General features: G+C 40.6%; 11 protein-coding genes across 22 annotated transcripts in view; 2 read left to right on the top strand and 9 right to left on the bottom strand.

The window, feature by feature from the left end:
- The window catches only part of LOC146660563 (uncharacterized), a 15,406-nt gene extending 1,982 nt beyond the window's left edge, over window positions 1-13,424 (bottom strand). The window contains exons 1-25 of one of the 2 annotated variants that reach the window (XM_085420493.1): window positions 13,254-13,424; window positions 12,332-12,411; window positions 11,685-11,759; window positions 8,714-8,784; window positions 7,581-8,626; window positions 6,072-6,111; window positions 5,952-5,989; window positions 5,741-5,871; window positions 5,576-5,654; window positions 5,382-5,440; window positions 4,690-4,740; window positions 4,516-4,583; window positions 4,354-4,397; window positions 4,213-4,252; window positions 3,693-3,727; window positions 3,444-3,571; window positions 3,203-3,317; window positions 2,672-3,093; window positions 2,380-2,584; window positions 1,920-2,076; window positions 1,070-1,234; window positions 805-927; window positions 440-485; window positions 250-353; window positions 28-152 (exon numbers count right to left, since the gene is read on the bottom strand). In XM_085420493.1, coding sequence (XP_085276619.1) covers window positions 28-152; window positions 250-353; window positions 440-485; window positions 805-927; window positions 1,070-1,234; window positions 1,920-2,076; window positions 2,380-2,584; window positions 2,672-3,093; window positions 3,203-3,317; window positions 3,444-3,571; window positions 3,693-3,727; window positions 4,213-4,252; window positions 4,354-4,397; window positions 4,516-4,583; window positions 4,690-4,740; window positions 5,382-5,440; window positions 5,576-5,654; window positions 5,741-5,871; window positions 5,952-5,989; window positions 6,072-6,111; window positions 7,581-8,626; window positions 8,714-8,784; window positions 11,685-11,759; window positions 12,332-12,411; window positions 13,254-13,345 — 3,539 coding nt within the window. In that variant the 5' untranslated portion in view covers window positions 13,346-13,424. The remainder of the gene's footprint in view (window positions 1-27; window positions 153-249; window positions 354-439; window positions 486-804; window positions 928-1,069; window positions 1,235-1,919; window positions 2,077-2,379; window positions 2,585-2,671; window positions 3,094-3,202; window positions 3,318-3,443; window positions 3,572-3,692; window positions 3,728-4,212; window positions 4,253-4,353; window positions 4,398-4,515; window positions 4,584-4,689; window positions 4,741-5,381; window positions 5,441-5,575; window positions 5,655-5,740; window positions 5,872-5,951; window positions 5,990-6,071; window positions 6,112-7,580; window positions 8,627-8,713; window positions 8,785-11,684; window positions 11,760-12,331; window positions 12,412-13,253) is intronic. The other variant, XM_085420494.1, reaches the window with a different exon arrangement.
- A 4,784-nt stretch (window positions 13,425-18,208) lies between these two features.
- Window positions 18,209-31,118, bottom strand: gabrr3a (gamma-aminobutyric acid type A receptor subunit rho3a). The gene is made up of 9 exons (XM_085419591.1): window positions 30,976-31,118; window positions 30,288-30,400; window positions 23,682-23,749; window positions 23,361-23,584; window positions 22,059-22,141; window positions 21,281-21,418; window positions 20,330-20,482; window positions 18,964-19,157; window positions 18,209-18,852 (listed from the first exon to the last, which is right to left on the bottom strand). The coding sequence occupies exons 1-9, from the start codon at window positions 31,116-31,118 to the stop codon at window positions 18,556-18,558; spliced, it is 1,413 nt and encodes a 470-aa protein (XP_085275717.1). The 3' UTR covers window positions 18,209-18,555.
- Window positions 31,119-44,862: 13,744 nt separating this feature from the next.
- On the top strand, window positions 44,863-60,652 carry phldb2a (pleckstrin homology-like domain, family B, member 2a). 2 transcript variants are annotated; one of them, XM_085420491.1, is made up of 17 exons: window positions 44,863-45,000; window positions 47,468-47,542; window positions 48,386-49,335; window positions 49,469-49,801; window positions 53,446-53,580; window positions 54,206-54,343; window positions 54,565-54,711; window positions 55,498-55,608; window positions 55,688-55,777; window positions 55,867-56,004; window positions 56,690-56,789; window positions 57,727-57,925; window positions 58,028-58,118; window positions 58,205-58,351; window positions 58,472-58,691; window positions 58,830-58,915; window positions 59,077-60,652. In XM_085420491.1, exons 2-17 carry the CDS (start codon window positions 47,488-47,490, stop codon window positions 59,215-59,217), a joined length of 3,081 nt encoding a protein of 1,026 aa, XP_085276617.1. In that variant the 5' UTR covers window positions 44,863-45,000; window positions 47,468-47,487; the 3' UTR covers window positions 59,218-60,652. The 2 variants fall into 2 exon arrangements, with proteins under 2 accessions (XP_085276617.1, XP_085276618.1); XM_085420492.1 differs by having other exon boundaries at window positions 57,730-57,925; window positions 59,077-60,650.
- A 1,893-nt stretch (window positions 60,653-62,545) lies between these two features.
- On the bottom strand, window positions 62,546-67,273 carry LOC146660560 (uncharacterized). 2 transcript variants are annotated; one of them, XM_085420490.1, is made up of 2 exons: window positions 63,598-67,273; window positions 62,546-63,319 (listed from the first exon to the last, which is right to left on the bottom strand). In XM_085420490.1, exons 1-2 carry the CDS (start codon window positions 66,692-66,694, stop codon window positions 63,264-63,266), a joined length of 3,153 nt encoding a protein of 1,050 aa, XP_085276616.1. In that variant the 5' UTR covers window positions 66,695-67,273; the 3' UTR covers window positions 62,546-63,263. The 2 variants fall into 2 exon arrangements, with proteins under 2 accessions (XP_085276616.1, XP_085276615.1); XM_085420489.1 differs by having other exon boundaries at window positions 62,546-67,273.
- Window positions 67,274-68,248: 975 nt separating this feature from the next.
- LOC146660559 (organic solute transporter subunit alpha-like) lies at window positions 68,249-72,965 on the bottom strand. Its single transcript, XM_085419590.1, has 8 exons — window positions 72,785-72,965; window positions 72,535-72,686; window positions 72,273-72,346; window positions 70,850-71,008; window positions 70,585-70,696; window positions 70,323-70,469; window positions 69,191-69,296; window positions 68,249-69,080 (listed from the first exon to the last, which is right to left on the bottom strand). Exons 1-8 carry the CDS (start codon window positions 72,855-72,857, stop codon window positions 68,926-68,928), a joined length of 978 nt encoding a protein of 325 aa, XP_085275716.1. The 5' UTR covers window positions 72,858-72,965; the 3' UTR covers window positions 68,249-68,925.
- Window positions 72,966-79,248: 6,283 nt separating this feature from the next.
- Window positions 79,249-86,556, bottom strand: LOC146660558 (palmitoyltransferase ZDHHC20-B-like). Its single transcript, XM_085420479.1, has 12 exons — window positions 86,364-86,556; window positions 85,270-85,296; window positions 85,049-85,143; window positions 84,843-84,963; window positions 84,370-84,439; window positions 84,049-84,081; window positions 82,271-82,391; window positions 81,843-81,975; window positions 81,608-81,734; window positions 81,191-81,277; window positions 81,023-81,102; window positions 79,249-80,906 (listed from the first exon to the last, which is right to left on the bottom strand). Exons 1-12 carry the CDS (start codon window positions 86,554-86,556, stop codon window positions 80,863-80,865), a joined length of 1,131 nt encoding a protein of 376 aa, XP_085276605.1. The 3' UTR covers window positions 79,249-80,862.
- A 1,341-nt stretch (window positions 86,557-87,897) lies between these two features.
- LOC146660557 (choline-phosphate cytidylyltransferase B-like) lies at window positions 87,898-93,797 on the bottom strand. Its single transcript, XM_085420480.1, has 8 exons — window positions 93,665-93,797; window positions 92,487-92,586; window positions 92,020-92,136; window positions 89,041-89,192; window positions 88,856-88,934; window positions 88,621-88,763; window positions 88,341-88,529; window positions 87,898-88,134 (listed from the first exon to the last, which is right to left on the bottom strand). The coding sequence occupies exons 1-8, from the start codon at window positions 93,749-93,751 to the stop codon at window positions 87,898-87,900; spliced, it is 1,104 nt and encodes a 367-aa protein (XP_085276606.1). The 5' UTR covers window positions 93,752-93,797.
- Window positions 93,798-95,730: 1,933 nt separating this feature from the next.
- Window positions 95,731-102,144, top strand: lipia (lipase, member Ia). 2 transcript variants are annotated; one of them, XM_085420477.1, is made up of 11 exons: window positions 95,731-95,857; window positions 96,163-96,241; window positions 97,396-97,766; window positions 97,840-97,948; window positions 98,667-98,768; window positions 98,873-98,962; window positions 99,044-99,208; window positions 99,362-99,451; window positions 100,580-100,688; window positions 100,779-100,964; window positions 101,084-102,144. In XM_085420477.1, the coding sequence occupies exons 2-11, from the start codon at window positions 96,184-96,186 to the stop codon at window positions 101,166-101,168; spliced, it is 1,365 nt and encodes a 454-aa protein (XP_085276603.1). In that variant the 5' UTR covers window positions 95,731-95,857; window positions 96,163-96,183; the 3' UTR covers window positions 101,169-102,144. The 2 variants fall into 2 exon arrangements, with proteins under 2 accessions (XP_085276603.1, XP_085276604.1); XM_085420478.1 differs by lacking the exon at window positions 96,163-96,241 and having other exon boundaries at window positions 95,765-95,857.
- A 226-nt stretch (window positions 102,145-102,370) lies between these two features.
- Window positions 102,371-107,314, bottom strand: LOC146660555 (uncharacterized). Of its 7 annotated transcripts, XM_085420488.1 has the most exons (7): window positions 105,745-105,874; window positions 105,317-105,407; window positions 105,023-105,122; window positions 104,543-104,648; window positions 103,139-103,347; window positions 102,891-102,954; window positions 102,371-102,769 (listed from the first exon to the last, which is right to left on the bottom strand). In XM_085420488.1, exons 2-7 carry the CDS (start codon window positions 105,345-105,347, stop codon window positions 102,731-102,733), a joined length of 549 nt encoding a protein of 182 aa, XP_085276614.1. In that variant the 5' UTR covers window positions 105,348-105,407; window positions 105,745-105,874; the 3' UTR covers window positions 102,371-102,730. The 7 variants fall into 7 exon arrangements, with proteins under 7 accessions (XP_085276614.1, XP_085276608.1, XP_085276607.1 ...); XM_085420482.1 differs by lacking the exon at window positions 105,317-105,407 and having other exon boundaries at window positions 103,139-103,293; window positions 105,745-107,314; XM_085420481.1 differs by lacking the exon at window positions 105,317-105,407 and having other exon boundaries at window positions 105,745-107,283.
- Window positions 107,315-107,873: 559 nt separating this feature from the next.
- Window positions 107,874-116,485, bottom strand: LOC146660554 (uncharacterized). 2 transcript variants are annotated; one of them, XM_085420475.1, is made up of 10 exons: window positions 116,388-116,485; window positions 115,105-115,166; window positions 114,224-114,940; window positions 113,295-113,933; window positions 110,141-110,253; window positions 109,907-110,018; window positions 109,645-109,720; window positions 108,691-108,762; window positions 108,450-108,599; window positions 107,874-108,349 (listed from the first exon to the last, which is right to left on the bottom strand). In XM_085420475.1, exons 2-9 carry the CDS (start codon window positions 115,143-115,145, stop codon window positions 108,459-108,461), a joined length of 1,911 nt encoding a protein of 636 aa, XP_085276601.1. In that variant the 5' UTR covers window positions 115,146-115,166; window positions 116,388-116,485; the 3' UTR covers window positions 107,874-108,349; window positions 108,450-108,458. The 2 variants fall into 2 exon arrangements, with proteins under 2 accessions (XP_085276601.1, XP_085276602.1); XM_085420476.1 differs by having other exon boundaries at window positions 114,254-114,940.
- A 359-nt stretch (window positions 116,486-116,844) lies between these two features.
- Window positions 116,845-129,264, bottom strand: map7d2a (MAP7 domain containing 2a). The gene is made up of 17 exons (XM_085420474.1): window positions 128,866-129,264; window positions 126,545-126,637; window positions 126,015-126,110; window positions 125,851-125,928; window positions 125,264-125,427; window positions 125,076-125,172; window positions 124,013-124,102; window positions 122,458-122,564; window positions 122,257-122,375; window positions 121,779-122,140; window positions 121,544-121,688; window positions 121,284-121,455; window positions 121,030-121,134; window positions 120,861-120,911; window positions 120,610-120,649; window positions 118,877-119,531; window positions 116,845-118,762 (listed from the first exon to the last, which is right to left on the bottom strand). The coding sequence occupies exons 1-17, from the start codon at window positions 128,900-128,902 to the stop codon at window positions 118,504-118,506; spliced, it is 2,670 nt and encodes an 889-aa protein (XP_085276600.1). The 5' UTR covers window positions 128,903-129,264; the 3' UTR covers window positions 116,845-118,503.
- Window positions 129,265-132,500: the final 3,236 nt, after the last annotated feature.

Below are 132,500 nucleotides of genomic sequence, written 5' to 3'. Positions count from 1 at the left end.
ATCTATTTTCTGGATTTCTATACGTACCCAAAGGCCAAGTAGGTGAGGATGGTGACAGCCAGGAAGATAGCAGAGATTCCACAGCCAATGTATGTGATAAAGGTAAGGATGGTGCTCTGGACACGACTGGTTATAGGCTGCCTGGAGAGGTCCTTTATGAAGGAGATGCCCCCCAAAAGTGTTATTATTCTAATGAATAATAACCAAACATGACAACATACATGACAAAATGTATTTTGGTGATCTTACCAGCAGGATGGCAAAACTGGTTAAATGGTTGCAGCCACAAATTGTCTCACTGTCCGTGCTATTTTGGACAGAACAGCCATTTGAGCTCCAGCCACCCGATCCATCTGTGGGCAGAAAACAAACATGACTCGTGTTTTTACACGTCTGTTTGTGTTCACTGAAGCTCTTAACTCATGGCTGGACAACTTACCATTTAATGCAAAGTCCCAGAAAACACACGTTGCCACAAAATTTGCCTGTAATTTGAGAAAAAGAGTTTATCATCTTTAATTGCACATGATAGTTTTCTCTCTATCTCCCTCTCTCTGTTAAGGATGTGTTGCTTTTACAGCATGTTTGTGGCCTATTGCTGCTACATTTAACCACACACACATGTGTAGCTCGGTCGTATAGCTCCGGCATGTGTGCACTGCTACAAACTGGCTTGGTTTGTCTGGTTATACCTGTAGCCGAAGCCCTTAGGCAATGCTTCCTCCAGAAGTAAATTTCTCTATGAGGACACAACCATTTCCTTTTAATTTGCCTTTAAATGACAGTTGGTGAAACCAGGCTTACCGGAATAGGCTCTTGGTTTTTTAGGGTGATTATAACATTGTCTCGGAGTCCTGTGATTGACAGGTTGGCGACACTTGCTCCTAGGATCCCGCTGTTAAGCCTGCGTACTCCCAGGGATTTGTCCTGTGTAGCCATTTAGAGACAACAAAACAAGTTTGTAAAGAGTGTGTAAGTATCAGATTTAAAACACTACATTAAAAATAATGTAAGTTGGCGTTTTTGTTAGTGGTGAATAAGAAGGGGACTGCTGGTTGAACTGTCAGACCTGGAATACGGTGCTCTTCTGGTAGAAATTGAACTGAACTCTGGAGACCTGCTGCTGTTCCTGAGATGTGAGATTCTGAGTGAGAGAGGCAGGCAGCGTGACGGAGCCCTGAGGGATCGAGGAGTTTGTTGTCACGCTCCTTCTCAGTCTGGGATTCCCACGGACCTGTAACACATATGGGCCTCAAGCTTAACAGACTCGATCATCCGAGAGTTGTTTTTTTTTGTTTGTTTGTTTTTTTTTTACCCTGTTTTCTATTTGGGGCAACTGGCGTCTCTCTACTAGAGATCACTATTTGGAGGAGCAGCTTTGTTCTTCCAAATAGTGGCAAAATGGCTGCTTATTCGTCAAAACATTTAGTATTACACCCACATTCACAAGTGTAATCCAGGGATTTACTGACAAATCATGTCATGTCATTGTGAGGAAAAGAAACCGTCAGAATTTCTGACCTAGATCACCTGGTTGTGTTTTTAAAAGCAAAAACAAGTCACACGATTAAACCAATTTGTTGTATTTTATGAATTGATCCTGTTTTTGACTGAACCACTTTACTCTGAAAAGCTGAAATAAATAAATGTAGTTTTAAATTTAGTTTAATCTGAACTACACATGCAAATACACAAAATACACAAAATCTGAGTTAGTATATTCTTCTTCTTCTTTTAAATATGCCAATTACAACCTAAAACAATTACTCCAACCTCCCTGTTAAAATAATCATAAAAAATTAAATCGACAGTAAAAAGGCACTAAATATCTTCTACAGGCTTCTCTAGACAAAGCTGGAAATGCTGTGTTATATGAGACACAAAGCACTTGTACAAAAGTGAAAGTTATTCTTCCCTACCTCCACATTGGTGGGGCTTGAGATGGAAAAAGTTGTTTTCTGAAAGTTGGCGCCATCTGCTGGTTTCACTGACAGAGCAACAGCCGGGGACAAAATGGTCTGAGCCGTCCCTCCAACAACCAGCTTGAGCCCCACTGTATCAACGATCCCTATTATCCTGGTGAGAATAAATGAATAAATAATAGTACGTGTCATTTCTTTAATTACAACAAGAAGCAATATTACTGGTTAAAAAAAGATGAAAATAAGAGTTGGAATTGAGGTGTTTTGTCCTCCTATGGATGGAAGAGGAAAACTGGGGTTTTGTTGGTGTTCTTTAGAGCCCATATCTGGTTATTGTTGTGAGTAAAATAAAAATAAAAACAGTATGGGTCAAATGCATTGTCCACCCCATGAAATATTAATGTAAAAAGACCACAATAAATAAATAAATAAATAAATAAATAAATAAATCTGTAACCTGTTGGAGGACTGTGACAGCACAGATGGAGAAGCACCCAGGAGATTGCTGACAATGTTGACTGATGTGTTCCCCAGCCCTATGCTGACATTTGGGCCTGATAACAGAGCCTCCAGCTTAGACACCAGCTGATTCACCTGGCTGGAGTTCAGTTTGGACACGTCTTTCGTCTCGTCAAGCAGTGCGTTGGCTTGGGCCTCAGCTGCTGTCAACACAATTTGACGAGACAGTGACGCTATGATAAGGAAAGCATTGCCACAGAGTTGTGCACGCAACTGAAGTGATCACAAACCTGACGAATTTGTTGTTGTACTTCCAGTTGTCGTCACAGAAGTGTTCGGATTTGTGGTGGCTGTAGTAACGGTGAGTGTAGGAGACTTGGTTGTAGTTGTGTTACCCGTACTTGAGTTATTAGCGGTAGTGATAGCTGTAGTTGTAGTAGTGTTGACTGTTGCTGGCACTGAGACATTAGCAGCACTGGTGGTGGTGGTTAGATTCACTCCTTGTGTTGTATTCAGCGGCATTGAAGTTGCATTTACAGCAATTGTAGTGCTATTAGCAGAGCTGGTGGTAGTGGCAGTGCTGTTGTTGGTGGTGCTGGTGGCAGTGCTGTTTGGTTGCACGGTTGTCACATTTGGGCTGGTTGTGGTGGTAGACACGTTTTGAAGATCACAACTGTCCTGCAGCTGCATAACCACATTGTTTTGTTTTTGACTATTAAAAAGAAATAAAGAAGTAACATTTTACTTTGGATCCTTTTGATCTGTTGCAGCACATTTTGTATAAATGTGGTTAGTGTGCAGGATATTAAGGTCATACAAACCAAGTGAGGCTGCTAGACTTTGCTGCAGCACAGAAATCTGCAGGCTTTATGTCCGTGCTGACCCATGTGAACTCAGACTGCAGGCTGACATTGGCTTGTAAATTTCCACAAATTGCTGTGGAAACACAAAAGCACCAATGAGAAGCTTTGCACAAGCTTTGCACAAGTCGTCACTTATTTTTTGACTGCTTGAGCTGATATTTCAGTCCTCATCTTGTTTTATTTTGGTTAGTATACACACCCGCTCGGATCACATGCCCGCTGAAACTGATTTGTTCCTTAGACTGAAGCAGATACACCACAGCATTTGCTACATCACAGACGGGGACCTCACGGGCAAAGGCCAGAATCACGCTACAGCTTTGAAGGCTATAACGGAAAAAACAAAAAGACAACAACAACAATTTTAGCCTAGTGTTCAAATGCAACAGATGCAGCAGTGAGATTTAATGTGAGTTTTAGACAAATGTTCTAACATAGCTGGACTCACTTTGTTGACGTGCTTGCACATGCCACGTTTGCGTCCTGTGTAGAAATGTCAGTTTTAGAAAAATAACTTTAAATGAACGTAATAAAGGAAACTACTAAAACATTTTTAACGTGTTAATATAATAATAACACATGAAATGCAAATTCCTTTGGACATAAACTATATTTTTCCTGTGAGATTCCATTACATGGTGAGTTTCTTGTCATGTGAAACTGGAGTATTTTTGGGGTAAAAGTCAGTAATGTTCAAAAAGACATTACTGACAAAATGACATCTCTACAGCTGATATCTTCAAAAATGAACAACTCAAAAGATGTTAATCTAGATGAATAGATTGAATCTCCTTTAAGTCAAATAAAGAAATTAAATTCAGTTTAATTGATTTTTTTAAGGTTATCTTTTTCCCTAATGCAACCTAAATGCCTTACTTACATTTTGAAAACTTGCTTTGGCCCTAAATCATCATAACAGAGATAGAAAAACATGAAGGCAATAATATCATAATTTGGTGGTTGAATACCTTGTACTCAGATGCATTAATGGACACTGGACATAGACCTCTGCAAGGGAATATTACAAGATTGTTATTATTTTTTGTATTTTACATGTGATAAAAAGGTATTTATTTATTTAAAAACTGGTGACAAAAAACAAAACTTACTCTACACTTGGAGAGCAAGGTGGAAGCTGTCGCAGCTGAGAAATCTGTTACAGTTGAAGATATTAATGATTCATTGATGCTCCAAGAATTTATTCATATGATTTTTACATTAATGATTTGTTTATTTATATGTATTTGTGTTCTGTGTGAATGGAAGATTACCAGGTTGGTGACATTTAAATAGTTTATATTGGGATCTTGTATGGAAATATTAAAAGTGTAGTATGCATCTAAAAAACAAAGAAACAAAAAAAAAGGAAAGATAATCAAGTCACCAAGCTTTCAGACTGTGTGATTTACATCATAATGCAAATGGTTTTGATAGGTGACACTAACCTGATCCACTGCAGTAGTCAGAGCAGTTGCAGTTGCTTGTGGTGATGTTGCCTGAAACAAAGTCAAAGCATGATGGTTTACAGTGTGGATCGAATCAAGGCACCTTCAAGACTCTACTTTTACACTTTAAGGGAAAAATACATTTAGCAAAAATATTTAGAAGAATCTTGTGCATTTTGCTTTTTTACAATCTTATTTGTTCAGTTTTTAATTGTCTGTGTTGCAAGTATGAAGCAACCCCGAGCTGCTGGCTAACCTGGCATGCAATCAAAAGCTTAATGAGTTTCCTTATGTTTCCAGTTATTATGATAAGCTAAATTAACCAGATGCTTTGTACAGAACAGGGTTTTTAACCATTTTCTATTTTTAGGCATCTGCTAAAACACTCACAGAACAATTAATCCTATATAATCCGCAAATGCTCTGTAGCGTGTCCACACGATTTGGTATCCAGGTATAATGTTAACTGTAACTGAGACTTAATTAATATTATTCTTTTGAAATGTGTGTTTCCTGACATGCCCTGAAGTACTTCCTGGTGTCTTTTAACACAAGTGTGTTGCTTCATCAGGTTTCAGTAGCAGTAACAGTCTAATTCATGTATTGATGCAATGATGTTGTTTGTTTGTTTTCATGGTTGGTCCATTTAAACTGAGCTTAACTATGCTTACATTGAATAGTTTGGAGCTCACCTGCACTGCAGTTAGTTGAATTACTTGGTGGAACCACATATGCAGCTGCAGACTCATTACTGTAAAAAACAAACAAACAAACATGGAATTTCACAAAACTAAAGTATGAATTTAAAAAGTATAATTTATCTTTGATTAATCAGTTAACATTTAGCACTTGGGAAAGCACAGACTGCCCGTACTGAGGATCTTACCATGCTGCGTTGTCTTGACCAGTGTAAATGCAGCTGTTTTCTACTGTGCTGCTGTTATTGCACACATTTTGAAGCTGACCTGTTAAGCGACACAGAGGATTTATTACATTGTTACTTTTATAACATCCTGCAAACGTATCAGGTAGGTAACTATGCATCACTCACCCACTCTATCTGCCTTTTTCCCCAGCACGTAAAAATCAGATGAAGTGTTAGTGGCTGCGCAGAGAGTGCGGAGGATACAACATGAAGACACCGCCTGACTCAGCTTCAGCGTCACAGAGCACGTGGTGTTTCTGCAGCATAAGATCAGTGTTAATGTAGGGATCATGAGATAAGCTTATTTCAATGACTTGAATGTCTTTACTTCACTTACCTTATTTCAGTTTTTGTCACGCATGACACTTCCATTCCCTGGTAAAACACAAATCAGGCTAAATTCAAGTGATCTTTTTCATTTACAGAAACCTACAGACACAATTATGTGCTCACTCACTTGAAATAGGCCCGTTGTATTTATGACATTAGTGTTCGAACTGAAAAGTAAATGGAGATAAGGTTAATGGGTGTCAGGACTAACTGATATGATTCGTCATCTCAGTGGAATTAGGACTGATTGTGCAACTGCTCATATGATCTCCAGCTTTATGAAAAAGTCAAACAAGCGTTGCTTATTTTGCTTAATGCTTATTCAAGGGGATACAAGAGGGGGGAAATATTGGAAATTCAGTGTGCAGGCATCTCATTAGCTGCAACTTTTGGCTGCTGTCAGCAAAGGAAATAATCAAAGTTAAAACTAAACTAAAACTAAAGTAAAAGCAGATGTGAAAAAAAACTTTTTGTTAACAATAATAAACTATAACATGACTAGAATAAAAGTAAAAATGTGAAAAAATGAAAAACTAGCTGAAAAGATTTTGTTAACTTGGAAATCGAACTAAAATTAAAAAAAATTCTTAGTTTGAGCTTTTTTTTAGTTTGGTAAAAATGTTAAACTAAGAATGAAATCAATAAAAACTAAACTAAAACAAAATATTTTTACAAAAACTAAACTGAAATGAAAAAACAAAGAAACTAAGTGAAACTAAACTGATTTAAAACAAAAAGTCGAAAATGAAATAACAAAAAAACCACATTTTAAAAATACAAAACTACAATAACTCTGAATGTGTCACGGCTGCACGGCAGTCGTGTGGTGAATTGAGTAAAGGATCCAAGATGCAGGCACTGACTGGGGTGCGAGTGAATATTTATTTGCAGAGGTGATAAGGGGACAAAAACAGGAGGAGCAGAGCGGGGAGTAAACCAACCTAAACTGGGGAAAACTAAAGAACTCAACTTAAACCAAACACGCACAGGGGGAGGAACAAAATACACAATGAAAGATGGCGGAGAGACGCAGACTAAACACCAGGTTACACAGAATGATGCAGACGGACACGGCGTTAAACAGACGACGCGACAGAGAGCACAGGAAAACACAGGGCTTAAATACACGGGGAGTAATCAGGGAATGGGCCACAGGAGGGAGACACAGCTGGGAGCAATAAGGCTAACGAGACAGGGGAGAGGTAAAACTGAACACACTGACATGAGACATGAACTTTCAGAATAAAACAGGAAACTAACAGACACAGAGAATCAGACAGGACACTGAACATGACAGGCAGACTCATGAGCAGACACAATAACACCATGGACAGACAGAGGGAACACAGAGAAGTGGGAGCAGGCAGGCAAAGAACACAAACCTAACAAATGGCAAAATCACAACAGAATACACACTCGGAATGAACAAAAGCATAAGGAAACACAAAACACTGAGTCCTCAGACTCAGGACCATGACAGAATGTAATCTCACCTTAAATGATAAACGTAACAAATCTTCACAGTGTGGGTTCGACAACACAGTTGCCACAATATATTACAGAAAGTGCTCCATGAAAATTCATAATCTCATTTTCCATCTGTTCATTTATTTGATAGAAATAGTTGCACTCATACCTGCTTTGTGTCCCATTGCCACTAATGTCCCGAGCTACACGTATCAAGCTTCTTTTCCGTTTTCTTTTTCTTGTTAATGGTGTTGTAGTGGTTGTGAAGTTGCCTCCTGTTGGTGTTGCTGCTGTAGTTGTCCCGTTGCCTTGTAATGTTGTTGCAGTGGTTGTGAAGTTGCCTCCTGTTGGTGTTGCTGTTGTAGTTGTCCCGTTGCCTTGTAATGTTGTTGCAGTGGTTGTGAAGTTGCCTCCTGTTGGTGTTGCTGTTGTAGTTGTCCCGTTGCCTTGTAATGTTGTTGCAGTGGTTGTGAAGTTGCCTCCTGTTGGTGTTGCTGTTGTAGTTGTCCCGTTGCCTTGTAATGTTGTTGCAGTGGTTGTGAAGTTGCCTCCTGTTGGTGTTGCTGTTGTAGTTGTCCCGTTGCCTTGTAATGTTGTTGCAGTGGTTGTGAAGTTGCCTCCTGTTGGTGTTGCTGTTGTAGTTGTCCCGTTGCCTTGTAATGTTGTTGCAGTGGTTGTGAAGTTGCCTCCTGTTGGTGTTGCTGTTGTAGTTGTCCCGTTGCCTTGTAATGTTGTTGCAGTGGTTGTGAAGTTGCCTCCTGTTGGTATTGCTGTTGTAGTTGTCCCGTTGCCTTGTAATGTTGTTGCAGTGGTTGTGAAGTTGCCTCCTGTTGGTGTTGCTGTTGTAGTTGTCCCGTTGCCTTGTAATGTTGTTGCAGTGGTTGTGAAGTTGCCTCCTGTTGGTGTTGCTGTCGTAGTCGTCCCGTTGCCTTGTAATGTTGTTGCAGTGGTTGTGAAGTTGTTGCCTCCCGTGGGTGTTGCTGCTGTAGTGCTGTTGCCTTCTAAGGCCGTGGATGTTGCACCTGTACTATTGCTCTGTAATGTGGTTACTGCAGTTGTTGTGCTGTTGTAAGTGTTCAGTGTTGATGAGGCCACTTGTGTTGTCTTACTGACAGTACTTGCAGGTGTAGTTTGTGGGGAGGTCGGTGTGGCAGTAGTTTCTGGAGGGTTTGGAGGCACGCAGTTCTCCAGCTTGGTGCTGAAAACCTGCTTGAGCTGAGGAAAAGAGCATATGGTTTGCTGACAGGATTTAAGCATTACATCTGGTGTTTTAATAAGCCTGCTGTCGTACATGTTACATACCCAGGCAATGATTTCAGATTCGTTCTTGATCTGTCCAGTGACATCCACCGTAATGTCAACAAAGTAGTATACTGCATTACAAAGCAAAGAGAATCATTGGCAAAAGTTGCTAAACTCTATAACGGAGGACAACATACCAGCTGCTTGTAACAAAGAGGCAATCTAAGGGCTGAGAAAGGGAGCCAAAAATAGAAATAGCAAAAATGAAGTGATTCACAGTCACCTGATGTGTTGCAACTGAAGCTGGCTGCTCATTTTAAATGTCAAACTATATTTAATTTCCATGGCAAATATTGTGCTCTGTGGTAATTTTAACAGGGGTGGAGTTTTAGATAGTTAGCTTGTTTGTGTTGTTCTTGCCATTTGGAGCACTTTTGTTCTGTTACATTCCAAATTATATGGCTTTCATGGTGGTTAATGTTAACAGGCCATTCAAAAATGTGCCCCAGTTTTGAGAATTTTTTGTATTTTTATTTAGCCTAATTTACTTAAATACTATTACCTGTACAAGTCAACTACAGTGGGGGAAATAATTATTTGATCCCCTGCTGGAAGTGGAAGTGCTCACTTGCAAAAAAATGAACAGCCTCTAATTTTCAAATAAATAAATACATTTAAAAATAACATAAAAGTTATGAATTCATTTGTATGTCATTTAGAGAAATAAACATTATTTCTACCCAACCAGAAATCCGGCTCCTGCAGACTGACTGCGTTCCCATGTGACACACAGATTTCAATACATCGATCAATCAAGAGCAGATTCACCTGCTCTCAATTCATTATGTGTATAAAGCACACAGAATCAGTTTCTTTCATTTAAACCTCTCCGCCATCATGAGCACAACCAAAGAACGGTCAAAGGATGTCAGGGACAAGATTGTAGACCTACATGATCATCCTGGGGGAGGAGAAGCCTTGGGAGAAAGTGCTGTGGTCAGATGACGCCAAAAGGGAAGAGAAATGCTGAGTATGACCCAAAGAAAATCTCCCCACAGTCAAGCACGGAGGTGGAAACATCATGCTTTGGGCTAGGTACAGGGGACTTCGCTGCATTGAGCGGCTATTGACAGGGTCATGTACCATAAAACCTAGGATGAGAACTGAAGGAAATTGCCGTCCCGGGTTTCCTCCGTGGCGTGAGCGATAAGCAGAGTTCTGTCCTTTCCTTCTAAGATTCCTAATTATTTAAAGTAACACTCAGGTATGCCATTCAGCGTGTTAGTACGAGCTCGGGAGCAGCTTGGGAGAACAAGAAAACAGAGACTGCTTTAGGTTGCCTTCCCAATCGACTCAAAGGTTTATTTGATACACAGCAGTTTATATAGATGAAAAAAGGTTCGTGTGTCAGCTTTCCCAGTTCAAACCGGTACAGACCAAATAAGGAAACGTCTTCCTGCCTTGTGAGCAAAGAAGTATCCTGTGTGTAGTTTATCAGCTCAGCTACAATTTATGATCATCCCAGCAAAATACACAGAATACAGAGTTCTTTCATTAGTGAATTCTGAAACAAACCACCTGGCCTTTAACGAGCCTTTTTCTAAGAGATAAGGAAGGGAGGATGGGAGTAAGGAAGTGGTCTCGTCTCTGTGGTGTTTTCGACCTTGGGGTACCAGCCTGTGAGTCTTACACCTTAATTCTTGGGTCAGAGAGAAAGAGAAAAACAACTAGTAGATGGACCTTATTGAGTAACAGTTTTCCTGTATAAAACAATCTTCTGTAAATGCTAACCGTGGTATCAAAATATCATAACAAGAACCTTCTTCCCTGAGCCAGAATACTGAAGACGGGTCATGGATGGAACTTCCAACATGACAGTGGCTTAAAATATGCTGCAGAGGAACAAAGGTGTGGCTAAAGAAGCATATTAAGGTCATGGAGTGGCATAGATGGGCTCCACACCCTCGGACTGCGCCATCTCCTACACACCTGCATCCCATTCGAGACAATCGCCGGGGGACTACTTCACCCGGCGCAGATGGCTGCTCCTCGCCAGTCCGTTAGTCACCCCTCGGTGGTAACTAGGCTCTTCGTAAGTTCTGTATTTACTGGAGAACTTCGGAATTCATCTTCATCTTGTGTCTATGTACTTAGGGAACGACGTTCGGTGCTGGAATCCTGCCACCTGCCTGTCCCCATGCCTGTTCACCTCCCATCCTCGTTCCTGCCTCCTCAGACTCCCTCCATGGACTCTTCCCCCTCTGAGTTTCATGGTCCGGCTCTAATCATAAGCCCTGACGTTTAACTTTTTCTGGCTGTTACGTGCCATTCCTCAGTACTCTAGTAATTGTGTTTCTCCTCTCTGTTGCAGTTTTCCCTCAGTCCAGATTACGGGCGCTCCAGGGTTTTCTGTTCCCAGTTTTTCCCTGGCTTGAGTTTGTAGTTTTGGTTCCCTTGTTTTCATCAAGTTGCTTTGTTTATTAATAAACCTGTACATAGTTCTGAGTGGCTGCACATTAATCTGCTTCCAGGGTCCTTATCGTAAGTGTACACTGAGGTTCTTGACAGTGTGAGTTTTCCCCTGACCTTTGTCGTCGCGTCTGCTTTACCCCCGTGGCTCTTCTGTGTTCTGTTTCCCCAGTTCAGGCATACCTCTGTTTAGTTGCTTTCCCCCCGTTTGGTGTATCTGCCTTAATAAATGGCACACTTTTAGTTAATTCCCATTTTCGTCTCACTGTGGTCTGCATATGGGTCCTCACATAAAAGAATCCACCCAATCTGCCTCCGCATATCGTGCGGAGTCGCCCCAAATCCTTCCTGAGGTGTGTGCAAACCTTGTGACCAGCTATCAGTAAACTTGTTATCTCTGTGCTTGTTTCTCAACCAAATACTAAGTCAACCAAGTATTAAAGTTTTGCTTGAAGATCAAACACTTATATCACTGAGTGACATACAAATCAGTAACACAGATTAAACAAACGTTTTTCCTACAAAGCCAAGGGGTGAGCAGATTTTATCAGGGTTCATTTACCTGATATTTGTGGAGCTGTAGTAGAAACAGTAAAAGGGGAAGGAGTTGTAGTGGTCTGGTTGCAGGAGGCTTGCCCTGATTGGAAAAGAAAAAAGTTCTCAGTTACCACTGTTGGCAACTTCATGGAGAGTTTTGGGACCAAAAGCCAATCGTGTGTATTGAACACTAGACACCACGTTGATGGACATTAACATGATCCAGTTTCAGTGTACAAAGTTCCTAATGTGGTTTTTAAATCCTACACGCTGGAAAATGGGAATTCTGAATTTTTTCAGCACATAAACTCTGTTTTTAAAAAAACAGAACACTTTAAAAATTAATGCACTTTGTGGTAGTTGCACAAAGTCATTGAAATGCATTTCCATTCCCTCACTTCCTGTTCTCTGTGTGGTCTTTTTTAGTCTTCTCCATTTGTGCCTTTCTCAGAATAGCAGTACGACTAATAAACAAAACTAGACTAACTGGTTACAGTATATTATGAAAGAGTTCAAGGTATTTGTGTGCGTACTGTATGTGTGTGCGTGTGCATGCCATGCATTGCAGGTTATAATTAAAGGTTCAAAGCTGTTGGTCCACTAAACAGCCGCCTCCGCTCAATTGTCTTCGTGTTTTTTCATCTCTTTTGTGTCACAGCTGATGTCAGATACCTGCTAAGAGGACAACGATGACCACCAGGTGTGTCTGCAGCAAGTGGAAACATCTGATAAGCGAGCCTGGCTTCTTCACCCTGTTAAGTTGAAGAAGTTTAAGTTTAGTAAATAAACACAGGGGGCTAAAGCTTTATTATATTTATTCTGACATATGACAGAAGAAAGAGTCAGACTGAGTCATACTAATCTAGAAAAGCCCTACCATCACACCCATGCTAACAAATGCTGAAAGGCTGTAATTAAAATGTGTCTTAAAGGTTTTATCTCCAGTTCTGGTTGTTAACAGATGAGTAATGCCAAATGAAACACTTGAACGATTTCAGGATAGTGAGCGCGGTCTAATAGAACAAATTCATTACCTTCAAAGTGCACATGATGTATGGAGTACATACACCATGAATCAATAGTTATTTTTTCATGTTCATTTGAATCTCTTATTATTAGGCAGCAAATAATTTGCATGTACAATTCTCCAAACTTTGCCTCCTATTTTTTTAAATAACAAGCAGAATAACAGTGAGTAAGTGGACTGACTGTATAACTAAATGTCTTCTTTCACATCCATGGAAAGCGTCATTGTTATTGGCACATAGGGTGCATCCTCTCCTATATTCTTATATAACCAGTAACATCAGTCCTTAAAAAATGCGTGACTACTTTGCAAATACAAAATAACAACAAATAAAAAATGTAAATAATTCGATTCTGTGACTTAAAAAATGACTTTAATGTTATTTGATGCCGCATAAGGAAGTGATTTATAGATATGAGCGCATCTGTATGAACCATCTGGATTAATAATCCTGACTGAAAACCGATCCAGCTGCTGTTTCTGAGTTAAGATGTGTTTCCCTCCACATTAAGGAAAAGGAGAGACACTGCCACCAACACCACCTCCACCGCCACCATCTCGCTTTACCTGACTAAAGGAGCAGATATTTGCTGGCAAGGAAGTCTGCCTGAAGAAATCCTTGGATCCTTCATGACTCTGTCTTCATTTTTGTGGAACATAGCTTCCGATGGGCGAAGTAAAACGTTCAACAACAAACATTAACAGTCATAAATCTAGCCAGTGCTCTCGGCTGTGTGCTTTGTCAATTCTCCACCACTTTCTCATGCACAATCAATAGCTGACACATGTGGCACGCCCATGAGACGTCAAGGTGAGCGGGTGGACGTCACATACATTCTCTTCAGCTCTGGCACCTTTGGTTTAACATTTCAACACCACCCAAAGAGGAAGCTGTCTGATTGTAAAACTAGACCCAAAAATAATAACACAGTCCGATCGTCTGCCTTTAAAGTTCCCTGTAGGTTTTTGGAAGGAAGAGATTTTCTTTTTCTTTTTTGTTTGTCAGTACAGGTGTGCCTCAGGGTGTGTCATAAACCTGTGTTTTCAGTAATAGACACAACTGAAAGTGTTTCCAGGACAACACTGCAGGGCTCTAACATTGTGGCCCGACTGCTACGAAAAAAAAAAGAAGTCACGCACCATTACTCTGTAAGTGCCTGTTTTTCAGGACTGTGAGCAGTCTGTCAGAGTCTGTCTGTCACACACCACCACATGAGCACGCTCTCTTATTTCCTTCTCTGTTCTGCCTCTTATGCTTGTGTTTACAGTTTTTCTCAGTCCCTTTGGTGCTTTTCTCAGATCAGAATAATAATTCTCAAAACCATTAGTGCAACCTCCATAACATTTAGTCATTTCTGCACATTATGGTACCAATTTCTCCTTCCCCTGAACAAATTGCAAATGCTCTTGGACATGTATCAGTTGCTTTCATACAATTCTCTGCGGTCGACAACATTATCATTTTCTTATGTCATGTCAGTCAAAATGAACTATACCTTTGGATGCTGAAAGACTATTAGTTCCCAATAAAACTAATAGTCTTCATTTCATTGCTTGAGTCATTACATACAAAATTGGTGAAATGCTGTCAAGCAAATTTTATACCTTTTTTAAATGATTTTTTCCTGGAAATGTCCCCGAAATTGAACAATTTCTCTCAGGTGAACTTCAGCTTTCACTGATGAGGAGGTGTGTGAAGTATTAGTTGTAACCACTGACAAGCCTCTTGTTCACAGTCACTCATGGATCAATCCCATGAACCCTCAATTGGCAAGCAAATATGAACCGAGCAGGACATAGTTTGTACCATCCATTCACGTCCGCTTATCCTTTTCAGGGTCGCGGGGGGCGCTGGAGCCTATCCCAGCTGTCATGGGGCGAGAGGCGGGGTACACCCTGGACAGGTCGCCCGTCTGTCGCAAGGCCAACACACAGGGACAGACAACCATTTGCACTCACATTCGCTCGCACATTCACACCTATGGGAAATTTGGATTAACCAATTAACCTATCCCCACTAAGTGCATGTCTTTGGACGGTGGGAGGAAGCCGGACTACCCGGAGAGAACCCACGCAAACACGGGGAGAACATGCAAACTCCGTTTGTACCATTTTTTACAATTCTGTGACACAGAAATGGGAGGTCAGCATGGTGGAAGAGGGGTAAGGATGTGTGTGTGTGTGTGGGGGGGGGGGGGGGGGGGGGGGGGGGGGGGGGTTGTCAATCACAGTCTCACAATGGATGAGGGCGGTCGGAAGATGCAACCAAATGTTGGAAGAACCACTGTGAACAACCTCGCAGAGGTGGAAGAAGGCCTGTTTTTACCCAGCAGCAAGAGGAAGCCATTTGTGCAAGGGTGATTGCATACAATGCAATAAAGTTGAAAGAATTCAAAGTGCTGTCATAGAGGATAACGGTGTATTTGGCCACATTGGATCTGTGTCTGACACATGATAGAATGCTGGTTGAATATCTCCCTCCCTACTCCCCATTCCTTAATCCGATAGAGGAGTTTTTCTCTGTCTGGAGGTGGAAGGTTTTTGACCGGCATTCACATGCGCAAATGGCACTGCTAGCAGCCGTGGATGCAGCATGTGACGACATCACAGCAGAGTCATGCAGAGGGTGGATTCGTCACTCCAGGAGATACTTTCCTCATTGCATTGCAAGGGATGATATCCGTTGTGATGTAGATGAGAATATGTGGTCAGACAGACAGGAACGTCTGGATGTGCCAGCAGGATTTACGTATGTTCAGTTACAATATGTACCGTTATATTGTTCACATTTGTGCACAGCTCTACCAAAAGGGTGTTTCTTATGTTTATTCTAAATAGGTGACTGTAGAGTATTTTTCTTTTGCACAGTGTTGTAGAATTACAAACAGCCCACACAGTAAAAATGTGAAACATACATATTCAGTGTCTTGTACTCACTTACTTCCCTAACTACAGGAATGTCTAACTTTTCTGTAGATTTTCCTGTAAATGGCTGTACAAAAAGTGTATAGTGCTGTCTTGAGCATTTTTAGGTAGCGTCACCGAGTTCTGACCTTTTTTGGATTGGAAAACACTGAGAGAATACTGTGAACTGTCATAATGAAAACATGACAAAGCCATTTGACTATCTTGTTCATAAAGATGGTGTCAAGACTTCTCACTTTGATGACACCGGCAGTTTCATTGACATGAATACTTGCTTTTGAGGAATGGATTATCGATTTTGAGCAAGTGACCTGCTTTTGCAGGTTATCCACTAGGTTTTGCAGTTTGCACCAAATGTTTTGAGAAATACACTAACTGCTGTGCAAATGTTAATAGTGATTTGAGAAAAGCACCAAAGCGACTGAGAAAAACTGTAATTAAGGAAATGCACCGCAAAATACAGTTACAACCTCAAAATGTGGGTGAAAGCACTGCACAATATTCATGGTATAGCTTTAAAATGCTGACATTGTCAGAGCTTCTGTTTCTGATCTGAATAACATAAGACATCAAGCAAGAGGGATGAAAAGCTGAGTGATTTTGATATTCATGGAGCTCAGGTGTAGTGTGTTTCAGTAGGTTGTGAGGACTGTAGATAGATAGATAGATAGATAGATAGATAGATAGATAGATAGATAGATAGATAGATAGATAGATAGATAGATAGATAGATAGATAGATAGATAGATAGATAGATAGATGTAAAACTATTGCGGTAAAACTTTGATCAGGAAAGAATTAACTGAGAATGCAACAATGTGTGTATTATTTATTAAAGTAGATGCCCAGTGATAATAGTTGGATAACCTTGTAAGAGAGTAGCTATATGATTAGAGATGTTGCTAGCCCGATTTTTTTGTATCCTTTAGCTACTTCCCCTGTTTTTAATGGCTTTGCTTAGCTAGGTAATCATTTCCTAGCTGCGGTATCGTGCTAAAGATATAGAAATGAGCAGTATCTATGTTGCTCCTCACCAAAAGAGGAAATTAGTGCATATTTCTCAAGATGTTTAACTGTAAAAAAACAAAGGGCTTTTTTTTTTTGTAAAGCTTTAATATCTAATGGTCACATTTAGACCTAATTTGAATTAAGATGCCTCCCGCTGAGCTCTTCCATTGCAGGTATTATCAGTCTGGTGTCCTGCTGGCTTTCTGTTCCACAGCACACTGTTATGCAACTGAGTGAACCTTTTCCATTTCCCCCTCACATTCTACATCCACTAATAAATTTAACATATTTCCATGCGATTGCCTTGGAGGCTCAAAGCCCTTTGGGGTTACATCAGGTAGTCAGGTAAAATGCACCAAAATAAACATGCGGCATGGCTTGCTGTTGTGACCCCTTGTGAATAAGGGAGTGGCTGAAAATGTCTTTCTTTTATTTCCATGCAGTTATTGTGCACCGGATATTACCCAAGATATTTCATTTCGTATAGAAAAACCTGTGTTGCTTTCAGGACTGTGTGCAGCCTGCAACTTAGTCCTTATTTGGATGTAAGGTCAGATGTGTCTATTTTATAATTTGTGTCAACCTGTGAAGAACATTAAGTTTCCCATTGTGGTCATGAGAAGGTGTAGGTATGATTGCATGATTTTAATACCGAGTCACTAACACAGGGCACACATTTGACACCTGAAGAGCCAGGAGTTCTGAGGAAAAACAAAAGCTGTGTTCTCCTGAACATGCTTAGTGTTTTTGGTTTGATCTGCAGAGAGTGTTCAAGATATTCACAGAGGTCAGTAAAAGAACACACTACTGTCAAATAGATATGGATCTATAGCAGGATGTCAAATTTATACAGCCCAGTTTGATAAGTGGGGCAGATTGGAAAAACCCAGGTTGGGGTTTAACAACATATTTAATTCTTCAGATATCTTAATATAACAAAAAGAATGCTGCTGTAGTAAATGAAAGAAACCTGTCAGCATGAGTCTTTGGGCTTAAATTTTAGGACGTAATTGTGTAAAATTAAAGAAAACGTTTTTTTAACTCATTGCTAAGACTGTAATTATACAACAGTTAATTCACAGAAAATATCCCTTTTTCCCACTGTGAGTCCACAGAAAAAACAAAGTTCTACAGTAGATACTGCAAAAGGGGAAATTTTCTTTCATTGTACTGTTTATCTATTACTTCATTTCTTTGGTGTGGTATGAATGGCCCTGGGGGAAATGCAATTACAAGTCCAAAATTTATGCCCTTTTTCACATTTTCCCATTGGGTTAGATTGGGGTGTTAGCCAGGCTGATGAAGGCCCCCGAGTCTTATCTTTGAAACCATTTAAATGAAATGTTTTTGAAATTCAACACATTCAGCAAATTTTTTAAGTTTTTGCAAATTTTACACACAATTTTCTGTCTGGTGAGGATGATATTAAACATGAACTTGTTTATAAGTGCTCCACTGGGCCCCTTCAGTTGAAAGTGTGATGCACTAAATATCAATAAAGTTCAAGGCAAAGAGAATGTGAAGCCCGAGTCAGACATTTAAGAGCATACACATATTTATTTTCTATATGTACTGTATTTAATGTACGTATGGATGTATCTGATCCAGCAATAAAACAAAATCCTACAAATGTTTATGCATTTTGGATAAAAACTCTTTCTGTTATAAAATCAAGCATGCCAGAAACACACGTAAACATTCATTAAACTATCAGCCGTTCACTTCCACGGCCGCTCTCAGGTTTTCTTCAAGTTACAGCCGAACACTTTTTCATTAGACATCAAGAAGGACATCTATACTCAGCAGACTTGAATTCATGTCATCAATTAATTATTATTATTATTATCATCCGTCTGTTTTTGTTCATTTGTGCAGTTGTGACAAGAGTCAAAAAAGGAACAGTTCTTTTGTTTTTTTCAGCTGCTTACTCAATGTGCTATGCATACATGCTCCAGTAAATGATGTTGAAGAGCAGGTAAGCCAGCGGGAATAATACCCTGGAGTATGAGTCGATCATGTAGCTGTTGCTCATGATGAAGCTGAGGTTTCGTTTTAAAGGGTGCTTGCGATGTAGCCTGGTGCCTTCTGTGGGTGCGGAGACAGTCGAGTTTCGAGACTGGATGTTCCTCTCTGTATTTGGGGTGCTGGCAGGGAGGGAGGCCAGGTCAATTTCATTGTCGTGGAAACACCCATCAAAGGCCATAGCCTCAGCAGCATTGTAAGAGGTGGGCATCTGCAGAGAGAGGAGAGCAGATCACTGTTAGTTTCTGGAGATTGCCTTATGGCTGCATACCGTAGCCTAAATAGGACAGGAGATTTGAGAAGATTTTAGAAAGAACTTGACCTTTGCTCTCTTCAGCTTCTTCATCTCCTCCACTGTGGTGAAATAGTTGACCGCAGCGTACTCGATGACTGACAGAAAGACAAACAGGAAGCTCGCCCATAGATAGATGTCTACAGCTTTTACGTAAGACACCTGTGGCATAGAGGCCGACACACCGGTGATGATGGTGGACATTGTCAGTACTGTGGTGATGCCTGAATACAGAAAAACCAGTTGTGACTGTTGCTGCAGAAACATTGCAGAGAATAATGTTATTGTAGCTACAAACAAGTAATAACAAGAAATTATCCTTTGAAGACCTTTTATGTACCAATGTGAATTCAGTGTATGAACAATTGTGCCATAAAAATCACAGCAAATGTGATAATGTAATCGAAATACTTTAGTCGTGGTAAAGGGCAGTGGGCTTGAAAGGGCATATCCTTTATCATCATCCTCAGGGTTTTGACAAGCATATAACCATGCAAGTGTATTTATGTTCATTAATTACAGAAGGCAAAGTCATTATTACATCATTGCTGGATGCAAACTAGCTTAACTCTGATTTAGTGCTCTTTTGCTCGTAAAGCTTTTAGAATTGGAATTTGGAGTCTGTCTGATTCCAAAAATAGCCCAGCCTTAATGATGGCATCTCCTTGCGTAAGCTAACTGTGTAGGAGGGGGAAAACATATATGGTGAACCAGCAGACACCGTTGGATATGCTTATTTGCTTTCTTGCTGAGCGGCAGATTAGAACAGTGACACTCATCTCTCCTGTCCATAAGCCAGGAAATATCTACTGTTTGGCTGCTGGGAACTTCACTATCATTGTCATTGTAGGTCATTGCACCTAAGTGAGAACCTATTGTAAAACAATGATGTGAGTTAGTGAGTTTCACTAACTTATAACATAAGAATCTTGTGAACAGGATATTTTAATCCAAACCCCACTACTTTCCTGAACTTTAACCAAATAGCAGTTGGAAAGAGAAAGAAAATAACAAGTGAAATCATAACAAAATGCGCAAAGCACGAAGCTATCAAAATACCAAGCAAACTGGGGTCTCCTGGTTGACAAACTTCCTCCACTCCTTCCTCCTTATGGGGAATTTCTCACAGTTTAAATACGGGCAATTAGATCTCAAAAACAAGGTGTAATTATTTGATGAGACGATGTGCTTCCTGACTGATTTACGCCTAATCTCTCCAGTATTTGGCAAACAAGGGAGTGAAATCAATCTTACGATTTCACTCTCAAAAAGTTAATCAATGGAAAGATGAATTTAAAGTAAAAACTAGGCATGGTGATATTTTTTTATCGGTCCAGATGAAAATACAATTTCGGTAATTATTTATGTTGGTCGTATTGGCTCAACGGCTTAGTACCCAGGGAGACACGGGCAGGTACGGCTCTCCTGTCTATCCAGAAAGACACCCAGGACAGCATCACCATCAGCATGGTGGGAAAGTACGTCTGAAGCATGAAGAAGAAGATATGCCGCCTTAGAATGAAGTTTATGTAGAGCCGATTGTACCAACCTGAAACAGATAAATGGACACAGTGGAGTGCAGGCAGGTGCAAAGCAGGGTGATATCAGTAACTGACAGGAGAAAATAAAGTTGTCCTTATTAAAAATAAAAGTCTAACATGAACCTACGGGGAGAACCTAGAACTCAAATGAGAGAGCAAATCTCTTTAATGCCGGAGTTACATAACATCTTCGTAGATTGGATACTGTAGGTTCCCTCACAAAAAATTTTAAAACTGAGATGAAAATCTCTCTTTCTCCAATTCTAGTGTTTCTTTCTACACAGACAACAATAAAAGGAAACTGGGTTTGAAAAAGTAGACCATACAACTCTAAAACACCTTGCATAATCAATACCTTTCTGCTTTGCAGAGAGGGATTGATTCCCATGTCATCATTTTGGAAAATGTGGTTATTTTCTTTCTCACAGAGAACCTAAACAATCAATAGCACTCAGTCATGTCTGTGTACATATAAAAGCTTTCGCCCATACACAGTTACTGTAGCAAAGCATTATGACTGGAAATGGGAATAATGTGTTCATTGGTAAACTGTACAGATGCTGGTTATTGGATTTTGTAGCCTTTGCCGGTTAAGCTGTTTTCACAAGCTTGGACAAGTTAATCAACTGCTGGCTGCATCTCCATAGAAAACGATTGTAAGAGTGGTGTCAAATCTTTTTATGTAATGCGTATTTTCCAAAATGTTAAACTGTTCCTATTTAGAAAAACTGTAGGGGTCTGGAGCACTCTGGCTGTTTTCAAAATGAATACATCTCAGAGTGTCCCCAGACTCCTGCCGGACATACCAGTGCTGCTGTAGAAGGCTAGCCCAAAGGAAGGCTGGAAGTCTTCAATAAAAAACTGAGAGAGCACAATCTCGTCAGTCCTTAATGAATCGTTCCCGTTCTTCCAGTAGAGCATTAGGTCGTTCTCATTGTAAGCATCTTCAAGAGAGGAGAGAAAGAGGGTGGGCGTTTGGGGTTGGACACCTTCGCGTATTGCCTCTCTTAGAAGTTTCATGGATGTTTCTCTCAGAGGAGAGGAGAGAGCTGCCAAAAATGGGACTACCAACTCTCCCCTGAGATCAGGATCCATGATTGAGACACACAGAGTGAGAGAGAGCGGTAAAGACCAAAGAATTCACAAACATTGCAGTAAATCCTGCATCATGAGGATAGACAAGCATAATGCACAGAGGCTGACTTGAATGACCCGAGGATTATAAATAATTTGTGCAAAAGGGGGATGGTGATGCTTACTACTGTGAGTATGAAGTAAGGTAATGCACTCTGAGCTGTCTCTGTCCCAACTGTATAACATTCAAGCATATCCAATTGCGTTTTTGTGCAGAAAATAGATAGTGTTTGAAAATTTAACAAGCTCAAAGCTTTCTCTAGCCCAAATTTTTTAAATTACATAATAGTGCATCAAATGTTGTGTAACATGTTTACCAGCAAAACATGTCAGCACAAGAACAAGTACATTTAATGTAGGAATTAACATTATTACTCTGCAAACAACACTGGATATCCTATTAGGTATTTGCAAGCAACCACGATGTCCCGACTGCAGCTTAATACTCACAGCTCTCCAGCTCCAGAGAGCAGTTCTGTGTGTCCAGAGGGAAACTGCTGAAGTCCATTGAGCAAAGAGCCGTCACAGTGATCCTGAAACACAGCTTTCAGTTAAATAAATACCTACATAAATATTGCAGTAATCTCAGTGAAACAGTGTAAAATAAAACTACTGGACTGAATTGATTCATTCAGTAACAGCATCTGTGCCTGACACAGTTTGTGGCTGCTGTTGGCCATTTGGGAATTTGTGCCATATTGTCATCGTCTGTGACTGAAATGGATATGTTGAATGCCGTCTGGGAGCTTACGTTCCACCTTCTCATATTCACTTCATACCCTGCCCACTAAACTGGGCTGTGGTGATGTTCATGCTCATCAAACAGTCTTAGTAAAATTTAAGCCATAACTCATTGTATCAGGACATGTAAGCTTAAAATTTGATGGTTTAACAACCCTTGCTAATTTGTATATACTGTACAAGGGGTTTTGGTGCAAATGCCTTCATTGGTCTGATTTTTGGCAAACCGCACCTCAGGGCTGAAAACTGAAACCAGCTGGAGCAAACACCAATACAGTTTCTCTAATGGCCATTTGAGCCTGGCCCCGAAAGTAAATCGATAACACAGGCTGTGCGTAAAACACAGATGTAGCCACTGTGACGTCACCGATTGGTGGTCTCATTTTGAAACTGTGTTTGTGTCGTGTTTTGAAGCCTGATGCTTCAGTTTGACAGAGAAATCAATACACTGTGCTCACAAGGTAACAATATGCCAATCACAACCCCACCCTAAAACATAAGTTCATCCTCCTTTTTGACTTCAGACCATAATTCACAAAGGCAATATTTAGAGGAAGCAGTAGGCTCCTTTTCCTATAGACTTCACACGAATTCATTAAAGAGTTGCCCCCTGCTGGCCACTAGTAAGAAAGCTGAATTAATGCATGTCTGCATTATCTATATTGGCTCATCTTCATGTGCAGGTAATTGTCCTAACACTTATCCAAAAAAGAATGAAATCCTTTAAAAATGAATGTTAATGTTAATCAGTGTTAATGTTAACATTTTTTATTTTAATGTTGACACTATTTATCAGAGCCTGGAGTCTGTAGATCCACCTTACCAGATAGTGTTAGCTAATACTTTAGCATCCCAATCAATTTCATCAAATTTAGGCCCTTCTAATTTCAAAAAGACAAGATAATGACAGCCAGTATTAGCCATTATTTTGGCTACTGGTTAATGACAGAAAATGCAATTATAGTGATCTCTCTATGAATACAATGAGACATATATCATTATTTTTTTTACCTAACACTGTAGAGAATATTTCCATCAGGATAAACCCTCAGCATGATGTTCTCCATGGTTGTATCATGGATAAAAGAACGCTTAGAGTGGACAAAAAACACATCTGGAACCCAGATTTTCTTCACCAGACGTGCATCGAAGGTCCGACTCTTGTTGCTGCTGGAGGGGAAGGCCAGGCGATCATCTTGCCAGTAATGCCGCAGGTAGAGAGTCATGGTGAAGTCCTACAAAAAAAAACAAAAAAAACCAGTCATTTTCAACAGAGAAAGCAAGTCAGTTTCTTTTGATTAGATTAACTACTGAAATCTAAAAGGTGCGTACCATGTTTACTTCAGAAATGCTGTCAATGCTCTCCACCTGGACATCGATACCAACAGGCAGGGCTGAACCTGGACAGATGTTGCAATGGATCAGTTGGATAACATCTGCTTGCACATCTGTCAGAGATTACCAATGTGTAAATCCCACTTCTGAGCTATATGCAGAGACAACCCTAGTTTATACAGTCATGATACACAGTACAGTATAAACATCTGTGACTGAAGCAAAAAATCTTATGTTCACATTCTACATTTTTGAATGTCAAAGGAACCATTACCTTACACTGGAAATCTTTGTAAATGCACAACCTCACCTTTTATTTATTTATTTTTTTGGTTCACAGTAAAAATCAACTCCTCAAAATGTCGCTTTACTTGAAATGCATGTTTCAGTGACCTTTCTTTACAGTATTTGATTTAGACAAATGAACGCTGCTGCTCAGTTAAGAAGATAAATGTAAAAAAAAATTGTTTAATTATTTATATATCTTCACTACTTTCTTGGTTAAGCTGTTAATACTGTAACAGAAATATGTAATACTTAGCTCTCTACTGATTCTGAGAAATTACATCAACTACATCAACTCGTGTGACCTCATACGTTACATTTAGTACTGGGAAAATAAGCGAATCCTTTCTAATCTAATCTGGCCTATGGGAGAGGTAGCTCACTACCTACATGCCTATAAATTTCCCTGAGGTTACACAGTCAACATGCATGTGTGGACATTCAACAACACTCACTAATTCATTATGTTATCTTAAAGGATCCATTAATTGAAAATCTGCCACATTGTATTATTACATAAATATCCAGGGTAGTGTATAGTAAGAAGAATGGTTCTTGTCATTATCCAGCGGCACAATACGGTTAATGTTTGATTTGAACTGTAAACACCGACTGATGTTGTTGGAGTTTTTTTCTGTGCCATTGTTTAATGAAGGTAAGCACTCAAAAGCATGTGTTTGCAATCACAATGGAGTAATGAAGGTGGAGGGATTTTACTGGGATGCTGACATCCTGGAATAGGGTCAAACAGAGTTAGCTCACTTAAACTCGTTAATGAGCTTCAAAACTCTCTATTACCAACAAAAAAAAAATAAGGAAAGGAGGAAAAAAATGAAGAAAAAATCTTCGCGGGCCACAGGACACCACACATAGCAGACAAATGTAACAATCCAGCAAATGTGTTTGGAGCTAACAGAGTTAACTCACACTATCAGCTCAGTGATAATGTCAAGTTTAGGAAGAAAAGGTTTGAAGTAAATAAGAAACAAAAAAAATGGGTCTCGAACTCAACTCTATTTTAAATAAATATGTTTTATTAGTATCATAGTCACAAAGTGAATTAACGAAACAGAACAAAGAAACAGAAAACAGAAAGATAAAGTGTTTTCCAATTCGTAACCACCACCGATTTGCTTGACCCAGTAGCTGAATAACAATGATTTAATGACAATGTTCCAGTCGTGCAAACTGATCAAGTGACGGGTAATCTTACTTTTAATACTAATTTGTTACATAACAAGATTCTTGCTATTAAAAAAATAACCTGTCACACTACCCAGGGAGAAAAGTAACTCATCAGACAACCAAAATCCCCTCTGCAGTTAGCTTTGTGGTTATACATTCAGAAATTCTACATCCTAATATGTTTACTATAGTCAGTTGATTTTACCTCAGCAGGTTAGCACTGGCAGAATACCCTCAACCATCTCACCAGCAATCGGCTTGTTAGTTTCCTACAGAGTGGCAGCTTTAGTTGTGGCAGACATTCATTATCACCTGACAACAAATGATACAACTACTTAATGCCCTCTTTGCCTGAATGCTTTATGACCTGACTGACTTGGATACAGTCTTTGAAAATATTTTTTATTGAAAAAAAGAACAGTACTTGCAGTTACCAAAATACAATCAACCTTTCTTCATTTTCCTAAGTAAATAAACACACATATATATGAAAAAAAAAAACACAACGCCCCCCCCCCCCCCCTCCCCCCAGTCCCACACAGATCAACACAACCATCAAACATATTAGAGGAATATAACAGTAACAAAAGTAGATTTAAACAGGCAATACCTCTAGACTAGCAAAATAAGAGATAAAGGGTTGCCACTTGTGAAAAAATTTGGCTGTGCAACCTCTCAACGTATATTTAATTTTTTCAAGTTTTAAAAAAAACATGACATCTTTAAGCCACCGGGAAATAGTAGGACACCTAACAGACTTCCAATGCAACAATATTAGACGTCTCGCTAGTAGGGATGTGAAGGCTATAATGTCCTTTTGTGTGGAATCAAGTGTAAGTGAGCGAACAGGAATCCCAAATACAGCAATCAGAGGACAAGGATGAAGAGTTACCCCAAGAACAGTTGACATAATAGCAAAATACCCTGTCCAGAAACCTTGTAGCTCAGGACACAGAAAAAACATGTGGCCGAGGTGACAAGGAGAACCGTGGCATTTATCACATTTATTTTCCACTTCTGGATACAATTCAGAAAGTCTAGATTTAGAAAAATGCACCCTGTGTATGACCTTAAATTGAATAAGTCCAAGACGAGCACAGGAGGTGGAAGATCGTACTCTCGCTATAGCCTGTTCCCAAGACTCCTCATGTATTCGAATTCCCAATTCTTCTTCCCATGTACACTTAAGCTTAACATTAGAGTGGTTACTAAAAGACAGAATAGCATCATAGAGTTTCGAAATGGTTCCTCTGTGATGAGGAATAAATGATAACGTAGTTTCCCACTGCTGTTCTGGAGGTAAAGAGGGGAAATTTGGGAAACACTTGGCAACAAAATTTCGAATTTGAAAATAGCGAAACAAATGGGTAATAGGGAGATTATAACGAGAAGACAAGTTGGGAAAACTATCGAAAACACCATCCACATATAAATGTTTGAACTGTTTTATACCCTTGTCACACCACACTGAAAATGTCGAGTCCAAAAGTGAAGGGGGAAACAAATGGTTGTCGCTTAGAGGACCCGAGGAAGACGGCATTACAAAATTAAAGTGACGTCTAAACTGAAACCAGATTTTGAGTGTGTTAAGAACCACCTGATTATCAGTGTACAGAGAGGGTCTCACAGGTAAAGAGGAATAGAGCAAAGCCGGTAAAGAAGAGCCCTTACATGATGATAGCTCCAATTTACACCACGAAGAACCAGAAGATTTTAGCCAGTAGCAAAGTTTATGGATGTGAGCGGCCCAGTAGTAGACTAAAAAATTAGGTAATGCAAGTCCTCCACTAAATCTGCATCGCTGCAGCAAAGTTTTAGAGACCCTAGGTGGCTTCCCTCCCCAAATGAAAGAACCAATAATCTTGTCCAGTGAAACAAAAAAGTGTTTCGGCAAAAATAAGGGAATTGACTGAAATAAAAATAAAAGTTTTGGTAAGATGTTCATTTTAACAACATTAATCTTACCGATTAAAGAAAGGGGGAGATTACCCCATCTTTGAATATCAGATGTGATCCTTGATATAAGAGGAGACAAATTTGCTGATTTAAGGCCAGCTAAAGAGCGAGTCACGTTAATCCCTAAGTACTTAAACCCAGATGGACTGAGACGAAAGGGCAGATCAGACTGTTGAAGTTGACGTGCTGCCGTATTAACAGGAAAACACTCACTTTTCCCCAAATTTAATTTATAACCTGAAAACGAACTGAAGTTCTCCAGAATACTTAAAACAGCAGGGATGGAGCATGCCGGGTCAGTCATATATAATAACAAGTCATCCGCATACAATGATACTTTATGTGTAATTCCATTATGGAGGATTCCCCTGAATACAGAAGAAGATCTCAATGTAATAGACAGAGGCTCGATGGCAATGGCAAAGAGTAAGGGAAACAAAGGGCAACCTTGACGACAACCACCACCCAGCGCAAAATAATCAGAGTAAACATCATTAGTATGAACACTGGCTTTAGGGGACGAATAAAGAAGCCGAATCCAGGAAATAAATTTATAGCCAAAACCAAATTTCTCTAAAACAGCAAACAAGTACTCCCACTCCACCCTATCGAAAGCCTTTTCAGCATCTAAAGAGATCACAAGTTCAGGAAGTTCAGATAGACGCTTTGAGTAAATAACATTGAAGAGTGTACGGGTATTAAAAAACAATTGCCGTCCCTTTATAAAGCCATTCTGCTCTTCAGATATAATTCGAGGAAGCACATCCTCAAGGCGACTTGGATACAGTCTTGAAATATGCAGCTGATTTCCTGTCAGAGGAACATCAGTAGTGATCTAATCACTCTGACACTCAACAAACCCATGGTGCATGCCTGCAGATGCCTTAGGGAATGGCATTGCTGTTCAGAGGCTCTCTATCACCAGATAAACTCTTCCAAGAACTCTTATTAGGCCGACGTAAACATCTGTGTAATCATCCACTGAAAAGACTGAGACAGACACTAAGCAACTTGTTTTGCCTTCTGACTGGAAAGAAAATGAATTCAGACATTACAAAAGAGGATGACCACTGTGAACATGCAGTAGAGAAAGTGATTACTGTGCAGGGTTTCTTTAAGGTAATGACAAAAAAGATGCAAAAGATAAAAAAATCCAGACCTGTGATTGGAAGCGCACACACACACACACACACACACACACACACACACACACACACACACACACACACACACACACACACACACACACACACACACACAGGGAGAATTAGGAACACAGTTCAGATTATTTTATCCGTGCTACCGCAGTCATTGTCTCTCAAAGCAGACAATCTAGGTCACAAAGGGCTTTTTGGGCAGCATAATACCAAAAACAGCACAGTAACCTAAATCAACCTGCTGTGTTACCATTAAAGCACACTTAAAAAAATACTAGGAAAAATATTTGGAGTGAGAAAAAGTTAAAATAAATGTATAATAAATACAAATTTATTAACCTTTATTTAACCAGGAAGATCCCATTGAGATTAAAAACCTCTTTTTCAAGGGAGACTTGGCCAAGATAGGCAGCAGCAGATGTCTCACAGTTACAGAAATTACTCAAACACAGGCAGCAACAACCCACATGCAACAATAAGTGAAAGAATACAAATAAAATAAAAAATAAAATTCAATAAAATTCAAATAAAATAAAAAAGTCAGTTAAAATGATAATCAATCTAATTGAAACAGTTGCATGTTATGGACTTGACCTCAAGGATTCGTAGTTTAGATTTAAAATCACTTAATGAAATGAATTCAGTCATTTTCCATTCCTTCTGCAGTTTGTTCCAGGCCAAGGGTGCTAAATGGACAAAAGCTCTTTTACCAAGTTCAGTTCGGGCAAATGGAACAGAAAGCAACAAGTAACCATGCGGACGAAGAGAATACCGACCAGCATGTTTCATTACAAGCAGGGAACATATATAAGAAGGGAGCAACCCAAGTATCGCCTTATATATAAAACTGTATAAATGACAGTTCCTCCGACTTACCAAAGCAGGCCATCCTACCTGAGAGTATAACTCACAGTGGTGAGTCTGAAATTTACAGTTAGTGATGAACCTCAGAGAAGCATGATACACAGAATCAACCATTCGAAGACATTGAGCAGAAGCATTCATGTATAGAATATCACCATAATCCAGCACAGGCAAGAATGTTGCAGCAACAAGCCGCTTCTTTGTATTAAAAGAGAAACACAACTTATTTTGAAAATAAAATCTCAGTTTTAACTTCAGGTTTTTCACAAGATTCTCTACATGTGGTTTGAAGGTAAGCGAGTCATCAATTAAGATTCCCAGATATTTATAGGTGTGAACCAACTCTATTTTATGACCTTCAAGAGTGGTTACTGATGGGATTGTTTGGGCTCGTCTCCTTGATTTAGAAAACAACATGAGCTTTGTTTTGTCTGCGCTGAGAACAAGTTTAAGCTGATGAAATGAGTGCTGGACAGCAGAAAAGGCTTTCTGCAAGGAGTCGATGGCTTGGACAAGAGTTGAACCACAGCTGTAAATAACTGTATCATCAGCATAGAAGTGCAAGTTTGAATCTGGCACATGTAGACTAAGATTGTTTACGTAAATGATAAATAGAAGGGGACCTAATACAGAACCCTGTGGCACTCCGCTGTGCACTGTAACAAAGTCAGAACATAGACCGTCAGATTTAATGCACTGAGTCCTGTTACTGAGGTAGTTTGAGAACCATGCCACTGCTCTCTCAGAGAGTCCTGACTGGAAGAGTCTAAGTTTTAAAATACAATGATCAACAGTGTCAAATGCTTTTGACAAATCAATAAAAAGGGATGCACAGTGTTGTTTTTTATCAAGTGCAATAGTAATATCATTTACCACTCTAATTGCAGCTGTGATAGTACTGTGATTCTTCCTAAAGCCTGATTGATATTCAGATAAAATGGCATTGGTGTGCAAAAACTCCTTTAACTGCTCACACACAAGAGCTTCAAGAACTTTGGCCAGCACAGATAGATTAGATATTGGTCTGTAATTAGTTAACACTGCTGGGTCGCCCCCTTTTAATAGAGGAACAACAAAAGCTGATTTCCATACTGAGGAAATAAATAAATCCATAATAAATACAATGACCAAGTGTGTGCGTGTGTGTGTGTGTTACCTCCAAAGCCAGGGCGCATTGCAAAGTCATGGTCTTCAATCCGAAGCAGCTGCTCAGACTTAATTAGCAGAGACTTGGTGCTGTCCAACTTCTTCATCTTAAGATCCACCCGTCTGGAACGCAAAGAGAAGACATAACAGCTTAAGTAAAATCGTTCTCTCTGTCTAGATTTCTTTCTAACAAACACTTAAAACAGCACTGACAGATGGTGTTAGTGATGGCTAAATGGACTCTAGCACTCTGATTAAAAGCAAAGGCCGTAGCCAAAGGGAGATGAGTACTTTTGCTTTCCACTGCATTCTAGCACATGTGTAACTCAGCTTGATATTGTGGAGCCTCTTTTATTTATATCTGACTCCTGAATGACTTTAGTCACTGAGAGGATGTCATAGTTATCCTAAAACCAAACCAAAGTTCACATCGTTTTATGTTTTAGATTCAGCAACAATCAACACTAATTTTCTGAGCAATGCACATAATCTATGACCTTTCTCTGACACTGATCTACCATCAGTGGACGTAAACGCAAAAAGATGTAGTTATTCATATTTACATGTGAAAGCTCTACAAAGTAGGACATGGAAATGATGTCCATAAAATCACCCATGAAGGTTAGTTTCCACATAAGAAGAAGCTCTACAATTATAGTAAATCAAAGATTCATCTAAGAAACGCCACTTTTGCTCACCCTCCGTGCTTTTGTCTAGCGTTCTCTCCGACGTACAGCTCCTTGTTTCTTCTCTTGTTCGGGAAGTGGCTGCTGTTGAGCTGAGTGACAGGCCACAACCAGGCCAAGCACATCAGTCTTAAGGCCAGGAAGGCCACTCTCATGGTTAAGCAGGGGCTTCAAAGACAAGAGGAACCCAGATGTCCCTCCCACTTCGTCAGGGTCTCTCCCAGTCAATGTCACAGTTGTCCCCGTCCTCTACTGACGCCGTCCATGTCCCAGCAGCTCTCATTCTGTCCCGTCACGCGTGCGCCCGGCTGCTTCTGCGTTATCCCGCTCTCTCATCTCCTGTAACATGGTGAACATCAGTTGAGATATCCAGCAGACTGGCATCCCCCTGGCTCTGAGTTTGTTTGTCACTGTGCCATCCCTCTGCTTACGTCTCCTGACACATCATGTTGCTCCAACTCCAGACTGTCCCCACCCCCGTCAAATATCAATTTGTTCCTATAATGACAAAGGAATACCATTAATTCCTCTCTAATCTTCTTTTCTGTGGTTGGTGAAATCTTTCAGTAACCTACAAACTGGAGGAAGCAGAGGGCGGGGATGGGGGGATAATACCAACAACAGTTTCATCATCATTTCTGACCAGATAAAAATAAAAAGGCTGCAGCCTACTTTTATACATTGTAGGATTCTCCTCCTCCCCCCCCCCCCACACACACACACACACAATTCTCAACCCAGTAGCACTCCTGGGTGGTGGGAGGACGCAAGTGAGCCCATCAAGAGCAGACAGATTCAAACATATGTCAGGAGTGACGTCTGCAAACATGACGTGTGTTACTTATGGCTTCTGAGTGTGTCGCATTCAAGGCACATGATGACTCCTTTAATCCTCTCAAATACTTAATAAATTGAGTACAGTTAATACTACTACTGACATTAGACATTTCAGACAAAGGCTTCTGGCAAAAGCAGAACCCTCCCTGCCAGCAAACATACCTTTGGAATCCAATGCAAGTGAAAAAACATGACAATGCACTAAAAAGGAAAAAAATATAGAGCAAGAATAAAATTAATTGCAGCTTTCAATTTCTTAAACATGACATCTAAACAAAGACAGTGTAGACCAGCACAGTGCTGTGGATGCATTTTTGAACAGGACATGTCCTTTAACATGCACATTAAACAAATATGGAAGATAAAATGACAAAAATCCGTGTCTCAGAGGGATGCTGAAAAACTAGTTCATGCATTGATTATTTCTAGGTTGGATTGTTGTAATTCATTATTATTAGTCTGTGGTAAAAGTTCCCCCCGAAAAGCCCTGATTTAATCCAGAATGCTGCAGCAAGAGTACAAAAGCGACTAAAAAAACAAGAGATTATATTTCACCCATGTTAGCTTCTCTTCTTTTTCTCCCTGTTAAATCTAGAATTTAAAATAGTTCTTATCACATAGAAGGTCTTGAATATTTATCATATCTTAAAGACGTCAGCACTGTTATTACTGGCGCAGCTGGCAGCCAAAGACAACATACCTGCAATGACTCACTCTTCAGTATAAGACCGACCTTTGACCAAAGCCTGCAGTAGTCTTGTAACAATAAGATCACTACAGACTTCAGTCAAAGGCCTTAAATTAATCACACATCAGTTATAAAGGTTAAGGCCTAATAATGCACATTTAACCCTACTGTATGGTGCCCAAGCATGTAAATCTAATTACCTAATTCTTGTAGTCCAAATGAGATATAGCTTGATGTTGTCATCTCGCTTGCTGTCAAGCATTTGAGCTTCTCAGTTGTTTATTGTGACTATGTGCTTATGTTTCATCTTTCTGATGTATTATTAATTCTCTTCTGCAAATGTATTTTCATGTCTTGCTGTGGCCTACTGAAAAAGCCTGGCGAGCACACTGTGGTCAGAGATGTGGCTCACCCTGAGCAACAATCACTACCGAGTGCTTAATTAAATGGAAGCGTCATTACAATGTGAAAAAAATCATTTATATTTAGTCATTTTTATACAGTATTTGTACTTTCACATGCAAGTCACCTATGATCCACCAGGAGGTGCTGTAGCACTCAAATCAACCCAACCCGTGCCTATTTATTCCAGGAAGACCGAAAGGTGTATCATAGTTCAAGTAAGCATGACACACCCTTTTGTGTAAACTATGTCCCAAACTGAGAAATACATTATACTCCCTGAAGTCACCTGAGAGTAGTGATTACGGACATGGAAGTGGTCCAAGTTTCACTGTAGAAGCCCCAGATTTATCATCTTAATGAGCCACAGGTCAACGTTGATTCTCAAAAGAGGGTTAGTATTAGCAATATCTCAATCACAAAAGTCAGCCAGTCCATGAATATAGTTTTGTGGTCGACGAGGGATTTTCACACTAGTGATGGGATTTCCGGCTCTTTTTAGAGAACCGGCTCTTTCGGCTTGGCTCACTAAAAAGAGCTCTTTCGGCTCCGAACCGGCCCTTCAGGTTGTTTTGTTGCTTTAATTAATTTATTATTAACAATAATATAAAATTAAGCACAAAAGGAATTACTAATGTAAAAACAGTGGTTTTATTTATATATGTTTATATATAAATATATGCAGTGGCCCCTAGAGACAAAACACATACAAACTCCAAAACACATTTCTAGCGTTAACTGAACTTCCTTAACAGAGCTACCTAGATCACTTAAATTACACAATTGAAAGCATATGTGTATTGTTTGTGTATTTATACACAAGCACTCATATATATTCAAATAATTAAAAAAAAAAGTTCATTTACCTGTTACTACCACACACCAAATCCGGTCGTTGGTACTTGCTAGCTTGCGTAGCCACCAGAGACGGGCAGTAACGCGTTACTTGTGATTGTGATTGTTGCTTAGAGTGAGCCACATCTCTGACCACAGTGTGCTCGCCAGGTTTTTTCAGTAGGCCACAGCAAGACATGAAAATACATTTGCAGAAGAGAATTAATAATACATCAGAAAGATGAAACATAAGCACATAGTCACAATAAACAACTGAGAAGCTCAAATGCTTGACAGCAAGCGAGATGACAACATCAAGCTATATCTCATTTGGACTACAAGAATTAGGTAATTAGATTTACATGCTTGGGCACCATACAGTAGCGTTACTTGTAACGCGTTACTGTAATCTGATTACTTTTTTAGGGTAACGAGTAAAGTAAGGGATTACTATCGCAAAAACGGTAATTAGATTACCGTTACTTTCCTGTAGGAACACTGCCTTACTGCCGTACTAAAACCGTGATTTTTTTTCAAGAATGTCTCATGACAGTGAGGTAAGCAAGCGCAACTTTCCTGACAACAGCTGTGTGCAGATCAACAATGGATAATATATCAAGTATGGGAGAGAGTATGAGCGTGCAGCGTTTAAAGCGTGGAAGTACTGACCTTACTTTGAGTTTGATTCCATAAAAAGTGACAAAAACATTAGTGTCCGTTGTGCGTGGGAAGAAAACTTCTTTTTACAGCGAAAAAAAACAACAACCCCTAAACAAGCTCTGAGTGCGTAACAATGTAATGGGAAATTCACAGAGAAACTTGCGGATTCTTCCACTGACCGCTGCAGCACACCTGCACCAGGGTAAACCTCCGCCTATGCTTTACAGGTGAAAATAGAGCAAAAGGACTGCTAGTCTTTGACTTCTTTATTTTCTGCTGTGTTTTACTTGCATCTATTTGAAAGACTGAGTGTAAACACAAAGAATATTTTATTTTATGTGCTGGAATGTGTAGAAAATAGGTTTAAATGTTAAACTAATTTCTTCAAGTCAGAGAATGTTGCATATAATTAAATCTTTACTTGATGCATAAAGTTAAAAGATTAAAACTGATAAAACAAGTTAAAAAAAAGAGACTTTTCCATTTGATTACATTTTGTATGATAGATTATGCAGAAAAAGTAGAATTGGGCTGAAAGATCTATCGCTTTATCACCTATTCAGGTTGTAAATCGTGTTTTTAAAAACAAAAATTAACTAAGTAATCAATTACTTTTGAAAATAAGTAATCAGTAAAGTAACGGGATTACTTTTTGGGGGAAGTAATCAGTAATTAGTTACTGATTACTTTTTTCAAGTAACTTGACCAACACTGGTAGCCACTAGGTAACAAAAGCTCAACACTGTGCCTAGCATCCTGGAGCACTTCTGTTGTCTTTTGTACGTGATTTGTCTCTATGGGCCACCGTAAATATACTTTTATTTATTCACGCCACATGAAATGTAATAAATAAATCATATAATACTAAAACCAACTATTCACATTTCAACTTTTAACTATTTAATTTTTTTTTTAATTTTAAATTGAAGCGGAAAAAAAGTGCGAGAGAGAGGGCGAGAGAAAGGTAAAGAAAACCCAATGGCTCCCGTCGTTCACGTCAAAGTCCCGGCTCTAAGAGCCATTTCGTTCGCGACCGACACATCACTACTGCACACATATGAAAATTAGACCACTGAGAAGCCACACAATGACTTTCTGTTGTATGGGTGTTTCTTTCTCAGTCTGTTTTGCAGTGGTGATTATGTGGAACACACACGAAACACTGAAGTGAGGAGGGGTTTTTTTCTCTCATTTTCATTGGTCAGAATACTTTTTATAAAATAAAAGTAATAGCTTTGATTTAAGTCAGTTTTTCATTAGAAGGCTAAAGCCATGTGGTAGCTAGCTTAAAATGCTTGTCAAGTGGTTAGTTGGATGCTTGTCTCACTGGTCCCGGATAAGAAAAGGAGAAAATGGGTCGCTGATGCTAAAAAGACAATTCAGGATACCACAGATTTTTCCCAAGGAAGGAACAAGGAAGGAAGACTAAGAAGACGAGAGAGAACAGTCCTCTGATGATGAGGAGTGTTTTTGCCTGGTTTGTGTTGGGCTATACACCAACAGCTGGCCCAAGGAGGCATTGCTTCCATGTGTTGTCTGCCAAAACTGGGCTTGTGAAGATTCATGTTTTTGTCACTGGTTATATTAACTATGACAGTTTTATCACTTTATGATGATGACAAGCTTGAACTTATTCCTGTACACCTAGGTTTTTAAGTTGGGACTTTCTTTATTAAAGATTTTTTGGTTTGCTTCTTTTTTATTTTTGTGTTTTGTGTCTTCACTTTACTGGGACAGCTTCTGTTTCTACTTGTGACTCTAATTATACATCAGGGTTTTGATTTCTTTTTAATGTTCCTGTCCCTTCTATCCCTTTCCCCCTGATTTGCCTTAGTGTTAAATAGCCCAGTCTCTCTTTATCCTTTGTTGTGGTGTCTGCGTTTGTGCCTTGCTCCTGGTTATGTTCCTTTTATCACCCTGGTGCGCTCCATGCCACTTTGTTGTTTACTTGTTGTATTTTTGGATACCTCTTCATCCTGCAATAAAGCTTTGCTATATTTTATTTCTGCACATTGGAGTCTGTGGAGTCTGTGTTTAGGTCCTCAACCTGCAAAATATGACGACTTTTCCTCAGCCTGTGATTTTGAGACTCAGCTACATCACTAGCATTTCAGTCCTTACCACTCTCAAGACTGTACATTGAAACTTTGTATTTTGAACAACCAGACTGAACATTGAATATTTATCATGTCCGTTCATTGGTCCAGCCCACCTAAGGTCAAAGTGGGCAGTATTTGGCCCACACACAGTAAAATGAGTTTGACATCCCTGTTTTATAAATTGAAAACAATTGGCAACATTTTTGCTGTTTCAAATATGTATTTGTGTCTCCACATGAGATTAAATTTGCTGAAGGTGCTTTTAATCAAGAAATTAAGGCCTGGGATTGAGAAGTAGAAACTAAGACAAAATTAATAATATAATCAAAACATGGACAGCATGGCCCTAGTAGCATGCTTCCTTTAATCTGGGATTAAAGTTGATTTAGGGCAGACATGAGCAATGACATCTTAAAGAATCATGCACGTGCAGCTCGGTTTACTCACATGTGATCCCACAGCTGTTAGACAGCTGGGCAGAAACATCTCGCCTGTGCCCTCTAGAGGTCATCATCTTCCAAAATATGAGAAAAGCCAGCAAGTGAGCTATCTGCAGCTGTTTATGTTGGATATTTTGCATTTATGGAAAAGCAACAAAATAACATTAATATACTTTGAACCTTAGACTTATCCTGTTTGGGATAAGGTGCATAAAAACCTTCTGCATGCGACACGGCTGAGTTGCTTGACAAAAGTATGTGGAAAAACATGCTGACAGTATAATTATTATGTGTGATTTCATGATTCTCATTATGTTTGAAGAAAAAGACAGCCATGCTTTAAGGTTAAAAAAGTGTTGTCTCAATTTATTCACACTCCATCACACACAAAACATGTTTCCCCTTCCTTTTTACCTTTATACCTACACATCCTTACATAAAATCATGTTGATATATGTATTTGTGTGTGTGTGTGTGTGTGTTTAGACTACATGGAGTTATTTGTTAGGATGGAAAGAGAGAGAGCTGTTTGATGTGAGGTGTTCAGATTAAGGTGTTGTGTTGTGGAGCATTCACGGGGAGGCTGGTTAAACTTTTACCTGCACGGTTAACTAATCAGAGTTTCATTTGTGTCAGGTCAGGAAGGGTGTAAAGTGGAGTCACACAGAAACAGCTCACCGCACACCAATGTGCTTTCATGCGCACGCAAGTCAAATAGTGTTACAGGTTCACCATCCTGACGCAGGTCATCTGACATGGCGGTCACGAGTGGACTTGTGTTTATGCTGATCATGTTTTTGGATAAGCTGCCATCGACAAACTCAAAAGGTACTGTGATATTTGACGTCTCTTTATACAACATATGCTTATGTGTAATTTATTCTAATAATTGAAAAATAAGAAAGTCAAAGCCACAGGAAGAGCAGTGTGTGAATTTAACGTGAGGTTAATGTAATTTAAAGGTGACTCTGCAGTGTGTTGGTAATCAGTGCGAAGGAAATAAGCAATGCACTGTAGCGGCCGACTTGTTAAAATTATACCACTACGTCATGTGTCACTGGTGTTGTGTTTGTGCAGCAACAGTGCTTTGAACAATGGGCAGCTTTTGCAGATAGCATCATTTTTGCCTTTAAGTTTCCACAGCAGCTGTAAACACAGCTGTGTGCGTCCCTGATACCCTGAAAGTGTTACTGTGACAGCTGCACACATCTCAGGGTTACTCATTAGGCAGAGGGGATGTGAAAATGTTAGCAAAAAAATCTTGATTCCAGTCAAACACACAGCTTACATGTTATCAGTAATAAAAGAGATAAGGTTAGAAATCGTTTCAGTTGTTCTGATAGAAAATTGGATTTTATTAACCCAGATTCATGTTGTGAAAAATAGAATCGCATCAGTCAATGGGTGTAAAAGTGAAGGATTTCTAATTGTGACATACAATCATTTTTTAACGTCCATCATCAAATGATTCATCCAAACAAAGCAATACAAATGTGGTGGGGAGATCAGTGAGAATCAAGAACAGAAAACTAAGTTTAATCCAGTGGGCCATTATTTATAAATAAAGTTTAGTGTTAATTGCTGATTCATTCGTGACAATAACTTTGCTTTTTTACAGTCTTACTACCAGATGCCAATGTCACTTGCATCTTCCACGATGACTGCATCCTGCCCTGTAGCTTCAGACCCACAGGCACAGTGGTCATCCACTGGTACAAGCAGCAAATCCCTGTCCACAGTTACTACTACAACAAGGACCAGTTTGGACTCCAGAACAAGCACTTCAGTGGAAGGACAGCCTTGTTCAACTCCCACATCCCTCACGGCAATGCCTCTCTGCTCCTCAGAAGGGTCAAAGTTCAAGACAAAGGCAGATACAAATGCTACACGAGCACACGAAAGGGCAACCAGGAGTTGTTTGTCAACCTGGAGGTGAAAGGTCAGTCCAGTATGATGCATTTGTAACATTTATAATACAGAATATCAGACATTTAACCCAACTGTTTATGATTTTTTTGTGTGTGTGGCTTTTTTTTTTTTTTTTTTACTAATAAAGCTTTGAGCAGTAAAGTGGCAATGAGTGCATCCATTCATGAATTGCCCTCAGGCTCCTGACAACAAGGTGGAACATTTGTTCTACTTTTTTCCACTACAGTCCAGCAGACTGGCTTTTACATGTCCTAATGGAAAAGCATTCAGAAAGCAAACACCTAAACTGTTAGAAGCTGATATCTTGCGCTTCAGCTGTTGTCATAGTGATCATTTCACTAATCATTTCAGAAAATAGTTAGAAAAGGTGTTTTTACACAATACACATATTGTATGAATGTTTTTACGTTTTAATTTTAACCTGTATAAAAATACATAAGAATTAGTTACCAAATTTCAAGCATATGCAGCACATGCGATCTTATTTAACTCATTATGTGTTGTTATTTTTTAACACATCTATTCTCAGTGTTGCACCTTTCTAGTAAGCTGAGCACTCAAGACTAATTCAGCCAATCACACACACACACGCACACATACAGCACTTTTATCTATGCCTAAGTGCTTTTTCTAACATTCACACACATTTTGATGGATGCATCCAGGGTAGCTGGGGTTCAGTATCTTGCACAAGGATATTTCTGCATGCAAACTGGAGGATTCAGAGATCGAGATACTGGCTTACCGTCTGGTAGACCCTGTGCTCAAAAACCTGTGCTCTGAAGTGACATATTGTCTTTTTTTGTCACTGAAATATTGAATTTTTCTGGCATGAGGATAAGAAAAACAGTCTCCACCCAATGAGTAGATTTGTAAGATTGTTGCATTTTAACAGCATTTCTAGCAAATCCTCACAGCACCCTGATGCCAAAAATATAATGTAAAATTTGTGTGCTATTATATCTCTTGAGTACCAACATGTTCATTAAATACAGCATATTCTAGCTGCTCCATAGGCTGTACATAAAATTGACTTTATACAAAGTATAAATAAAATAGTATAGACTGCCCACAGGAGAAATAGTGAACCACAGAATTGAAATGCAGCAGAAAAGCACCACTTTCAAGATTTGCTTGAAAGAGAATCTCTCCTAAATGCCAGCACTGGTGCGGAGAAAGTGCACATTACTAAGTGTGAACATGAAAAACACTAGTTTTACTGTTGACAATACTGAACTGTAAAATGGAACTTTCTTGTTGCACAAACTGAATCAGGCTGCCATTAAAGCCACACTTTTATCTTTTCTGCTTTCCTTCCAGCACTGATCCAGTCTGTGATCGTGGAGATAACCGACGAGATGGTCACTTGCTCCTCTCAGAATATCTACCCCATTCCTCAGGTAGCGTGGGCCACAGATCCCCCTTCTGCACAAGAAGCTCTCGAAAATTCCACAACCAAAACCACAGACCACAAGGGTCTGTTCACTGTGGAAAGCATGCTAAGGATTCTGGGTAATGTCTCCAATTACACTTACTTTTGCTCAGTCATATCAGCTGACAAAACCCAGATTTGGACTGCCTCTCGGAAAAACCAAGGTGCAGTTTGGTTCCATACTAATACAGATTTCATGAACAGGATTATTTATGACTTAAATGTGCTAAAAAAATGTGTGCAAACTATTTTTCAGAGGATATAACACAGGAAGAGGGTTACGCTCTGTCCATCCCATGCATCGCTCCTCACAGTCTCCAGAATTTTTCCCTCACCTGGACCTTTGACTCATCCAACGACCCCATAGTTATCTTGAGATATGACCACAGAACCAGACACAGCTTTAACCTGTGGGAAGGCGAAGCAGAGCTGGACCAGGACCTACTTCTTCTTGGGGATGGATCTCTTGTGCTTTTCAAACCACAAAGTGAAGAACACTCTGGGACTTACACCTGCAGCTTCTCAGGCCTGCAGAGCAGACACATCATTCAGACCAGAGTAAACATCACTGTAGCATCAATAAGTGAGTTTTCTTTTATATTATTTCTCAATTAAAGAAAAAAAATTGTTCTCTAAAAGAAATGTGCATTGCAGGTTTGGATGAACACAGTGTGCAGAGGTCCTGGTGGTGCACAGTGGCTTCTGCAGCTTTTGTCCTGATCACTGTTATTGTAGCTCTCCCTCAGTGTGTAAGGCAAAAAGGTACGTGAGTTATGCAATTATTAAAATTCGTATGTGCAACACTGCCATAATTCTGTTAAGCCTGTTAATTATTTTTATTTCTCATGGTTGTTTGTTTACATTAGGGGAAAAAAGCTAAATGCTTTTTATCGGTAAAAGCTGTTTACAAGTAAAACTTCACTGGATTTTCATCTCAGTTTTTATGTGAATGATTCCACTGACAGTATGAGAGTGATACAAAACGAACAAATGAAGATAAAGAGAAAAGATGGTGGTAGAATTACGACTTCCAGGGGGAAAGAAAAGTATTCAAAAACTGCTCTTTGATCGCTGATCTCTGATCTTTATGTCTGTTGGTTAAATTCTACACAATATTACACAAAACAACACAAAAAAGGTTTGATATAGCTTATCAACTAACATTAGAAATTGGTAGCGGTCAAGCGTGTCTGATGCATTATTTCCCGTTCCTGATACAGCAATGGAGAGCAGAACAGACTCACATAGGTGTAATGGAACAGACCCTGTTGAAGCTGCACATCACAAAGGTCTGAACACTGCTGCTTCATGCATAATCCGACACGATGGCGCTGATCGTAACAGAGAACCAGCGCAATCGGATGCGCAGGATGAACTTTTAAGGAGTGTGCCAAATGTAGATGAAGACTCTAGTGTGACTTCACTGCCAGACACTAAAGAAGAAGAAGATGAAGAAGAAACACCTTTGGACGGGAGTGATGGGCTACAACCCAGTAACCTGCAGAGGGATGGATTTGAAAATACTAAGCCTGTACTTTCTATACCATAAAAATCAAGTGCATTTACCAACTGTGATCCATGTTAGTGTTTGGAAATCAATGAGCATCAAGTGGTGGAGCAACACACACACACACGCACACGCACACACACACACACACACACACACACAGAAAGGTGATCCAGATCAAACTGGTAAAATTCAGCATGTGTCTGGTCATATTATCATCTTCATATAGTACCTGAATCATGCTGTCTAAACTATGATTGAACTTTGAGTTTGTGCTTTTTTCCCCTTTGGCTTTAAAATAAAACAAAGTGCCTATACTGGGCTCACCTTTGTCTGGCTTTTGATTTATTCTACATATCATCACCAAAACATACAAGCTCCATGTCCAAAAAAGTTGGGATGCTGTGTAAACACAGTTTACCATGCCATCCACAAATGCAGGAAAAAGCTCTAGCATGCAAATATGTGAACTCGGTCAAAGCTCAACTAAAATAGACTAAGGTGGAGAGCTGGTCGGTGGTCAGCTGAAAACGAAAATTTAAATTCACTTGCAAACATGGACGCAGTGTTCTCTGGGCTAAGACGAGAGACAATCTGTCTTGCGATCAGTATTCAGTTCCTGCATCTGTGACCTATGGAGGCAGATTAATGCCTGTGAAACTGGCAGCTGCTGGAAAGCCATCATCAATGCCGAAAGGTATGTACAGGTTTTAGAAAATATGCTCCCGTCCAGATGATTTCTGGTGCTGAACTGGCATACAAGCAGTCATAATCTTTCACCAGCTGGAAACATTTAGCATTGACTAAAATACAACATAGAAGACCCAAGGCTGTTGATAAAAGAAGAGTGGATGCTTTTCAAAATAACATTGTTTCTTAAAATGGTGCATTTCCTAAGTTTAAACATTTAATGTTTTCTATGTTTGATTGGGACTCAAATACAGTTTTGTGAGTTTTGAAAATCATCCTGAAGTTGGGACTCAGGGTTGTATACAAGTATTAAATATACTGGTTATTTACGAGACCAACAGAATTCTGTGTCTGTGCAGACGGTGGACTTGAGCTTGATTTGTGTTATGGTCGTATTGCAATATAAACATGGACATGATTTAATTGTTTGCATTGTACAAATGTCACACTGCCTAAAGACGTCTGGACAACCCGCCTTCATTACACCACAGCCACTTAATTATAAGCTTGGTGGCACAACAAAGACAAGCGTCTTGTTTTGCGGTTTCAATCGGACCTTAAACCAATTTTCGAATTAAATGGACGTTTTCCATCTAGATAAGCAACCCAAACAGCTGTGATGTGGGTCACTTTAGGGCCCACATCCTGCTGCTCAGATTAACTTTACTCGGGTCACTCCACAGAGTGGTTGTGGGAGGGTTTCATTTTTTCATTAGCGGTTGCACAAACTCCTCTGAGTAAATCTACATTGTGCAGTTTTAGCATGTCAAAGTGTGTGATGGTTGAGATGGCAGGCTGGGGGTTTGCCAGCAGGCCAAATGACAGATTTATTTATTTACTACAGCATTAGATATCCAAGATATGGGGTTTGTAGAGAATAGGCAACTAGAATGAACTTTTCTATAAACATTTGTTGTTGGTTTCTTTATATATTTGTGAAATTGGAACAAAATAAAAGATCAATAGGGCTGATTGATATTTCCTAAGAAACCAAGCTTAAGTGAATCAAATCGCTGCTTCTTATTCGCCGAAACATGTGAGACTTTTTCACGTTATGACTCAGACCTCCCAAAAATTACCAGAGATGATCATACACCCACTCCCACAATCTGACACCAACTTCTTCCCTACTTTTTCCACAGCTTAGACTCCACAGAATGCCTTCATGCATGAGTTCAGTCTATAGTAAAAAAGAAAAAATGCTTACGCACACACACGTATACACACAGAGCCTGATGGAAATCTTTGTATGGTTACTTTAAATCATACCTTTCTTTTGGACAGGAAGTGCCTTGTCATTCCACTGCTCTATGACAATAACATTTCTTTGCTAGTAATAAACTTGAAAGTTGTTTTTTTGTTTTTGTTTTTAATGAGGCCCCTTTAAAGATTTACATGTGTCATTGCACTTTCCTGAAACTTTAAAGAATGCACGAGAGAGGGAGAGAGAAAGAGGCAGACAGACTTGCGAGTGTGCGTGTGCACTTTTAAGACAAAGACCCCGCCACAGTATCTGGAAGTAATCATCTCGTCCCGGCTGCGCTACACTCACAACCCCCTCCCTATGATGTAACCGGAGTTTTTATGCATGATGGTTCGGGATGGTTTTCAGTGAGTTTTAGGGGATTTCTTTTGGAAAAAAAACAACGACCATTTCATTCATTCGGGTCCCTGAAACTGCTGCTTCACTCTGTAGCCCACATTTTCTCATTGAATACCAAGATAAAATGTATGGAAGTGTTTCCCACCACCAGGAATGAGATTATACAAACAGCAATTAAATCAGTAGGTATGCTCTGTGTTGCAGAATGGGTTTTTCACCCTTTGCCTGCACAGTTAGTTGGGGAGGGGGAGTGAGGTTGGCCCCGTTTCAAGCATAGCAATGGGGCCTCCTCCCGCCTCCACATACTGCTGAAACAACAATCTAGGAGTCAACATTTTTTTTCTTTGTAACTCTTTTCTTTTTTGGAAAACGCACACTATGAAAAACCTCCTCTGTCTGAAAACCTAATGTCTAATTTTCTGTAAGCAGAAGGCCAGAGACCACTGGCAGGACATTTAATTAGTTTTACTTTGAAAGTGGAGAATCAGCACCACCACGTGACAAACGCAGCCTTGCAGTAATTCACTCAGAGTCCACGATGGAATAATGAAAACATGATATTAATAATCACTGTGAGGTCAGAGGTCAGAAACAGCTAGAGTCACTTCTGTCATCCCTCCTTGCTCATCAGCAATTCTCTATCTAACCAGAGAGGGGCAGCAACCGCGTCTGATGCTCGAAAGTAAACACACACTCCCCCCCCCCCCCCCCCCCCCTCCCCCCCACCTCTCCCTCTCTCCTGTGGAGGAGGATTTCAGCGGAGAGTTGAGGGTGGGAGGGGAGAGGGTCTCCAGCCTGGTCCTTTGTCATGGAAAGACTTTAGTGTGCTGTTTTAGAGAGAGAGAGAGGGATTGAGTGGACTTCAGCTTCATCACTAAAAGATCCTATAAGTATGTAACGGGGACAGAAAGCAAAGGTCAGTCGCTTTTCTTTTCTTTTCCTTCAAATTTCGCTTCAGCAGATGCCAAACTGGCTGGTCGGTACAAAGAGTGATGCTCCTGGAAAGTCAGGCGGCTGTGTCAGACTTAAGGTTGCGCGTTGTTTCTGTTTGTTGTACATCTGTCTGCGTCTGTGCTTTTACATGCTTGGAATAAATAAACGTGTAAAGAAAAATAACTCTTGTAGGCTAAAAAAAAAGTTTATCTTTATTAACTTAACGTTGCCAGAAAATGCTGCCGCTATTCAAAGAAAGTAGATGACAAAAACAGCAGTGGTTATCAGCAAGTTTCCAGACTACTCACCACAATCCCTGTAGGTACAGTGCGCTGTGAAATCAGGACATTTTAATGATTTTTTTTTTTATCATAGCAAAAAATAAAAAATACAATCAAATCTTCTTTTTATATTACCTTAACCTCAAAGTTAATGCTTTGGTTTGCTGGTCAGAAAACTTTGAAGATTTCCTATATGTTAAAACACGTATTCTACGTTATATTCTGGCTCTTTGTAGACCCTCTAATTAGATGAAAATTAAACTAATTGTTAACTGCATGGGATTTCCCTTCACTTTTTTCCCTTGCATGGGAATAAAAATGACTGAGGCATAAGGCGACGGCAATTTCAGCACGTTAGGGCCTTAAAAAGCAGTGTGAAAGTATTCCTTTCCTTGTTGCCACACATTAGATGAAAGCCAGCTTATCAGTGGTCATTCCTCAAACTGTTTACATCTCCTTGTGTGTTTATGATCTGCACCTCCCTGCTGGCCTGCAGCCCGAGTAATGCAGTAAAAACTCATGCTCTTGACACGAGACAGTTTTTCTTTTAGGTCTGGAGAATGAACTCATACTGATTGATTGTGTCACTGTGTAAAAGGATACCCTGTTTCCTGTAGGCTCACTCTCCCTCTTCCTCCAGACAGCAGGAGCAGAAAATCTTGGATCAGCCATCTCTGTCTCACTCTGTGTCTGTGCGTGTGGATACAGGAAACGTCTGACTCTTTAAAATCCCTCGATAGTATCACCAGAACCAATAACATCCTTACTTTTCTGTGATCTTTGTGAGTTATGACCTGGAGCTAGGGGATTTGAAGATGGATTTCTTTCTTTTATTTAACATATTTTATTTTTGCCTTCCTTTTTCTTTTCCTCAGAGGAGAGCGCACATCTTTATCCCCCACTCCACCCCACTGGAAAAGCATGAGATTGAGGGCTGTGTGATTATGTTTATATAATTATCCAATCTACTCATTAATTAGCCAATTAAATGTTTTTTCAAAGACATGTCAAAACCTATAATCCATCAAATTTTTTACTTCTTTTTTTTTTTTTTTTTTTTGATTTTGTGCATTCAGCATGAAGTGAGTCTGGACTTCAAACTGTGTGTGAATGACTGGTCATGAGTCTGTGGCTGAAACACTGATTAAGACGCAGGGCACTGCTTTTCAGATTTGGTTTTTATTGGTGACAGAGGGCCAGACATAAAAACTTTCCTCTAGACCTGTTTTAATACTCAAGTCTTTAGGAAAGTTTTTATACGTCCTTATTTTCTGGCATTTTGAAGGATAAGTTAGCAGAGTGGTGACTTATTCTGTGGAATTTGTATTTTTTACGTGAAATATTAAAGATACAGTCCCTCCAACCTTAAAAAATGTAAATAATTTCAACCTGTGGAGCTCAGTTATTGCTTTAGCTGGTTAATTTTGGAGTTATCAGTTGCTATCAGGCCAAGGGGGGGAAAAAATTAAATAAATAAATAATTCACACACATTTTGCAAGCAGGAACTATTTTCTCTTTTACCAAAATACAGCCACCGTCCATATTATTCAGCAGAAGAAAGCACGTTGAGAGTGATAAGGTGTCGTGTTGCACATTAGCCATTCAGCCAAGCTTTCCTTTTAATGGATAGATGTGGGTGGCAGAAAGAAAAAAAAAAGAAAGTCTCCATGATTTAGTAGCTCATCCGGTTCATGCTCGGTGGAAAGTCACAGGTTAAGTAATTTAAGAAGTCCATAAAGAAAGTGGTAAGTTTTGTTGTCATTGGTTACCCAAACCCTCATATCAGGACAAATAAATCATCATTAAAGTTTGACCAATTTTCTAGGAGGACTGACCGATGGATGATGGACACCTCGCTCTCATTTAAGCCTGATAGTAACAATCTGATATTGTTTACATGATATTGTTTACAGTAAAGTTTCTTGAGCTTTTTGAGTAGCTGGGTCCTGATTTCTTATGTGAACACCAAAAGACATTTCTATAGCCAACATCTCCAAAACTGGAAACTTACTCAAAAACAATTTAGATAAATAAACAGCAGTAAAAGCCATAGAAAAATATGCAAAGTATCTAACACAAGGAAGAATCTGGTTTATAGTAAATTCCTGTTTTTTATTTTTTTAGGTTTTTCATTGATGTATATTGATTGCCTCTCCTTTCATGCACAGGACAAAGCTAAATCAATGTGATGAAGAGCATGCTTCCCCAAAGGAGTGCTGTCGCCACACTGGGCTACAGCTCAGGTAAAACAACAACTGTATCATATTACTGATTACTACAATTACATTATTCAGAAGCGACACTAACAGGAAATGACATCATACAATTACATTTAATATTTATTACATGCCATTTGAATGGAATATGTTTCCACCTTTACGGAGAGAACAGAGTCGGCTGAATCACAATAAAGTGGACTATGAGTATTTGGTTAGCTTTCCTGGAGCAGCTCCGTGTCTTTCCAGTCCATCCTCAAAGCTTCTGGGTTTCACTTAAAATGATATCTGAGTAAATGTGCATTGTGGAGCAGACGTCTGGACTATAATTTAGACACTGATCTACTGGAAAAAATGCTGAGAATTTTATTTGAGTCTAAAGAGCGCAGTCATACTGCAGCTATTCATGCAGGGAGAGCTCACACGAGAAGCAGTGCACTTCACTATTTATTTCATTTTGCAGGAGTTATGAACATTCTTTCATCTCAAACAAACTCCCTAATATTTTGTATATTCAACGTCCGGTCACCCATGACTCAAGAACCACCCCCCTGGCACAGATATTTTGGGTGTCCTCTTGCTGCCGAGACTATGATGTATTCTGGCTGGTCTTGGTCCACCAGCATTCTTCCATTTTTAGAAGAAACTTAACCACTGATTGAGCCAGTGTTTGTATTGGGCTCAGAACTGTATGAGAGTACATTCTTTGCTGGTTTCTCTACCCCCCACTTACTCAGCACATATGTGATAGCCCTTCTTTTAAGCTGAGCTGCTGTTTATTGTATTGAAGTACTTAAACTAACTTGACTGCCTTATGTAGGCCAAAAATAGACTGGCTTTCATGGTCTCTCAATTTTCACTTTTTTGCAGACTGTGTGAAGATTGAGCACAGCAGTGGCGGCTCAGTGGCTGGCACGATGCTGAGGGGCTCCCGCTCGAAAGCCGAGCTACAGGAACTCATGGAGACGCTGCAGCGCAGGAAGAGCGCTCTGGAGGCTAGTCTGAGGGCAGCAGAGTGCAGCCGCAAGTACTTGAGTACATCTGTAGGAACCCAGCCCACCAGGCCGCTGTCGATCCTCAGTAACACAGATCGTCCCCCTTCTGCCGCTAGAAACATCTCTTACATGACCAGCAACAGCGTGCCGCCGTCACCTCGCCAAGGTGATCGCCAGCTAAGCTCTAATGGCTTGCTCCGTCACTCCCAGGCTCGCCACCAATCCCAAGACAGCTTGCTTCTCTCAAATGGAAGCTCTATGGTCTCCCCTTATGGGGAGTCCATACCACGTTCTCCCAGGGTCAAAAGCGGAGCAGCCAGTATGCCATCCAGCCCCAGAATGACCCGCAGGCTCTACTCACAGGGCAAAGCTTCAGGAGACTCCCGTCAGAGGAAGTACTCCACGGGCTCCCTCAACAGCCTGGGTATGCACAGCCGTTCTCTGCCACGGCTTCACAATGCAGCAGATCCACCTGCGCTGTCACTGCCGTTACGCCACTCAGTAGGTTCCCACCGAGTGGTCTCTGCAGGAAACCGGCGCAGTCTCTCCTCTCTGGAGCAGCCTCCAGATGTGACAGTACCAGCCAGCATGCCCAGCACACCCAGGAGAGCTAGCCTGGCCTCTCTGAGCTCTATGGGAGTAGAGATTGATGGGACGGGGTTAGATCTGGGCATCGGAGAGAGGAGGTTGTCCTTTGGGAAGAGTGGTTTGAGTCCGGGACAACGGGTGGGCAGCATCACCTCTCTGAATGGCAAAGAGGAGCTCAAAGACTACCACCAGCATCAGAGAGATGAGCGACTCAGGGAGCAGAAAGTGCAGAGATTAGTGAGTTCTTTTTACCCAAATTTGTGCACTTTTATTTCACTTTAACAATTTATTCATACACCTGTCTGAAAATGTAATCAGTTCAATATTTTCCTAGAATAATTTTAACCAAATATCAATCAATTATCTGCAGGAATGCCAGCGTCTAGAGACCATCTTAAACCTGTGCACTGAGTTGGGACAGGTAGCGAGAGAGCCAGCGGGATCAGCTGTTTCTGACCTGCAGAAGATCAATAAGGAGCTGGAGAAGCTGCAGGTGTCGGACGATGACTCAGTGTTCTCCGACTCTCCGAGCAGCACAGCTCAAGAGAGCTGCTTTGGAGCCAAAGCCAGAGACTTCCAACTCTCTGAGGAGCAGCAGGCCAGCCAGCGTCAGCAGAGCGGCTATAGAGAGGCCAGATCCCACTCACCTGCTATCAGTCTCAACAGCAGTGCACCCTCGCCTTCTATGCATCACAGAGCCAAAGTAAGTCCAAAGAACCCGTTCTCTTTTATAAGCACAAGTTTAGGAAAAAGAAATAATATAATCTAGAAAATGATGGTATCAACTGAAGTATTCAGAAAGAATAAATCTACTTGTTGTTGTGCAGTTTTCATTATTATTCTTGAAGTATCTTGTAGTTTGTAACATGTATGATGGAGTTCAGTGGTACAGTTTTGTCCTTCTAGTAGTCAGGAGGTCGGAAGAGTCTGAGAGAAAAACTACTGGAATTTTCTAAGGAGAAATTTACATAAATAAGAAAAGACTTCCTTTGTTTTTTGGTTGTATGGAGTCATACAAACTGTGGGGGTTACCCCACAATGATATAAAGTTAATGTCACATTGCCTACAGTGGATGAACATCCAAAGTCTAATTTGCAGTCAGCATCATATCCACACTTTAATGAGACGCTGCATGAATATTCTGAAAAACTATATTGATTCAGGTGTAGTTATAGCTTTTGTCTACTTCTGCTACACTTACACACTAAGTGTAAGCAGATTTCACTGTTTCCCAGTGGTAAATATTAATGAGGTTGTGAAGCAGGGCTGGGAACTTGTATTTTCCCATCGGGCCTCATGAGAAACTGAGAGTCTTGTGGCTGCCGCACCAATAAGCTGGACTCAGTTCTGCTAAGTATTAATTTGATCTCTTTATAAGTTTATTGATGTAGCCCCCCACAGCAATCCCAGTTTGGGAAAATTAATTTCCCACCTTGGCAGTAAGGTAATTTATTTTTCTCATAAATCTAGGACTTGAATGTCAGGGAGATGTTTCTTGCAAATTTACTGCTGTAATTTGGTAAATTTGGTAAGTTTTTTTCTTTGAATCTCCATTACTTTTAAGCGTGCTTCCTGGTGTTACTCCACAACTAGCCTTTGGAGTTAAGGCTTTTAGCTAACAAGTTAGCAAACAGTTATCTATCAAGCATAGAGGGAGCTAAATTTAGGGTATTTTTCTGGTCTCTTGAATTTTTAAGTTTAAAAGTGCATCTTTTTTGGCATCTCATCTCCTAAATATGTGAATATTTATATTGAACTACATGTTTATCTGTTACTTGCTAACGCTACTTCTTTGCTAACTTTGTTGCTAAGCCTATAGCTTACTGAAGGTTTATTAGAAATAGCTTCAGAACCTAAAGTAGCACTGTTGGTTGGCAAAAGGCCTTTTTAACCAGTTGGAAGACTCGTTCATGCCCCTGGTACATTTGAACTTAAAAGCTCATCTTCTCAGTAACTGTAACCACACAATGAAAGGTGAGAGAGCTCTCCCTCCCTCATCTCCCTTCGGCTTAATTTTAAAGCACACTGGGTGGCTGTAGCTCAGGCGGTAGAGCAGGTCATCTACTGACCGGAAGGTTGGTGGTTCGATTCCTGGCTTACCCCTAGTCTGCATGCCAAATATCCTTGGGCAAGATATTAACCCCAAATTGCTCTCCGATGCATCCATCGGAGTGTGAATGTTACTTAGAACAATGTGCTTGGATGAATGCACAAGTTGTGTAAAGTGCTTTGAGTGCTGAAGAGTAGAAAAGCGCTATATAAGAACCAGTCCATTTACCATTCACTATATTTACCTGTTATCAAAATTGATCACTTGCTTTAAAAATTTGTCACTTGGTGAAAAGAGAAAAATTGTATTACTTTATACTAACAGAATAAACTAACAAGTTCTTGCAGGTTGTTGATGTAATAATGAGTGATACATTTGGACAAGGATCCTAAAGCTATTTATCTTTACCCTGGTTACTTCCTAGATGACTTTCACAGTGACTGAGGAGCGAACACACACTTCTGTGGAATGCAGTTAATCTGACTCCTGATTGCTTGTTTATCTTTGTCCGTTTATATATCAGTGCTTTTTTTTTCAATCCAAGTTTTCCCATCCCACATTTCCTCCAAACTTCAGTTAAAACCTTGTTTTAAAGTTTTCTAGAGAGACCAAATATTTGTATTTGAACTCTGTTGAAAGAGTACATAAAGAAATGAGGGGTGGGTCAAAGTTTTGAGCTGCCACCCATTTCTTTATGTTTTGCTTCCACAGAGCCAGACTCGCTTGTAATATTTAAAGTTGTCTCGAGCTGTTTTGAATAGTTCTCCAGGGTTTCTCAACTTTGAACACTGAACTCTGAGCTTTGAATGTCCTTCAAGAAGTGTGGAGAACTTTTCCTCTGTTTTTGCCTTATGTCTGTACTATATTTCTATATGCCATATGTTTGCAGACATTTCTGCACCTATTTCCCATTTTACTAGCAACGTATATAGAAATAGGTAAGTGGATCAAGACCAACATGCACAGTACTGCATGACAAAATTGTGTCAGAGCTTTAAAAAATGATGTGTGCAGTCCCCCAAACTTTAAGGAAGGATAATTATAACAACTATTAGGCATTCTATTATAACTACTGTAAGTGTGTGCTGATAGTTTCAGTTTATGTTTATGTGGGTTGTTCAGACATAAACAGAGAAATCACAGTTACGCACAATCTTCTCACAGCTTTGATTTTTTCTCTCACTACTATTTTATAAATGTGTTGCAAACTAATAACCAGATGAACATGTTTAAGGTACAAATATAAAAGAAATCAAATATATCAAATACTGGAGTTTAGGCTCCCAGCCAGACCACTAGGCCAGTTTCTTTTCCACTCTCGAGCAGCAACAACCTAGGGTTGTGTCTGGTTTTAATGAAGAAGTCCTAGTTTTGTTTCAGTCATTCAAATTGTTGGGGGGGAGAGACAGGAAATGACTTTATCCCACAGAGCATTAGCATGCGCATATGTGTGTGTGTGAGTGTGTGTGCGCAGCTCTGTGCAGTTGTGTGATTGGAAGAATGCTAGTGTATATGTGTGGCAGAGCCATGCGTTTTTCCAGATGTTTTGAACTTTCTGCTGAGGATAAATGGATGGAAGATGTTCCAAAAAAATGTAATTATAATTAACCCAGGTAATGTAGCAGATCCAGCTGTCATGTAAACACACGGTTATAAAATTAGGTTTCCAAGTTGATGCTATTATTTTCTGCTATGTATCAGTCGTGACAGAGGTTTACAGACTCCAAATACCCTCTCTGCCATCTCCTGCATTCCTCAGAGCTTTGTGTGCAGTGAAAAGAGAGCACTCACAACCCATCTGGAAAACTAGAGCTGTTGTTCACATGAGCATCTGTCCAGAGAAAAAAATCAACATAGGTCCTTAAGGGAAGAATACCTGATATTACTGATATTACAGGATGTCTCGAATACACCTACATATGACTGTGAATGAGTGTTTGCAGGGTGGTGGTCGATGGTGCAGTATGTGGGAGTGCTTTAGCATGAGTGGTGGTGAAGTGCACTGATAGAGATTTCCATTACGGCCAGCGGAAAAGAATCCCTGCTGTCACTGATCCAGCTTGGATGAGTTAAAACAGCAGCTGCTGTCGTCTAATTCAATAAAACCTGATTCTGCACGGAGGCAAAGTATATCAGCATAATTTACACAGCAAAAAGAGAGCTGTTGTTTTTTGTGTAATTGCATAAAGTCTCTTTTTCCATTTGATCGGGGACCTTTGTTTGTATATTTGTACTTACACAATGCGCAGCCTCCTGGAGAGCCGAGCATTTATCTGCGTTCCTGATGTCGTTACAGGCTTTGGAGAGCGTGCAGCTGAAACAGGAAGTAACGCACATAGAGGAAGAAAGAATCCAAGTTTTGAATAACATAGAAGAGCTCGAGCAGAAGATCAAAGACCTGGACAACCAGATGGAGGAGTCTCTTCGAGAGGTAGACGGCACAGTGCAGCACAAACACGAATAGTTTGTTCTTCATTTTAAAATATTTAGCTAATCCGCTTTTCTGGAGATGAAAGAACCTTTCAGACGAAGACATGTGCACATATAATACTCCTTTTGATTGCTCTATACACATATAATACTCTATTTAATTGCTGGAGTGTTGATGGAGCAGCATGACAATACGGGATATATCCATGGAGGTCGACTGCAGGGTACTTTTAGTTGGGAGGACACATGTTTTAATTCTATACAAGCAGGTAAATGAATCTTAAATAAAAGTGTTAGGTGTTTGTGAGACTCAGTGAGAATTAAAAACTGGTGACTTTATAACTGCTGGATGGTCAGGGTCACAGATAGAGATGGAAAACACCCTGCTGTGGGCTTTTCTACATTTAAAACTAGGTGTTATTAAGAAAAGCTCATTGGAAAGTATCAATGGAAGAGTAATCATTGCTGATTAGAAATAATAAAGTTGTAAGTTAACTCAGGCTCCACAGATTAAAAACTGATGAAGCGAGCATCATGCTGAAATCCTGCGAATGTCCTATTCGGTGCACTAGTCCAAAAATGAGTCCAAAGGGATATTGTCACCCTTGCGTTGCTACTTCTTGCAGATGGAGGTGGAGTGTGCTCTGCTGGAAGGAGAACAAGAGTCGGAGATGGCCCAGCTGCAGAGGGATAAGGAGCTTCTGGAGCAGCTCAAGGGAAAAATTCACAATGTTGAGAAAATGAACCACACTGAGAAGTCACAGGTAAAAATGACAAGAAATGCAGTGAATTATTTCCTAGGGTTAGGTTTGTTATGAAATCTGAGAAGTATTTTTCTAGTATTCCACTAATTAGGATTTCAGTATACTGAGCTAAAAAACAACAACTATACTTTGTATATTCATAGATTTCTGTTAAGGCAGTTTACCCAAAGTTTTACTCTTTCACATGGTTTGAATTTTTATGTTTCCTGGTTGCTCCTCAGGAGACTGAGGAGCAGTCAAAAAGTTTGGAGGACTTGGAGTTTCAGAAGCTGGAGAGAGAAATTAAGCAGGACGAGGAAAAAGAGAATCAGGGCCAAGAGCTGCTGCGAGAGATCGCAGACTGTCAGCGCCTTACTGTCACCCGCAAGGTACAACATGCGAAGTTATAGAAGTGTGCATGCTGCATGTGGTGCATGTATAACTCACCCGACATCGTAACACCCTAACCTGTATTTTTCTTCAGTAACTTTAATAACTGGAGCACTGTGGCAGAATTAATCCTAACAAGATGTTAAACTTAACTCAGATCTTTAGGGTGTGCAATTTTTAAGTCTGGCCTACACAGGAATATGGACACTATCAAATAGCACGGCTTCTTTAAAAAAAAACATTTTATATAATTTTTCTAGAGGGACTCTGTTACAGATATTATATACACATAATGAATAGTGACTTTAAAAAGTGCATTTTTACACAATGGAAGGTAAAAAGCAAACATGTTTTTTAGTGATGATTGTAAATTTGCTTTTTTTTCTGTATTTTTGTTGAATTTACTACACTGTGGTCTGTTGTCATTAATCTTACTGCAGGTTTTGCATGAAAATAAAGCTTCAAAATTATGAGATTTGCAGCACAAAGCATGAACTAATTGCAGGAAACCATCAATGGTAAGCATGCAATGCTTAAGGCCAACTGAACACTTTTTTTTATTGAGTATCAAAACCCAGAAAGGGCACAGGAACTGGGTAAAGATATTTGCTTATAAAGAGGGTGTAGTATATCCCAGAAACTGAACTGCCTTTATTAGAATTTTCTGCCTTACTTTCTCAATATCTCTGCATTGCTTTTTATTTTTACCGCGTTGTTCTGCCTCGCGCTTTGTGAACGCTGACATATGTAATGTGTACTAATGCTGCGCTCCTTATTTCTCACAGGAAAGACTCATGACGCTCAAGAAACAGTCATCTCAGATTACTTTACAGGCTCAGCAGGAACGGGAGAATTTCCAGAGAGAGAAGAACAATTTGCTCGTCATGCTTCAGAAGGTTTGAAAATTCTCTGAATGTTACAATTGTAAACACAGCCTTCGGTTTTATTTACTTAAAGAGTGCCTCATGTCTGCAGGAGAGAGAGAAATTGGTGTCTTTGGAAGGAAAGTATGCAGAGCTGTCTGAGGGGCAGACCTTCGCTAACAATCCTGTGGCCTTCAAAGAGGTAGGAGTCAGTGGCACAAACAGTGCAGCTTTAGGTTTTTAATATTAAAAATCCTATTTCTCCTTTTCATTGCTCTGATTTCTGTGCAGCACTTGCACACTCTGAAGGAAAGACGGAGAAGCAGCAAGGAAAATTCATCACATCCAAATGACAGTCAACCTCATAAAAGGAGCCAGCAGCTGCTCACCACTTATGGCAGATCCCTCGGACGCACGCTTCCTCCAAAGGTCTTTAGGTTTTTTCAGAAAATCTGAGCAGACGGAAAAGGTTGGCTCAAACTGGAAGTTAATGCTTGCTCCCTCAGTCTGCTATGTTAAAGAGCACTTAGCGTGTCGACTTTTTAAAACATTTGCAGTGGTACTTTCAAAATGATTGTGCTCATGGAGATTCTGGCCTGCAGATGCTTTGCCCTAGTTATTTGTTTATCCCTTGAGAATGATCCACCCAAACAGGAATTCTCAGTTTCAGTCTGGGTTGCAACATCCATCCAGCTCATGAAGTTTGCATTTCTGTAAATGTTGAAGAATGAATAGAATAGAATTCAACTTTATTGTCATTGCACATGCACAGGTACAGGGCAACGAAATGCAGTTTGCATCCATCCAGAAGTGCTTTAGTGATATAGATATATTACAATATATATTAGCAATAATATAGATATGTAAGTATATTACAGAAATGGGTCTATTATGGTATGTTATAATGTACACGGTATGAAGTATGTTGTAAATATTCTATAACTATAGGTATGTACAGGCTGTAGTGAGTACAAGCTATGTACAGGATATGAACAGGAAATAAAAATATGAAAAACTATACAGAATATGAAATAAATAACTTTACAGAAATCTGAGATATACAGCTATACAATGCAGTCCTAAACAGCACGTGTGCTCTTGTTTCCCCTCTCAGCCTCACCTTCCTTTGTCCCAAAGCTCAAGCTGTGGCAGTGTCATCCCACAAGGCTTCTGCTTCTCCCCTCGGGAGGTGAACCTTCGCCGCTTGCCCAAGAGTGAGTCACACTGTCCCGTCTCATCTGTGTCAACCTCTTGGTAGTAGTTGTAGTAGTAGATCGGCTCTGCTCCTGGGGCTGTATGACTGTGAGGTCAGGAAATGCTGTGGTCCTTTGAAAATCTGTGTCACTGCACAAAGCAAGATACATTTAGTCTAAAACTGATGTTAAAAAAAACACAGAACAGAAACGCTACATTATACAAGAAAGAAAATTGGGATTTTTAGCTTTGCTTGTTTCAAATCAAGAAACAAATGCAAATCTCTTTAATGAAAAAACCGAAATTACAGCATTTTTGCAATTTTTTGCATCAAGACAGTGATAAAATAATCATAAGATGCAGTCTGTCTGCTCTCAGTTTGCCTTTGAATGGGGTCGAGTTGGCAGTTATGGCACATCAAAAATTGTAAATATGTTACACTTACTACCTACATTCTGCCAGAACCTCATAGATTTGAAAAAGAAATTCATCTACAAGTAGTGATGGGGACAGGTTAACTATAAAAGGACTCAGGAGCTCAGCAAGCTTGCTTTTATATAGGAATATAACCAGAATACAACGAGTTGAGCCAAGTGCAATACTGCAACGATACGTCACAGACAAGCTGCACTCATCAGCACAGACTGACTTAGATTGATTGCAACGTGCTGGCAATCTGTCTGCATTTACAAATTAGACAGCAATTATTTGCAAGCCTTTGCCAAACTGTCTGAGAATGATTACAGGCAGTCTGAGTCAGACCACATTTGTTAGGTTACCACCAGGTAACCTGTGCAATTGCCTATTTTTACTCTGATTACTCTGTTTTTATAAGACCTAATCCTGTTTGGCCATGTAGTTAATGCATTGCAGCTCTTTGGATGTGATTTTGTCTGTTAACAAACATGTGTCCTGATGGTATTTTCAGTTTGTTATTTTAATATTTTCTTCTGTCAGCAGGCAACAGCCACGCACAAGTAAATGAAGACAGGCAAAGACAGAGTGATTTTTGCAACAGGTTGGTCTCTGAGCCCAACGTCTTCCTGGACTCTTTCTCTTACCCGGACAACAGCCAGACGTCAGACACCATCAGCGTGGACAGCTCTGACAGCCTGGAAACCAGCTTCTCTGCCTGCTCCCCAGACAACATCTCAAGGTTAGAGACAGGAAACACGATGAGCTACACATCAAAGGAAGTTTCTTCTTTCTTTGATAGTCTATTTGTTACTGACAGCTTGTATTTTCCATTTATTATCAGTGCCAGTACCTCCAATATGGCAAAGATTGAAGAGATGGAGCGTTTGCTCCGCGAGGCCCAGGCCGAGAAGCTGAGACTCCTCGAGCATCGAGTACTGAGCCAAATCTAACCTAAATTGTAACCTTGCATGTCGGATGTGTGCATTTTATTATAAATGTAATTTACTTACATGTGCAGGAGCGGGAGATGGAGATACGCAGGCAGGCTCTGGAGGAGGAGAGGAGAAGAAGAGAGGAACTGGAGAAACGGCTGCAAGAGGAAACAAGCAGGAGACAGAAGCTTGTGGAGAGAGAGGTGAAGCTCAGAGAGAAGCAGAGATCACAGGTATTCATAAAAACTCACGAGAAGATGTTGAAATCCAATCTGTAGTTCACATTAGCTTTGTGTAACTACATTTCAGATAAAGACGAGTAAAATGTCTACTTTCATCTAATTTTATCGCAGTCCCGACTGTTGACAAGATACCACCCAGTAAGAAAAGACGACTTTGATCTTCACGGCCACATTGAAGCAGCCGGACACAACCCAGACGCCTGCTTCCATCTGGCCATCACTGACAAAACCTGTCGCGGGTTCCTCGTCAAAATGGGAGGAAAGATCAAGACGTGGAAGAAGCGCTGGTTTGTCTTTGACCACAATCGCAGGACACTCACTTACTATGCAGGTGAGTATCTTTCTTTTACGTCTCTACTTTGATGTGCAGCTTTTTTGGTGCGACAAAGTTGCTGCAGCAATGGCTGCTAACTTTGAGCTACGCTAGGATACTTTGACACAGCAGTTCTGTTTATACTCCCGGCTGCAGACAAACACGAGACCAAGATGAAAGGCGTCATTTACTTCCAAGCCATAGAGGAGGTGTACTATGACCATTTAAAGAATGCACACAAAGTGAGTCCGTTTACATGCGTGTGTTTGTGTATCCGTGGCATTTTACCACGTGGCATTGTATAGTATTGACACCTGTTTGTCCTTTTTTTCTCCTCCCCCTCTCCTTTACTCTATATTATTTGACTTTTTTCTCAAAAATGACATTCACTTACACACACAAGAGCCCCAACCCCTCGCTGACCTTCAGTGTGAAGACCCACGATCGGGTGTACTACATGGTGGCTCCGTCCCCTGAAGCCATGCGTATCTGGATGGATGTTATTGTAACCGGTGCTGAAGGACACATGCACTTCATGGTCTAACAGAGCTACAATTATTGTTTGCTAGGTTACCTAAAAAAATTTAAGCTTCAGTTTACACTTGAAGTTGTCTACAAATGAGCTTGAGCATAACTTCTGCTCAAATACAGACTTTGTAATGTAATCTTGTATAAGTAGATCAAAAGAAGTGGCATGATAGTTTCATAATCAAGCTGTTTACTTCTTTCAGCACTTAAAACTGTAGCTGTTGCATTTTCCAGTTTTTCTTTCCGCAGTACGCTCTTCCTGTTTAATCAGCTACCCTTCTAAACTGCGGTACACCCTAATGCTGCTTCACTACAGATGTATGGCTGTCCAACAGCTTCCTGTAAACTGTGGCCACCTCTTGCTTTCTTCCACCTGCAGTCTGGTTGCACTCGCCTTTAGTCAGACTGAAATTTTTTTCCTCTGAATGTCGACTCTGATGTATTACTTCGATATCGTCACTAATATTCAATTATTAGCATACTGCATTTTAAAGCCAGTCACTTTGAATGCTGCTGCCAGCGTAAGCTCACTTATGCTTACGTGTGGGTCACTTCCATTTAAACGAACAAACCATTTTTCTTCACACATGCAAATTAAATTTGTGAAGGATTATCGTACGCACTTTGTGACTTTATTGTTTTAAGTTATTAGCAGTTTTAGGCAAATATTTGACTCCTAGAGGCAGAAAATGACCACAGTGCAGTTAGATTCCTCTGTCTGTAGCTGTGGCTGCAGGCCTGACGTGAATGAAGCCATGTCGTGCAGCGGTGATGCTGTATGTGCTGCATCACCCACGTTCCTCACACCTTTCATATCTGCATTTTCACCAGCAGAGGTCCTCAGCGAGCCCTCAGACTGGAATGACGTAATCTGCTCTGGCCAAAGTCACTTAGTATATATGAGTAATTATTGAAAGCTTTAATAATCTACATGTTCAATCTAATCTGTTTACTTGTAAAGCCTAGTTTATCGTGCTAAAACAAATGACAGAGGTTGTCATCTAGAAAGCAAAACGATTTTTTTAATGTGTTTAATATTTGACGTATTCTCTGGCTGTGTTTGATAATCAAAGATCACTGTCACACCAGGTGACGAGCTGTCGGGTTACAGACTGCAGGGCTCACTGTAGAGTGCAGATCAGGCTGCAGAGCTGACAGTGTTGCAGGTGAAGTTGTTGCTTTTTTGGTTGATGTCTCTCTGTGACCAGAGGCGTTTGCCAGGTAAACATCTCATCCTTGTGCTGTTGTGCACTGTGTGAAACATAAGCCTTGAAACCCCCGAAATTACTGCATTTATATATACATATATACATCTATATTTTTGAATACACTTCATATTTTATATTTTGTTTATAAACAGTAACTCTATGCTACAGATTTTTATACTCAACGTGTGTGATAAATAAATAATTCTGATCATCAGTCGTATTGTTAAAGGTATATCATTTCTTGTGTCGCTACAGTACATGCAGCTTACACAGTAATGAGCATGTGAACCAAACTGATAAGAAACCAAAAAAGTGAATGGTTTTCAAATACAAAGGAGATTTAGAAAAGGCAAACAAATGAAACATGTGTATTGCAATTAGCACCTGTAAATAAATACATAAAGGAACAAATATGAGAAGATAATATTGGAACACAACACAGCTGTTGCAGATATACTGCTAATGCCTCCAGAATGTCACTTAAAGTTCAGAAATTGTGCCATAAATTTTTTTTGGTGCTAAAAAAAATAATTATATAGGATATAAAATATTATATTCCACTAAATAACTTAGTGTAATTCAATTTTAAACCTTATAGCATCTAATAACTGGTCTTATGTGCTGTTCATGTGCTCATTAACGCACTCATGTTTGAAACCCCGCCTTCCAATACCACAGCCTTTTATTGGTTGACCTAGTGGGGTTGGCATGGAAACAAAGAATGAAGCATGCTAAATTAGGTTCTAAAGAGGCACGTAGCCTCTCCAGAGGCAGAAACAGACACACAAACACAGACACGCCACAGAAAGCCAGGTTGGCCTCGGTGCATTATGGCTGCTGTAGTTTGTGTTAAATAATTGGGGCGGGGGGGCCTGTCTTCAGAGATAGCGAGACTGTGTGCACGGAAACAGACAAAACAATCTGTATAAACACTGCGGAGACAGATCATACAACATAGCATAAAAGTATTTTCCACTAACACACACGCACACCGTTGTTGCGCGGTGCTCTCGGCTGTTATCGTTCTCACTTACAGTATGAAATCCAGACTGCTGGATAATCATGTGAATGGATGCTGACACAAAGCAGCATTCACGTACACAGGATCTCACCAGTGTTTTCCAGTGATGGAGAGCATAATGTCGTTATTACCTTGTGGCACAGTGCGAGCCTGCAACTCAATACCTCCTCAGACAGACGTGATTATAAATCTACAGACATTTATTTGAGTGTTTACATCTCAGTGTGCAGGTGTTATGCCAGGAAGCAAACATGTGTTGGCTCAGGGCCTTAGGGAGCAACTGTTCCTTTCTCAGGGAGACGTGTTGCCCTGGATAGCCTGCATCGACACCTGATGTGGTGCAATCCTCGTGTTTTTCTCTTCTCGGCCTGCGCCCTCTGGCTTTCAAAATCAAACAGAGGTCTTTTTGTGTCACCTCTGCAATCCTCATTTTGTAAATCAAAAGAACATTCAGGCTTTGCTCCCTCTTCGTAACGCAACAGTCCTCTTAACATCATCCCATGACTCAGATCAGTTTCCCATCCTTAACCTGGGGTTTTAACTTCATCTGCTATTAACCAGTCAAATTTTTCTTGCATTTTCTGTCTCCGTGCAACATTAATAAATGATCTTTGTTGCTCATTCCTCCTTTTTGTTTGGTAATAAAATTATCAGCAGTGATATTAAACTCCAAAGCAAATCATCAACTCAGTCAGAGTGGAATCATTCAGCATGTCCATTAGGTATGTTTTTACACTAAGAATAGCAATGACACACATTCCCAGACCCTTTTCCCTTTGATAATAAGGTAGGCTATGCATGTTAAGCGTTTTCCCTCGCAGCTGATTGGCCTGGCTCAGCTGGCATTCATGTGCTCACTATTCAGGTCAGTGAGCTTGGAGTGTGGATGACGCTGGAATGATGTGTCTGTGAGGACAAGCTGAGACTTGGCTGCATGTAAGATGGTGAAGATCAGTCAGGGAAAATATATAATATTACTCCTTCTCTTTGCTCTGATTCTTAGCCTTTACTTATATTTCAGATTTACATGTTCCTTCCATATAATCCGAGTTATTTGCAGGCATGTGTTCGTATCTCCCCATGTTAAAACTACAACAGTATGAAAAACGGTGTGCAGTTCACAACTTAGACAGATCCCACATGTTAGGTACTCATATTGTTTTATTGATTAAATAGGAAACAGGACAACATAGATGAGTCTCTACACAGAGATGCTGTTCTCATCCGAGTATAACTGGGACATGAATAAAGATGTGCCAGTTCATGAGCTGGAGATCTCATCCCACCATCCTTTCTGTCCACAATGCCATTTTTAATGGCTGCTCTCCACTGTCAATTTCATTGCGAGGAGTAATTTCCACTCTTTCAAACCACAGCCCCTCCCATAGTTCACAGTGAGATCTGAGTATGTTACATATGAGCAGGTGGACACACGGGCGCTGTACAGTTCAACATATTGTGCAAAAACTTCATGGCATGTTTTTTTTCTGCTACATACATCCAGAGAAAGGTGTGGAATGTAAAATTTGGTTGTTGCATTTATCTATAGAGCTCCTGCGGTTCATCTCCTGGCATAAATAAAAGGTAAAGGGATTGGTTATTATCAAAGAGACTTGCTGAAAAGAAAGACAAAAAAGACTTGAAGGTTCCTACAAAAAGTGGGAGTAACAAAAGTTAAAAGTACTGTAGAAAAGACTGAAAAAATTCTGACAGTCTGTAGGAAAAGCACCCTCAAAAAGGCACTCGCCCATGTTGAAAGGGTGTGTGTGTGTGTGTGTGAGAGAGAGAGAGACAGACTGTGTTCCTATGACCTTTTATCTCGCTCATCCTTTGTTACCGATGCTGCTTTGTGTTCAGGTGTGACCCCGAACCTTTCCTGAGTGCATGTCTAGGGTGGCTCAGCACCAAAGAGCCGGGCTTGTTGCTTCAGCTGCCCACGGGGATGTTTTGTGCTTGAGTGCTGTCAGTTTCCTTGACTCTGTTCTTGTTGCTTATGAAGTAGTGAAGCCAAGAGATGACAGAAAGACCAGCCAGGGTTTACAGTATAGAATGCAAAGTTTAAAAAATCGTGATGTTGGAAAAAAGTTGCAGTCAGAGCAGTAATCTGCAGTCGACTGATTCAATCCACTGTCTTATTTCCTTATCTGGGCGCTGCCACCTGTGGCTGCAGGTTTAGTACCAGCTCTGCGGACAGGAACCTTGGACACGGGTATCTTAGTGCGAGGGGGTTCTTTAGTCTGAGGGACTTGGGAGGCAGAGTGAGTCTGTGCACCGTGCTTCACGGGGATCTTTGAATCACGCGCTGAACTGGTGAGAACTTTCTGGTGTTGGGGGTGCTGACTGTCCTCCTGGGTGTGTTTTGAGGTGGCTTCTGCAGCACTGATTTTATCTTTGTTTCCTGCATCATGTGAGTTAAAATGGGGTCTTTCTTCTTCTAGCACGGGTGTGGGCGGATTTCTGTTTGATTCCTCATCAGCATGTTGCTGGCTGTCCCGGACAGGTAGCCTGCCCACTCTGCTTCCTCCCACGACAGGGATTTTGCTCAGCCCTGATGCTTTGGCTTGTGTTCTCTTTTCTCTGGGGGGCTCTTGGAGGCTTGTTCGCGACTCCTTATGTGGTTCTTCGGTTTTACACGGTGCAGTCTTCACACCCTCCCCATTTGTGCCATTTGGACTAGCCAATTGGCTATCCACTGTTGCTAGTCCACTTCCACTAGACTTAGCAGAGGCTGGAGCTTCACTTGGCTGAGGTTTAGGGGTAGGAGGAAGAGAAGTGACAGGGCAAGGAGCACCAGGAGGTACAGGGTGGGCTTTTGGCTGAGAAACTGGAATCTGACCAGAAGTAGAAAGTGGTTTGGCTACAGAAATTGGGGCAGGAGAGTCAGAAGATACAGAAACTGGGATTTTAGCCAGGGCAGGTGGGGGTTTTGATTGAAAAACCTCCTGTTGGGCTGGAGCAGATGGATCTTTACATGCAGATGCTGGGATTTGAACAGGGGTGGGAGGGGGTTTGGATTGAGGGACTTCTTTTTGAGCTGGAGCGGCCAGATCTTTATATACAGTAACTGGGGGCTGAGCTGGGGCAGGAGGGGTTTTAGATTGAGGACCCTCCATCTGAGCTGGAGCAGGCTGATCTTTACAGACAGAAAGTGGGACTTGAACAGGGGCAGGAGGGGTTTTAGATTGGGAAATTTGCGGTTGAGCAGGAGCAGGTTGATCTTTAGATAAAGAAACTGGAATATGACCCAGAGCAGTAGATGCTGTAGAAACTGCTGCATGAGTAGCAAGTGCTGGAATTGGTGTGAGAGTAGGGGGCGTTTTATCTAACAAGACCGAGGCAGAGGTGGGTTTAGTCGCAGGAGGAAGCTTAGCTGAAGAAACTGAAGCTGGAGTTGTTATAGATGCAGGGCTGGGTTGGGTTTTAGCTGTGGGAGGACAGATATCAGGAGCAGTTACATGTGAGGGAGGGCTTTTATTTTGTTCTGTGAGGGTGGAGGTGAGTGTAGGCTTGAAAAGGGCCCCAGATGCAGAGGCTGAGGTTGCAGCTGATGTGGGAGCTGCTGTTTTAGAGAGAGTACCCGGGTCAGGAGAAGATGGTTTTGTTGTAACTGTGCAGGCTGGTGATGCTGTCACTGGGGTTTTAGAGTCTACTGTAACTGAGATTAGAGAAGGTTTGCAGGAAGTGCTAATTGAATTTGACTTAGCAGGGGGAGGCTGGGAGATAGCAACAGGGATGGGTGGGCTGTGGGTTATTGATGAGGGTTTGGTGGAGACGGGGGGTGAAGTAGCTACAAGACTGGGTTTACTTACAGAAGTAGTAGTTTGAGGAGGCAGTACAGTCTGTGAAGCCAGTTTGCTAGCTGTAGAGGTAAGAACTGGACTAAATGAGGGAGCCTTTACTACAGAGGCTGGGGTGTTTGGAGGAGCTGTGGTTGCTGTAGAGATGGACATCACTGTAGATTTACTTGTAATCACAAAGGAAGACGTTGGAGCTGAAAGGTTTGTTGAAGTTACAGGAAACGCTAAGGGTTTTGTTGTAGTTGGCGCCAGAGCTGTGATGGTTTTAGCGCTGACAGAAGGCTCAGAGGCTGGAGTAGAGTCTGAGCTCAGTTTGACTGAGGGAGTTGTCAGAATGGAAGATTTGGTGAAAGTTGTGGGGGTGGTGCTTGGCTTGGAAATGGGAGAAGAGGTTGTAGTTGCCTTCGACAGTGCAGTAAAGGGTTGGGGTGAAGTGGCAGTGGGGACGGCTACATGAGAAGGTTTTGCTGTGGAAGCAGTGCTGACTTTTGTGGGACTCAGCGGAGAGGAGATAGTGGGTTTGGAGAAGGGAGATGTGGATGTTGGCGTGACCTCAGTCACCACAGCGCTGATAGCACTGCTCGCTTTCCCCCACTCTGCTTCCACATCAGCCATGATGTCCCCACCCCCTGTGATGGAGTCAAAAGTCAGGAGAGACGAGATGTCCGCAAGCAACGAGCTCAGGCTGGTGTCCCCGGGCACCAGTGGTGGCTCATGGGTGGGCGACGGCGCTACATTTTCATGAGTTTTACTCACATTGCTTGTTGTTACCTGGGAAGTTGCAGTCTCTGGTGGGGATGGGGTTGCACTGTCCAGAGTTGTTGCACTCTTGACGTGCTCACGCCTCTCTGTTTCAGGGCTGTCCAGAGAGCGAGGCTGGGATTTGGGTGTGAGGGTGAGGTCCTCTTTGATGATTTCAACACTGTTGGCACGGGATGACATGAGGAGCGGACTAGGAGGGAGTTCCTCCTTCTCCTCTTTATCTTTCGATTTGAACTTAACATTTCCAAAGAGACCCTTCAGCCCACGACGCTGGCGACCCACTGGCTGGGACACGGTGTGGACTCGGCGGTCCCCCACTCCCCTCCTGCCACCCCTCAGCAGTGACAGGAAGCTGAGAGACTTGGCTGAGCTGGCTGAAGAAACTGAGTTGCGAGCAGGGGCGGCAGCCAGAACACCATCTTCGCCGAGTTGCTCCTCCTCTGCCTGCTCCTTCTCTGCCTCGCTCACCTCCTGTCCCTTTTCCTTGTCCGGCTCCTGCTCAGAATCTGGCGCAGGACTCTCTGATAATCCATCTAGTGTTTTGCTCCTGTGAACAGGTGACTTGTTGTTTCCATCTCCTTTGCTTCGAATAGAAAAGATGTTACCTGGCTTGCGTTTGCCAAACAGCTTGAATCCTTTTCTGATTTTTCCACTTGGCTGCGATTCACAAGGTGGGGGGTCCATGTTCTCCGTTTGTACGTCCATCTTCTCTCTGCGTCCCCCTTTTTGTTTTTGAATCCTCCTGTCAGCTGCTGCAGATTTTATTCCCCAGCCAGTGATGGAGCATTTATATCCAGACCTTTTTCTCCGTGTGTAGCCTTGCGCTACCTCCTCTGCTCTCAGTGTTTCTTTATCACTTGTCCGTATCCCTCCCTCCGTCTTTCTTTCCCATCCAGCCCTTTCTCCTCTATTTCTCCCTCAAAAGCCCCTCCCCTTTGGCTCATTTTTGTCTGGCTGCCCTCCCTGGTTGCCATAGCAACTGAGGGGCTAAGCAGCTTTCGTCAGCAATGCAGAGCCAGGGGCTGTCATCAACCCACCCTGAACATAGCTTTCTCTTCCTCTCTTCCTGTCTGATGACTCTGTTTATATAAACAGCAAAGACAAATGCTCCATTAATAGGGCCACATTTTCAATTCTCAATGATCTGGCTTTATATAAAACGTCTCATCCAGATTAGGGCAGCGCTACCTCTACATGCAGCCTAATAATTGGTTTGTGCTGTGGATTTGCCTTAATTCTAAATAAACTGGCCTTATTTCAATCATCTGCATCACCGCAACTCTCACCAGTCTGTTAAATGTGTCATGAAGCTGTGATTTATGAATAGAAATTGACGTCTATTAATAATAATAAAGAGCAATAATCTTAGAATATAATTAGCATATTATTTGCCTTTCTTTTTCTTTTCATCTAATGTGTTGGATATGTGTTCAAAAAGCATATTTGTAACACCTTTTAGAAAACATTGAACCAACTGTAATCCTTTTTTATTTTATTCATATTTTTTAGTGGTGGCTAATTTTTTAAGTTTTTTAAAATCCCACTGAAAACTCGGGCTTGTTGGTATGACCTTTTGAGCGTCTTGACAGAGTCACCACCAGATTTTTGAGATAGCGAGAAAAAGGGGGGCATTAAACTCTGTGAAGCAACTGCTAATTCAACATTTAAATCTGTGTGATGGCCCTGAGTTATATAGACCTGCATGCCTTTTCTAATTTGCAAATGATGTATATTTATGAGGGGGAACTTGTTATGTTTTAATTATCACCGGGTTAATGAATTTAGTTTGGGCGGGCAGAACTAGGGCGGCTCCTTGTGGCTGCTCGAGAAACAGCAGTAGAACGTACAGCAGCAAGTCTGAAAATAAAGCTGCTGTCTCATCCACATGCATTCTCTGGCCCGGATAAGTCTGTGTAAGTGGGTCAGCCTTCTTTGAAAAAATCTGGCTATTCTGAGCTGTGTTAAGATTCAGTGGGACGCTTAAAGATATATTCACTCAGGCTCACTCACTCAAAGGGAAGTATCTTAAATGCAGTGTTTGAAAAATTGTCATCGTCGTGAAAATGTCACTTAAATAGAGATGGTGTGACATCTGTTTTGCTCACAAGTACCTCTTTTCAAAGACAGTTTCATTAAAGTCTCTATTTTCTGCCTTAAGTCCTCAGTTTAGGTCTACGCAGACAGAAATGCAGAAATGAACTGAGTAATGCTTCAGCATTTATCTCCTTTGTTAAGCTAAAGGGGGAAAATAAACAAAAACATATGTCACTGTACACATCAAACACACGCAAACATTAGTTAACAAAATGAAAAAGTTGTTTTTATTCACTTCTCTCGAGGCCAATGTAAAACTCCCACCCTGTGCATTTGCCCCAGTGTGACAAAAAGCTCCAGTATTGTCTAAAAAAATGGTAAAACTTCTTTAAAAAAGAAACTGCATACAAAGATACACTGCATACATGTTTGCAGAGACTGATGACAAGAGAAGATTGATACTACTGACATTTCTTTATCATAAATGCGATATGAGGTGCATCTAATGGCCAAGAAAATGTCCTGCACAGCACTGTTTACATCTAATCATCTGCAAGAAACAACAATTCTACTATAAGTAATGTAAGTCAGTCAAATTAAGAGATTTTCCTTGTTGGTATTTCTGTCAGCATAACTTAAAACTTTCAGTACCCAGAATCTATCTATCTATTATCATGCATAAACATCAGAACTCAGAAAGAGATTGTACTTTTTCCATGGATATATGTCAAAGACAGGGCTGAAAGCAATGCAAAGGGTGCTTATGAATCCAGTAAAACGGAGGCATTTCTCTCTCCTTTCCTTAAATGAGGTAAAATGTTAGACTACTTTATGATCTCTTAACTTACATAATCATTTACATAGTTAAAGAGCAGTGATACACAGTGATTCACTGTCCTTTTTTAGACATCATGCTCCATGAGAGTAGCCTCTGGCAGCGCTGTGGTGTTCTCTTCACTGTCATGTGTCTCAACTGCCTCATATGTGCGGCGGTACAAAAACCGATTGACCAGGGTGATGATGAACATCTCCATGATCAGTATCTGCTGATTAAGCACTGCGGGACACACACACACACACACACAAAAACAACAATAAATCAGTGTTGGGTAGTTTCATTTCACATCAGTTGTGCATATCTGAAAGGCGTTTAGAAATGTTTCTTACTGGTTCCACGGGCTTGAGAACTTAATGGAGGAGCACAGGCGATGTTTCCGTACAAGGCCACGATGTTAACGATCGATGTCTGCAGCTGGCTCAACACAAGTGTTAACTAAGGATAAAAACAATGTAACATTTACACAGTGGTCATGCTGATTGTGTAGCATGTCTACTAGGCTGATTTTCACTGAAAGTTGGTGGACAGGCTGGTGAAGCACAGGCAAAGGATAACTCCATTAAATCTTGGTGCATGTTCCAGTCATTTTCTTTAAATATACGATTTAGGTCATGGCTGTTGGTATTGCATTATTGGCTTTGGCATTTGCAAAATACTAAGTTCAGTTCAGTTTTACAGGGAGAAACGTCTGAACCAAAGTCAGGGAGAGGCAGCCGTCTGCCACGACTGTAAGGGAAAGAGTGGAAAGCAGAGGGCGATAGATCCAATGACACACATGGGAGAGAGCCAGATTTGAGAAATTATTACTAGTTAATTAACTGCAGTAGTGGTGTATGATCTACCCAAAAAACACCAGAGCCCCGTACTATGACGCAAGTTCAGCATCCCCAGTGTAACTGTTCACCGAACCCTACATTAGCATTCAGGATAATTAGTCACGCAACGCTGGTTATGAGTTCAAGGGACGTTTAGGGAGCTGTTACACCATTTTCTGGAGAATGGATTGGTCATCAGGCAGTGATTTCATACCTGTTGATAGCTAATCTAGGACCTAAGCTGCTCTGAAGCCTTTTAGGTTCACGAGGTTGAGGTGATATACACAGGTAAGAAGTGAACCACCTTTGGAGTACGGAAAATCGAGGATTAACTCTGAAGTTATCCGAATAAGACAAACTCCCGCTTTGTAGTGCTGGTCTCTGGAGTTCAGTCAAATTTGTTGGTCACTTATGGGTTTTCTATGTTTTCACATTTTCAGCCTATCTGAGTTTTCACAATGTCAAAAGCATCCATGCTGGCATGGTATCCCTGTTCTCTGATAGAGGAAATTACCTTTTGATTTCTCTTCACAAATTGAGCGGATTAACTCATCACAAGAAAATTAGCTGTGTTAAGTCAGCTTCAGGAGTTACCCCCAACACATGTGAAGCACCTTAGCATCTGGTATTACAGCTGTTGACTCACTTGGTACATTGCATACTTTGGTATAATCCTGAGTGGGCGTAGATAGCGGTTCATGTTCATGAAGACAATGGCAACAGGCCAAAGGGAGATGATGGTTAGAACACCAACAAATAGGCTAATCCAAAGGGTTATACCATAGATTCCTAGCTGAAAAAAAAGAAACACACACACATTTATATGAATCTTATAGAAATATGTTTTAATTTAACGCACATCTATTTTAGTCCACTCAGATATGTAGAGAACCATTTCAAATACTTACATTAGTAGGATCATAGTTGCCATTGGTCCACAGTACTATAGACAGGACAGTGAACACCGTTTTCAGGATTGCATACTGAAGAGAGCCTAACTTCAGCAGGAATAACATTCGCCTGAACAAACCCAGTCCAGAGACAGACTAACATTACACATGTGTACCATGATAAGGTAATGTGCAGTCAATGCAGAATGACAGAATATATGATATGGAAATCTGACACAGGCTTGAGCTAGAGCCAGCGCAGTGATATGCAGACTCTCTTTACCTTGACATGGGGACGTCGGGTAAACATGGACAACAGCAGCAGCAGGGTCCTGTGCTGATCCAAAAGGGTTTACCAGAGAACTTCTCCAAAAAGGCATTGCTGCCACCCAACTCCTCAATCAACAGAAGCAAGATCTTGTAAATCACAACTGCAAAATAACTGTAAGGAAAGAGGTAACTCAACACACGTCTAAGATGTGCTGTTATGTATTGTTAATTATGCAAATCTCATAAAATATCAAATGAACGTAACCATCACAGGTAGAAAAATTCAAAAATGTATTTATAGTAGTGTGAAATGTGTGCCTGATCTAACCTGCTATGTTTGTGCAGGCAGCTAAAAATTCACAGTGGACAACTTGACTGAGACAAAGACCAGCTGTTAGAGCCACCAGCTTATAAGCTGCAAGTTGGTGGTTTGAGTCCCTGTTCAGATGTTGGCATCTGCTGACTGTTTTTGTACAGAATGCCTCACCAAAGTAAGCATTAGAAACAACTTGCATGATGGTAAATATAGATATAGATATATATGTTGATGCCAGGTTAATGCAAAGTATCCAAAAGTTCCATGCATCCAAATCCAGAAATTGAAGAAATCTGACCTGCATGGGAGGCCAAGCTTTTAATGTCCCAAACAAACATTAGCTACGTTTTTTCAATTAGCATAAATGCAACCACCAAGCCCTTTTGAAATAAGTAATAACTCAGCCACAGTAAAACAAACAAACAAAAAAGGATTAGGCTAATGGCTGTTTCTCAAGAGCAGGCTCACATCAGAAATGTGACGTATGGTGCTGCATGTTCATCTGGTCTGGATTTGTCCTGTTGCCTCAGGGACAGGACAGCTGGCTGTTTTTAATGCATTTATAAATTCTGCATTATATCAAAGATTCTTTCAAGCTAATGTGAGGCAATCTGAAATTTAAACTAAAAGCTGGTCTTTCAACAGGATAAAAATCTTTGCACACTAATACATCGACTAGGGAACAGATTAAAAACCCCAAAAGAAAGCAAGTGGGGAAGCCAAGTCGCAGCTCAGATTTCAATCTAACTTCCATGGAAGAAAAAGTCCGATGGAGACTAATTATGCCAAACACTATCAACAAGTTTCCAGTAAAGAGTTTACTTACTTTTCCCAAGGATCACATTAGATCAGCAGATACTTTTGTTGAACTAATGCTTGAAAAAAGTGTTTTAAAATGTTCAATTTTTCATATTTATCTGTTGGTGCCATTTCAGAGTGGATCAAATGGCTCAATGGCGTTTTCTTTTTCTCTGTTATTTTGTGCAAAGTGTGAGTTTTGACCCGTCATGTGTAATAATTCATTAAACTGTTAAACTGTAACAAAAAAAAAACAAAAACAAAAAAAAAACACTGACTACACTGGGAAATGTTTTGCAAGTGTAGTTAAAGGAAAACTCACCTGTTAGATGTCAGGTCTGTAATCATAAATGCCCTCGGGATCCACATAGCTAAGCATGACATGGTGGAAATGACCTGAAACGGTAAAATAGTTGTGTTTAAAAACATGCAGCTGCAACGCTTATAACGTTTGAAGACGTCTGTTAATGTACTGTGGCTTACTTTCTCCATTAACAAGTTGTTGAAACTTGTTAATGGTTGCGATCATATTTGTTTTACAATCAGTGGCATGTTATAAAACTTAAGCAGGCCTGAATACTCACTGGTGCTGCACCGTTTACCCAAATGACCAAGGTCTTCTTGGGGTAGGGTAGTTTTTTGTAAATATAGGCACACTGTTCCAGGTACACAAGCAGGGAGACACAGGACATCAAGGTGAGCATGAAGTACAGGCAATAGCCAAATGTATCTAGCTCTGATTAAAAAAGAACAATAGGAGACACATAGAAACAGCATGAATCAGACTTTCTTCAGGTTAAAATCTAAATGAATATAGTAGTGTGTATAACTTACGGTTGAGCATGTCAATAGCCAGCGGTCGACCCTTCAGACAAGCTGGATCAATGGTTCCATTTAGAGCTTCCATGGTAGGCAGACGCTTGTCTTAAAAAATAGACTAAAAATAGACTAACAAATATTAACAAGAGTAAAATTAAAAAAATATAAATAGTGTTGCAGTCATAAAAGTAAAACCTGCTTCCCCTTTACATTCCAGAGTCTTCAACACAGAGCTGAGTACCTAGCACTTAAGGGATTCTGAAGAAGTGAAGGTGGGATAAGAAGTGGCAGGCAACTTTATGAGAACGCATGAGCAATTGGTGATGCATTTATTCACAGGTTTAAGTGACTGTAATTAAAAAACACAAAGGTCAGAGTTTTAGTGAAAGGCTAAGATTCATTGTGCGTCAGGAAAAGTGAACTTTGGCAGGGTGTGTTATTTCCTTCTCAGTGCATAACGTGAGCTGTGAGCTATAGTTTTTGATTCTCGGCTAATTTACAGTATTTCGACGTTAAACTATTGCTTTAAAGGTTAGCTTTCATTACTTCAGTCTCAGTTTGGCTTTCTGGTGTGAAAGTTTAGGCTCAGCTATGGTCAGGTATGTTACGCAGAAATCTATGAAGCCATAGGAACATTTTATCTGAGCTTCTATCCAGTGCTCCAAAATGCAAAGTGATTCTTTTTTAACCTTTTCCACAGTACTATATATAATACTACTAAAGAAAGCCAGTACGGCATGAATGGGAGCAGAGAAAAACTAATGAGAAACGTTTAAAGTTGAAAATCCTACATAGGCTTTTCAAATCTATTACCTAGAAAAATTCCAGAGGGTTCAAATGTTGAGTTGTGAGACTATTTAACTTTATCTGTTATTCTGTTACAGAGAGGTGAATGGCACTGTGGTCGCTCAACTGTCTCTGGCTAATAATTGTCTAGTTTTTTTTCACCATGTCATCATATTTCTTTTGCAAGAAGGAAAAAAATGATGCTCACAATCTTGATTCATCTCGAATACACACATGCACACTTAATCAGAATCAGAATCAGAATCAGAATACTTTATTGATCCCTGGGGGAAATTATTTATTATAAAGAGTAAAATTGGGCTGGGTACGCATGAGCCAAGTGAGGAAACACTATAACAGGGAGCCGTCTGCACCGGGAGCCGGTCACAGACCTCCAGGCTGGGCACACAGCAGGAGGGAGGCAAAGAAGCCCCCCAGCCAGGCTGAGAGGACCCCCAGAGCCCCAGCAGCCATGGTCAATCACAGCCCCGGTGCAGAGAGCGCCCTCTGAGGAAACACTGAAGATATGACACAATAGGATATATACAGGGTAAAATAAATAAGAACGGGATACAATATAAATATAAATAGAGTAAGAAGATTAAAAAATGAATAAGAATAAAATCAATAAATATTAGGTAAAGCCTAAATTAATAATAGAATAACAGGATAGAATAAATAAGCATAAAATAAATAAACGTTAAGTAAAAGCTAAATTAAAAAGGTGGGTCTTACAGTAATCAATGCGACTGGTAATAAAAGCATGCATCAGCATCTCCGTGTTTGCCCGAGAGAGAATAGGGCGGACTCTGGCTATATTTTTTAGATGATAAAATCCAATTTTGGTTACATGTTTAATATGTGGGATAAAACCAAGCTCAGAGTCAAAAATAACACCCAGGTTTTTCACTTGTAGCGAAGGACATAGTGAAAATGCCTCTAATTTAGACAAGAGTTTCTCTCTCTGAGCCTCAGGACCGACGATTAAAACTTCAGTTTTGTCCTGGTTAAGCTGTAAAAAGTTTTCTGACATCCAAGATCTTATATCTAAAATACAGTTAAAAAGGGCATCCATTGGTCTGGTGTCATCAGGAGACACGGAGATGTACAGCTGCGTGTCATCAGCGTAACTGTGGAAGTTCACTCCATGCCTCTTGATGACACTGCCGAGAGGGAGCATATACAAATTAAAAAGTACAGGGCCTAGAACCGACCCTTGAGGCACACCACATGTCATTTCATGGATCTTAGAGGAGCATGTATCCATACTCACCATAAAAGTTCTGTCTGAGAGATAGGAAGTGAACCAGTTGTGTACAGCACCAGAGAGGCCCACCATGTGTTTCAGTCTGTTTAAAAGAATAGCGTGGTCTACTGTATCAAAGGCTGCGCTTAGATCCAGTAGCACCAGGACTGAGAGCTTTTGGGAGTCCCAGTTACATCTAAGATCATTTAAAACCTTTAGGAGAGCCGTCTCTGTGCTGTGATTCACCCTAAATCCAGACTGGAATATCTCCAGGATCTGTCTATCATTCAAAAAATCATTAATCTGAGTAAAAACAAGTTTTTCTAAGATTTTACTTAAAAATGGTAAGTTGGATACAGGTCTGTAGTTATTAAAATCATTACAATCCAAATTGCTCTTCTTCAGAAGGGGCCTCACCACCGCCGTTTTAAAGGCAACAGGGAAGACGCTCGACTGAAGAGAGCAATTCATCATGTATAAAAGCTCAGCTTCAAAAAATCCATAAAGTGTTTTAAGGAGTGAAGAGGGGATTGGATCTAAAAGACATGTGGTGGGTCTCACTGTGGAGAAAACTTTCTTAAGGTTCTCAGCATTAACCAGGACAAAGCTGTCCAGTGTCTCCTCAGGTACAATCGAGCCCTCAGATGTGTTTAAAATCATATCGCGATTAGATAAAATATCAGATCTGATGGCGCTGATTTTTCCCCTGAAGGGGTCTGCAAACTGCTCACAGAGTGAGTCTGTGGGGGTTCTTTGCTGTTAAAATCAGGGTTAAATAAATGATCTATGGTGGAAAAGAGGACCTTGGGATTATTTTTGTTATTGTTGGTTATTTTGGCGAAGTATGAATTTCTTGAATTCCTTAATGTATTATTGTACATTTTAAGTTGCTCGCAAAATATTTGATGGTTGATAGTATTTTTATTTTTCCTCCATCTCCTTTCTGCTGCCCTGCATTTTCTTTTGAGTTTTTTGACTTCTTCATTTCTCCAGGGTGATGCATGTTTTACGTTAATCTTTTTGGTGGTGAGTGGAGCAACGGAGTCAAGGCTTTTCTTCAGTTTGCTGTTAAAATGATTAAAAATTAAATTGCAGGGTGCAGGTAAAATCACAGGGGAGCATTCGTCTAAAACCCTGGTAAAATTTGCAGCCACTTCAGAGGTTAGATAGCGCCTCCTCACAGTTTGCACCGAGGTCTCCCGCTGAATAAAACCGGTGATGTTTAAAAACACACAGTAGTGGTCAGAGACAGCCAAGTCAACAACAGAGGACACGCTGGTGGACAGCCCATGGGTGATGACCAGGTCCAGAGTGTGTCCTCTGTTGTGAGTCGGCTGCATGACGTGCTGGGTAAAATCCAAACAGTGAAGAATGTTTAAGAATTCTTTTGATGCAGGGTCAGAAGGATTATCTATGTGCAGGTTAAAATCACCGGTTAAAATGATCATATTATATTTTGAATGTATGTTTGTTAAAAATTCTGAGAATTCCTTGATAAAAGCAGCGCTGTCTTTAGGTGGTCTATAAATTGTGACAGATAAAACTGGAGGGTTGCTGAAAACAATAGCATGGAATTCAAAAGTGGTAAAATGATCAAATAAAATTTGTTTGGTGGTGAGTGTGTTGTTGGCTAAAGATGCAGTCCCACCACCTCTCTTACCACTTCTAATAGAAAAAGAGAAATTAAAATTTGGTGGGAACAACTGGTGCATCCAAACCCAGCCATGTTTCAGTTAAAAATAAACAGTCAAGTTTATTATTTAAAATTAAATCATTAATAATAAAAGACTTGTTCAACAGAGAGCGGACATTTAAAAGTGCCATACTGATTGAGACTGGTGGATTTTTGACAAGCTTATGCTGTGTTTGTTGGTCTGTGATTGGTATTGTAATTGTGAATCTACATACATTTGTTTTGGACTCTTTATTGAGTTTAGTTGATATTTTGGAGCATTAAGTGATAGTTGTTTTTTTTTGCCTGTCCCATTTGGTTCTTTAGCCGTCAGAATTGTTGTCTGAAGACCAACAAGGATACCCAATGGATTTACTTTGCCAAATGGATCATCACGACCTTGCCGTATTGGTCCATTTGATCAACCTTTGTTGTTATTATTTATTTTATTTTATTTTCAGTTGTTACAGACGGGACAGACATGACTGAGGGATAGGAAAGGGAGAAAGAAAGATGAAGGAAAAGAAAAACAGAAGGGAAGAGGGACAGTGAGAAAGGGCACTTAAAAAGAGAAAGACCAGAAAGAAAAACCTCCTGGATCACCTGTTGAGAGAAAAAGAAGAGAAAACAAGCAAAAAAAACAGAGCAACATACTAAACACAACAGCATCACGTTAATCTAGCTAAGTGTAAACAGCAGTAAATACTAAATATTGAATGTTGTTGTGTAGCAAGCAGGACCTACAGCGCACAATGTGCTTGGAAATAGCAGCCAATAAAGGTGTAGTTTATGTCTATGAACACTGAACACCCGTGTGCACACCTGTGTGGATCAGCGCGCTTGTATTCAAAAGGTTTCCCCATGTAATGGTCTGCTAGAGGGTGTAGAGAGCCATAGCCCTGTCCCCCAGGGCATGAAGCAGGCATGGAGGAGATCCAGGCTCCAGACATCCAGAGGCCCCAGAGTCCGAGAGCCCAAGGAGGACCACCGGAGGGGCATTAAGTGATAGTTTGTGGAAGGTGAGAAAGCAGAAGGGAACTGGCCACACTACCTGTGTAGAAAACCTTAGAACTGTTCACAGCTTACAGTGGGGTAAATGATTACTTCATTCCCTGCTGAAGTTGTAAGGTTGTTCAGTTATAAAAAAAACCCCGAACAGTCTGTAATTTTTATGGTGAGAAACAGAATATCAAATATAAAATGTTCAGAAAAAACACATTACATGAAAGTTTTAAATTGGTTTGCTTGCCACTGAGCTGTGCAAGCGTAACTTGTCTTAGTACATGGTGGAGAAACCCTTTTTGGCAAGCACAGAGGCAAGTTGATGTCAGAGCGTAACTATTTAAAGCGCATTTGTTATTAAATTATTTATAGGGCTTTGTAGAGATTTAGATACGTATTATGTGTCACACTTTTCATTTAGTCTTTTCTTATATGGTCCTGTAAATGCATAAAGGTTAACCTCAGGTCATCGTGAATGTCATGATGTCTGATTTTGATGAAACCTTCAGAGGCCTAAGATGTGTCTGTTTGCCAAATTTGGTTTCTCAACTCTTCGTGGTCTACGAGCTGTTTTCCAGCAAAGAAAAAAAAAAACAGGTAGAAAGGTATTTTTTACATTATACTCGTAGTAAGGGGTACTATCAAGCATTGAATTGCTGGTTTCTGTGCTTGTAGATTGCTAGCATTAATTGATAACTTTCATCCAAGTATGCTCACTTCTGGCTTTAAAAAACACGGCCTTGGCCAACATGCTAATGCAGAGTCTTAAAAAACTGGTGGCAGTGGGCAGTACCACTCAGCCTCCTAGTAGATGTACCTATGGCAGGGGTGTCCAACTCCAGGCCTCAAGGGCTGGTGCCCTGCAAATATCACCCTGGGTCAACACACCTGAATCAAATGATTAGTTAATTACCAGGCCTCTGGAGAAATTCAGGACATGTTGAGGAGGTCATTTAGCCATTTAAGTCAGCTGTGTTGGATCAATAACACATCTAAAATCTGCTGGACACCGGCCCTTGAGGCCTGGAGTTGGACGCCCCTGACCTATGGCTTGAGTTTCGAAATCTTACGTTACCTTGTTCACAAGTTATCGCATTCACAAGATTTTTAGAAAACTTGACCTCTGACCTTAATGGTCAAGGTCACTGAGATTAGAATTCATCCGAGAATTTAAGTAAAATAAATAAAAAATAAAATTGTTATTTATATAGCACCTTTCAAGACAGAATCAGAAAGTGCTGCACATAAGATTACAAGTCATAAGAAGATTTAAAAAAGACAAAATAAAACAGGCAAAAAATTAACCAAAAGCAGTTTTAAAAAGGTGAGTTTTGAGTTGTTTTTTAAAAACAGCTACCGAGTCCACAGTTCCTAATGTTTGGGGGAGAGAGTTCCACAGTCTCAGGGCCACAGTGGCAAAAGCTCTGTCACCCTTATTTCTCCTCTTAGTCTGTTTTATAGCAAGTAAGCCCTGATCAGATGACCTCAGGGACCTGCTGGGGACACAGGGCTGTAGCAGATCAAAGATGTAGGCTGGTGCCAGTCCATGCACAGCTCTGTAAGTCAAGACCAGGATCTTAAAATTGACTGTAAATTCAACAGGAAGCCAGTGTAACTGAGATAACAACGGTGTCACATGTGAGTACTTGGAGGATTTTGTCAAGATACATATATTTATCGACAGATAAGCTAACAGCAAAATGATCACTGTCTTTTTTTTTTTTTTTTGTTCATATTTCTGGTACAAATATGACAGCCCCCCCATATAAAGGCACTGCTCTGGTATAGATTTCAATGCAAAGCTATTAAATTCTAAGTTTCATCACATAGACTTCACTGGAATCCAGTTAAAGCTTAACTGGTCATGACTAACATCTTGTAAGCACTTAAGGTCCACAAGTTCAGTCATCTGCAGAGTTGTTCCTCAGTCAAGGGAACATTTTAAAATCACATTTTTGACAAAAACAAATCACACATTTGTTAAATAGGGATGTATAGTTGTATTACATTTATTGTTACATAGCAATCATTAAGCAGCATGAACAATTTCGTAATAAAATAAAAAGCATCTTTTTTTCAAACAGGCAGAAACTCCAGGTGCCTGTTGTTAAGTTAACTGACATCGGTCATTGAACTTCTGTGAGTCACTAATCATGTAGGCTAAAAGTAAAATCAGTCAATCATGTTTTATTGTGCTACACATCACATACTCCAAAAGGAAGGTAATATAAGGAAACAATGGCGGGCAGTAAAGAGTGAAGAAAGGTTGTGACACCTTTGGATCACTGGTATAAACTCCACTTCTATCGAGCTTTAGGCTCAAGGACATAATTGCCTGTTCTTTATGACTTTTTTTTTTTTTTTTTATTGTGGTGTTTTTTTTATGTTCTGTGCTTTTGAAACTTAAATTTCTTTGAAAGTGGTGGACACAAACAGAAGACACTTCAAATAGATTCGTGTTAATATAGAAATACAAAGGATGTTAGTTCTGTAGATGAAGAAGGAAATCACTTGTATTAATGTCTTTTTGAAAATAAATAAAATGTGATTTACAAATAAATACATAGAAAGACAAAGCAATTAATTTATAAAACAGGACAAATTACAGATAATTATAGTGCAATGAAAAATCTACCTGATCATCTTGGAATTATGGGAGACCTGTTGGCTTTCAAGTATCCGGATTGAGATTAAACCATTTCAACAAGCATTAAACTGGATTTGGTCATTTAAGTTTTAGCATTTATCATCTTTATGTTTTTCCTATCAAATATATTATGAAATGAAAAATAAATATTTTAAAGTGTAAACAGAAAGACCTTCAAATATTTACAAATATGTAAACTAAATTTGAGACCATCTGATAACAGACTGCTGCTAATTGCATTGTGCTTGAAGTTCACCTTATAAGACACACACACACACACACACACACACACACACACACACACACATTATTTCGGATGAAAATCAACGTACAAACCTTTTGCTCTGCAATTAGTGATTAAGAGGTTGATTAATACTGATAAAGGATGACTCTCTAGATGAAATCTTAAACATAAAACAGACAAAGACAAACATTGGCTCCCGCATTTTGGGGATTATTTGAATGTCTTTGGTTTATCTTAAAGACATCTCCTTCCCTGAATCTCTTCTGCTTCAGACTGGTGCAGTCTATGAGGTCGCTGTAGAGGCTCTTTCTACATGATAGCAATATTGTTGCTGTGCTCTTTAAAAGCACGCTGGATGAGGAATGGTCCATGTAATAAAAACAAATACAAAACATGTGGTTTGAGGCTGCATCAAAGCTTAAAATGAAGGTCTAGGATGACTCCCGTTGAGGTGATAATACTCCTGGTTTAAGGCATCGTAGTTGAGATATGTTGTCTACTGCTCCTTCTCTATTGTCACAGAGACAGTCTGTCCGCCATCTAAAAGGAAACAGTGTGCACAAAAGATGTCTCAGGATGGGTTGTTTATTGAGCACAAACAAAAGCAATTAGGACACAAAAGCATGAAATTGTGAGAAAGGGCATTAGTAACATACTCATTTTCTCTTTGCTGCCATCTTCTGTGTGCTGAACATTATTGCTAAGGACATGCGGGTTAGCTTCTCCATCAGCAGGACTACAATTAAAGTTAAACAGAAATTAATTCAAAGTAAATAAAATTGAAGCCTCTGATATTAAAGATTTGAAAGAAATAGAAAACTTACCCTTTGCCATTCTGCTGGAGGACACTGTTTGCTTGCTCAGGATCTATCTGTACCAATCTGGTGACAAAGGAATGCCCATCTCCCTGACTGAAAATACAGAGAAAAAAAAAAAAAAAAAAAATCATTGTTTTTAAATATATTTCTGACACTCCATGAAAGTAACTTTAATTAAAAAAGCTGGATAGGTCTGTTAGTACAAAACCAATTACCCTCCCATACTGAGTAGGCATGCACTAACACCATCTGAATGCGTACATCATTTATTCTGACTGATATGAAGTGGGTGAAAGTTTGGGCGTGCATCAGCTTTTGCCCCCTCACTTTGACTCTGTGATCCATTTTGTTAGTGACCATTTATGGAACTTATCGGACGATCCATTTTTAGTGACAAAGCATATCACATGAGAGTAGACTCACCTTGAGAAAACAGGGAAAAACCAGTACTTTGCCTGGTCTCCAAACACCTCAGCTACATTTCTGCTAAATCCCAGAGAAAACCCATTTTTATCCGGCCCATTTGTGAAAAAAGGAGCCCTAAAAGCCTCTAAAAATGGAGGGAAAAACAAACAAACAAAAAACGACAAGAGTTAGCCAGTGGTGTTTTTTGTAGAAGTGGAATTAAACAAAGTATGTATTTATAGTATTAATTTACCTATAGTGGTCCTGTTCTTTCCCACGAGCCACAGATGGTATCCGAGAAGTGACACGATGCTGATGAAGAACAAGGCCGCCACAAAGAACAGAAACAAGATATGGAATTTGGCGTGGGTGTCAGGCAGCTGTTTCTTTAGAATGAAGGGAAAAAACAAAACACACTTTTAGCTGATTAATCGTGACAGTCCTGAGTCCAATTATGTGGAAAATGAAACAAATTGATACTACTTTGTTTCCTCAGTACAACAAAGTCTTGCATGGAAATAAAATACTGTTTCACTGCTGGACTATGTGACAGGACCCACTGTCTTGTGTAAAGTGTGCTGCAGAGAATCCCCTAAAAATAGCAACAGGTTGATACTGATACACGTGGTGTTCACACCACTAAATGTCATGCAAACACCACGAGGAGGTTCATGTACTTACGGTCCAGAATTTGATGAAATACTGGATGACTGTTGCACAAATCACTACACAGTAGAGTGACGCATAGGACAAAAACAGGACAAAGTACTTGTAGTTTGAGAATCCAACACAGTTATTCACCCTGAAAGAAGATGACACCACAACAACAGGAAGGAGAAAAAAAAAAAAAAAAGAAAGAAAAGAAAAAAAAAAAAGAAAGGGGGTGCTGAATAACATTATGACAATAGCCATGGAAAATATAGCTGAGATTATGTATGTATGTATGTATGTATGTATGTATGTATGTATGTCCATCTTTTTTCCCCTCCCCCAATTTCTCCTAGTGGACCCAACCTTTGCATAAACATTGTGATGTACCAACATCTATATGAGTTATACAAATACTTTATACAAACCCAGTAATCATATATATTTGCAAATTTGACTGTTTTATTGAGCACCAAATCTCAAATTAGACTGTTTGTATCACAATACAACATATCATAGTGTCATACCATAATGATCATAGAGTATGTATATTCAGTGTTGGGGAGTAACGGAATACATGTACCACTGTTACGCATTTAAAATACAAAATATGAGTAACTGTATTCCATTACAGTTACCGTTTAATAGGTGATATTCAGAATACAGTTACTTTGTTGAAATGAATGGATTACGCGGCGGTATTTTCCTGTTTCATAAGGCTATGCCCTCTCCACTTTTGGTTTCCACGCTGGTGGAAACCCAAAATAAAACACACATTAAGAGGCTCTAATGTCTGTGTCTCAATCTCGCGGCCCATGTCACCCCTACTTGCAGCCCGCATAATGACGTGAAGAATTTTTTTTTTTTTTTTAATTATTCACAAAATTTATTTAATATGAAGGCAATAGGCAGAGTGTTACAGGCATAGCCCTAAAGAATGTAGCCTCATGGACAGTGTAGTCCGTGCTGCAGGAAGAATGGCCTGCCATACCCGTTATGTGTCTGGGAGCGCGAGGAGAGAGAAAAAGAGTTGAAAAGTACGAGCTGTCACCGACCAGAAACGACAGATGGAAGCGTGTAAATATAATAATAACCACTGCAGCCAAAAAGAGTGGGTGACAAGCCCAGTTGTAAGTAAGCCATTAAGACTCGACTGTACACTGTGTTCGTGTTTTCCTCTCAAACAATAAGTTGGAGCAGCCTTTCAACGCCTCTCTGTCTCTTGCTAGCAAAGGTGACCCAGACAACAAAGTAAAGCTAGTTTTCGGCTACGAGCCCGACATATTAGCCAGAGGTCCCTTTACGGTTTTACACCTTTACGGTTCGGAGCCGCGGACCCGTTTTATATACGCGCGGAATAGTTTCTATACGAGATCGCTGCAAAAAGTGCAGCCTTACATGTCCACCCTACTGTTACTCATTTTTTTATATTAAGATTTAAAAATCTAGTTGGTATTGGAATTGGTATGGCGAATAACCTTCAGTAAAAGTAATAAATCACACAGCAATAGCACATTCATGTAGTTGTAAAAAGCACGATAATATATTAAGTAATCCAAAGTGTTCAGAATACGTTACACTCACTGAGTAACGGAATACGTTACAAAATACATTTTGGGGCATGTATTCTGTAGTGGAATACATTTTAAAAGTAACCTTCCCAACACTGTGTATATTCCCAATCTCCCACTATGCACTGCAAAGTGGGGTTTGATAGTAATATTAACAACAGTAATAAGACTAATGTTCAATTAATGTTCAAGAATTTAAACAAAGAAGTTTAATCGCAAAGTAAAAACAGAATATCATACCAGGGGCAGTGATGGTCCATTTTCAGCACACACCTTGAAAAAAAAGCAAGAAGAACAATGTGCAGTACCATCCAGTATATACCAACATATTGATCTTTTCACTGACCCAGTAAACAAAAACAACACATTTGATAAACCCTTATTAAGATATTAGTTTTCCATATTATCACTTTCCTAAAAAAAAAAAAAAGCACATTTAAAAGTATTCTGTAACGTTTCCTGAATTTCTATTGCCAGAAGAAACTACTTTAGGGTGGATGTTTTAAAAAGATCTTATTCAGGAATGTGTTGATAAAGTGTGGACACTTAGAGAGGACTCACATTTCACAGGTTGAACAGTGATGGCAGCGATCAGGCTTGATTACCTGACAGAAGTCGCAGTATCTGATGGCTAGAGAGAGAGAGAGAAAAAAAAAATTAACTGTATACGTGCTGGATATTCTTAAAGCATATTCGTTAAATCCCCCTGTGAATCCAAGCGGGTCACATCCTGACTTTTAATTAGCAGGGGAGCCAGAAGAGAAAGCAAGGTGCACCTGAGTCTAATTAACCCTCCTGACACAGGCTTTTCCGTAAACACAGCACAGACAAGCCTAGTATGTATTAAACTGAGAAACAACCAGAGAAGACATGTGATTGTCATTTGTAATGCTTTTGCAATGTTGATGGCTGATGATGAAAACTTGTGCACTTCCTCTTTTGTCAGAGCAACATTTTGCTAACAGAGTTTTCCCTGATGGTGTGTAAAACAAAACAAAGCACAGTCACTTACTACACTGTATCTAAAGCCATACCTCCTCCAGTTGTGCGTGTGTACACGGGTAAACTCCTCGCCACTTTCTTCAGAATCTCTTGTTGGGCCTCAGCTCGCTCTTCTCTCTCATACAGCTCCTTCTCTGCCCTGGGTAGACTGAACTGACAACAGAAAAAGAAAAGTGTTCAGTGTTTTGTTTATTTCCTCTCTTCCGCTAAGCGAGGAGTGTGACAGAAGCAAACTTACTGCTTTTGAGGGATTGGCTGGTTTGGACCAGATAGTTTTCCAGTAAGCCCATATGAACATGGCGAGGAAAATGTGAAAGATAACCAAGTAGCTGACTGTTGTAGAAAAAAAGAAAAGAAGGATCCTTAGCGGGAGAGAAATAACAGCATCAAATATGAGTGAGTGAGTGAGTGAGTGAGTGAGTGAGTGAGTGTGTGTGTGTGTGTGAGGGCAATACTTACTTCGTTCAGCATTATTTGGGATTGTATCTATAGGAAGAAGGTAAAGTATATGTGTATATATTAGTTAGGAGTAATACATGACTACACATCCCCCACTTCTCTTTCTCTTCCTCACACCATGTTGCAGCAGCCTGGCACGGCCAGCAGTGACCCACCCACAACAGAGAGCTTTGTTTAAGCATCAGCAGGGATGTCCCTGTCCTGACCACAGCCGCAACACAGAGACATGCTGATACTGGTCTCATCAGCTCCCGCCTGAATCAAACTATTTAACTTAGCGTCTGTGTGTGGGAGCAGCACAAATCACACGACACACAACTTATTAAAAACTGCTGAAAAAAAATAGCATAAACACTTAGGACTTACTCAGGAACGCGCCAAATAAATTATGTTTACTAGAATTCAAGTTACAATTACAGAATCCACTCCTGGAAGTTAAATATGTAAAACGGGTACAAACAAATACAAATCAAATTCCCTTTTTTTTTCCCTCCTGAAACGACAAGTTGTTAAAATTTAATATTGAAAAATCATTTTTAAACTGCTCAAAATATGTTTAATTACAGATAAATACACACTAATAGCATCAAAAAGTCACGGACTAGATTTTAAAGCTGGCTCGGAAGCACCTCATTTATTGACACCCCAAAACTATATAAAATAACAATAACAACAACAGCAGCAGCTAGTAAATATATCTAGTAAACTCAGAAAGTTTTAACATGATTAAGCAACACACAAACGACAAACCCTTTCAGTCAATCCACTTTTCTATTTTTATGATATCCGTTATTTGACCCATTACGTCTGCCCTAATGGAGTGATTAATTATTAACGGAGAAAAGTAGTTCCTCTCACTGGAGGGGAAGAAAAAAGTAGACAAACGAAGCTGTCATGAAGAAAAATAACAATTTATGTAAAATATTTCCATGAAAAGGAGAGACAGAAATATGTGTTAATATTCGCCAAACGTTTCATCGCATTACGGAGTGTGAAGCCAGATTTTAAATCTTCAACTAGCTTATCAAAGTTTCAAACCCTGTCACTGTCAACGCACGCGGCCGCTAAAGGTTTATAAAGGTGAGCGCACTTACAGACACACAGCTCGACAACGTAGGCGTAATAGGACCAGCCGACGACCAGGTTAATAAACAGGACAGGTACCCAATTCAGAGCCCGTTTACAGCACCTGAGTGCGTGAGAGGGCGCCATCTTTAATCCGTGTTTGACATTAGCTGACGGTGACGTCACAACCACGGCTTTTAAATGGTCCAGCCAAAGATGCATTAGGCTCAAGATACTTCACCGCAGTGCAGGCGACGAGGAACGGAACGTGGATGTTTTAGTTGTTCAAAAAGTGAAATTTAAGTATATTTTTAACGCACCGTTCGTAATCATTCCTCTCAGCAGAGAAACAGTCATAATAAAACACAGTGGCAGCTAAAGTTGAGGTCTTCTTAGGGCGTATTGAAGCATGTCAGCCTGTTAACCCACAACATTGAAATCATGACTCTCACAATCTTTGGCTAGTTAGTTTCCTCGTGATATGCTCAGACTTTTGTATTTATGAGTAAGAATATGTTGAAAATAAACAAAAAACAAGCAATTTTAGGCCACTCATTAGGTTTAGTAAACCAGAAAAAAAGTCAAACAGAATAGGTCAAAGGTTTCATTTGTTTGTTCATTTATTATTTTGTCCAGCTGGGGGCAGAGAAACACAATGCTGTGTGAAGTTGTGGAGCACAGTTAACCATTGTTTTGGAGCTCGGTGTCTGTCCACCTGTTTGCAATTAAGTAATTTTAGTCTCCACTCCTAATTTGCTAGATGCCTTAATTGTCTTTCTCTTTTTTATTGATTCTTTTTTTCGCTTGGTGCTAGCTGGGCAAGACGGGTGTGTGAATAAGAGGGAGGCGGGAGTTTAAATACCTGGGGTTAGCCATTTAAAGCAATGGACAGTGCACAAAAGAACTGAAGAAGCGAATGTTGGTGAATGCAATTATCCTGTCTTATTCCCCCCCAGGGTGCCGCTCCCTGATCGTTTTTCTACCGGAGGTTTCTTCCTGTTAAGAGGGTTTTTCCTTCGTAATGTTGCCAAATGCTCGCTCATAGAGGCTTATTTGATTATTAAGGTTTTTTACTTCTTTTTACTTTGGGAGAGTGATAAGAAGGAAATTGTTAAATAAATACATTCTGTGACTGACCTCTTTTATTTCTATAAAACTGCTTAAACCTTTATTTATTAAGTCTTCCTTACACCATCATGAAATTGCCTTAGTTTGCCAATACAAAGCAAAAGTTTCAGTGTAGTACATTACAGTTTTAGGTGGAGAACCTCACCGACACTCAAGATTTTTATTGTTTTGAAGATGAGCATGTGCTCCATTACATTTAGTGTTGTATGAAAGAAACACAAATGATAATACAAGATGACATCCAAACAAAATTTTAATGTTGTTTTTCTTTTCTTTTCTGTACACACACATTATGTACATGACGTTGGACTTAAATACACCCCTAATAAATTAAATATTTTCATTTTTAGTTGCTAGTTATAATTAATAGCCTCCTTTCAGAACATTTTCTTCCAAATGAATGGCAAATAGACTGCAAGAGGACAAATGAGGAGCTCATTGTGCATGCTTGCTGTTTATAGAGGCAACTTTCGGTGACGAGCGTGAACGTCTCCCCTTTTTAGTTGAAGAGTGGGAAGATGGAGAGGAAGGTGGGGAGGCAGTTGCAGAAGAGGGGGTGGAGTCAGAAGAAACTGAGCGTCTTCTGGTGGGACTGCTGCTTGGTGAGCCATGGGGCGAAGAGTAGGGTGACAGGGCCTGGAGCATACGGCCACTTCTCTCCTGAATTGCATGCTAAACAAGGGCAGACACAGATCAGATTTTCACTGTGTGTAATGCTATGTTCTGTTGCAGTGATTTAAAGAATGCCTCTTGTGATTCAGTTTATGAAGACGTGCTTGTTTTTGCTCACACACAGACTTTTTTCTAGTTAAGAAGACTGAAATTAAATCTTGTGCTACAGTTAGTGTGTGACGTTTTTATGGTGAAAGTGAACATACCCATGCTCCATCTGGTCCGAAAAGCTCCAGAAAGTTGCCAATGAATTCCCGTGACTTCTCTTCCCATTTGTGGATGAGGTCCTGGCTCTTCTCTTCCACCCTGTAGACAAAATGTTTCGACTTTTCCTCCACCGTACGGACTGTCTCTTTCATCTTGTCCACCTGGTTCTGGAGCCGGTACTTTTTCTCCTGAAATAAAGTAAGGTGCATTTGTGTCTAATTTTGTATTTACAGCCTTTTTTTCCTTTTAAGTTTGATTAAAAATGAAATATTTTCTTACATTAATGAAGCCAACATTTAGCTCACGGGCTGTGTACCCTCTTTGCAGGTTGCGTCTGACATACATGTCGTAATTACGAACGATACGAGTGATCAGATCGGATGTGGAGATGCCCTCCGTCCTCTGAGTGGCCACAAACATTCCTGACATGAACACACAAATACTTTAAATATGTGTAATTAATTATGAGAAAGAAGACAACTAGAATTTATTTTAACGTTGCATGAATCTTCACCTGCTTCCTTGATGTGTTTGTAGACGTCCTCTGATCCAGCGGAGGTGTAAGGTATATCATCATGGGCCACAAAGTCAATCTATGAATGCAACAGAACGGTCTACAGACAGTTTGGACACCGTATAGCTTTAACACTTTATGACATTATAGGAAGCTGTGTTTAAAGTTACTGTGTGACCTTTGACCTTATGTTTCTTGAGGAATTCTGGTGTAAGACTCCAGGGTGCATCCCGCACTACCTCGTCAACGTAACGGCAGTGCCTGAGGGCTTCGTAGCGTTCGTCCTCTGTCATCACCGTATAGCCCTTAAACTTGTGAGTGAGTTCATCGCTGCACACTAGGAACACAGAGATTTTCAGTGCTTGCCTCCTTCCTGATTTCTTTTTTCTTTTTTTTCCATATTTGCCACACTGACATGTTTCAGATCATCAAACTAATTTTAATACTGGACAAGTTAACCTGAGTAAATACATAATGCAGTTTTTAAATGATGTTTTCGTTTATTAATGGTAAAAAGCTATCCGACCTTATCTGGCCCTGTGTGAAGAAGTAATTTTTCCATAAACAATGAAGCATTAAGATCAGTCTTTCGCTATGGAGGAATTTGGGTCCACTCTTCTTTGCAGAATTGTTTGAATTTGGCCACACTGGAGGATTTTCTACCATGAATGGCCCGTTAAACGTTACGCCACGGCAGATTGTTTCGGATCACTGTCCTACTGCATAACCTAAGTGAGCTTTGGGAAACAAACTACAGGGAGTGCAGAATTATTAGGCAAGTTGTATTTTTGAGGAATAATTTTATTATTGAACAACAACCATGTTCTCAATGAACCCAAAAAACTCATTAATATCAAAGCTGAATGTTTTTGGACGTAGTTTTTAGTTTGTTTTTAGTTTTAGCTATTTTAGGGGGATATCTGTGTGTGCAGGTGACTATTACTGTGCATAAATATTAGGCAACTTAACAAAAAACAAATATATACCCATTTCAATTATTTATTTTTACCAGTGACACCAATATAACATCTCCACATTCACAAATATACATTTCTGACATTCAAAAACAAAACAAAAACAAATCAGCGACCAATATAGCCACCTTTCTTTGCAAGGACACTCAAAAGCCTGCCATCCATGGATTCTGTCAGTGTTTTGATCTGTTCACCATCAACATTGCGTGCAGCAGCAACCACAGCCTCCCAGACACTGTTCAGAGAGGTGTACTGTTTTCCCTCCTTGTAAATCTCACATTTGATGATGGACCACAGGTTCTCAATGGGGTTCAGATCAGGTGAACAAGGTGGCCATGTCATTAGTTTTTCTTCTTTTATACCCTTTCTTGCCAGCCACGCTGTGGAGTACTTGGACGCGTGTGATGGAGCATTGTCCTGCATGAAAATCATGTTTTTCTTGAAGGATGCAGACTTCTTCCTGTACCACTGCTTGAAGAAGGTGTCTTCCAGGAACTGGCAGTAGGACTGGGAGTTGAGCTTGACTCCATCCTCAACCCGAAAAGGCCCCACAAGCTCATCTTTGATGATACCAGCCCAAACCAGTACTCCACCTCCACCTTGCTGGCGTCTGAGTCGGACTGGAGCTCTCTGCCCTTTACCAATCCAGCCACGGGCCCATCCATCTGGCCCATCAAGACTCACTCTCATTTCATCAGTCCATAAAACCTTAGAAAAACCAGTCTTGAGATATTTCTTGGCCCAGTCTTGACGTTTCAGCTTGTGTGTCTTGTTCAGTGGTGGTCGTCTTTCAGCCTTTCTTCCCTTGGCCATGTCTCTGAGTATTGCACACCTTGTGCTTTTGGGCACTCCAGTGATGTTGCAGCTCTGAAATATGGCCAAACTGGTGGCAAGTGGCATCTTGGCAGCTGCACGCTTGACTTTTCTCAGTTCATGGGCAGTTATTTTGCGCCTTGGTTTTTCCACACGCTTCTTGCGACCCTGTTGACTATTTTGAATGAAACGCTTGATTGTTCGATGATCACGCTTCAGAAGCTTTGCAATTTTGAGACTGCTGCATCCCTCTGCAAGATATCTCACTATTTTTGACTTTTCTGAGCCCGTCAAGTCCTTCTTTTGACCCATTTTGCCAAAGAAAAGGACGTTGCCTAATAATTATGCACACCTGATATAGGGTGTTGATGTCATTAGACCACTCCCCTTCTCATTACAGAGATGCACATCACCTAATATGCTTAATTGGTAGTAGGCTTTCGAGCCTATACAGCTTGGAGTAGGACAACATGCATGAAGAGGATGATGTGGACAAAATACTCATTTGCCTAATAATTCTGCACTCCCTGTAATAGATGGACATTCTCCTTCAGATAGCTGAAGAAGAAACTGATAGCAGAGAGCAGAATTCAGGGTTCCTTCAAGTCTTCCAGGTAGGTCTTGAAGCAGCAAAGCAGCCCTAGACCATCACACTACCACTACCATGTGTTGATGTTCTTTTTATGAAATTGTTAGTTTCATGTCCGATGTAACAAGACTCAAACCTTCCAAAAAGTTCAAGATTTCCTTTGTCAGTGCACAGAATATTTCTCCAAAGGTTTTGGGGGGTCATCACAATGTGAGATGAAACTTTGTTTGATTAAAACCTTGACCCTGCACTTCCCCAGATGTTGTTCTGGAGTAATTTTGGTATGCTGGACACTCCTAAGAAGGGCAACTGCTTTTCCGAGTTTTCTGTATTTTTGTATAATGGCTCTCACAGTGGTTCACTGAAGTCCCAAAGCTTTAGAAATGGCTTTGTAAATCTTTCCATACTGATACTTCAGTTTTTCACTAGTTAGTCACACTTACTTTAAGATTTAACAATGGAAGTATTTTCACACACAATCAGGAAGGTTTGGAGAATGTTCTTCACTTACTGAATGAAATCATCATTTAATAACTGCATTTATATTTATTCGAGTTGTCTTTGTTTAATATTAAAATTACTTTGATGACCTGAAACATGTGAGTGTGACAAATATGCAAAAAAAAAAAAAAAAAAAAAGATATCGGGAAGGAGGCAAATGCTTTTTCACTGCTGTGTACACGTGACTCTTTGGAGGCCTTCTCTGTCTATTTTCATGACCCTGAAGGTTAAAGAGTGTTACTTTGTGCATGCGTTACTGTGGCGAGTGAATGAAAGGCATACTTTACCTCCTACTATAAGATGAGTGTTTGGGAACACATTCTTTGCCTGCATCAGAGCTCGAGCATGTCCCGAATGGAAAAGATCAAAGATTCCATCAGCGTAGACTCTCACGGGGCGGTTAGCTAAACATGAAGGGTGGTCTTTAAATGCAGTCATGTCATGACATAAAACTGGAGCAGTTTATATTTTTGCTGTTACAAATATGGAATTCTAATGACACAGTGATGCTTTTAATTGTTAGTTAATCATTATTTTGCTGATTTGTCACTCAGTCAGATTCACAGCTGTGATCAAACCCTGAATCATCAAAATAACTGGCAGTTATGTAACAATGCTGATAATGAAATCACTTTTTTATAACTGATATCAGACAATTACAGCACAGCAAAACATCTTGGGTTAACTTTTCTTTTCCGAATTATCTTCCCTGTGTATTCAGAGTTTTTTTTAAAAAGGTGGTGATAAGTGCAACCTGGTGTCCCCCTCCGTGCTTGAGCAATGGTGAGCTTGTCATGTGGGATATCAGATTCAAAACCTGTAGACTTGGCAAAATCTGCTGGCTCCCGTGGAGTCTGAACACAAAGACCAGATGGAGACATTCAGATACAGTTGGTGCAAAAAGTCATCTGTTCTCAAAATCATTTCAATTTTACAGGTCGCCAGAATACATTATATGACACAAAACTATGTGTAATTACTGACGAAACATGTTCCCTCTTGCTTCATTCCTAACTGCTCGTGTTTCAAGTTTATCCAATCTCTTGCACGTGTTCAGACTTCTGCCCAGAAGTGGATGTTATTGGTATAGTCATGTTGCATTTGATAAACACCGGGGTTCATAAAAACAGAAACTGTAAGACAGTATACAGGAACACTTTAGAAAATTAAAGCATTTAAGTGAATTACTTATAATAGAAATATATGAGATGTGGTAAGTTTGCAGGTTGTGCCTCCTCTCTGTATGATAATAACTTAAAGGTAGTTTTTTTTTTACCAATTTTAGCACATGGATGTTCAAAGATGCTATAGACTTTGTGTTGCATGCATGTCCACCTTTATCCTTTGGTGTGCTGAAAGATATACTTTAAACTCTTGATCTCTTTTTAAGTGTCTTTTGCTCCCTGAGTTGTGTTCAAATATATGATTGGTTAGTATACCAGTGCAAAATATTAATTTGACCTTGTAAACATTAGCAACATGCTCCTATGCTTCTTAATTTTTGTCTTGTATTCTGATCTCAGCCTTCATGGCTTATACACATACTGACGCACAAGCCAGCATATTTCCACATCGGACATAAATGTAAGAATTAAAATTCGAATAAATAATTATTGTTTTCGTGTTAAGTCTTTAATTCCTTTTGACATTAATTATTGCTACTGCAGACATGAGTCATGCTGTTCCACGGAGTTAATCGGTTAACTTATCCCAGTCATATAACCACAGTGGAAAAGATTACCTCAGTAATATTCAAAGCATGTTAAATAATAATGCAGTATAAGGCAGAGATATACCTCACTTCATTATAGTGTCCTCTAAATATATTCACAAAAACAAAATAAGAGGGGATCTCGTGGGGCTCCCTGTTGTTTATTATTTGAAAAACAGTGTGCAGTTGGTTCTCTTTGCTAATGACAGAAGCAGGCTTACCCTGCGAGGGCCTCCTCTTTGATTGTGCGCGGCAGCCTGTTGATGGTGCTGTCCATTGCCGCCACGGCCTCGTCTCCTGCGAGCCATCTGGGATGTTCTTTTTTCAGCCAACAATAACACTGCACAAGCCTGGTGCTCCTCTCTGTCAGCCCTACTACTGCAAGGGAAGGATCTCTAAAGCTGTGTGTCTGTTGAAGTATACATCCTATCACCCTGCCTGACCCTGATGACAGGATAACATAGCGGGCAAAGTTCAGGCCACAGTGGTAAAGGCTTTCAGAAATGTAGATTGCATTTGCAATCAATGCTGAGCTTGGAAAGACTTTCCCTTTATTTGTGCGGTGGCAGCAGCAGCATGATCCAGCGAGTGTTGATCCACTGAAAGTCCAGCTCTTTAACATTTTAGTACACATCTGTAAAAATATGCTTGCTTTTTTTTTTTTTTTACCATTTTTCAAAATTTTATTCCTTACGTTTTAACATAAAGAATAGCGGCTGCATACGTAACACTGTAATTTTTTCTGAGAAAGCCATTCAAGATAAACTATGAAGCTGTAATGGGAGGTCAGACACTACCAGCCTTTGGAACCAAACACAGGGGACAGTGAGTCCCGGCATTTCTCAGAGTTGTTAAAAGTTAGCCACAGTGGCAGAAATCTGTGTATATCTTAAAATCAATAATATCCTGTCTTTCTTGTGCATTATAGCACACAATGCACATCCTGGTTTTGACATCAACTCATGCAGCTTTTTGGTGCTGAAGTGTTTCCCTATGTAACACACACAAACACGACCGTGGCTCAGGGGGTTGGGAAGCGTATCTGTAACCGGAAGGTCGCCGGTTTGATCCCCGGGCTCTCTGTCCTGGTCGTTGTGTCCTTGGGCAAGACACTTTACCCTACTGGTGTTGGCCAGAGGGGCCGATGGCGCGATGTGGCAGCCTTGCTTCTGTCAGTCTGCCCCAGGGCAGCTGTGGCTACAACCGTAGCTTGCCTCCACACCAGTGTGTGTGAATGCGAGAGTGAATGAATAGTGGCATTGTAAAGCGCTTTGGGTGCCTTGAAAAGCGCTACATAAATCCAATCCATTATTATTATTAAAGCTGCACACGAAACATTATTTTCTACACAAAAATAAATAAAACTAAGACTTTTCAGGGAGGCTAGCTGCTAAAAAATGTTTTAGCCAGTCAGTGACTCTGTCTACTCTGTTTCAGTTCAAGTATATGAAAAACACTGACTAGTGTGATTACATAACTTTTCATTTAGTGCTAACATCTGGTCAAAGTTTCAGTTTGTCTAGCAGGCTACTTTTATGACTAATATTCCCATCAGACATCTGCCTTTTTTCTTTAACTCTGCTCTCTTTAGTTTCACTTTAACTTTGAGCTGAGCTGTTTTTGAGTAAATCCAATGATTTTGTACAAAACACATTTTAAAAGTAATGCACCTAGCGCTAAGCACTGGTGACAAGGCTGAGATAACAAGGCTGAAAGTCTCTTTGGGTGTGTGGCATGTTCAGGAGATACCAAAGATATGCAGTGATCTATATCTTTGTAATATTTGTAAGGTATTTAAGACTTTATCAAAAGGTCCAAATTATTTATTGTAGAACTATTTTTCTAAAGAGGAAACTTTGAGTCAGATAGTCGGTCACACAGTGGAAATTTAAGAAATGTTTCACCAAACCACAGATTGGATGATCAGCTCATACATATGTCTGCTTTTACGAATTACTGTACTGTAATCCGCAATAAAGTGTTGGGAAATCTTTAACTGCTTTATGGAGGTGAGCTCATAATGAACAACTGGCCTTGGTTTTCCAGAAGTGACTTATGGAAAATCCCTTGAACATGTTTCACTTTCATTGTTATTCCTCCCTGATAAATCGCAGCACTTTGAAAAACAAATGCTAGATTTTTGGTTCCAGATCAGAATAATCTCAGTCAGCAACAAGCATAACCGGTGTGATCACACAGGAAGGGGGAGCGATTTCATGGGAATTTCTCACCTGTGAACACAATGACATGGGGTAAGGGGGTGTGGTTATCTATGCGAAAGCATGCTGGGCGGGAGCATTGCTGTGCTGTTCCTCTCACTTCCTGAACTGAAGGCCTCCAAATATGTGGAGGTACAAACGCAGGATAACCTAACATTCAGGAGCTTTGACACACCACGTTACCCTGCATTGAAGGTAAGACTCTGATTACAATAAAAACATTTCATATTCTTACATTCTTTGGAGAAAGGCAGAACCTGTACTATACAAAAGGCGTGCTCTATAAATCACCAGTCTCAGGGTGTTCAAGGAGCAAACACATATTTTTCTGCTCTTTTCTGACTCCTGTTTGGTAGATGAGTAACCAATTAAGGATACAGTGTAAAGTATTCGAGAAAGAGAACCGTCTGTTTTGTTTGTGTGGTTATATTATGAACAGGATAATGTTTGAAATGTCTTTTTATGTAATAGTCTGATCTAGACTGATTAATCTATTTCAGTTTAAAGTGCCCGTGTAAAGCATGCTCCTGTGGCAGTATCTGATAACCTTTCTGCTGGTTACTGTTCAAATATGCAAAGGTAGGAAACAAATCATGAAAATGTAAATGGCTTTCTTTACATATCAGCGGTGTGTGTGTGTGTGTGTGTGTGTGTGTGTGTGTGTGTGTACAGTGTTTGCACACGTACAGCTGTGGTCACAAAACATATGACAAAAATGTATCACAAGTTTTCAGTCAAGCAGCATTTGAGGAAATGCTGTTTCTTGGAATTAGTTAAGGGTCCTCTTCTAATTTGACTGTAAGTGGAGTCACTGCTGATGTGCAACTGTTACTGAAAAACACATTTCTGTACTTTTCTTTTCATCTTAGTAAATAACCATCTTGTCAGTGATAAAATCTTTAAACAATCGAATAATCTAGATATCATTTCAAGTTCTTACAAAGTCCGTGTCTAAAATATGCATTTGCTTAGCAGTAGATAGTTATATGTACAGAGGTGTGTCCTGAGCTTGGGTGCAGTAAGTTTCAGTGAGTCAGTGCGACATGAAAACTTGTAATGAGGAACAATGAACTACACACTGAAACCAGTAGTACTGATGTCACAAGATGACATCAGCACAATGTTGGTTTGAGATATTATACAAACACGCTTTCGGCACTAAGTGATCACAAAAAAATGGTTTGCATGCTTTAGTCACACTGATGTTAAATCTCTTATGAGAAACATGTGGCCAAGGTAGCAGCGATACAAATTCAAAACCCGTTAAAAATGCAGTATTAAAAGACAAGATCTACAACAGCAACAATATCTATGCTGGTCAGATCCATAAAGGTCCCACAAATTACATGAGACACACACTGGATATGAGGAATGGAAGTAGTCACTGTGATGTCAGGTTTGAGGCCTTGATTTTGGGGTTCTGCCCTGTTTTAAATCATTTGTAGAATTCACAATGAAGCAAGCAGCAGTATTTAACAAGTAACTCCTCCAAAAGGCTCCAACACTGAGTCAATGAATTGGAGATGTCCAATTCATTGACTCAGTGTGTATATATATATATATATATATATATATATATATATGACACATGCCTCTCAAGATGGCGCAAAGTTTAGACGTATAGTATTTAGATGTTGTGCAATCTTTCCCATGCAATGTCTGCAGAGATCAATTACATAATATCTTATTTACCTGAATGCATCTGTCTTGTTTTGTTTTTTATCTCTCACCAGCTGAGAAATGCGATGAATTTACCGATCTGAATCTTGGTCACTCAATCATTGGTACCAGCCTCAAAGTTCGGTTGTTGCTATACACTAGATTAAATGGGACATGTGGTACCCTTATGTCCCACACCGACCTGTCTGCCTACCCCCAATTTAATGCGTCAAAACCGACCACCTTCATCATTCATGGGTATCGGCCCACTGGATCTCCACCGGAATGGCTCGATAAGCTCACTGAGCGTCTGCTGGTCAGGAAAGACATAAACGTTATAGTGGTAGACTGGAACTACGGTGCTGCGACTCTGAAATATTGGGAAGCAGTGAAGAACACACGCAAAGTAGCATCCAACATCACAGCTTTGATTAATATGTTGCAGGTATGGCAAGTTGTCTGATTTCAAATGTCAGAGTGTGTAGTGTCTAGCGATTCTAAAACTGATATTTTTTCAGGAGCACGGAGCCGATCTGAGCTCCATCCACATGATTGGTGTCAGTCTAGGAGCTCACATATCAGGCTTTACGGGCGCTAACTTGAAGGGAGAAATTGGAAGAATAACAGGTAAGAGTGGCACTTACATTGACGTCACTTCCACTTCCTGATATAGAATTAAAACCTGAAGTGGTATTTTTACTTGTTTTAAATCCCTCTAAAACAGGCCAATAGTAAAGCGAGCCTAATTTATGTTTCAGGTCTTAAGAACAATCTTATTTGACTCAATCTAAAGGAGAAGAAAACTTCTTAAGAACTTGTCCCATTGAGAAGTTTGCATGACGTTTGGAAGCTGACGTGCTTAAGGGTGACATTTTGTAGTGGCTCTTGACTGAGCTTTTAATTCCTAGATTTCCAACTTTAGAAGTCACTAATAGCAAAAGGAGATAAAGCCACTGGTGCTGAAGGGTTTAATAAAAGTTGCAGAGTGTATGAACAATGTGTTATTTGTCATGGTTGAGTTGTGGACTCAAAGGAACATACCGTGCTTCGGGTTTTGCCTGGGTTGGAGTCGCCATGAAAAAAGCGGCACAGTTTTGGTAAAATTCCCTGAGGAGAGATGACGTTCAAAGATCACGCTAATTCTCTGGAGGCTCACTGAGAATATCTGGTTTAAAACAGCAGGGAAAAACTGTCACATGAAAAAAAAGATACGTAGAAAAAAATGAGAAAAGGAGACAGCTATGAAGGTCAGCTGGGATAAGCGCTCGTCCTAGGTGTTGTCGGAATATTTAAGTGAGGTCAACATTCTGTTTTCGACTGATGTTTTCTACTGTGATGTTTGCAGCACTGGATCCTGCTGGGCCAGGGTTCAAAGGCAAAAACCCAGAGGACCGACTGGACTCTTCAGATGCACAGTTTGTGGATGCCTTGCACACAGACATGGATTGTCAGTCAATCACCTTATTTATTATTATGAAGAATTTCTTTTCTTTACACAAAACAGGCATACACGTTGTGTATATGTGTCAATTTGTTATTGTTATATTACAGTGCTGGGTTTCAGGGAACCTTTAGGTCACATTGATTTCTACGCCAATGGAGGAGCAGACCAACCCGGCTGCCCAAAGACTATTTTCTCAGGTAAGATCAGTAAGTTTAAGAAACTTTTGGTATAAAGAACTGAACTTTATGTTAACAATTTACTTTCTCATCCCTGAAAAGGACAGTATCTTAAATGTGACCACCGGAGATCGGTGTTCCTCTTCATTGACTCTATAAATGCCACATGTACCAGCAGGACCTACCCCTGCTCGTCCTATAAAGACTTTCTGGATGGCAAATGCTTAACCTGCAGTCAGTTTGGTAATGCTGGATGTCCTATTTTAGGTTGGTGATGAAAAACACACAGATTAAATTTTCTGTCAACTAACAGGCAGTTACGAAAATCCAAATATGCACATTTTGCCAGTTTGTATTTTATTTCTTTAGATTTTACAGTGTATTATTCAGCACTGACACAGGTGTTTTAACCTAACCCAGGTTATGACGTCATAAAATGGAAAGACATCCTGCTGGAACAGAACCAAACAAAGGCCTACTTCAGAACAAACGAAAAATCTCCATACTGCAGTGAGTAACAGTTTACTAATGATCAGTAAGCTATAAAAAAAATCCTTAATTTCAATACAGCATACAATCTGATTGTCAGCCTGCACTGCCACCTAGTGGTAGAACTATACTTTTCTCAATGGTTTAACACATTTTAATGTGCCACTTTATTAGGTACACCTGTTCAACTTGTTATTAAAGCAAATATTTAATTAGTCAATCACATGACAGCATCTCGGTGCATTTATTACATTTGCCAGAGGTCAGAGTAGAATGACCAGGCTGATTTGAGCTGTTAGGAAAGCAACAGTAACCACTCTTTACGAATAAAGGTATGCAGAAAAGCATCTCTGAATTCGCAACATGTCAGACCAAATGGGCCACAGCAACAGAATCAGAAAGTCTTGTTCCTATCAGCTAAGAAAAGGGAACTGTGTTTAAAGTGTGCACAGGTCCACCAAAATTAGACAAATGAAGATTGGAAACACATTACCAGGTCTCAGGAGTGTCGTTGTCTGCTGTGAGATTTGCCATAAACAACATGATAATATTGATCTTTCCTGCCTTATTTTTGAGATATCCCAGATTGTGCTGGTGTAATGGTGTGTGGGATATCTTCTTGGCACACTTTGGAGCCCATATTATGAACTAAGCATCGTTTGAGTGTCACAGTCTACCTGATTATTGTTGCTGACCATGTCCATCCCTTTATGACCACTGCTTCCAGCAAGATAACACGCTGTGTCAAAAAGCTCAAATCATCACAAACTGGTTTCTTGAGCATGACATTTAGTCCACTCTTCTCAAAGGGCCTCCACAGTCACCAGATCTCAATCCAACAAAGCACCTTTGGGATGTGGTGGAACGAAAGTTTTATATCCTTAATGTGCAGTTGACAAATCTGCTGTAACTGTGTTTTGCTGTGATGTTAATGCGGACCAAAATCTCAGAGGAATGTTTCCAGCACCTTGTTGATTCTATGCCATGAGGAATTTATTTGTTTATTTATTTTTTTATAAAAAATCTAAATGAACAGTTATGTTTATAACCCTTGAAATGGGGAATGAGCCAGAGAAGCAAGACAGGTTAAGTGTGTTTTATAGTTCAAAACAAAAGACTTGAATTAAAAAATGTCATGTCTTTGCTCAGTGACAAACTACAGGATAGATGTGGTGATATGGAACAAGGATGTGCAGTGGGGATACTTGACTGTTAAACTTCATGGCAATGGTAAACAAGCACAGGCAACCATTGACCAGTAAGTCTCCTCTGCATATATAGCCAAGATTTGTCTTTATCTCCATGTTACTACCTTCTCTAACTAATGTATTTTTCCCCCTCATATTAGTAAATCCTTAAATTTCAAGAAGTTCACAGACACCGAGCTGTTGGCTGCGTTTGACAAAGACATTCAGTGGGTGGAAAAGGTGTCTGTTAAATTCTCCACTGGGAATGTATTGCAGCCCAAACGTAAGCTCAGAATTCTCCGAATCCGTCTCAAAAACCTGGAACCTAAAGGGAATAAAGCACAGGGGTATGCTAAAATTTTACCTTTAAGAAATGACACGCAGCATCAGCTGGTTTCTTTGTTGAAGCACTTCTTATATCTCCCAGCTGTAGATTTACCGACGTGTCTGGTTTTTCCCCTCACAGGCCTCTGTGTCGATATGACGTCCTTCTCGAGGAGAACAAAGAGGTCACCTTCAGGCCAATTCCCTGTGAAGAATCAAACTTCTAAAGGGGAGAAAAATTGCATAACATTTCACTGCATGTATGGAGAGAGATTCGGCTGATTCTACAGTTCTTCCAGAATTGTTCATGAAAAGACCAGCACTGCTAAAACAAAACAAAATAACACAATGTTGCCTCACAGTAAGAAGGTCTATGTTTGAGCCAACTGGCTCGCTGGGACTTTTATGTGCAGTTTGCACTGTCCCACAGTTATTTGGGGGTTGGGTTAACTGGTGATTGAGTCTAAGTTGGCTGTCGGTGTAACTTTGAGTGTGGACTGTTGTCCGTCCCTGTTGTTAATGCGATAGACTGGTTGGCCCCCTGCACCTCTGAACTGGATAAGTGGAAGATGGATGACTAGACCAGTAATGTGAATTAGACAGATTATCTGTCACAAATGAGTGAAAAAATACTAACATATTTACCTTTTTTGATAGAAAAGTAGGGCTGTCAACGTTAACGTGGCGTCACGATTAACGCGATTAACGCTCCAGATGGGTGAATTGCGTTAAAATGGGTGTAGCTCAGGTGGCAGAGCAGGTCAGCCACTAATCAGGAGGCCGGTGGTTCGATCCCAGGCTGCCTCCTGGCTGGGCAAGATACTAACCCCATGTTTGCCTACTGGTGGTGGTCAGAGGGCCTGGTGGCCAGCCTGGCCTCTGTCAGTGCGCCCCAGGGCAGCTGTGGCTACAATGTAGCTTGCCATTGCCAGTGTGTGAATGTGTGTGTGAATGGGTGAATGACTGAATGTAGTGTAAAGCGCTTTGGGGTCCTTAGGGACTGCGTAAAGCGCTATACAAATGCAGGCCATTTACCAAATTTTTTTAATTGTGTTAATTGTGTTAACCCGTTAACGTTGACAGCCCCTGTCGAACACATAATGTACGACTGATAGATTTTATTCCCTTTAGGCCTTTTGTTTTTGTTGCTTGTCTTTGCTTTTATTTCTGTTTACTTTTTTATGCCAATATAAATTTTCAACATACATATATCAGTAGTAACTATATTTATTTTTAATAAACACACAATGCACATCAGCACCCAGTAAATTTACATTCTTTGTGCAATCAGAAAGAAAACAAGTGCTATTTTTTTTTCTTTTTACAAGCCTAAAATCTGTGTGCTCATCCATATTACATTATTATAAACAAACTCTTGAGTTTCTGTAAATGAACTGCTGCTTGTCATTTCTCATCCTTCTCTCTCTCTGAGTCACTGTCACAATGGATAAAAATGCAGTTCAATTATGCCGTAGTACATATTGCCACCAATCATTGTCTTAATGGACGGTGATGAGTGAAATCTCCTGGAAAACTCAAAATGTGAGATTACAGTTCCCCGGTAAGAATGTTTATGAATGCCTTTGGTGACGTGACGAGAAAAAAACAAGATGTTTGATGTGTAACTGCGCCGGTCATCTCCAGAAGGAAAGGACAGTTTGCTGCAGCCTCCGTCTTTGCACTTTCACCAGTGACTCAGTAAAAATATTAAGCCCTCTGGGTCAGCCCACTCAGCAGTCCAAAAAGAAACGGTAAATCAGAAATCTGATGAAAGAATAGTCGTCTTTGCTCATTTAGACATGTGCTTCTTCATTCGCTGAATTTCCATCTAAAACGGAAAAAAATTGGATTTTGAAAAAAATCAAATCATGATAAATCTTCCCACCTTGAAGTGTTTACGCCCATTGAAATACGATGTTACTAAATTTTATTATCCTCGGCCACTTTACCTGTAACGTTAAGCGAATCCTTTTCTCCTCATCCAGCTCATTCATCAGCAGTTTGATTTCTTTGCTGGAATAACACAATGTTGTTAAATTAGCACAGCAAAAACCTGACTGAAACTACAGTTGGTTGGTACTGATGCTGGGCTGGGAGTGTCAAATGCCCTCCAGAGTGAGGATGAGCAGGTAAACAGAAAACTGTGCAGATGTCTACAACTTATAGCTAATGTGCAATTAGGGAAAGACAGCCATACTTGTGCTGAGTCTTCATCTGTTCAAACTGGCCCTTCAGGTCTCTCAGCTCTGTCTGCAGTTGTTCCAGGTTTGGCGAGGCGTGCCCTTCTGGATTTCTGCTGGGCTGTGAGTTGATGCCTGCAGGCGGAGCTGGGTGCAGCACAGCAGAGATAGCCTTTGGCAGGAGAGAGGAGAAAGACTCTGTGGGCATAGTTTTGGTTTCTAATGCCTGTGGAAAACACAAAAGAAATATAAGAAGTTGTCATTTACTGCAGTTTAACAGCTGTGGATTGTACGACCTTTAGCATTTTATTTTATACACTGCTCGAAAAAATAAATAAAAATGAAAGGAACACTTTGAAAACACATCAGATCTCAATGGGAGGGAAAAAACTGTGCTGATATTTCTACTGATAAAGACTGCATGATGAATGATGATGCCACATTGTGAAATAGAAATAAAAATGATCAACCTACAAAGGGCCGAATTCAAAGACACTCATCACCCATCAAAGTGTGGTGTGCTGTGGGATCTTCCCTGGAGGAGGAACTGTCTGCATTTTCTCAACACATTGTGAAACACCACGAGGAACCCACAGGAACACTGCACCAACATAGGGTCTGACAATCCAAGGACTTGATAACTAACGGCTGTCAGGGTACTGCCTTTTAGCCTGAAGAGGTCTGTGTGCCCCTCCATGGATATGCCTCCCCAGGCCTCCTTGACCCACCACCAAACCAGTCATGTTGAACTACAGGCAGAATAGCATTCTCCACAGCTTCTCCAGGGCCTTTCACATCTTTCTCACACTCAGGGTGAGCCTGCTCTCATCTGTGAAAAGCACAAGGGGTCAGCGATGGACCTGCCAATTGTGGTATTCTAAGGCAAATACCAGTTGGCTCCATGGAGGACGTTGGGCCCTCAGGCCAGCCTCATGAATCAGTTTAATTGTTTGCTCAGAGACATTCACACCAGTGGCCTGCTGGAGGTCATGTTGTAGCGCTGGCAGTGCTCATCCTGTTCCTCTTTGCACAGATGATCAGAAGGTTAAGGACCTTCTATGCTCCTTTCCAGGAGTAACTGCCTGTTTGATGTGCTTTCCTGGAGCAGTTAGACTACCTGTGCAACCTATGTAGTGTCCAGGTGTCGTCTCATGCTACTGGTAGTGACAGTGACCCTAGGCAAATGCAAAACTAGTGAAAAAACACTCAGGAAAAATGTCAGTGTCCTCCACCATGTAAAACCATTCCTGGTGTCTCATTGTTGGCCCTCAGTGCACCTGTTGTTAATTTTATTAACAGCAAAACAGCTGAAACTGATTAACAACCTCCCTCTGGTCAATATTCTAGAAGTTTAATTATCTTGATGCTATGCTCTGATTAAAAAGTGTTAATTTCATTCAGTTTTTGAGCAGTGCACTTACAGGCGGGATGGATCCATTCTGAGTTGTTTGTTGAGTTCCTTCTGGCAGCGAATTCTTTACTTCACTCTGGGTTTTCTTTCGTTCCTCCTCCATCATGAGTGTTACCTGTAAAATAAAGTCTAGTTTGAGACGTCTGATGAGTAAAATACATTAAATGGTGACATGTCGTTCTAGCTTTTGGTGTTTCTTAGTCCCAGAAGATGATTTTCAAAAAGGGGACCGATTCACTACAGGGCAAGTACCTTTTAACTTTGTTTTAAGTAAGGAGTCAAAGTAGATATCTTCTGCGTCTCTACTTGTCTCTCTGTGTGTGTATGGGGCAGCTCAGAAAAGTTAAATTTATCCCAAGGACAGAGTGACACAAGCAGACCACACCACACACTCTTTTCAAACACAGCACCAAGCTATAAACAAACTGGACGATTAAGAAATGGAATGGCTTGGCTTGTAGATGGCTTTCATTAAAAATGTATACTTCCCAGAGTCCGAAGCTCTGACTGTAACCTCTCATCTACAGCATGAGCTGCGTGCGCATTCAGCTTCTCCGTGATAGACACAACTGACACAAACTCCTCAGTGTCTTTGAGAAAAATGGAGATTACATGTTAAAACACACCTCACAGAGCTTGGAAGTCACTGAATGGTCATTCTTAGACATCTCGCTCCTTCTTTTGCACATTTTCAAAGTCTAGATTAACATTCTGCCTCAGACATGCAGCATCCGAGCACAGTAGCATTTCAATATATGTAACAAACAATAGTTGCAAGGCTTACCGGGAATGAGGGCTGAACTATAGCTGCCCATCGTGACAGAGAAGAATACAGTGAAAGACAGAAAAACCCTGCAGTGCCCTTAAGTCTACATCTACAAATGACAAATGGGAGCAAGTCAGTGGGACACAAATCAACAGAAACCTGTCAGCTCAGTGCAGTCTCACACCGTGCTGCTTCTTTAAAAGATCTGTGCTCTTTGTCATGAATCAGCCCAGCAGCAGAAGTATTTCTTTATCAGTGAGTGTGAGAGAGAGACTAAATGTGTAAGAGCAGAGGCAGCTGTTTCTCTCATGCCACAGCAGTGAACTAATGGGCAACACATGCTGGAGCCAGTGCAGAGTAGGGAGCACAGTGACAGATTAGTAAACGTACTAAACCAATTACCAGATTATTGTCAGTTAAAGCCACGATCCGGAGCGCACGCTCACCTTGTTTTTCCAGCTTCGCCGCTGAGATAAAGCAGCATCTGCGGTAACTCGACACCACCCATTGTAATCCACAGTGGTCTGCAGAGTATGCTGCGATGAAGAGTGGTGCTGTCCGGTCTAAGTTTAGAGCAGAGCCCCCCCCCATTCTGCTCCCAAATATCAGCGGCGTCACAGACTGACGGCTGACAGTTGTTTAAACGCACAAACGATGCAAAAAAACAAAAAATCTAGAAGGTTGACGACTTCAATTTAATTCTCACAAGCTGTTTCAAAACAGACGTCAAAGGGTGAGCACGCTAGAGAGGCATATCCACGTAAGGTTTGCAATAATGTCTTCATAAAAGGACATTCTTGTGAATGAGTTTGTAAAATGGGCAGCACGGTGGTTAGCACTGTTGCCGCACAGCAAGAAGGTCCTGAGTTCAATTCCACCATCAGGCCGGGGTCTTTCTGTGTGGAGTTTGCATGTTCTCCCCGTGTTTGCGTGGGTTCCCTCCGGGTACTCCGGCTTCCTCCCACCGTCCAAAGACATGCAGCTTGTGAGGATAGGTTAATTGGATAATCCAAATTGCCACTAGGTGTGAATGTGCGAGTGAATGTGAGTGCGACTGGCTGTTTGTCCCTGTGTGTTGGCCCTGCGACAGACTGGCGACCTGTCCAGGGTGTACCCCGCCTCTCGCCCTATGACAGCTGGGATAGGCTCCAGCGCCCCCCGCGACCCTGAAAAGGATAAGCGGAAGCGAATGGATGGATGGATGGAGTTAGTAAAATGGTGAGTAAAAAAAAAGAAAGAGGAAACAGAAGAGTTTCCAAACTCGCATAACACAACAACAGACTGTCCTCCTGTCACAGCTCCAGAGATCAGCTGTTGTCGAATGCTTGAAGAAAAAGATATTTCTTCAGCTTAGGTTTAAAAAGTGACCTCAGGCAAGCATCAAGCTGTCTGGGGTCACTTTGGAGGTCATTCCAAAGTGTCAGTGCCACAAGATGAAAGCCAGGACCCCCTTTTTGTATACCTTTCAGCTGTAGGATGGGTCAGGAATGATTAGGTTAGAATCTTGAGGGAGTATATGTACATATGCATTTCTACCAAGACCATTTAAAGCTTGAAACACAAGTACTATCACTTTACTTTGTAAGGGACGGAGCCGGTGCAGGACTGCTAACACTGGAGTAATGTGATCTCGGGTTTTTTTGTTGCAGTTAGTAGTCTGGCTGCAGCATTTTTAGAATAGTTGTAAGAGATGATTCACTAGTTGTTTACAATGCTGTAGTCTAAGGTTAACAAAGGCACACATGGCTTTCTCTAGATCTGATGGACCTCTGGAAAAATTAGTATGAAAATTGTTCTGAGGTGGAAAAAACTGCTTCAGGACATGGCATTTGTCATAATACCTAATGACTGTAATTTCACAGTGCCCCAACTTTAAAAGATGTACAATATTTAGCAGCTAATATCAGTAATATTTAACCATTTACATTAACATTTTAAGTGAAAATAAAGCCTATCAAATGTACAGCTTTAGGAAATGTGAAGATTTTGAACTTTTTACTGTATTTTCATTAGCTTTTCCTATCAATAAAGACCCCCAACCCCCATTGCCACTCAAACTTCACCAAGGTACAAGAACACTTTCTGTGAATTACTAAAATAAACCTCAGAGAAAATAACTTTCTCAGTGTGATTGTTTTTAATGTTGCTCTTAATTTGTTCTGTTATTGTGTATTCTTTACGTTTGTACGGGATATTGTATGTTTTAAATGTTATATACTTATGTGGTACGTGTATTTTGACTTTTGTTGCCAGGTCTCTCTTGGAAATCAGTTTTTTTAATATCAGATTTTTTACCTAGATAAATAAAGGACTAATACAAGAAAAAACCCCACTTATTTTCTAAATGTATAATTACAGGATAGTCTGTATTTTTGTAGGAAACTGGAGGAAAAAAAACAAAACAAACAAAAACAGGAAATCTACAGCATCTGATTTAAACATTTGTGGCATCGATTCCCAAAACCTGTATCCACCGAGGTCTTTGCACTCATTAAAGGGTTACACAGTATGAAAATCATTGTATTATTTTTAAATGTTGTACACTGTTAATGTTGTTTGGGAAAAAGGCTGAGACTGAGTGCTTAATCTCATTTTATTGAAAGTGTTTAAACACATTTTACAAGTAGTACCCAAGTGTCCACTGAGACTGTTTTCTAATCAAAGACATCTTATCGTGGGTCTTTATGGACAGTAAAAGTCAGATACTAAAGAGATTTTTTTTTTGTACTTAAATCTGAAATGTGACGCTGTTGGTATTTAAAAAACAAACAAAAAACCCCAAACAAGGACTCCCATAATCACAAGCAGCAATTACCAAATCATCTGAAGAGAGGAAAAAGCAGGGCTGTATAATACAATGGCCTATGTTACAGACAATGTCAACCAAAATACTGCAGTACTTTTACAAAGAATAAAGTAAAACACCAAAATAAATTGAATAAAAAGCTTTCACGATGCAGGATGGGATTGTAGTGAAGCTTTCTGCAGTCCCCCTGACAGCAAAGAGCTTGATGAGAATTTTTCTCCATCCATGTTAGCTGAACGTAGGACCTATACAAGAAAAAGAAAAAAGAAAAATCTTTAGAATCTTCTTACGTGTTGCATCTGAAGCACGTATCAAACTTGAAGCCGCTGATGCTTCCCAACTCACTAGTGGTCATCACCACCGTTGCTGGTTGGGTCCTCGGTTGTACGGTGCGCGCTGACGCATCACTCTCATGTTACGGTATTTGGACACGATACTGTAACTCTTTCTGAACACTGGTCTCTGATTCGGGAAAGGACGCGGCACCAAGCTCTCCTTTTTCAAAAACAAACAAACATGTAATGAAGAATTCGTTTTAAAGAACGAATGCTTCTTTTCCAACAAGAGAGATGATCTCTCTACTTACCATGAGTGGTCTTCTAAAATTCCCAGACAGTTCAGGGCCCATCCTCCGTGGACCACCAGTGAACTTTGTTCTCTGTAAAAGCACAATGGTAAAAGCTGAGTATATACAACATTTGTGTGATTGTACTGTAATCACAATACAAATTAGTTTTACATTTTCCAAAACATTACTGCTGTTTTTTTAAACTAGTTTCAATGTCAGGATGCTATAAAGTGTTAATAATAGTTTATCTTCATACCTCTGCAAGCTCAATATAGTCAGAGTTGGTTGATATGGACAAAACTTTTATCACAAAAGAGAAATCGGTCTGCATTACTAGCTGCAATAACCAGTCTATTCACCAACTCTTAAACTTATCAAAAATAAATGTTAAAATAAAATGTCCTTGAAAATTGGGAAACTTATGATTTTTGTTTTAAATTTGAGAACAAATTAAATATCTAGCATTATTAATCATGTCTTGAAAATCTGAGAACAGCAGCTAACATCATTTAGGCTTTCTATCAGTCACCGCACACATTTACTTTTTCTACAATACAAGTATTTGGATAAGAATACTTAGCTTCAGGTTTAGCACATGTCCTTTTGCAGATAACAGAAACATGTCCATTATGATTGGCTGATGTGGTGGCGTAACGACACCCTTAAGTAATGTCTGACATGTCTGAATTTAAAAGCCTACAATTTTCAACACTGACATTCTTTCCCTTTAATAAAGTACTCTGTTTTATAGCCCAGCATTAAATTTTATGATTTCACTGAAAACATCTACATTAACATGCAGACTATATAGTTTCTTTCATATTTGATCTTGCAAATATATTTAATTATAATTACTTTAAGTTATTAATGCAGACTGACATTGTTTTACACAAGTTTCTGATTATTACTGTACATTTAGAGCAGTCTGTCTTTATGGATGATCTTTTCTTCAGCACTGTTTCTTTCACTCACTTGCATGGGTCCGGGTCCGGGTCCTTTCCTTAAGGGTCTCCCAGGTCTGTAGCTGTCATGCATCATATTAACAGGCCTACAAAAAACAAATAGCCATCAGAAACCTGAAGAATACCTTATTTTTATGCTTCTGTGAAATCATACATTTTTCCCATACAACTAAAAGAGCATGAGGCTGTTACAGCAGTCTTTGAAAAAGACTGAACCTCCCAGTAAAGCAAGAACACCGCCTCGAACACTGGCATAGTTCTTTCCAATGTACCTAAAGACCCTCTTGTCCAAATATTCCTGTTTTCTGTCTTCAGGAGAAGATCTGGTATCACTTGACTTAGAGAGGCGTCTGTTTGGTGTGGTATCGGCATCTGAACTGTGATCTAAAACAAACAAAAAACATTTGAAGACACTACTTAAAACAGTTGACACCTTCAACAGATTATCAGATGAAAATTAAAATAAAAAATTAGAAATAAGACAAGTACACAAAAACCTGACTTACCACTCTTTGACTTTGGGCTACGGCCCTTTGGAGGCGAGCAGTCCTTGGAGGAGCTCGGTCCTGGTGGCCAGTGCGACAAAACGACAAGATCACGTTTCTCTATGGGAGAAGATCTGAGGAGAAAGTCACAGAGGTGGTGTTGAGAACACCAGTTCTGAACATAAATAACTTGAAATCTCTGAATAAAAACAGACCTCTAGTACAAACTAAAAGAAAGCCTGGCGGCTCTTAAGTAATGCAATTTAAACCAGTAATGAACAAAACTGTTTTGTATGCTGACAATTCAAAAAGCCACGCATCGCTTGGGTACTTACAAAAAACCCATGGAATGTCCATGCTCCTTTACTCCTATTTTTGTACCCTGAATCAATCAGTGCTCTCTTCATTTACTCAGTGATTGACAGAGGAGCCAAATGTTGGACGACGTTAAGAGATCAGATCAAGTCTTCTATCATCCCTCTTTCACAAGTGCAGGAAGGCAATGCATTTTTCCCCCCCCCAATGTCAGAATGAATTTCTGAAGGCTTTATAATCAGACCACACCATGTTGTTCCTTTAGTCATCTTCAGTTTTCATCATCCAAAGGGCTTCCCCATGCTTTAAAGGTGAGATTGGAGTCACCAAGTGATCTATAGTTCTGAAGGTAGAGGCACAGCTTGTTTTTTTCTTAGTTTCAAGAGATGATCTAAAGGTTGTCTGTTCACAAACAAGTCCAGGTTTAGAGAGGACTTGAGGCTTTTTAGTGCCAACAAAGGAGGCTTCCATCCAATCATACTCTTCTTAAATGTAGGGATGTTAGGTATATTGGAAGAAAAGGCTGGGATCAGTTTGCCAGTTCTGCCATCGATGGGCTACAATGGCACTCAGTTTTCCTCTTCCATTGTAGTTTAAACTTACATTTGGGTAGATCAGGGATATTCGACGGAGAATGTTGGTTTGGGGGGGGGGGGGGGGGGGTTGGTTCCTGAAACTGACAAGGTAGTGTCTTTACAGGTTGGCATTCACAAGTTTGGGTTAGAGACTTTCGTTGCAGTTGCCTCGTAAAATGGCTCAAATGTTTTACTGTCCATGAGGCTTGTGATCCACACATTTATTATTTGATTTGGGTCAGACATCAGACGGGACAGGTAACCTGATAGTCCAGCTCACGTTCACGCTGATTTAAATAAAAATAAATAACAAGATGTGACGCAGATGCAAAGAGAAAGCTGATCTTGTATCTGTTCTCTTTTAGTATCCCATTAGGATTGAGGAGTCTTGTAATATCTTTCCATTCTTTTGCATCCATTGGTGTCATATCTATGGGCCTCACTGATATTGCGTACCTTTGTGATCTCAGTGCTTTTTCCAAAAAATTTAAGGTGTCATATCAAGACATTTCATATAAGGAAGGGTGATCTGATGTGATTTGTCCATGGCGTAGCTCTACAGTTGCCGATTTAACTTGTTGATGTGATTATCCCTCATGCATTTCATTAGAAAATTTTCAAATAATTCTCCAGAACTGACATGATAGTTATGTGGGGTATGTCAGAAAAGATGGGGTGCTATGAGACCGTTTCTTATGAAGTTGTGGTGACTGCAGAGCAACAGTTCCAGCGCTTAGATCCACTGCATGAAGTGCAAGTAGCAGTTTGGCTCCTCTTCATTGTGCTGATTGGCAATGATGTAGCACCACTGAGCTTCATGGTTACGTTTGTCCAAACCATTTGATTCTGATAAGCTGATCCAGTCCTTCTGCTGAAAATGAATTTGCTTCACTTCTGTCTGACACAGAGTGGCTAAAATGCCTGGAAGTTCCACAGTGTCTGCATACTGGACGCACACATCTGATGAAAGCTCAAGGAGAAAAAGTCCCGACTGTGGTAAGTGCTAGATTTTCGGAGGCTTTTTTGGTTGTTTTTAAAATTTTTGCTCAATTCCTTGTCTCTGGTTTTAAATATTTTATGTTTTCCAGACTCAAGCATTAGTTTGTTTACTGGATTATTTGAAGGGAACAAATTAAGGGTTATGGCTTAGCTAATTAATCACTGCAAATAAATGCTACTATGAACAGCAGCCATGTTAACCAGTGTCCCAGTTTATTTGAGATTTACTGGCTTTTTGGTCTCTGCAATCATCCTCCGTCTTGAAATTATGACTGTATGTGCAGCTTTCTTCTTGCCTCGTCTTACGATTTTTCTGTCTCATATCCTAACACCCTGAACAGCAATTAGTCATAAAACAATGTAAAGCTTTCAGATTTCTTTTTCTGCAAGGAAATACGCATTTTAAGGCAACAATCGCCGTACTTAGTGACAATCGCACCATTTTCAGGAGGCTGTGATAAAATTTCAGCCCAATGGAGCCTTCAGCAGCACAGTGACCTCGTCTTCTGATTTGCGCCATTTGTTTTGAGGTTATGGTGGGCTGCTTAACTGCTTCTTGATAGAGCATAGACATAATGTGTTTCCTTATCTGGAGAGCCGAGTTAGGAGCAGGGAGGTTGGATAGGAAGCTCTGTGCAAGATCAGAACTTGACAACGCGATGACCACGACTGCTGTGGTATGTATATTCGCCTGTTCTCCTTCATATATATATATTAGTATTATATATTGTTCACCGGGATCTCTCGTGAACACACTTCTGAACACCATGTTTCCACTAAGGTGAAGCATGTAATTACAGTTTAGGCGATGCCAAATGCGGTCCTCTTCACGCCCATCATTTATCTTGTTTTGCATACAGCGACATATTGTTTTACATGAGAGCTGTTAACATCAATTTGCGGATGAAAAGGGCTTCAGAATATGCTGACGAGCACTTCTTTTGAGATCAAGTCAGCAAGTGCTGACAGAAGAATCCTTTGACAGCAAAGCTCAAACTCTTCATCAAGGGGGTTATTAAATCTTTTGGCGAAGATTTAAATTAGATCCTGTGTAACAGACGCATAAAACTTCTCTCCATCCCACTTGACAGGTAGATACTCTGATACATATGTGGTGGTATGTGAAAACATTTGTGGATTTTCATCAACCGAACCACTGCTGCACATTTAGCTCATCATGACATCTCCTTTTTCCACAGTTGGGACCCCCTTTCACATAGAGACATTCTTGACCTCCTAATCATCATCAAGCCCCTGCGAACAGTGCAACAAGGAAAATACCGTACCTGTGCGCGTTCATGGACCGACGAGACTCCACCTGCTCTTTTCCTGTATCAGAGTCTCTGGAAGACTTGTTGGCACTGCTTTCTTCTCTGGGGAGTGACTGTGGGGGTTTTCCCCTTCTTGTCTCCACTTTTCTCAGGGGTACTGCATTTAATTGGAAACGTTTCTTCCTGAGAGCAAGAACAGAGCTGGCATTTCCTTGTAAAGCAGAATCACCCAGGCGAAACCTCGGTCGCACATATGGGGGTATTCTGAGCCTCATGAGTGACTCTGCTTTGACTTGTCGGCTCTTAACCAGGAAACTTCTATCCCTAAGAGACAAGGGTTTTCCACCAAATGGCCTGGGAATGCTGAGCAGTTGGGGTCTCACTCTCCGGATCTGTTTTGCATTGCCATGCTCCAGTGCTGCGTCCGAGGAGGACATGCTGATGTCCGATATCCTCCTCTTGCGGGGTCCTGCCATTTGCCTCTCCTGAGGGCCCCTGTGGTAGGAGGATGAAGGTGATGGGCCTCCTTTCCATGAAGGGGATCTGTAAGGAGGTGGGTGAGGCACATCTTGTGCCCTCTCTCTACTGTGGGATCGGCTACCCTGCCTCTCCATGGGACCACGCTGGCGCCTGGAGTCTTGCTCAGATGACCACCTGCATATCCATCAAACAATAGAGAAATCATTATAATGACAGATCCATTGCCATTTTAAGTTGGAGACGGAACTTAACTCTTAAATGACAGAAGTAAACAGGTAGGAGTACGTTTTCAAAGAGTATTTACAGGTGTGATACTCCTCAATGGCAGGTATAACCACATTTACACAGGTCCCCCCATTAACCCCCTCTAATAACTATGAGCTGGGACATAGTAGAAGTAATCATTACAGCCCCTTTGACTGGGAGGACTGGCCACCTTCAGGCCTCTGCTTTAATAATTTTACCCAGCTGGGCTTGCTGCTTCACGGCTGTACCTCTCTGTACACGAGCCTCTCGCATGCATCTCTCTGGGGTTCCTCTGTGACCCCGAGGGCCCATGTTGCCCATTATGTGAGAATGATCCAGCCTCGTGCCAGCGCTTCACGTTGTGACCCGAGTGTTCCTGAGTGGGCCTTTCTCTTGGACTGTAATTCCCTCGAGGGTCTCGACTCCGCTGCTCCTGATGAGGAAAGCCTGACTGCCTTTTGGGGCCTTTGAAAGATCCCTGGTAGCCTGGTGCAGAGCCTGGCCTCCTATCAGCTGGGTGGCCACGAAAATGCCTTGGGGAAGATGATCTGTGACCAGAGGGGTGACCATGAAAAGATGGACCTCTCTGACTATGATGTCCTTGCGCAGGACCATGAGATGATGACTGATGCTGGACTTGAGGGGAGCGGGTTGGCCTAGATGGAGGCAGCCGTCTCTGGCTATGGTGTGGTTCCATTTTAGGATGGTACGGTTGAAAGGAATCCTGATTTTGGGACCTCCAGTTATTAAAACGTGGCTCCCTTTGCTCTCCCATCAGAGGAACTCTTCTGACAGGTGGGGGTCGTCCTCTACCTCTGGATTCCCTCCAGTTAAGTGGAGGCTTTGCTGGGTAGGCCTGGGCATCTCTTCGACTTCTAGAACTGGGGTTGTAATTGCCTTCATTGTGTCCAGTAGCATGACTATCTCCATAAGGTCTAACAGGACACAAGAAGCAAAAACTGGTAAGTTCCACCAAACACTTTAAATCATTTTTAAAAATGAAGTCCAGAGTTCACGTTAAGTCATTAACTTATAAACTTTATGATGAACATAACACCAGGTGATGCTAATGCAACTAGATACAACTGAAAGACATTACCTGGGCTTTAAGCGTGGTGGTCCAAAATGCGTTCGGACCATCTTTGGTAGACAGTGAATAATCTATGGACAAAAAGAAATTGAAATCATTGATCCTAATGAGATGTAATGCTAGACTCTCAAAGAGGCCTATCCTGACTTCTCGGCCATCCACATCTTGGTTATGCACTTGATGGGATTTAATAGGTAACTTTACTACTACTACTACTACTACCCCCCCCCCCCCCCCCAATACAAAGACAAGCAGACATGTGCAACATCTAAGATTGACAGATATATAGTTCCATTTACTTCCAGTTAAAAATGTAGTTTAATTATAATGGGACAAGTTGCCTTTTTAGGCTTGAAGTCCGGTTTTCATTGAAATCAATTGCAATTTACATATTCCTTCAAAACAACTACCCAAGATGGCTGCGCAGTGTCCATACTTGCTTCTAAAGAGGTTTTCACAAAAACTTAGAATCACACTTTCTAAAGGAATAAACACTAAATAGGATGTTACGAAGATATATAAAATAAAATAAAAACCCTGCAAAATAAAAAAGAGCGAGACAGGAAACGGAGAGGGTTTTCTTTTAGCGCCGACTGCTTGTCGTTTCTAACGAACATGTTTATATTCGCCTCAATTCCTCATGTTTAGAGCATCCCAGTCGTGAGAATGAGCAAGAAATTGCGATAACACCGCTATGAAAGGACCACATTTCCCACACCTCCTTTTACCAGAGCCTCTTGGCTCATTGTGGCGACCCTAATTAAACTCGACGGCTAAACAGTTTGCTACGAAAAGACAAAAACCAGGTGACCTCCATTGATACAGGCTTGATTGTATCACCGTAAATTCTAACTTAAAAACAGTACGCGTAGATAGGCTGGGTGGGTGGGTTTACCATGGTGGGCGCCGTTTTAGTTTCGTCTAAAGCTGACCGTGCTTCCATTTTTGGCATCAGCTCGCTTCAGCTGTTGGTGAAAATAACACCAGACAAGCACGAGTGAAAACCACCCCACGCCAGGCCCGAGTACATCGCCTCAATGTTTTGACTAGGTCAACATTTGGTTTTTTTGTTTGTTTTTTGAAAAAAAGAATAAACTAAAAGCGCATCTAATTGCAAAGTTAGCTGAGCATAGCTAGCTACTTGGGATATTTCGTTAGTTGGTAACGTCCCTACGCTAACCTTCCAAAATGACATTCACCCGAATCCTTTCATAGGAGTAACAACACGTTACACAAAATAAAACAAAAGGTTCACCAATGCGTGCAATTCGGCCATTTCGAGAGGTACTTACCTAAACGCAACGGAAGAGTGAAAGACGAACGTTGAGCACGACACAGCACTCGTCGTCTCACGGCCTTCTTCTTCTTCTTCTTCTACTGCTTCTCCTTGTATTTTACTCGGCAGTTAGCGAAAAGCGTAAAGGCGCATTAGCGCCACCTTCTGTGTCATGACTCTATCGTAGCAATCATTTTAGTTTAAATAATATAGCATAAACTGAAGGATATCCTACCCACCGCAAGAAGTCAGTAAATAAATAACGCGAAACAGGCAAAAAAAAAAAAAAAAACTGTTATCAACATGGTGCAAGTAAATAATCACAGTCATTGTTCATTTCAGGGTTTTGCAGACTGCTGAGTGCTTATGATCCTCAGCACCCGTGCTTCATATAATAGGCACACATGACCACAGAGCCAAAAAAGTCGAAATTCTCAGTTTTGCGCTTTATTGTTTCAGATATCCATGCTAATCATGCACAATGTCTACAGTAATTACATACGCTAGGTGACTGACACTGGTTTCATGTATGGCAATGAGCAAGCGTGAATACTTCTTTGATGTGGCATTGTGTATTATTAATTCATAACCATTTCCAGTCCTCCAGCTGTTTGAATATGCAAAATATATATAGATGTGTATATCAAACCATAACTCAGATATATGATTTATATTTCAATGTGGCTACTTTGCATAAGACTGTTATATGGCCATTGATTTGGGTTGTTTGACAACAAAAACTAAATGTCACTTCTTAACTGCACTGAATGTCGACATTACTGTCTACACCATGGCAGACATGATGCATTTCAAACCAAGTTTCAAGTATTACAGGTCACAGACACACAACTATCCCAGTGATCAAGTTAAGATAAACACAAAAAAAGCACTGAAGTAAAGCAGCTGCTCAGTCCCAGATAAGGCATCTCTACTGAAAATACATTTTAACGCAATACAGAAAGTGAATGTCACTGAATTGTTGAAGAAGTGTTCATGATCTCAGATGTAAGGGGGGGGGGGGGGGGGGGGGGGGGTCAGCAGTAAACAGTATCTTTGAAGCTACAGGCCAGATCATTTGCAAGTCGCTCAGCAAAGATTCCTGTCCCTGCGCCCTTCAGTCCTTCAGTCCAGTTCAGTATCCAGACATAGAGGGAAATTTCTGTTTCACAGATAAGTTAGCACTGGGTCCAACACAGCAAGGCACTCCTACCGATATCTTTTTAAATAACAAGAAGTTTAAGGCTGCCTTGCTTTCTTGATTTCTGTATATTTGTAGAAGACTGGTTCTGCTCTGCAACATACTGGTACTTTCTTTGCATTGGTGACATGACTTGTTTTTAGTTTGCTGCAACATTCAAGTTTACTTGGAATTTTTTAAGGTCATTTCCCTCCTCATTTGCATGCAGTTAGAAAGATTTGAAAAGGGAATAAAGGGAAAATATCAAGATTATAGTTTGCTGGGACAGAAAGTAAATAATACATAGTTGGAGTAGTCTGCCTGGATTTTAGTTTGTTACATAAATCCAATATCAATACACACACCAGTAACATTGCTAGCATTAAAAATAAACCTGTCATGAACATTAAATAGTCTTGCCTTCCCAGCAACACTTTGAATATCGTTTAAAGGCTTAGGAGGGTGTTTGGAAAGGCTACAGTCATCAGTGCTCTGAGCAGGCTTTAATACAACATGAAAATGAACTGGGAGCCAGTAAGGAATCTGTGCAGGGCAAGCTCTTCTCTAGCTAATGTATTTAAGTAATAGTATGTTTTTGAAATTTTTCTAGTATTCAAATCCCTGATATTTTTTTCCTCCATCGGGTCACACATCTACTGACTGTCTGTCATATGTGGATACTTGTCCTCAGAACAAGTACTGCAGATTCACAACAGCTGTAATACAGTCATTTGCTATGTTATTACTAAATAGGAGATGTTTTGTTTATATTGAAGGTCATATTGTACATTTTTAGGTCAATCTCTATGGCTCTATTCCCATTATTTTAATGACACAAGAGCACATATCCAAAATGTGACATCCTTGTGAGCGTATGTGTGCTTGTGTGTGAGAGACAGAGATGGAGAGGACAGAGACAAGGCAAGCAAGAGAGGAAGAGAAAGGAATTAATCAGCTACTTGATGCTTAGTTTATTCGAGGACGGAGGTGCCATCCCAATGAGCTTTGAGTCTGAGACGGGACTGACGACACCCTCAATGAGGTTCTTGTTGCAGTCACCGATGCTGCTTTCAGAGGACAGTTTATCATAGGTGATGCTCCCTGTCAGGTCCATCAGCTCTTCGAGGGCCCGGGTGTTACTCATGCCGCTGCTCTGGATTTCATTGACAGGTGAGAACTCTGGGATCGAAATGAGTTCTTCCTTTGAGGCCGGGCTGAAATATGACAATGTGAGAAATCATATATATTACATATTTACACAGCCCCCCCCCCCCCCCCCCCCCCCCCACGCTCACATTTTAGTAATAAAGTGTTACCTAATGACTCACCTGACCTCCATTGACTGCACCTCATTGCAAGACCCTGTGTGCTTCACATCGAGTGGCTCCAGCTTGATGACTGGTGGTGATAGGTTTCCCATTGGAAGGGGTTTTACGGGAGGTCTACCAACCCCAAGCTGGGACCCTCCTTTATCCTTTCCCCCAGCTTTGTCAGCTGATGGCACATCCACGCTCTGCTCTTTGCTTGCTTCAGCTGTTGGAGCACTCCTCTTCAAGGCACTTCCTCCAACCTTTCCTCCACTATTCATCATAACACCCTCTCCCCTCAGCTTTGTGGGGTCTTTCATGATTTGGTCTGTGACATTAACACTTGCTCTGTGCTGCTGGTTTACATTCATTTCCATCTCTCCCCTCTCTTGCTGGAGTACACAGGCTTTGGCTACTTTAAGGTGGCTGCTAATCTCTTCCCTGGTTTGTCTTGTCTCAGATTTCTTGTCAGGAACACTGTGCGTCACGAGATGAGTGTTGTTTTTTACTTGCTTATGATTGTCCATCTGTGCTGCTGCTGTGACTGTGTCTGTCTTACTGAGAGCAGTGTCCTTTATTTTGACCTGAACTATGACCTGCTCTTTAACCTGAAAGTCAACCTTTTTGGTTGCTGGCTCTTTAACGTGAGCATTGCTTTGAATAGTCTTTATATTACCTGTGAAGAATTAAAAGATTTATCTTTTACAGTGGGCTTTCCTTTGTGTCGACTGTCCAGTTCAACATTAACATTTAATTTAAGTTTTAACAGAAGATATCACAGATGTCATTACCCACAGCATCGGCTTAGCAGGTAAAAAAAACAAAAGGACAGCTCAAATAAAGCATAAGCTCAGATTGTGCAGAGCAGCCCGCTAGAGACAGAGCTGAATAAATCTTCCAAGGGCATTTTCAAGAGCGGCTAATTTTACAGTCAGCTCCCTTGGCACTTCACTGAAAGGTGCCCTTTCAGCACCAGGAAGGAAGTCCGTGTCTCCTCATACGCCACCAAACGTTGCAGAAACACCATGAAAGATTTTAAATGCTTAGAAATGTGGCTTCATCAGCTGAGGGTCACACTCATTCTTCTGAATAATCAAAGCCAAAGCACCAGAACAAGCCAAATCATAAAAATGTAGATGCTGTGGCACATGCTCAAAATTAGCTACTGCAAATTCATTCAAGCTAAATCAGTGGTTCTCAAAGTGGGGTCCGGGGGAATATCCATAGCCATCGGGGTGACATTCAGGGTGCAACAAACCCTTCTCACTGCTGCATAGCTTGGTTGAGTTGGCTGACATGCTGAGTTTGGTTTTCTTGAGAGCTGAAACGGGATGGCCAGTATGCACTACGTCTCGTCAGATGTAAATGAAGTCAGACAGGAAGACAATTTTGTATTTGGATCCTAGTCACATTAAGGGTATGCTGAAAATATACAACTGTTTTGCACCTAAACCAACTGAAATGCGTTGGTGTTTAATACCAGGACACAGGCGTGGAAACACACAGTTGCAATGACACTCTGAATGGGACTGTTAGAAGCTTGTGGCTTATTGGTGCTGGGACTACGAGGGGACCCTTAGAAAATGTGCTCCCTTGTAAGGAGCAGCTGCCCTGGCACCCAAAAGTTTGAGAACCCTTGAATTAAATCATAAACCTTGCATGCCCTGATTGCTTCTTTACAGCAGAGCACAGTAAGCAGGACCAGCAAGCAAAACTTAGCAGATCAGCAGGGGGGGACTGAATAACACACTAACCTGGTGGCGAGACGCGCTTTGTCTCCACCTGTTCCTCCATCTGATTCAGCGCAGAACAGAGACGATCAAGTAAACATTTAAGGCAATCAGGACACTCAACCAAAGTATCACCAATGATAGAATTTAATAAAGATAACAACATGAGAAAGTTGTAATAAATTAAAGTCAAAAGAAAAAAATATCAAACAGTCAGCGGGTGCTTAAAGGCAGCAGGTCTACTGTATGAGGACAGAAGCTGTCTCTTACAGTACCTTCGACTCAGCTTCACCCTTCCTAGTTCTCTTCATAATCTCCTCAATTCTCTGGAAAAGAATATCAATATTCAATCACTCTGGGAACTTTCCAGATATTCAAACAGATATTTCAAGAGAAGAAATGCAATCTGAATACAGCAGTTGACTTGTCTGTGTCTACAGTAACCTTTTTTCTTTGTTGCCGCTCCTCTTCCTCTTGCTGTGTCTGCAGTTCTCTGTCTTGCCGTTGACGCTCCACATCCTCTTGAGCCAGGACTTTGGCTTTTTCTCTCTGTTGAGAGCAAGAAGATCCATACATAGCCAAAGACTGCAATGATTTATACAGTAATCCAAAATTTTTAAAGACAAGAAAGCTACAAAAATCTAAATGCAGAATAATTAGCAATAATAACAGACCAGCACTTTATAAAGACCACTGACCTCTCTGTCCATCTGGGCCTGTAGCTCCTTCTCCTGCTGTTCCTTCTTCCGTTTTTCTTCTTCTTGTTTCAAATGAGCGTCTGCCTCACGCCTTCCTCTCTCTTTCACTTGCTGATTCACTGGCTCCTGCCGTTGCTGCTCCTGTGCAAGTTGCTTCCGTTCCTCTGGTAACCTGATCCACATGCATATGAATTTGTCATCAACATGTTTTATGTGTATTCCAGACCTTATTTAAGGTCATTCCAGATCAATCAACTCACCTTCCTTCTTCTTCTTGCTGCTCCCGTTTTTTCTCCTCCAGTTCTTTCTGAGCCCGAGCCTGGCGCCTACGCTCAGCCAGCAACCTGCTAGCCTCCTCTGCATTTGATGTGCCAGCAGCCACCTTGCCTGTGCATGGTGCTGCTTCTATCACATAAACAAACATGGAGTAAGACTCTTCCATATGTAGTAAAACTGAATGTAAAGGGGGGAAAAAAAGGAACTTATAGAATCCACCTTTTTTCTTGTCTCCATCCAGAAAATTGCTCTGTGTCATCATCTCTAAGGGATCTCCTTTGGAAGTCAGCTGGTTTCCTCTTTCAGGCGACTGACATTTTTCAATAGTGTCTCCTTTGAGGTACTTATCGGAGGATTTGGTTTTAGCGATTTCACTACTGGCCATATTCTTCTGAGCTGGTGGAGATGAAATTAAGCTGTTGATGTCAGCGCTCTTTTTCACTGCAGTGTCAGCTTTGGTGCGCTCGCCCTTTTTTCCCACCTTGTCATTTTCTGCTTTTCTATTATTACTCGGGTTGGGGCGCTGTCTTGTCGGTGAGTAATGGTACTGATGTGCACTGCTAGGAGACTGGGCGCGAATCCTAGGCACACAGAAGGAGATGTCCAGCTTAAGAATATAGTTTTATAACAAACTGAACAAAGTACTGCTCATGCTCAGAGATACATTTGCCCACCTTTTACCAACAGTTTAGCTTACTTGGAAGGGGTGGGAGGGGAAGCCAAATGTTTGGTGAAACTGGCAGGAGATTCAGATCTTCTCACAGGGGACCCACAACCTGGGGATGCAGTTCTTCTCTCTCTGCGCAGCCGCTCTTTCTGTAAGAAGTGTTAGCTTCATTTAAATCATAGCCTGTATCCACTAATGTCTCGTTCTTAAAGATGTTGTCCAAGGTCTAACCTTTGGGGTGTTGGGAGTGGACTGAGAGCCTCCCTGAAGTCCAGCTCTGTTGTGATCTACACGGTTCACCGAGGTGTGGAAAGGTGATCTGTGAGGGCTGCAGGGTGCTGCATGATGACAGAAATAAATCTTGGTGAATGATACTCACTGATAGAGAGATAAAGACACAGCAGTAGCAGTAAAAGTACTGGACAGCACGTGCTGCATACAACTAAAGCTTACACCCTTATTTTTACAGCAGAAAATAAGCTACAGGAGGCCTTCATTTTTTTTTTTAAAACACTGCATTTCCTCTCTCTGATTAAAAGGAAGGCATCGAGCTTTCAGCTTAGGATAAGCAAAGTCTAATGTAGAAAACATTTCACTGCATCTGCATTTTTGTGATTCAGCCATCAGTCAGACATAATAAGGTATTAACACTTTCATTTTAGCAATTAACCCATGCACTACAGTGCACTACAGTGCAGCATGATGCAACCACACATGTGGCAATACAGTGGCTGTGAAAAACAGTGCAGAAACCCACTCCCAACATTTGGTTTGTGACTGCAAATGAAAACAGACAGATTTTGTGCAAACTCAAATTACAAAAGCAAAGGCCCTAAACACTGACCACCTTGCAACACCCACGTCATATTTTTTTTTGCCATCTTTGCACCTTGTCATCAAGCTGAACAGTCTCTAAGGAGTGCAGTCATCTCAGTGTGGCTGTATCTGTGTCTATTTTTGTGCACATATTTTTATTCTAGGTCACTTACGATTAATCTCTGAAACCGCCTGCTCCAGGGACCCAAAGGCAGCACCACTTAGCTGCTCTTACTCTGAAAACCTAATTTCAGGTTATCACAATAAAACACCCCGACCCATCTACAAACTCTGAAACACCCTCCAGCATTTCAGACCCAGAATCCAGAGTTTAACTACAGAATTTAAATACTAATCCAGAAGTTGTTTTCTGGATTACAGGAATGTCCCTGCCACAGTGAAACACAGCAAAAAAAAATACAAAGGCTTGATGATGATGAATTTATGGAGGAAACAAGTTTAAACTAACAAGATTCAGTCTGTGAAAAAGCTGACACTGTGCACTTTTATTTTCCTCTTTCTCCTGCATGGTGGTCTACTCGCAGATGTGCTGCAGAGTTGGCAAAGAAAAGCAAACTGAAATACTTCTGCGTGCTTTTATGTGAAAATTACGTTACATCAGATTAAGACAAGTATTTTAGGATAAAAGTTTAGAAACATGACAGCAAAACCTCTTTTTCTGATAACATCTTTGTCTTGATTTCAATCCCTGAAGGCATAGTACTGTGTTCACAGTGCTGTGCCTCTATGCTGTCTTTGCAAATAACTCAAATGTAAAAGCCACTGCAAAAACATACACAACGAGGCCTGCAAAACATACAAAAGCAAAGAAGCTATAAAACTGAGCAAAAGAGTAACTTAACAGGCGTGCGTTACAGAAAGAAAAAGTTGCCGGACACAAAGCACACGGTAACTCTTGGATGAATAGGTGGGGTAATGGATTTGGGAGGCAAGGGGGGCTAAACTTTACCAGATTCGCTGACAGCAGGAATGGGGGAGGCAATGCCATGGGAAAAGGCGGAGGCAGCAGAGAGAGGGAGTGGGGCATTCTCACAGTCACCTATAGGCAGCGGGCGGAGCAGAGCAAACAGAGCATTTGTGAACAGTTTATCTGAGCAATTCCTCATCCAGTTGTAGAGACCAGCAGGGATGCTGTGAAGCCATGTAACAGAAACATTTTTTTCTTTAATTTAAAGCTTCAATTTGTAGTTTTTGCATATTTTTGAGTGTATAAACATGGAGTTAGTGTATCAACTACTTTGCTTCATTCATTTGCAGACGTTTGAACAGACAGTTCTCTCCAAAATCAAACTGACATGTTTTTATTCTGGCCCATATTATCCATTGTCTTCCCTTGTGTAGTGCCAAAAGACACACACATAAAAGTGAGGTGTGTCTTTCCAGAAATCATGTTCCTGATACTCAGTAGAAATCCACAAACTTTGTTGCATGCAATTTATTTTCTGTCTATCAACCCACACCTGCCTACTGTATAGAAGGGTGTGTGTATCTACCTATGACGACAGACTTGCGTCAGTGTGACAGGATGCAAACATTAGCCCCCTCAGCTGAGCTCTAATATCAGCTATACTGTATGCATGCTTCTTTTGGTTGGCAGGTGTAGTTTAGTAGAAAGAAAATAGTTCCTACATGAAACAAGGTTTGGATTTTTTCCTGGAAAGAGACAAAGTTGCATACGAATGAGGATGGGGGGACATTTGTCACTACCGAGCGGAGGAACTGTCCTTCAAAAAGATGCTGATTAGCGATACACCCGTGCTGTGTAATTCCACCATGTCTTTGCAGAAAAACAGGAAAACATCTCTGTTCACGCGCATTTCAGAAGCAAGGCTGTCAGCCATGATCAACCCTCTTTAACACACACATAGTGTTTGTCTGTGTTATGTTATCTAACAGAAATACAGCAAAATGTAGCTGCAGTGTCTTTTCAGTATTCTGCTATTTCAGACCATCCCACAATATGCTTCCATGCTTCTTTGTTCTCAGGAAAAAAAAACCCAGACTATTCTTACCTGCTCCTTGATGGTAGCCTCTGCTGCAGCGTTTTGTCCTCTGCTCCAGCTGGAGGCTGCGCTCCAGAGAGCGTTTCATCAGGGCCTCGAGACGCTCCTGAATGCAGCACAGCAGAGGTGACTTTTACACAAACATTACAACTTCACCATACTCACCGATCACAAACACACAACAACAAAATGCTGACCCGCTCCTCCTCGAGCTGCTGCCTCCTCTTTTCCTCCACTGCAGCTCTGCGGAGATCCTCTTTCTGCCTCTGCTCCTCCAGCCGCTTCCAGCGTTCCTCCACTGTGCGTTCATACTGCAGCCGAGCTCTGCGCTCCTTCTCCCTGATTAGCTGTTCCCGGGCCGCTGAGAGAGACAGAGTGTCTTTTTGCTCTTTGCTTGTTCATGCATCACACATACCATGACTTTTCTTCTCTTTAGTAAATTGGTTTGGTTCAATTTAATTTGGTTAAGTTGAGTTTGTGTCTCTATCCACGCCTAAGATGAAATCATGAAGTGAGAAAACCCGGTCATCATGAGGTCACCGCTGGCGCTGCGGGATTATCTGCGAGTAGGAGACCTACTTTTGCGGACTTTTCTACCTTAAACTCTCTAAAGTGACACAGCACATCGTATCAAAAACCCAGTGAACTCAAAGTGCATCCTCTAGCCCTTCTATAACCAATTAGACTGCAGAAGAAGGGGGGAAAAAACGAGTGACTGAAACTGGAAAGGAACAAAAAGCCAGAGGCCAATAGAAAACAAAACAAAAACCAGGACATCACCTACCCAGGCTTCTCTCCCTCTCCTCTCGCCGCTCCTTGGCTAAACGCATCCTGTCGTCTGTCCTCAAGTAACCCTCCAGAACTGAAAGAGGAAAGATATTAGAGAGCAAAAACAGGGCAGTGGCAATAAAAGAGAAAAATAAAACAAAAACAAAAGTTGAAACTTACTTGGTTTACCTCCATGGTTGCTGCTGACATTAGCAGGTAGGTGGGAAGGGGAAGCGTGCCCATTCATGTGTAGCTTCTTCTCTGTGTTAGATGGGGCTGGTTGGAGGGATGGAGGGAAAGGACACTCAGCTTTGCATAAAGTGGGGTGACATCAGTGCACTGCTACTTTCTCATCAGCAGAGGGAAACATTCATTCAGCTTGATTAGGGGCTTCTGTGTGGCAAAATGCTCAGTCAAGAAGTGCCAATACAAGCAAGACGGGAGGAAACTATCCTCCATGTGGGAGTCAGTCCACATATGCTGACTGTCGCTTTTTGTTATTGTTGTTGAGCGTTCACAAGCCGCTCCTCCATTCACCGATAACAGCAAGGCCCTCAAGCACGCTGCCCTAATATTCGCAGGCTTGCAGTCTATAAGCAATTGTGCAAAAGTCCAAATGATTGGAGAGTAAGTGAATTTAATCCAGATTAAACAGATTAATGGAAGGAAAAGTGTGATTTATGTGACAGAAGCCAGAAAGGATTACTCACTGTTTTTTCCAGTCCGGGCTGGAGAGCTGTGACTGTTTGTTGGAGATTTCTTGTCAGGAAGTAGAGTGATGGATGGCGGAGCCATCTTTTCACCTAAAGCACAAAACAAAGCAACACTTGGTGTGTTCATCTAAACGATACGGTCATTTTACTACATCAATGTCACAAAATCACTGTGTGAACGGAAAAGCTTGCCTGTGTACTTATATTGGTAAATACACTGGAGTGAACAGGATTTATGAAGAGGTTTTCTATCTATCTATCTATCTATCTATCTATCTATCTATATCGATCGATCGATCGATAGATAGATGATAGATAGATCCATTTGGTCCATGAAAGTATGTTTATGGAACTGTGATGTCATATTTGTGACATATTTCTGCTGCTCTCTTGGCCAGATTTATCTTGAAAAACATATTTTTTTATTCTCACTAACACTTTCCACCCAAATAAACAAAGGAAATGTAACAGTCACTTTACCAAAAACTGATTGGAGCTTCTAACATGTGACAGTGATATTCCTTTTTCGTTCAAAGTAACTTCATGAGACATATGTTTGGGATATTTTTCACACATTATAGGCCAAAAACTCATTTATAACACTTTAAATTCCCACATTCTATTTTTGCACAACACTTGTGCACAGCAAAATAAACCACAGTCACATGATGTGTTCTCATTTTAAGTCTTTTCCCTTAATAAATAGATTGACACCCATAAATTACAGTAATAAGTCAGAATATAAACCCTTTTGGATTTTAAGATTTAGAACAAACACATTTTCTAAATGCTCAAGAGTCAAAACAAACACATTAAGAAAGAGTACTTTATTGAGCCCCGTGGGGAAATTCCTCTCTGCATTTAAACCATTCACTCAGTGAAGCAGTGGGCAGCCATTGGGCGCCCGGGGAGCAGTGTGTGGGGATGGTACCTTGCTCAGGGGTACCTCAGGGTAGCTGTTCAGGGGAATCGAACCCCCGACCTTCCGATCATGGGGCCACCACTCTACCTAGCTATCCCTGCCCCTTGATTAATGATCAAATATTATACTGTGAGATGACTATTGTCCTGAAATGAATCCTGAAATAAGTCAGTAGCACATCATCAGTGTAAAGCCCAGCCATGAAAATTTTTAATTCCACAGATTCACTCAATCGATCTGTGCGTCGCTGGCTGAACTGTCCTCACACAGCCAGTCGCTTCACTTCATCAAGTGAATTACTTCCTTTCCAGTCAGGGCTTTTATTGCCTGCTGAAATCTGGCAGACAACACAGACTCCTTTTTCTGCATGATCTGACTGACATCAGACACGAGAGCTAAACGTTAATGCTCAGCTGACTTCATTAAACATATTCCTGTGCTCACTCATCGATTTGTAACATTTCCATGATGACATGAGCTCTTTTATAGGTCACAGGTAAGTCTACCTCTGAGTAAGGTGGTTGCAATTATTGACTGTAGCTTTTATGGCTTTGAGGGTAATAAAGACCAGGTTGTCTCTGTTTTATAGAGGAGCCTGTCAGATTACTCTTAAACATTAAAAATAAATTTGTGTGTATCTATCTATCTATATGTGTGTGTGTGTGTGTGGGTGGAAGCTGAAGAGCTCATGGAGATGAAGTTGCTTTAAAAGCATTTAGAGGTGTAAATATTCAGTCCTTTTCTCTTTCTCCTGTATGAAGCAGTGACACGGGCAAATCTTTCGTCATGATAGTTAATTTGATTATTGTGCATCAGGGATATTTCTCCTCTTTCACGGTGTACAGGGTGGAAGCTAAACAAAGTGAAAGCTTATTATTCAGCTTATTGCTATTTTTATTGCACAAAGTCTGAACAGAAATGACTTCTTGTAAAATCACCCACGGGCCTCTCTTGTACCTCCACCCATTTGGACCTTTTTTGAGCGTCGTCACAGCAAACAAAACAAAAATAATGGTAATAATAATAAAGAGCAACATGGGCTCAGCATGGGAGCCCCTATCAAAGCCCTAGCATTGATATCTACCCCCACACAGCTCACACAACGACAGAAACACACAAAGAAACAACGCATTTCTCTTGCTCGCGTTTACTCTGGATTAGTGATTTAGCTTTTTTTTTTCAATGAAAGTGAGGTCGGGCATGCACTTTACAGACATTACCGCCATCCCCACAGTGGCTATTAAGTGAGAGAGAGAAAAAAGACGCTGGAGCTGGATCATCACCGCACAGCGTCAGGCAGATAAAGCAGCAGCGCTAATATGAGTTGCGTCATGGATGAGTCTGCTTTAAATCCACGACGAGGAGTGTAAACAAACCCCACATACACCAGGCTTACCTGTGACTGCGCCGGATAAGGCGACTGTTTTCGCCATGGTAGCTATTACAGTCAGAACAGCCTACACCCAAATGTCATCCAAAGCGGGCTACAGTGATGCAGCACGGCGATCCGTTTCCCTCCAGCAGCAGTGATAATCGCAGCCACGGCGGACCAACACGAACACACAGCATTCAGCGAGGTGCCCTGAAGGTCGCTATGCGGCTGTGGTGAAACGTGGATGGAGGAGAGAGAAATGCTGCTGGGCATGAAGCGGCAATGATAAAGCGTATACAACCCCGTGTGCTCGCCAAACCACAGAGTGCGTCTGCACGGCGTGAGCGCGCACTCAGACACGGGCCGTCACACATTACCGGCAGATGGAGATTTCCACTCAGTGCAAACAGCAGGCGGGCCCAGAGTGAGCACACTTTGACGCAGCGACAGATTGCGGGGAGACTATGTGTAAGCAATGTGTTGTTGTTGTTGTTAATTGTAATTGTTAGGTATTTTAGTACCATGGTAGCATTTACTGGATATTGTTTTATAGTGACATTATACAGGAAAACTCTGTCATTCAATAAGGCCCCTTTGTTTTAGTTATTTTTCTCTTTGACCCAAGAATTGATGTGTGAGAATCACAGGCTGGTACAAGGTTGAAATACCACAGAGATCACTCCCTCAGCTACATTAGTTTCTTAATCTTTTAGGAGACGCCTGTTGAGGCCAAATGGTTTGTTTCAGATTTCACTAATGTAAGAACTCTTTGTTTTGTGCCTTGAAAATATGTCGCTGAGATAATCACAATTGTAGCTGAACTGATACACTATACAAAGGATGCTTCTTCACCCAAGGGCAGGAAGACGCTGCCTTATCTTGGTCTGTACTGGTTTAAACTGATAAATCTGCTGTCTCATGAATTTTACCCTCTATATAAACTGTTGTACTTGTGAATAAAGTTGAGTCACTTTGGGAAGACAATCTAAAGCAGTCTCTGTTTTCTTGTTCTCCCAAGCTGCTCCCGAGCTCGTACTAACACGCTGAATGGCATGCTTGAATATTACTTGAGAATATATTTGACTGTGTTACAGACTAAGGGACATTCTCTGCTGATAGACGTCCACGCCTCGGAGGAAGCCGATCCACGGAGTAGGCCCAGTTTCCTTCAGTAATAGCCTCGTTTCAGCAAAGATCATTTATATTAAGCTAAAACTGCGTGTCACACAACTCAAGAAAAGGCTCGTTATTGTGACAGTGATGTTTATACAGAAGTTTGTTTTGTACGAAAGACATGCAGGACACAATATCATCAATCTGATAAATACAGTGGCCGAAAACAGGTGGGGTAGAGGTGGGAATGACCAGACACACAATACGTCACTCATGCTACAAGTTTAATTTATATTATTTTTCAGCATTATGCAATATGATGAGCATTGCAATTTATCAACTTTCTTTTTTAGTTAAATTCTATCAACATCTGTTTAATCCCATAACAAAACTATCTCACTTGTATTGTTTTTGTTGCAAAATTACATTGTCAAGTGCACCATCGCTAAAACCTGCCATAAATGTTGTCATAAGACAGAGCCAGTCTGCTACCAGTCTGAGACTGAATGTGGTGAAGTTGGCAATTCCATGCAATCTGTTTCTGATAATACAGCAATAAACTGTGTCAAACTGTTAAAAATCACACATCTGTCTCTGTCTGGATACAGAAATTCACATTTATCTATTACAGTTCTTCTCAGCACCCTTCCTGCTCTATTGGAATAGAACAGCCAGTTGAGTCGGATCTCCTCACTTGGTGCTCACTGACAGGTTCATTCAGACTGATGGCAACATGTTGGCAACCTGTCTGCATTTATAAATCTGATAGATAGTATTTGCAAACCTTTGACAATTCTCTGGAGTGAGTGCAGAGAGGTCCCCCATATCAGGAAGATTGTTGTCGTGTCAAAAGTGGCCATGAGGGCATAACATCTCCAAGTTTTGGGAAACCATTTAGTCACCACAAGTTGCAACCAGTCAAAAAATGTGAAAAAAATCAATACAATCGCCATGCATTCACCAGTTCTTTTATAGATGTTGTCCTAGTGATTAAACTGTTAACTTCCTCTGAATCAAGAGATAGCTTTTTCACATTAAGTGTTGAATGGCTTATCTCTGGAAAGTGGAGCATCAGATGAGTTCTTTTGTTCAATAAAGGGCTATTCCTTTCTTTTCTATTCAGTCTGCTATTTTCTTTCAGTTATTGGTTCCTATGCATAGGAATCAAGAGGAAGACAACAAGGGTTGACTTCACAAGCCTTTCCTGTCCTGTGCGAAGCTGATCCAGCTCATAGATCAGGCCCCAATTGGTAAATACACTGGAGTGAACAGGATTTATGAAGAGGTTTTCTTTCTATCTATCTATCTATCTATCTATCTATCTATCTATCTATCTATCTATATCGATCGATCGATCGATCGATAGATAGATAGATGATAGATAGATCCATTTGGTCCATGAAAGTATGTTTATGGAACTGTGATGTCATATTTGTGACATATTTCTGCTGCTCTCTTGGCCAGATTTATCTTGAAAAACATATTTTTTTATTCTCACTAACACTTTCCACCCAAATAAACAAAGGAAATGTAACAGTCACTTTACCAAAAACTGATTGGAGCTTCTAACATGTGACAGTGATATTCCTTTTTCGTTCAAAGTAACTTCATGAGACATATGTTTGGGATATTTTTCACACATTATAGGCCAAAAACTCATTTATAACACTTTAAATTCCCACATGTCCATCAATGCCTCATCAGAAAAGTTCTAATATATTTTTTCTTTCTTTCTTATTCTTAAGTATCTGTAAAAGATACTTAAACTGAGATTTTTTTACTCAAGGACCCCATCACTGCAACGAGAGCAATAAACATGGTGTCATTGTGTAGATAGATATATTTAAGCCCATGTAGCAATTTTCGTAATAATTTAACACACTGTACTCAATAAAACACACCCCAGCTATCAGGGCACACAGATCAACTGAGGATATCAGGGTATCAGATTTACTTCGATGGAACCTGAGTTTCTCCTTCTTCGTCTTCTTCTTCTTCTTCTTTGGTTCTTGATGGCAGCTGGGTGGGTGCATTACTGCCTCCTGTAGGATTCTGTAGTCATTTAATGTCACTAACCATTCAACGAGCCCTCGGATGCTCTTATTTAGCCCTGCCTCTTTAAAATAGCTTGATACTGTTGCTCTCCCTGCATCACTGTCTGCCCACTTCAGTATGCTTTCTAAATGAGGTGTAACGCGGTAAAGGACCAGGGTGCCTGACAGCAGCTTGATGGTTAATGAGCTAATCAGAAGTAGCTTCGACTACAGAGCCTGAGTGTGTGAGTAAAACACAGACAACAGAAATAGAAGTCTCCATCATTTCAAGTGAAATTTCCTTCCTTTTGGTCAAAATTCACTCCTATGAAATGCAAACTTTCAACACTCTCCAGTTCATTCATGATTTCAGTCTGCACTCCCTTATTTTGTTTCTTGTCAAGATGGTCTTTGTCTTTTCTACTGACAATTTGAATCCCCATTGGTATTCAAAAATATATCATCTATGATAATAGAAAACAAGGTTGGACTTAATCCACTCCCCTGAGGAAT

This window comes from Rhamphochromis longiceps, linkage group LG10 (assembly GCF_057381845.1).
Source record: "Rhamphochromis longiceps isolate RC_006_pf linkage group LG10, R_longiceps_female_GT1.1, whole genome shotgun sequence".
Taxonomy (NCBI): domain Eukaryota; kingdom Metazoa; phylum Chordata; class Actinopteri; order Cichliformes; family Cichlidae; genus Rhamphochromis; species Rhamphochromis longiceps.
Note: the sequence above shows the minus strand (reverse complement) of the source record. Positions and strands in the feature narration are given on the sequence as shown.

Bases quoted from the DNA above. Each gene is read 5' to 3' on its own strand.
- gabrr3a (XM_085419591.1), bottom strand. From the start codon at position 31,118: ATGAGAGTGGCCTTCCTGGCCTTAAGACTGATGTGCTTGGCCTGGTTG. The intron at 23,750-30,287 runs GTAACACACACA...ACATCTGTCCAG, and splicing joins AATGCGCCCTGGCTTTGGAG to GTTCAGCCCTGCCTGTTGGT. The intron at 21,419-22,058 runs GTGAGTATTAAG...CCTCTCTTGAAG, and splicing joins CTCTCTGGAGCTGGAGAGCT to ATGCTTACAATGAGAACGAC.
- phldb2a (XM_085420491.1), top strand. From the start codon at position 47,488: ATGAAGAGCATGCTTCCCCAAAGGAGTGCTGTCGCCACACTGGGCTAC. The intron at 49,336-49,468 runs GTGAGTTCTTTT...AATTATCTGCAG, and splicing joins AGCAGAAAGTGCAGAGATTA to GAATGCCAGCGTCTAGAGAC. The intron at 58,119-58,204 runs GTACTGAGCCAA...TTACATGTGCAG, and splicing joins TGAGACTCCTCGAGCATCGA to GAGCGGGAGATGGAGATACG.
- LOC146660560 (XM_085420490.1), bottom strand. From the start codon at position 66,694: ATGGACGTACAAACGGAGAACATGGACCCCCCACCTTGTGAATCGCAG. The intron at 63,320-63,597 runs CAGCCACAGGTG...TGAGCCACCCTA, and splicing joins CAGAGCTGGTACTAAACCTG to GACATGCACTCAGGAAAGGT.
- LOC146660559 (XM_085419590.1), bottom strand. From the start codon at position 72,857: ATGGAAGCTCTAAATGGAACCATTGATCCAGCTTGTCTGAAGGGTCGA. The intron at 72,347-72,534 runs GTGAGTATTCAG...TTACCGTTTCAG, and splicing joins GGGTAAACGGTGCAGCACCA to GTCATTTCCACCATGTCATG. The intron at 70,697-70,849 runs GTAAAGAGAGTC...GGGTTTGTTCAG, and splicing joins CCCGACGTCCCCATGTCAAG to GCGAATGTTATTCCTGCTGA.
- LOC146660558 (XM_085420479.1), bottom strand. From the start codon at position 86,556: ATGCATCTTTGGCTGGACCATTTAAAAGCCGTGGTTGTGACGTCACCG. The intron at 84,440-84,842 runs GTATGGCTTTAG...CTCTCTCTCTAG, and splicing joins CACACGCACAACTGGAGGAG to CCATCAGATACTGCGACTTC. The intron at 81,103-81,190 runs GTAAGTTTTCTA...CTTTAATTGTAG, and splicing joins CTCCAGCAGAATGGCAAAGG to TCCTGCTGATGGAGAAGCTA.
- LOC146660557 (XM_085420480.1), bottom strand. From the start codon at position 93,751: ATGGCTCGCAGGAGACGAGGCCGTGGCGGCAATGGACAGCACCATCAA. The intron at 92,137-92,486 runs GTTGCACTTATC...CTTCATGTTTAG, and splicing joins AGCACGGAGGGGGACACCAG to CTAACCGCCCCGTGAGAGTC. The intron at 89,193-92,019 runs GTAAAGTATGCC...CTGTGTTCCTAG, and splicing joins CACTCATCTTATAGTAGGAG to TGTGCAGCGATGAACTCACT.
- lipia (XM_085420477.1), top strand. From the start codon at position 96,184: ATGCTCCTGTGGCAGTATCTGATAACCTTTCTGCTGGTTACTGTTCAA. The intron at 97,767-97,839 runs GTATGGCAAGTT...ATATTTTTTCAG, and splicing joins CTTTGATTAATATGTTGCAG to GAGCACGGAGCCGATCTGAG. The intron at 99,452-100,579 runs GTGAGTAACAGT...GTCTTTGCTCAG, and splicing joins CGAAAAATCTCCATACTGCA to TGACAAACTACAGGATAGAT.
- LOC146660555 (XM_085420481.1), bottom strand. From the start codon at position 105,889: ATGGGGGGGGGCTCTGCTCTAAACTTAGACCGGACAGCACCACTCTTC. The intron at 103,348-104,542 runs GTAAGTGCACTG...TGTTTTCCACAG, and splicing joins AGAATGGATCCATCCCGCCT to GCATTAGAAACCAAAACTAT. The intron at 102,955-103,138 runs GTATGGCTGTCT...GTGTTATTCCAG, and splicing joins CAGATGAAGACTCAGCACAA to CAAAGAAATCAAACTGCTGA.
- LOC146660554 (XM_085420475.1), bottom strand. From the start codon at position 115,145: ATGGTCCGAACGCATTTTGGACCACCACGCTTAAAGCCCAG. The intron at 114,941-115,104 runs GTAATGTCTTTC...GTGTCCTGTTAG, and splicing joins CCACCACGCTTAAAGCCCAG to ACCTTATGGAGATAGTCATG. The intron at 109,721-109,906 runs GTACATTGGAAA...TGTTTTTTGTAG, and splicing joins TTGGACAAGAGGGTCTTTAG to GCCTGTTAATATGATGCATG.
- map7d2a (XM_085420474.1), bottom strand. From the start codon at position 128,902: ATGGCGAAAACAGTCGCCTTATCCGGCGCAGTCACAG. The intron at 126,638-128,865 runs GTAAGCCTGGTG...TTTGTGCTTTAG, and splicing joins CTTATCCGGCGCAGTCACAG to GTGAAAAGATGGCTCCGCCA. The intron at 122,376-122,457 runs GTTAGACCTTGG...CACTTCTTACAG, and splicing joins CCACTCCCAACACCCCAAAG to AAAGAGCGGCTGCGCAGAGA.